The 139,172-nt window shown below is 49.5% G+C and overlaps 8 protein-coding genes across 23 annotated transcripts in view; 3 read left to right on the top strand and 5 right to left on the bottom strand.

Annotated features, from left to right (window-relative positions):
• Positions 1-18,725: 18,725 nt before the first annotated feature.
• On the bottom strand, positions 18,726-64,738 carry CTNND1 (catenin delta 1). 9 transcript variants are annotated; one of them, XM_061154038.1, is made up of 21 exons: positions 64,513-64,738; positions 41,822-41,938; positions 40,398-40,664; positions 38,444-38,515; positions 37,557-37,709; positions 36,624-37,159; positions 32,432-32,895; positions 31,337-31,520; positions 30,398-30,515; positions 29,824-29,977; positions 29,424-29,441; positions 28,904-28,972; positions 28,030-28,157; positions 27,777-27,927; positions 26,873-27,065; positions 26,428-26,542; positions 25,812-25,899; positions 23,213-23,275; positions 22,334-22,437; positions 21,823-21,906; positions 18,726-21,559 (listed from the first exon to the last, which is right to left on the bottom strand). In XM_061154038.1, exons 3-21 carry the CDS (start codon positions 40,590-40,592, stop codon positions 21,548-21,550), a joined length of 2,901 nt encoding a protein of 966 aa, XP_061010021.1. In that variant the 5' UTR covers positions 40,593-40,664; positions 41,822-41,938; positions 64,513-64,738; the 3' UTR covers positions 18,726-21,547. The 9 variants fall into 9 exon arrangements, with proteins under 9 accessions (XP_061010021.1, XP_061010018.1, XP_061010019.1 ...); XM_061154035.1 differs by having other exon boundaries at positions 21,823-21,909; positions 64,513-64,737; XM_061154036.1 differs by lacking the exon at positions 41,822-41,938 and having other exon boundaries at positions 21,823-21,909.
• A 7,433-nt stretch (positions 64,739-72,171) lies between these two features.
• BTBD18 (BTB domain containing 18) lies at positions 72,172-78,330 on the top strand. Its single transcript, XM_061142167.1, has 2 exons — positions 72,172-72,295; positions 76,268-78,330. The coding sequence occupies exons 1-2, from the start codon at positions 72,172-72,174 to the stop codon at positions 78,328-78,330; spliced, it is 2,187 nt and encodes a 728-aa protein (XP_060998150.1).
• Positions 78,331-78,953: 623 nt separating this feature from the next.
• SELENOH (selenoprotein H) lies at positions 78,954-80,685 on the bottom strand. Of its 2 annotated transcripts, none has more exons than XM_061154034.1 (4): positions 80,401-80,685; positions 80,168-80,313; positions 79,927-80,031; positions 78,954-79,139 (listed from the first exon to the last, which is right to left on the bottom strand). In XM_061154034.1, exons 1-3 carry the CDS (start codon positions 80,523-80,525, stop codon positions 79,931-79,933), a joined length of 372 nt encoding a protein of 123 aa, XP_061010017.1. In that variant the 5' UTR covers positions 80,526-80,685; the 3' UTR covers positions 78,954-79,139; positions 79,927-79,930. The 2 variants fall into 2 exon arrangements, with proteins under 2 accessions (XP_061010017.1, XP_061010016.1); XM_061154033.1 differs by having other exon boundaries at positions 79,902-80,031; positions 80,401-80,684.
• Positions 80,686-81,537: 852 nt separating this feature from the next.
• TMX2 (thioredoxin related transmembrane protein 2) lies at positions 81,538-89,787 on the bottom strand. The gene is made up of 8 exons (XM_061154031.1): positions 89,517-89,787; positions 85,131-85,191; positions 84,773-84,886; positions 83,944-84,020; positions 83,575-83,681; positions 83,337-83,402; positions 83,128-83,257; positions 81,538-82,386 (listed from the first exon to the last, which is right to left on the bottom strand). The coding sequence occupies exons 1-8, from the start codon at positions 89,703-89,705 to the stop codon at positions 82,240-82,242; spliced, it is 891 nt and encodes a 296-aa protein (XP_061010014.1). The 5' UTR covers positions 89,706-89,787; the 3' UTR covers positions 81,538-82,239.
• Positions 89,788-89,999: 212 nt separating this feature from the next.
• On the top strand, positions 90,000-97,061 carry MED19 (mediator complex subunit 19). The gene is made up of 5 exons (XM_061154032.1): positions 90,000-90,375; positions 95,307-95,563; positions 95,743-95,839; positions 96,149-96,243; positions 96,341-97,061. The coding sequence occupies exons 1-5, from the start codon at positions 90,108-90,110 to the stop codon at positions 96,407-96,409; spliced, it is 786 nt and encodes a 261-aa protein (XP_061010015.1). The 5' UTR covers positions 90,000-90,107; the 3' UTR covers positions 96,410-97,061.
• A 715-nt stretch (positions 97,062-97,776) lies between these two features.
• Positions 97,777-120,406, bottom strand: ZDHHC5 (zinc finger DHHC-type palmitoyltransferase 5). Of its 2 annotated transcripts, XR_009694597.1 has the most exons (13): positions 120,321-120,406; positions 116,164-117,359; positions 108,748-108,869; positions 105,271-105,428; positions 103,979-104,151; positions 103,732-103,834; positions 103,086-103,177; positions 102,187-102,319; positions 101,558-101,681; positions 101,055-101,167; positions 99,732-100,588; positions 98,840-99,322; positions 97,777-97,999 (listed from the first exon to the last, which is right to left on the bottom strand). XR_009694597.1 is itself a non-coding variant. In XM_061154030.1 (12 exons), the coding sequence occupies exons 2-12, from the start codon at positions 116,265-116,267 to the stop codon at positions 99,157-99,159; spliced, it is 2,145 nt and encodes a 714-aa protein (XP_061010013.1). In that variant the 5' UTR covers positions 116,268-117,359; positions 120,321-120,406; the 3' UTR covers positions 98,032-99,156. The 2 variants fall into 2 exon arrangements, 1 of the variants encoding a protein (XP_061010013.1); XM_061154030.1 differs by lacking the exon at positions 97,777-97,999 and having other exon boundaries at positions 98,032-99,322.
• Positions 120,407-125,475: 5,069 nt separating this feature from the next.
• On the bottom strand, positions 125,476-128,710 carry CLP1 (cleavage factor polyribonucleotide kinase subunit 1). 5 transcript variants are annotated; one of them, XM_061154028.1, is made up of 3 exons: positions 128,656-128,710; positions 127,179-127,826; positions 125,476-126,556 (listed from the first exon to the last, which is right to left on the bottom strand). In XM_061154028.1, exons 2-3 carry the CDS (start codon positions 127,782-127,784, stop codon positions 125,885-125,887), a joined length of 1,278 nt encoding a protein of 425 aa, XP_061010011.1. In that variant the 5' UTR covers positions 127,785-127,826; positions 128,656-128,710; the 3' UTR covers positions 125,476-125,884. The 5 variants fall into 5 exon arrangements, with proteins under 5 accessions (XP_061010011.1, XP_061010010.1, XP_061010009.1 ...); XM_061154027.1 differs by having other exon boundaries at positions 128,374-128,674; XM_061154026.1 differs by having other exon boundaries at positions 128,585-128,672.
• Positions 128,711-133,190: 4,480 nt separating this feature from the next.
• YPEL4 (yippee like 4) overlaps positions 133,191-139,172 on the top strand; it is a 6,946-nt gene continuing 964 nt past the window's right edge. The window contains exons 1-5 of one of the 2 annotated variants that reach the window (XM_061142154.1): positions 133,191-133,308; positions 135,542-135,866; positions 136,296-136,339; positions 136,669-136,777; positions 137,109-139,172. The exon at positions 137,109-139,172 is cut by the window's right edge and continues 964 nt beyond it. In XM_061142154.1, the coding sequence (XP_060998137.1) occupies positions 135,726-135,866; positions 136,296-136,339; positions 136,669-136,777; positions 137,109-137,198 (384 nt within the window). In that variant the 5' untranslated portion in view covers positions 133,191-133,308; positions 135,542-135,725 and the 3' untranslated portion in view covers positions 137,199-139,172. Of the gene's footprint in view, positions 133,309-134,824; positions 135,024-135,541; positions 135,867-136,295; positions 136,340-136,668; positions 136,778-137,108 lie in introns of those variants that run through there. The other variant, XM_061142144.1, reaches the window with a different exon arrangement.

Below are 139,172 nucleotides of genomic sequence, written 5' to 3'. Positions count from 1 at the left end.
CCTCACCCCTGACCTGTCCTACAGAGGAAGGCTCCTCACCCCCTGACCTGTCCTAGAGGAAGGCTCCTCACCCCTGACCTGTCCTACAGAGGAAGGCTCCTCACCCCCTGACCTGTCCTACAGAGGAAGGCTCCTTACCCCCTGACCTGTCCTACAGAGGAAGGCTCCTCACCCCTGACCTGTCCTAGAGGAAGGCTCCTCACCCCTGACCTGTCCTACAGAGGAAGGCTCCTCACCCCTGACCTGTCCTACAGAGGAAGGCTCCTCACCCCTGACCTGTCCTACAGAGGAAGGCTCCTCACCCCCTCACCTGTCCTATAGAGGAAGGCTCCTCACCCCCTGACCTGTCCTACAGAGGAAGGCTCCTCACCCCCTGACCTGTCCTACAGAGGAAGGCTCCTCACCCCCTGACCTGTCCTATAGAGGAAGGCTCTTCACCCCCTGACCTGTCCTACAGAGGAAGGCTCCTCACCCCTGACCTGTCCTAGAGGAAGGCTCCTTACCCCCTCACCTTTCCTATAGAGGAAGGCTCCTCACCCCTGACCTGTCCTATAGAGGAAGTCTCCTCACCGCTGACCTGTCCTACAGAGGAAGGCTCCTCACCCCCTGACCTGTCCTATAGAGGAAGGCTCCTCACCCCCTGACCTGTCCTATAGAGGAAGGCTCCTCACCGCTGACCTGTCCTATAGAGGAAGGCTCCTCACCCCTGACCTGTCCTACAGAGGAAGGCTCCTCACCCCCTGACTTGTCCTATAGAGGAAGGCTCCTCACCCCCTGACCTGTCCTAGAGGAAGGCTCCTCACCCCCTGACCTGTCCTACAGAGGAAGGCTCCTGACCCCCTGACCTGTCCTACAGAGGAAGGCTCCTCACCCCCTGACCTGTCCTACAGAGGAAGGCTCCTCACCCCCTGACTTGTCCTATAGAGGAAGGCTCCTCACCCCCTGACCTGTCCTACAGAGGAAGGCTCCTCACCCCTGACCTGTCCTACAGAGGAAGGCTCCTCACCCCCTGACCTGTCCTATAGAGGAAGGCTCCTCACCCGCTGACCTGTCCTAGAGGAAGGCTCCTCACCCCCTGACCTGTCCTACAGAGGAAGGCTCCTCACCCCCTGACCTGTCCTACAGAGGAAGGCTCCTCACCCCTGACCTGTCCTACAGAGGAAGGCTCCTCACCCCCTGACCTGTCCTATAGAGGAAGGCTCCTCAACCCCCGACCTGTCCTAAAGGAAGGCTCCTCACCCCCTGACCTGTCCTAGAGGAAGGCTCCTCACCCCCTGACCTGTCCTATAGAGGAAGGCTCCTCACCCCTGACCTGTCCTACAGAGGAAGGCTCCTCACCCCCTGACCTGTCCTATAGAGGAAGGCTTCTCACCCCCCGACCTGTCCTAGAGGAAGGCTCCTCACCCCCTGACCTGTCCTATAGAGGAAGGATCCTCACCCCCTGACCTGTCCTAGAGGAAGGCTCCTCACCCCCTGACCTGTCCTATAGAGGAAGGCTCCTCACCCCTGACCTGTCCTACAGAGGAAGGCTCCTCACCCCCTGACCTGTCCTATAGAGGAAGGCTTCTCACCCCCCGACCTGTCCTAGAGGAAGGCTCCTCACCCCCTGACCTGTCCTATAGAGGAAGGCTCCTCACCCCTGACCTGTCCTAGAGGAAGGCTCCGCACCCCATGACCTGTCCTATAGAGGAAGGCTCCTCACCCCCTGACCTGTCCTAGAGGAAGGCTCCTCACCCCCTGACCTGTCCTAGAGGAAGGCTCCTCACGCCCTGACCTGTCCTACAGAGGAAGGCTCCTCACCCCCTGACCTGTCCTATAGAGGAAGGCTCCTCACCCCCTGACCTGTCCTAGAGGAAGGCTCCTCACCCCCTGACCTGTCCTACAGAGGAAGGCTCCTCACCCCTGACCTGTCCTATAGAGGAAGGCTCCTCACCCCCTGACCTGTCTAGAGGAAGGCTCCTCACCCCCTGACCTGTCCTACAGAGGAAGGCTCCTCACCCCTGACCTGTCCTACAGAGGAAGGCTCCTCACCCCCTGACCTGTCCTACAGAGGAAGGCTCCTCACCCCCTGACCTGTCCTACAGAGGAAGGCTCCTCACCCCCGGACCTGTCCTACAGAGGAAGGCTCCTCACCCCCTGACCTGTCCTAGAGGAAGGCTCCTCACCCCAGGACCTGTCCTACAGAGGAAGGCTCCTCACCCCCTGACCTGTCCTAGAGGAAGGCTCCTCACCCCCGGACCTGTCCTACAGAGGAAGGCTCCTCACCCCCTGACCTGTCCTAGAGGAAGGCTCCTCACCCCTGACCTGTCCTACAGAGGAAGGCTCCTCACCCCTGACCTGTCCTAGAGGAAGGCTCCTCACCCCTGACCTGTCCTACAGAGGAAGGCTCCTCACCCCCTGACCTGTCCTATAGAGGAAGGCTCCTCACCCCTGACCTGTCCTATAGAGGAAGGCTCCTCACCCCTGACCTGTCCTACAGAGGAAGGCTCCTCACCCCCTGACCTGTCCTAGAGGAAGGCTCCTCACCCCTGACCTGTCCTACAGAGGAAGGCTCCTCACCCCCTGACCTGTCCTAGAGGAAGGCTCCTCACCCCTGACCTGTCCTACAGAGGAAGGCTCCTCACCCCCTGACCTGTCTTAGAGGAAGGCTCCTCACCCCCTGACCTGTCCTACAGAGGAAGGCTCCTCACCCCCCGACCTGTCCTATAGAGGAAGGCTCCTCACCCCCTGACCTGTCCTATAGAGGAAGGCTCCTCACCCCCTGACCTGTCCTAGAGGAAGGCTCCTCACCCCTGACCTGGAGGACGGCTCCTCACCCCCTGACCTGTCCTACAGAGGAAGGCTCCTCACCCCTGACCTGTCCTACAGAGGAAGGCTCCTCACCCCCTGACCTGTCCTACAGAGGAAGGCTCCTCACCCCCTGACCTGTCCTAGAGGAAGGCTCCTCACCCCCTGACCTGTCCTATAGAGGAAGGCTCCTCACCCCCTGACCTGTCCTAGAGGAAGGCTCCTCACCCCTGACCTGTCCTACAGAGGAAGGCTCCTCACCCCCGGACCTGTCCTACAGAGGAAGGCTCCTCACCCCCGGACCTGTCCTAGAGGAAGGCTTCTCACACCCCGACCTGTCCTACAGAGGAAGGCTCCTCACCCCCTGACCTGTCCTACAGAGGAAGGCTCCTCACCCCTGACCTGTCCTACAGAGGAAGGCGCCTCACCCCTGACCTGTCCTACAGAGGAAGGCTCCTCACCCCTGACCTGTCCTACAGAGGAAGGCTCCTCACCCCCTGACCTGTCCTACAGAGGAAGGCTCCTCACCCCTGACCTGTCCTACAGAGGAAGGCGCCTCACCCCTGACCTGTCCTACAGAGGAAGGCTCCTCACCCCTGACCTGTCCTACAGAGGAAGGCTCCTCACCCCCTGACCTGTCCTACAGAGGAAGGCTCCTCACCCCTGACCTGTCCTACAGAGGAAGGCGCCTCACCCCTGACCTGTCCTACAGAGGAAGGCTCCTCACCCCTGACCTGTCCTACAGAGGAAGGCTCCTCAGCCCCTGACCTGTCCTACAGAGGAAGGCTCCTCACCCCTGACCTGTCCTACAGAGGAAGGCTCCTCACCCCCTGACCTGTCCTAGAGGAAGGCTCCTCACCGCTGACCTGTCCTACAGAGGAAGGCTCCTCACCCCCTGACTTGTCCTATAGAGGAAGGCTCCTCACCCCCTGACCTGTCCTATAGAGGAAGGCTCCTCACCCCCTGACCTGTCCTAGAGGAAGGCTCCTCACCCCCTGACCTGTCCTACAGAGGAAGGCTCCTCACCCCCTGACCTGTCCTAGAGAGGAAGGCTCCTCACCCCCTGACCTGTCCTAGAGGACGGCTCCTCACCCCCTGACCTGTCCTAGAGGAAGGCTCCTCACCCCCTGACCTGTCCTAGAGAAAGGCTCCTCACCCCCTGACCTGTCCTATAGAGGAAGGCTCCTCACCCCCTGACCTGTCCTACAGAGGAAGGCTCCTCACCCCCTGACCTGTCCTAGAGGAAGGCTCCTCACCCCTGACCTGTCCTACAGAGGAAGGCTCCTCACCCCCTGACCTGTCCTACAGAGGAAGGCTCCTCACCCCCCGACCTGTCCTAGAGGAAGGCTCCTCACCCCCTGACCTGTCCTACAGAGGAAGGCTCCTCACCCCCTGACCTGTCCTACAGAGGAAGGCTCCTCACCCCCTGACCTGTCCTACAGAGGAAGGCTCCTCACCCCCTGACCTGTCCTAGAGGAAGGCTCCTCACCCCTGACCTGTCCTACAGAGGAAGGCTCCTCACCCCTGACCTGTCCTAGAGAAAGGCTCCTCACCCCTGACCTGTCCTACAGAGGAAGGCTCCTCACCCCTGACCTGTCCTACAGAGGAAGGCTCCTCACCCCCTCACCTGTCCTATAGAGGAAGGCTCCTAACCCCCTGACCTGTCCTACAGAGGAAGGCTCCTCACCCCCTGACCTGTCCTACAGAGGAAGGCTCCTCACCCCCTGACCTGTCCTATAGAGGAAGGCTCTTCACCCCCTGACCTGTCCTACAGAGGAAGGCTCCTCACCCCTGACCTGTCCTAGAGGAAGGCTCCTCACCCCCTCACCTTTCCTATAGAGGAAGGCTCCTCACCCCTGACCTGTCCTATAGAGGAAGTCTCCTCACCGCTGACCTGTCCTACAGAGGAAGGCTCCTCACCCCCTGACCTGTCCTATAGAGGAAGGCTCCTCACCCCCTGACCTGTCCTATAGAGGAAGGCTCCTCACCGCTGACCTGTCCTATAGAGGAAGGCTCCTCACCCCCTGACCTGTCCTACAGAGGAAGGCTCCTCACCCCCTGACCTGTCCTACAGAGGAAGGCTCCTCACCCCCTGACTTGTCCTATAGTGGAAGGCTCCTCACCCCCTGACCTGTCCTAGAGGAAGGCTCCTCACCCCTGACCTGTCCTACAGAGGAAGGCTCCTCACCCCCTGACCTGTCCTATAGAGGAAGGCTCCTCACCCGCTGACCTGTCCTAGAGGAAGGCTCCTCACCCCCTGACCTGTCCTACAGAGGAAGGCTCCTCATCCCCTGACCTGTCCTACAGAGGAAGGCTCCTCACCCCTGACCTGTCCTATAGAGGAAGGCTCCTCAACCCCCGACCTGTCCTAAAGGAAGGCTCCTCACCCCCTGACCTGTCCTAGAGGAAGGCTCCTCACCCCCTGACCTGTCCTATAGAGGAAGGCTCCTCACCCCTGACCTGTCCTACAGAGGAAGGCTCCTCACCCCCTGACCTGTCCTATAGAGGAAGGCTTCTCACCCCCCGACCTGTCCTAGAGGAAGGCTCCTCACCCCCTGACCTGTCCTATAGAGGAAGGCTCCTCACCCCCTGACCTGTCCTAGAGGAAGGCTCCTCACCCCCTGACCTGTCCTATAGAGGAAGGCTCCTCACCCCTGACCTGTCCTACAGAGGAAGGCTCCTCACCCCCTGACTTGTCCTATAGAGGAAGGCTTCTCACCCCCCGACCTGTCCTAGAGGAAGGCTCCTCACCCCCTGACCTGTCCTATAGAGGAAGGCTCCTCACCCCTGACCTGTCCTAGAGGAAGGCTCCGCACCCCATGACCTGTCCTATAGAGGAAGGCTCCTCACCCCCTGACCTGTCCTAGAGGAAGGCTCCTCACCCCCTGACCTGTCCTAGAGGAAGGCTCCTCACTCCCTGACCTGTCCTACAGAGGAAGGCTCCTCACCCCCTGACCTGTCCTATAGAGGAAGGCTCCTCACCCCCTGACCTGTCCTAGAGGAAGGCTCCTCACCCCCTGACCTGTCCTACAGAGGAAGGCTCCTCACCCCTGACCTGTCCTATAGAGGAAGGCTCCTCACCCCCTGACCTGTCCTAGAGGAAGGCTCCTCACCCCTGACCTGTCCTAGAGGAAGGCTCCTCACCCCCTGACCTGTCCTACAGAGGAAGGCTCCTCACCCCCTGACCTGTCCTATAGAGGAAGGCTCCTCACCCCCTGACCTGTCCTAGAGGAAGGCTCCTCACCCCCTGACCTGTCCTACAGAGGAAGGCTCCTCACCCCTGACCTGTCCTACAGAGGAAGGCTCCTCACCCCCTGACCTGTCCTATAGAGGAAGGCTCCTCACCCCCTGACCTGTCCTACAGAGGAAGGCTCCTCACCCCCGGACCTGTCCTACAGAGGAAGGCTCCTCACCCCCTGACCTGTCCTAGAGGAAGGCTCCTCACCCCCGGACCTGTCCTACAGAGGAAGGCTCCTCACCCCCTGACCTGTCCTAGAGGAAGGCTCCTCACCTCTGACCTGTCCTACAGAGGAAGGCTCCTCACCCCTGACCTGTCCTAGAGGAAGGCTCCTCACCCCTGACCTGTCCTACAGAGGAAGGCTCCTCACCCCCTGACCTGTCCTATAGAGGAAGGCTCCTCACCCCTGACCTGTCCTATAGAGGAAGGCTCCTCACCCCTGACCTGTCCTACAGAGGAAGGCTCCTCACCCCCTGACCTGTCCTAGAGGAAGGCTCCTCACCCCTGACCTGTCCTACAGAGGAAGGCTCCTCACCCCTGACCTGTCCTAGAGGAAGGCTCCTCACCCCTGACCTGTCCTACAGAGGAAGGCTCCTCACCCCCTGACCTGTCCTATAGAGGAAGGCTCCTCACCCCCTGACCTGTCCTATAGAGGAAGGCTCCTCACCCCCTGACCTGTCCTAGAGGAAGGCTCCTCACCCCTCACCTGGAGGACGGATCCTCACCCCCTGACCTGTCCTACAGAGGAAGGCTCCTCACCCCCTGACCTGTCCTATAGAGGAAGGCTCTTCACCCCCTGACCTGTCCTACAGAGGAAGGCTCCTCACCCCTGACCTGTCCTACAGAGGAAGGCGCCTCACCCCTGACCTGTCCTACAGAGGAAGGCTCCTCACCCCTGACCTGTCCTACAGAGGAAGGCTCCTCACCCCCTGACCTGTCCTACAGAGGAAGGCTCCTCACCCCTGACCTGTCCTACAGAGGAAGGCGCCTCACCCCTGACCTGTCCTACAGAGGAAGGCTCCTCACCCCTGACCTGTCCTACAGAGGAAGGCTCCTCAGCCCCTGACCTGTCCTACAGAGGAAGGCTCCTCACCCCTGACCTGTCCTACAGAGGAAGGCTCCTCACCCCCTGACCTGTCCTAGAGGAAGGCTCCTCACCGCTGACCTGTCCTACAGAGGAAGGCTCCTCACCCCCTGACTTGTCCTATAGAGGAAGGCTCCTCACCCCCTGACCTGTCCTATAGAGGAAGGCTCCTCACCCCCTGACCTGTCCTAGAGGAAGGCTCCTCACCCCCTGACCTGTCCTACAGAGGAAGGCTCCTCACCCCCTGACCTGTCCTAGAGAGGAAGGCTCCTCACCCCCTGACCTGTCCTAGAGGACGGCTCCTCACCCCCTGACCTGTCCTAGAGGAAGGCTCCTCACCCCCTGACCTGTCCTAGAGAAAGGCTCCTCACCCCCTGACCTGTCCTATAGAGGAAGGCTCCTCACCCCCTGACCTGTCCTACAGAGGAAGGCTCCTCACCCCCTGACCTGTCCTAGAGGAAGGCTCCTCACCCCTGACCTGTCCTACAGAGGAAGGCTCCTCACCCCCTGACCTGTCCTACAGAGGAAGGCTCCTCACCCCCCGACCTGTCCTAGAGGAAGGCTCCTCACCCCCTGACCTGTCCTACAGAGGAAGGCTCCTCACCCCCTGACCTGTCCTACAGAGGAAGGCTCCTCACCCCCTGACCTGTCCTACAGAGGAAGGCTCCTCACCCCCTGACCTGTCCTAGAGGAAGGCTCCTCACCCCTGACCTGTCCTACAGAGGAAGGCTCCTCACCCCTGACCTGTCCTAGAGAAAGGCTCCTCACCCCTGACCTGTCCTACAGAGGAAGGCTCCTCACCCCTGACCTGTCCTACAGAGGAAGGCTCCTCACCCCCTCACCTGTCCTATAGAGGAAGGCTCCTAACCCCCTGACCTGTCCTACAGAGGAAGGCTCCTCACCCCCTGACCTGTCCTACAGAGGAAGGCTCCTCACCCCCTGACCTGTCCTATAGAGGAAGGCTCTTCACCCCCTGACCTGTCCTACAGAGGAAGGCTCCTCACCCCTGACCTGTCCTAGAGGAAGGCTCCTCACCCCCTCACCTTTCCTATAGAGGAAGGCTCCTCACCCCTGACCTGTCCTATAGAGGAAGTCTCCTCACCGCTGACCTGTCCTACAGAGGAAGGCTCCTCACCCCCTGACCTGTCCTATAGAGGAAGGCTCCTCACCCCCTGACCTGTCCTATAGAGGAAGGCTCCTCACCGCTGACCTGTCCTATAGAGGAAGGCTCCTCACCCCCTGACCTGTCCTACAGAGGAAGGCTCCTCACCCCCTGACCTGTCCTACAGAGGAAGGCTCCTCACCCCCTGACTTGTCCTATAGTGGAAGGCTCCTCACCCCCTGACCTGTCCTAGAGGAAGGCTCCTCACCCCTGACCTGTCCTACAGAGGAAGGCTCCTCACCCCCTGACCTGTCCTATAGAGGAAGGCTCCTCACCCGCTGACCTGTCCTAGAGGAAGGCTCCTCACCCCCTGACCTGTCCTACAGAGGAAGGCTCCTCATCCCCTGACCTGTCCTACAGAGGAAGGCTCCTCACCCCTGACCTGTCCTATAGAGGAAGGCTCCTCAACCCCCGACCTGTCCTAAAGGAAGGCTCCTCACCCCCTGACCTGTCCTAGAGGAAGGCTCCTCACCCCCTGACCTGTCCTATAGAGGAAGGCTCCTCACCCCTGACCTGTCCTACAGAGGAAGGCTCCTCACCCCCTGACCTGTCCTATAGAGGAAGGCTTCTCACCCCCCGACCTGTCCTAGAGGAAGGCTCCTCACCCCCTGACCTGTCCTATAGAGGAAGGCTCCTCACCCCCTGACCTGTCCTAGAGGAAGGCTCCTCACCCCCTGACCTGTCCTATAGAGGAAGGCTCCTCACCCCTGACCTGTCCTACAGAGGAAGGCTCCTCACCCCCTGACTTGTCCTATAGAGGAAGGCTTCTCACCCCCCGACCTGTCCTAGAGGAAGGCTCCTCACCCCCTGACCTGTCCTATAGAGGAAGGCTCCTCACCCCTGACCTGTCCTAGAGGAAGGCTCCGCACCCCATGACCTGTCCTATAGAGGAAGGCTCCTCACCCCCTGACCTGTCCTAGAGGAAGGCTCCTCACCCCCTGACCTGTCCTAGAGGAAGGCTCCTCACTCCCTGACCTGTCCTACAGAGGAAGGCTCCTCACCCCCTGACCTGTCCTATAGAGGAAGGCTCCTCACCCCCTGACCTGTCCTAGAGGAAGGCTCCTCACCCCCTGACCTGTCCTACAGAGGAAGGCTCCTCACCCCTGACCTGTCCTATAGAGGAAGGCTCCTCACCCCCTGACCTGTCCTAGAGGAAGGCTCCTCACCCCTGACCTGTCCTAGAGGAAGGCTCCTCACCCCCTGACCTGTCCTACAGAGGAAGGCTCCTCACCCCCTGACCTGTCCTATAGAGGAAGGCTCCTCACCCCCTGACCTGTCCTAGAGGAAGGCTCCTCACCCCCTGACCTGTCCTACAGAGGAAGGCTCCTCACCCCTGACCTGTCCTACAGAGGAAGGCTCCTCACCCCCTGACCTGTCCTACAGAGGAAGGCTCCTCACCCCCTGACCTGTCCTACAGAGGAAGGCTCCTCACCCCCGGACCTGTCCTACAGAGGAAGGCTCCTCACCCCCTGACCTGTCCTAGAGGAAGGCTCCTCACCCCCGGACCTGTCCTACAGAGGAAGGCTCCTCACCCCCTGACCTGTCCTAGAGGAAGGCTCCTCACCCCTGACCTGTCCTACAGAGGAAGGCTCCTCACCCCTGACCTGTCCTAGAGGAAGGCTCCTCACCCCTGACCTGTCCTACAGAGGAAGGCTCCTCACCCCCTGACCTGTCCTATAGAGGAAGGCTCCTCACCCCTGACCTGTCCTATAGAGGAAGGCTCCTCACCCCTGACCTGTCCTACAGAGGAAGGCTCCTCACCCCCTGACCTGTCCTAGAGGAAGGCTCCTCACCCCTGACCTGTCCTACAGAGGAAGGCTCCTCACCCCTGACCTGTCCTAGAGGAAGGCTCCTCACCCCTGACCTGTCCTACAGAGGAAGGCTCCTCACCCCCTGACCTGTCCTATAGAGGAAGGCTCCTCACCCCCTGACCTGTCCTATAGAGGAAGGCTCCTCACCCCCTGACCTGTCCTAGAGGAAGGCTCCTCACCCCTCACCTGGAGGACGGATCCTCACCCCCTGACCTGTCCTACAGAGGAAGGCTCTTCACCCCTGACCTGTCCTACAGAGGAAGGCTCCTCACCCCCTGACCTGTCCTATAGAGGAAGGCTCCTCACCCCCTGACCTGTCCTAGAGGAAGGCTCCTCACCCCCTGACCTGTCCTACAGAAGAAGGCTCCTCACCCCCGGACCTGTCCTACAGAGGAAGGCTCCTCACCCCCTGACCTGTCCTAGAGGAAGGCTCCTCACCCCCCGACCTGTCCTACAGAGGAAGGCTCCTCACCCCCTGACCTGTCCTACAGAGGAAGGCTCCTCACCCCCTGACCTGTCCTATAGAGGAAGGTTCCTCACCCCTGACCTGTCCTACAGAGGAAGGCGCCTCACCCCCTGACCTGTCCTATAGAGGAAGGCTCCTCACCCCTGACCTGTCCTAGAGGAAGGCTCCTCACCCCCTGATCTGTCCTACAGAGGAAGGCTCCTCACCCCTGACCTGTCCTACAGAGGAAGGCTCCTCACCGCTGACCTGTCCTACAGAGGAAGGCTCCTCACCCCCTGACCTGTCCTATAGAGGAAGGCTCCTCACCCCCTGACCTGTCCTAGAGGAAGGCTCCTCACCCCCGGACCTGTCCTACAGAGGAAGGCTCCTCACCCCCTGACCTGTCCTAGAGAGGAAGGCTCCTCACCCCCTGACCTGTCCTAGAGGACGGCTCCTCACCCCCTGACCTGTCCTAGAGGAAGGCTCCTCACCCCCTGACCTGTCCTACAGAGGAAGGCTCCTCAACCCCCGACCTGTCCTATAGAGGAAGGCTCCTCACCCCCTGACCTGTCCTAGAGGAAGGCTCCTCACCCCCTGACCTGTCCTAGAGGAAGGCTCCTCACCCCCTGACCTGTCCTACAAAGGAAGGCTCCTCACCCCCTGACCTGTCCTAGAGGAAGGCTCCTCACCCCTGACCTGTCCTACAGAGGAAGGTTCCTCACCCCCGGACCTGTCCTACAGAGGAAGGCTCCTCACCCCCTGACCTGTCCTAGAGGAAGGCTCCTCACCCCCTGACCTGTCCTAGAGGAAGGCTCCTCACCCCCTGACCTGTCCTAGAGGAAGGCTCCTCACCCCCTGACCTGTCCTAGAGGAAGGCTCCTCACCCCCTGACCTGTCCTATAGAGGAAGGCTCCTCACCCCCTGACCTGTCCTAGAGGACGGCTTCTCACCCCCTGACCTGTCCTATAGAGGAAGGCTCCTCACCCCCTGACCTGTCCTACAGAGGAAGGCTCCTCACCCCCTGACCTGTCCTATAGAGGAAGGCTCCTCACCCCCTGACCTGTCCTACAGAGGAAGGCTCCTCACCCCCTCACCTGTCCTATAGAGGAAGACTCCTCACCCCTGACCTGTCCTATAGAGGAAGGCTCCTCACCGCTGACCTGTCCTACAGAGGAAGGCTCCTCACCCCCTGACCTGTCCTAGAGGAAGGCTTCTCACCCCCCGACCTGTCCTACAGAGGAAGGCTCCTCACCCCCTGACCTGTCCTACAGAGGAAGGCTCCTCACCCCCTGACCTGTCCTAGAGGAAGGCTCCTCACCCCCTGACCTGTCCTAGAGGAAGCTCCTCACCCCCTGACCTGTCCTACAGAGGAAGGCTCCTCACCGCTGACCTGTCCTAGAGGAAGGCTCCTCACCCCCTCACCTTTCCTATAGAGGAAGGCGCCCTACCCCTGACCTGTCCTATAGAGGAAGTCTCCTCACCGCTGACCTGTCCTACAGAGGAAGGCTCCTCACCCCCTGACCTGTCCTATAGAGGAAGGCTCCTCACCCCCTCACCTGTCCTATAGAGGAAGGCTCCTCACCGCTGACCTGTCCTATAGAGGAAGGCTCCTCACCCCCTGACCTGTCCTAAAGAGGAAGGCTCCTCACCCCCTGACCTGTCCTACAGAGGAAGGCTCCTCACCCCCTGACTTGTCCTATAGAGGAAGGCTCCTCACCCCCTGACCTGTCCTAGAGGAAGGCTCCTCACCCCTGACCTGTCCTACAGAGGAAGGCTCCTCACCCCCTGACCTGTCCTAGAGGAAGGCTCCGCACCCCATGACCTGTCCTATAGAGGAAGGCTCCTCACCCCCTGACCTGTCCTACAGAGGAAGGCTCCTCACCCCCTGACCTGTCCTATAGAGGAAGGCTCCTCACCCCCTGACCTGTCCTAGAGGAAGGCTCCTCACCCCCTGACCTGTCCTACAGAGTAAGGCTCCTCACCCCTGACCTGTCCTATAGAGGAAGGCTCCTCACCCCCTGACCTGTCTTAGAGGAAGGCGCCTCACCCCTGACCTGTCCTAGAGGAAGGCTCCTCACCCCCTGACCTGTCCTACAGAGGAAGGCTCCTCACCCCCTGACCTGTCCTATAGAGGAAGGCTCCTCACCCCCTGACCTGTCCTAGAGGAAGGCTCCTCACCCCCTGACCTGTCCTACAGAGGAAGGCTCCTCACCCCTGACCTGTCCTACAGAGGAAGGCTCCTCACCCCCTGACCTGTCCTACAGAGGAAGGCTACTCACCCCCTGACCTGTCCTACAGAGGAAGGCTCCTCACCCCCGGACCTGTCCTACAGAGGAAGGCTCCTCACCCCCTGACCTGTCCTAGAGGAAGGCTCCTCACCCCCGGACCTGTCCTACAGAGGAAGGCTCCTCACCCCCTGACCTGTCCTAGAGGAAGGCTCCTCACCCCTGACCTGTCCTACAGAGGAAGGCTCCTCACCCCTGACCTGTCCTAGAGGAAGGCTCCTCACCCCTGACCTGTCCTACAGAGGAAGGCTCCTCACCCCCTGACCTGTCCTATAGAGGAAGGCTCCTCACCCCTGACCTGTCCTATAGAGGAAGGCTCCTCACCCCTGACCTGTCCTACAGAGGAAGGCTCCTCACCCCCTGACCTGTCCTAGAGGAAGGCTCCTCACCCCTGACCTGTCCTACAGAGGAAGGCTCCTCACCCCTGACCTGTCCTAGAGGAAGGCTCCTCACCCCTGACCTGTCCTACAGAGGAAGGCTCCTCACCCCCTGACCTGTCCTATAGAGGAAGGCTCCTCACCCCCTGACCTGTCCTAGAGGAAGGCTCCTCACCCCTGACCTGTCCTACAGAGGAAGGCTCCTCACCCCCTGACCTGTCCTAGAGGAAGGCTCCTCACCCCCTGACCTGTCCTACAGAGGAAGGCTCCTCACCCCCCGACCTGTCCTATAGAGGAAGGCTCCTCACCCCCTGACCTGTCCTATAGAGGAAGGCTCCTCACCCCCTGACCTGTCCTAGAGGAAGGCTCCTCACCCCTGACCTGGAGGACGGATCCTCACCCCCTGACCTGTCCTACAGAGGAAGGCTCCTCACCCCTGACCTGTCCTACAGAGGAAGGCTCCTCACCCCCTGACCTGTCCTATAGCGGAAGGCTCCTCACCCCCTGACCTGTCCTAGAGGAAGGCTCCTCACCCCCTGACCTGTCCTATAGAGGAAGGCTCCTCACCCCCTGACCTGTCCTAGAGGAAGGCTCCTCACCCCCGACCTGTCCTACAGAGGAAGGCTCCTCACCCCCTGACCTGTCCTACAGAGGAAGGCTCCTCACCCCCTGACCTGTCCTATAGAGGAAGGCTCCTCACCCCCTGACCTGTCCTAGAGGAAGGCTCCTCACCCCCTGACCTGTCCTATAGAGGAAGGCTCCTCACCCCCTGACCTGTCCTAGAGGAAGGCTCCTCACCCCCTGACCTGTCCTAGAGGAAGGCTCCTCACCCCCTGACCTGTCCTATAGAGGAAGGCTCCTTACCCCCTGACCTGTCCTACAGAGGAAGGCTCCTCACCCCCTGACCTGTCCTATGGAGGAAGGCTTCTCGCCCCTCCCTATAACTGCTGCTCTAGAAGCGGAGATTGTTCCATCAGCGGAAGGGCCAGATATGACCCCCCATCCACCTCTTGGCTTCTTCCTCTCTGAAGGCAGTATGCTCTATATTTTTACTGGTTATTCTAGCTAACATGTTTCACAAAAGCCATAGTTACTCAATATCCTCACTTTCCTCCTGAATATGAAAACATGGAAATTAGTGTTCTGGTCACCCCAAGTTACGTGCTATTGTCCAGTATTTTCATTGTAGTCCATATTTCCCTTCCACAAACTGTATACTGTTTTTGCAGTTAATGCTAACTTACTCTTACCAACACTCTGTTCCTTCTTGCCTCTGATTTTCCATATAAGATCATTTTCCTTCTGCCTCAAGAATCCTGTATTATTAACACCTATGCAAACTCTGCTTTTGTCTGAAAACGTTTCTAATTAGCCCTCTTAAAAAAAAAAAGTTTTAATAAGTATCAGCTTCCATGAGAACCGTTGTTTTGTCAACAGGATGCAAGGTAAGAACACCAGTGTTTTCTGGCTTTCTCTGTTGATGTTAACAAGTCACCCAGCTGGGCTGGTTTCTAATGTCTGTCTGCATTTTACCTCTAGCTGCTCAACAGAGAATTTCACCTCAGTCTCTAGATATGAGTTGCTTTTTATCTTGCTTGGAATTCACTGGGATTGGTAAAACTGAGGTTCAGTGCTTTTCATCAAACCTGAAACGTACCAACGATGACCTCCTTGGGTATTACCTCGTCTCCTAGAGCTCCACACCACACTAGATCTTATTCTTGTCTGCTTCTCAACCTGTCGCTGTCTTCTGTGCTTCCTTCCCATCTCTTTGGACAGCATTCTCTATAATTTCCTGAGATCTTCCAACTCAGTAGAACCCCCTCAATTGCTCCAATCAACTTAATCACTTTTACTTCAAATTTGTGCTTTTCGCTTCTAATGCAGAACGGCTCCTTTTTTCCCAAAAACATCTGCTGGGTTGTCTTTTGTCATTTCTTACCATCAGACTTCAGTTCATTGCTCAAAAAGTTCTCTTTGGACCCTTCTCCACTCATGGTGTCTTATTTCTTAGGGATCTTATCATCTTTAAGCTGGGCCATTCGTGTTTGGGGAGTCTATATACAGGATTTGAGGCCTTCAAGGCATTGCATCTGTTTCTGGAAATCACCTGAAGGCACAAGCAACTGTAAGACAGAGTGGGCGGTCTGGAAAAGAACCAGAGATAGCTTTTCGACATAAGAGAGGCCATTTCAGGCCTAAGCCATTTGGTGACCTATGCCTGGCCACTATGCTTACCCTTGAACAGGTCACAGTAATAACGATCTAAAGGGAACAGAAGAACCAGCTGTTATCCTGCAAAAGAAGTAACAATAGCAAAAGTAATGCACCAGTTGTAGAGACTTCCCCGTTCTAATAGCCTGAAGCTCTTTCTTGAGCTGTTTTTCAGAATTTAACCCCCCCTCCCCTTTCAGGGCACTCAACTACCAGAGCAACTGGAACCCAGGGGATGATGAAGTTGACTTTAACTGGCTTCAGTCAACTAAAGTTTGGACTCTGTCAAATCTAGCCCCAATTCTAGGAGGAATTCTCATGCTCAAACCCCTTCATGAAGACGTAGGTACCCTTAGCTTAAAACTTCCCTAATTTTGCTGTTCAGAGAGACACTGCTTTGGGCAAGATCCGTGGTGTTCTTCCTCACTGCAAGAATCTTTCCTTCAGATCTTTGACTTGGCTGTCTTTTGGCTGGGCTCCCACCAAGAGGTGAGTCCAGTTCTAGGGCAATACCATCAAGGTTCAGACAAAGGAAGTTCCTTGCTGCCCTTTACCCTGAGGGTACCTGTTTCACCTGGAATCACCTTCTAGATTCATTTCCTGTTTCCCATACCCTCCACTGTTATTGTCCCCGGGTGGTGCTAGTGGTAAAGAATCTGTCTGCCAATGCAGGAATTGCAGGAGATGCAAGAGACATGGGTCTGACCCCTGGGTCAGGAAGATCCCCTGGAGTAGGAAATGGCAACCCACTCCAGTATTCTCGCCTGGAAAATTCCATGGACAGAGTCTGATGGTCTACAGTCCACAGGGTCACAAAGGGTCAGACATGACTTACTGAGCACAACATTCTCTCCAGAGTAACTTAAATGGGTACTGAAAGCCTGCTGAGCTCGGCAAAAGCAGAGCAAAAGCTAGCTCTAGCTGTCGCTTACTTCCTACAGTTTTCCCTGCATTTTGAAGATCTATGAATTTCTTACTTTTGTGCGTACTCAGCAATGTTTATAATTATTTTTTTTAACAAATACATTTTACCCAGCATCTTGTTTTTGCTGAAAGTACTTTCCAGAGTATCCAATCCACAATGCCAAAAAACAGAAGCCTGAATTAGTTCCAGCTATACACACTACATTCTTCTGACCCTTGAGTCTGACAAGAGTGGGCTGTAAAAAGGACCAGAGTGCCAAGTTTGCAAAAGGCCAGTGCTAACTTTGTCTTAAAGATGGAGCAAAGGACTGAAATGAAGACTAGAGCAGTGAGGTGCCCAGCACATTACCATGAATATTCTATTTCTTTTCCTCAGGCACAAATGCCTTGTGGCATTCAAACTACGGTCCAAGAACACTAGAAACCCCTGGGGAGAGACAGCAAGATAATAATGCCTTCTGTATCCTAAATAAAACTGGAAGAATCTGCCTTTTCAAACAATAAAGATAGAACCTTATGTGGTGAGAAGCATGGCATTTTTCCCTCAGCTAAATAGCTGGTTGCCACATGCTTACAATATTAAAGTCTCCTGCAATTACACTGACAGGTATAAAGCTCTTGACTCAACCCATTTGTGGGTAGTAGGCCCTGATCATTTCTAGCAGTTAGGAGTCCAGTCTTTCACTGCCATTGCCTGGGTTTAATTCTCTGTGAAACTAAGACTGCACAAGTCACGTGGTGCAGCAAAAAAAAAAAAAATAAACTTTGCTCCTAGAATGTTTTTTGTTTTCTTTAGGTAGGTTGTCCTTGGGAGTGATTTACATTTCCAGACACATCTCCCTGGTTTTGGTCAATGCCGCCACTTGCTCCCCAGTTGGGACACTCTATTTGTAGCCAGAAGTGACACTTCTGTTGAAATTTGTTAGGGAATTCTCTACTGCTCTGGAGGGCCCCATATCAAGGGAGAAGTTTATCTCCCATCAGCAGAGATGACATGATTTTGCAAAAGAAGTTTCTCCTACCTACACGCAATGAATCAGCCTGTCACTAGTATCTCAAATTCTACAGTCATCAATTCATACCTTTGAGATAAACATTGTTTCCTCAATGAACTCTTTTTTGTGGCTGTTACCACACCCACCATGAAACTAGTATTACTGCCAGCAGAGCTGAGGCCAGTCGTCCTGGATTCTATTATAGTCTGAGGCTGAAATCTTAAGCAAGTCTTCAGATCAGTGTCTCAAGTTGCAATTAACTCACCACAGGCATCTGAGTAACCTAGGTTACTTAAGATTTCAGGATTCCTGAGTCCCACCTATTGAAGCAATTTCTGGAAATACAGCACGAAAATCTGCATTTTTAACAAGCTTCCCAGGTAATTCCTGTGTACTTGCTCTGATCTGTAAGACTAGGTGTAGGTGGTCTACAACTATCTATGAAAATACCAAGATAAATCTTTACTATCCAGTACTTCAGAGATAAACAGTGAAAAATAAGTCAAGAATAACTGGCTCTTAGCTCTTCCTGGGTGAAATATTTCTAATTGATAACAAAGCGCATTAGTTCAGGAAGAAACCAGTGGCCAAGTGAGGTCACAGCTCTGAGCTCTGTCAGAAAGAATGTCACAGCAAGACTCACTACTTCACAAACATGTTCACAAAAAAAGCATCACTGAGGCAGAAGGGCGGCTGGGCATAACCTATTACCACTTCTGGTGGGAGTGGGGAATAAAAACTCAGGCTGTAAAGATCAGGGAATAAGTTGGCAAATCTTGACAAAATACACAGGATTCCTAAAGCTGGTGTTAAGAGACACCAAGAGGCTTCAAAAGCGTTCCTAAATCAGTGTCAAGAAACAAGATATAGGGACTCTATAGATCATGCTTTTTAATATCATGTTTTAGGTAAGGGCGGAGGAATGTTCTTTTAAAAACAGCACAGATTCTCATGGATTGCTATCGATATGAGAAAGGGTCCACCTGTTTAATTCTCTCATCTAAATCTGGTGTACACAACAATGCCTGATACATGGAAGATGCTGAGGAAACATTTATTGAATGAGATAAAACAAATGGACCAATCCAGGGAGAGGAGAGTAAGGTTTGTGTGTAGCTCCATGCCAGCGGATAATAAATATAACAGAAATGAAGGCTATTCACCAACAGCCAGCTTTTTCTACGTTGAAAAGAAACGCTCAAGCAGGGCTACCAACTCTCCGTAAGGCAAACTCGGAGCGCCTCCCGGCTCTGTGCGTCACCTTCCCAACACTACAACTGCCGGACACAAATCAAGCGTTAAAAGTTATCAGCCACAGCGAGAAGATGTCCAGGTCTTACTAGCCCAAGGAAGTTCTCACACCCAAGGCCTAGTTCAACAAAACTGAGACATGAGCATCACCAGAAATAGCTATACATTTTTAATCTAAAGACTGGGCATACAAAAAGCATTTTACATCAATTCTCATCTTAACAAGGTGACAAGGCCCCTTTCCGGAGGCCTTAATCCTTGGCCTCTACAGTATAGACAACCCCTGGTGATCTGAGTATTTGCTACCCACCCACATGTTACTTGGTAGGACATGGAGGAAGAGACAGGCCTGCCCCTTACCATCTTACTAAAGGATGGCAGACAGCCCGAGAAGCAACCTCATGGCCCAGTGAGCCTTTTAATTCTACATTTCCATACTTGTTAGGATGACAGCTGGAGTTGGTAGCTTCTAATCTTCTACTCATAAATATGTTCAAGACGGTCATGTATTGCAGAGCTTTATTCAACATTAGTTTTGTCAGATGTCACAAAAGAATTCCAGTGACTAAGAAATGTATTAATTCTTTATACTTCAGTTTCCAATCTGTAAGTTAAGCAATAAGCTTCCCATACTCTACATTTAATTTCTAAGATTCTTCAGAGGAAAAGTGTTTCATATATAATTAAAAGAATGTTCCTTGTTAAGAGCTGGGATTGGGCTCAAAATAAATCCATCCTGGTACAATCCCCTTCTGGGTGCTCTGGAGAGAAAAAGGACACTGATATATAATGAAGTAATCAAGATGAACAGGAGAGAAGAGATACAGCTTAAAGTGAAGAAATGACACAGACCCCCCACATACACACTTTAAAAACTTTATTTATATAAAAAACTCATTTGTTTTTAAAAGCATTAACAAGAGAGAAAAAACAGAAAAGGTATGGAGCAGAAGACACGCCCCTTAGTAGTGTTCGGTGGGAAGGTGGGATTTTTGGTTCTCTGAAATTGAATGTTTAGTGTTTTTATAAATGAAAAGGAAAAAACAGTTAAAGGTCCCCAAAGCCTATGGCTGTTCTATTACCCACACCCCACCGACAAGAAGAGCACCAGGAAAGGAGCAGAAGACGAGAGAAACCAAGAGTGGAGCCAGGCCTGGGCGGGGCGGTCTCCCCTGTGCAGTCCGCTGAGCCACAGAGGCTCCTTTTTGCCAGAAAAGGAGTGGCAAGTAGTGTGAGAAGGCAAAGGGGTAAATAAGGGACTGTAATGCTTAGGGAAAGGGGGGAGGAGGGTGGCGGGTTGTGCACTTTTCTCCTACCCCAAAGCCTCAATATATTAGGGAAGGGGGAGGGAGGAGAATAAAGATTTCCAGTTGCATTTGAACAGCTTTTAGATTGAGGGAAGGAGTAAAAAGTAAATAAGGGACAGGGTTTAAAAAAAAAAAACAAATCAACCGCATAGCAGCTGATTCCTCTAGCACAACCTGCAAATATACACTAACTGGATGAGGGAAGGATCGGGGCGGGGCAGGGGCGGGAGGCGGGGATGGACACGCCTTCCCTGTAACCCCTACAGAGATGAAGGTGATCCTGGGCAACCAACCTCATCTGGAGACTCATCAGAACAGGACTTTTGCAAAACCCCAACATATACAGTTGAGCAAAAACCTTCTATGGCTAAAATCAGAGGCTGTTCCAATTCCCAGTGGAGAGATGGAGGGTCTCTAGGTCCCCTCTCCTCTTTCTGCTATTTGGGGCCAACAATAGGTCAGAAAGCAACAAAGTATAATTTGCAAAATCATGAGAAATGAGACTGCAGAGGCAAAGAAAGGCACATGGAAGGGAAGGAGGAGATGCACCCCAGGCCAAAGGCACAAAGAGGAGGCAGAGCCAGGGGCGAACCCCACCTTTTCAGGGCAGAGGGGGCAGGAGTATGTACATCACGTCCTTTAGTCAGCCAGCCAGTCCAGGGGGGAGGCGGGGGCAGGACAGGGCTGCAGGGGTGAGGCGAGGAGAAAGCAGGGTGGGGGGAGCCAGCGGGGAAGCTTCCTGCCAGTTTCAGACTAAATAAATCATGTACATTCCTACTAGCTCCTCCCAGAGGCTCTTCTCCTCCCCAGAAGACATCTTTCTGCTCCTTCACACCCAAAAAGTCTTCCTTGACACATTCTCCTCTTTCTACAGCCTCTTGCAAAGGGCCAGACCGAGTCAGCCGACATTACCACGGACTGGGGGAGGAGGGTTCAGGGCGGCCTCAGCAGGGGCAGCCGCGGCAGCCAGGGTTGGCAGGGGGCTTGGGGAAGAGATGGGGGCTGCAGGTCCTTGGATGGTCCCGCCCTGGAGAGGAGAAGGGCAAGGTGTCTTACTCTCCCCTCTAGGAAACCTTCACTTACTCAAGGGCCCTTGCCAAGTGGGATGTGCCAATGTTGCCGGCCTTCTTTGCTTCAAAAATAGTCATTAGGAATAAAAGAAGAGCTCACACTTTCCATTCTCAAAAAAAAAAAAAAATTTTAAAAAAAGGTCCCTTCCCCACCAGGAAAAGAAAAATCTTGATTAAGAATCATCAGTTTATCAGACTGCTGGACACGGCATGTATAGCATGTAACTTCCGGTTCTTCCCAAGGCTTCCAGTGAAGAGTCCCACTTTCTCCCTCCCTCCACACAAGGCCAAGATTTCCAGGGAGAGCTGGCAAAAAGAGCTAATCTGCAGCAGTTTCTCAAGATATGTCTGTAACTGAGTCAGGCTTCTTGGGAGTGACTGGAAGGGTCTGGAGGAGGGAAGAGGGACAATTAAGCTTCACTGGAAGACGTTAGGAGTTGATGGAAAGAAGGCAGCCACTTAGGGCCATCAGGGCAGGAGGCAGCCTGGCAGTTGGCACAACAGTCCAGCGAAGAAAGGGAAAATCATCAGTCCATTTCACCACCAAAAAATAAAAGTACATATATTATAAGCCCAGATGCAGCGGATAGAGTGGTGCTAAATCTTCTGCTGTAGGGAAAAAAAGAGAAAGACATGTTAGCACAGTTGGGAATAAGGAGAACCAAAAGACAGCTGAACAAATCTGGAGGGAAGGATGTGGCATAAATAGAAAATCACATCACTAGTGGCCTCTCAAGAGGTGACAATCACAGAAGCAGCGCCCCCTAAACCCCACGTGGCCGAGAGTGATCAGACTGGCATGATTGGCAAACTGCTGGCACACAGGGTCCTCATCCCTCAGGGATGATCTTGGGGGTGGCTAGAGGACATACCATGGGGGGGTAAGACATGGGGTACCCCTCATCATCCACAAACAACACATCCAACTCTTCCTCCAGAGGTTCCTGCCCCTCGTCCTGCTGTGAACACACGCGATTTGTTAGTAGGAGAGTAAGAAAACAGGAACCTCACGAATGAGTGCCAGACCCAGGGAAAACCCCCACATCTGTAAACTCAAACAAAATGAGGCAATAGTAGTAAGGGAACGGCAAGATTTTCAAGAAAAGGCAGGAATAGAAAACGAGTACTGTGAGGACAGATCAGTCGGCGTTAGTCATACACGCAATACATTCACAACAACCTTGCTTCTCCCATCTCGACCATCATAGAATTATGGCCCAAGAAATCTCAACGTGAATCAAAAGTCCTACTTTTTCCCTAAAAAAAAATGCTTCAAGAAAAGGATGCTATCTTTCATTACAGACTTTTTTCCTAATTCACAGAACATGCAGGCTTCAAAACAGAGCTGGCCTTAGCAGGACACAGCCCATGAAGAGGATTTACCATCAGGGGCGCCCCCTTCAGCGGCTCCGTCTCGCCCAGATCTGCAGATCGATCCAGTGTTCTGCTGTGGTCCCCTCTCTCATTCAGCATGGAATAGCTGTTATCTAGTTTACAAAAAAGGAAAGAAAAAAATGTACACAGAGACATGGTACTCCCCTCTAGTGTAAAATACGTATTAAGTAGACAAATGGGAATCAGGCACCTCTGCTGGACACTGAACTTTACCAAATGCTCCAGAAAGGCATTAAGGTCTGGCAGTCCTTGACATAAAAAAAACTTATATCTAACCAGGAGGGCAATATATACCACAAGTAATAATAAAGCTAAACTGAGGAGATCTGTCTATGCAGAGTACTGGAATTAGGAGAAGACAGTGAGGTGAGGTGAGTTGCAATAGTCAGGCAAGACCTAACGAAGAAGACAGGACTTCAGCCAAGCCTTTAGGGATGAAGACAATTTAGAAAGCCGTTGGGAAGGGCATTCCAACAGGAGGTATTACAAGAGCAAAATAAAGAGAGTAAGGAGTGGAGAGATAGGATAGCAAGGGGACTAGGTGGGCTGAGACAGAGGACACGGTGAGCAGGGCGGCAGAGACCCGGCGGCAGACTGCGAAAGGCCGTGAGCGCGGTTCAGGGACACAGAAGGTTCTGTGGTGATGCAGAGGCATAAAGCGGTTTTTTTAACCTCTGAACACTTGGAAATGTGGGAAAGGTAAACAGATCAGGTTTTACTAAACGCCTTCGAACTCTTCCAGTGCAGTGTGCAGCCAGCACTCTTGAGGGCGGCAAACCGAGGCTGCTGGAGAGAAGCGCAGCGCCGGACAGCCCTCGGCCCAGTGACCTGCTCCTCCACGGGCTCAGGCGCCACTCAGTCACCTACCTAATGATTTCGTGTTTGATCCCATACTGCTCATCTGAATTTCTTCCCGATCAGGTTTCTTATCTATAGGGAGTCAGAAAGTTATCCAGGTCAAAAACCAACTCTTCAAAATTCACACTCATCATAAAAAGCGCTCTCAGTCGTCTTTCCTCCCCCCTCCCTCTCATCAAATTTTTACTGAGCACCACCCACAAGTGCCAAGCTCTAGATAAAAGAGATCCCTCTCCTACAGACTCTAATATAAGAAACCATTCACTCTAAGCCAGCAGGCTTCAAACTATTTGGTCTCAAAGCCCCTTTATATTCTTAGAAATTATGAGGATCCAAAGAGTGTTCATTGGTGCAGGTTACTTGTATTAACAGTTATGGTGTGAAGAAATTTTAAATATTCATTTCATTTAAAAATAACAATAAACCTATTCCATGTTAACATAAATCATACTTTTAATTTTTAAAAAAAAGCATTGTTTTACATTTTTGCACATCTTTAAAGCTGGCCTAAGAGAAGGTAGCTAGAGTCCCATATTTGCCTCTGTAATTCAATCTGTTGGGATGTTATTTTGGATGAACTGTAGGAAGAAAATCCAGCCTCACACAGATAAGCAGTTGGAAAAGGGAGGAGAATTTTAAGTGTTTTCAGATGATGGTGACTATTCTTTGATAGTATACTAATACTCAACAAGTAGAGTTTTCTTTAAGGTCAGAACAATGTGCAATCTGAATCCAAACCAATTCTCTCTTCATCTTCTGTTAAATTAAAACCCACTGGTCGGTTTTGTACTTTGAATGGATCAATTAACCCTGTGTGATTTTGAAAATCATGCATTGGTCACCTGGAAAATATACTGGTTCACAGAGTTACGCAGATCTTCTAAAGTTATATATATATATATCCATGATATATCAAAAAAATCACGCTCACTAAAATCATCAAAAATTTCATCAAAAAGTATATTACGTATTGGGATTTTATCAGGTCACAGTGACAGATACAAGTCTTCCAAAATTAAAATTTTCACTTGAAAATTTAGGCAGCAAGTACTTGTCAGTTACTTTTTCCCAAACTGCTCTCTGCATTCATTTTCAAGAAAATGTCTGTCATTTTTAAGTAAAAATGGTGTTTCCAAAAAAAAAAAAAACCACAGGTGGCTTAGTGCACCTAGTAACTCAAACGACAGCACAAGTGCTCCCCTCACAATAACCATCAGGCGTTGGTGAGCCACAGGGTGCCATGGTGCCCCCCGTATCCGTGCAGAGTATTAAAGAGCACTCAAGGACAGGGACAATAAAGTCAGTAGCTGTCACAGCTCCATCAAGTGCATTAAGTGAGACTGGCTTTCTCCCCCACCTCCCCAAACTGGCTCTTCCCGTAACGGCAAGCACATGGCAACAAAGACGACGGCAGCGGGCTTGGTTTGGTGTCACCGCCCCGGTTTACGCTCAGCCCCCAGCAATGAAGCAAGCACCGTTCATGCTTCTGTACCGTCAGCACAAATGTCAACAGATTTGATGATCCTCAGACCACATCTCAGGCAAAATCCCAGTGTCATTAAGACAATAAGGATTATAAAAGACACAAGTGAAAATCACTTTACAAAACAAAATATATGGTTTGTCTTTTGAAGAAAACGTGTTTGCGCACACGGCAGTATTTAAGATATAATCCAGAATAGCAGAGTCATCTCTGGATGACAGAAGTGAGTGGTGTTTGTTGCTGTCCCTTTCCTGGTTTGCCTATATTTTCTAATTTTTCAACAGTAAACATATACTACTTGGTATTATATGAAAATTTAAGAAGGAAGAATAATCCTTTTGCAATATTCAGATCTCCCTTAGACTGATGATAGGGTTACATCCTAATAAACCTACCGTTAGGCTGACAGAACGTCATAGCTTAGCCCAGCCTACACGTGTTCACAATCCTTACATCAGTCTACAGGTGGGCAAAATCATCTAACAGAGCCTACCTGACGATAAAGCGCCGACTATCTCACAAGATGATACACTGAAAACGGCACTTAAAGCAAAAGGCGGAACAGCTGTCTGGGCACAGAGCGGTTCTCGGTTTTCGGTTTCCGCTCGCGCTCGTGACCGCACAGCTGACTGGGCTCTGTGGCTGACGCCGCTGCTGCCCGTGTGAGAGTGACCCGCGGTGTCTCACCGGCCAGGGAAGAGGTCAGAACTCAACCTGAAGTGTGGTTTCTACTGAACGCACATCACTTCTGCACCACCACCAAGTTGAAAAATCACAGATCAAACCATCGTTAAATCGGGGGCTCTCTATATACATATGTCAAATCATTACGCTGCACATCTTAAATTTATAATGTAAGTATAGAAAACAGCAGGGTTCACTCTCCGGTCATCTGAAGTCCACAGGCAAAGCTGGGGGGTCACACCCAGGCTAACTCTCTCATCTTCTGACGCACTCTTGGTTTCTAAAGTTCCGTGCTACAATCCTGCGGTGAAGTATAACTCTCCTCCACCAAAAGACAAGCTTGTTCAGGAAATAATACGTATCTTATTTAGTCAGATAGCAGGCCCACAAGAGAAGAGCAGAGGTGGAATAAACCAGAGGTGCGTCCCCTAGACCCTGTACCTGACTTCTGGCTCCGGTCAATGAGAGGGAGAGTGCTGTCATCATAGGAGTGACTGCTCTGGCTTCGAGAAGCATTGTTCAGATTCACCTGGAGGCAGACGTAAAACGCAGTGACGTCACAGAGGACTGAATTCACCCATGTCCTACTCCTTAATGGGCTCGGAGTTTTAGGGCCTTATTCCCAAATACAGTTCTTACCAAAAGCTGACTCACAAGGGTTAAGTAAACACCCACATAGTGAAACAAAGCAGGACATTACGGCTTTGACTTGTGTTTCTGACCGATTACAAAGGCACCAAACACTCACACTATCAAAAGGAAATACAGTCTCAGAAAACGGCAGACTCCTTCCAAGAGCTGAGACAGATTTGGAGAAGAGCCCAAAGGCCACCGTTCAACACTGCCAGCAGCATTTACGCTGCGCTACGACACAGCGCAAGACCAAGACTGCTTCAGGCGCCATTTGGGGGGAAAAGAAAATAAATGACTTCTCTACACACAGAGACGTGGGTCAAAAGGAGACTCAGTGTGACAGTGAAACAGAAGAACCAAAGACAGAAGCATCACCTGAAACCAAGGGGAGAAAGGTGAAAGCCTCGGTCTCAAGTCACTCTACCTGAAAGTCTGATTTCTTCCATCCTTCTTTTTCCAGTGGCTTCCGCAGTTCCTTATATCCCCAGATTGTCTGCAATACAAGCGCGGCTGCTCGAACTTCTTTTTCTGAACGGTTCCTTTTAGGGAAATAACACCAGATGGAATTTGAATGTAAGACCAGGAAAGAAGCTGAGAACCTGTCCTTCCTAGTACAATGTAACATAAGAATATAAGTCCCCAAATGGGCAAGATCAGGTATTCACCGAGTGCTGTATTTTAACTCAAACAGTAAAAAAAATTGTCTGATGGAAGAGTCTTATCAATCATTAAGACAGAAAAAAAAGCAGTACCTCCTTCACTCTTTACATGTAAATAAGGGGAAATCAACAGGGGAAAGTCCCTCCCCAGCCCCCTAGCCAGTATTCACATGCTCCCAGCTGGGATGGTTAAGTGTTAATTAATCTCACCCTGATTTGTTGATCAAAACCAGCTTCTCAATACCCTGGGTCTCCCGGAGCTTTTTGGCAGCCTCCAAATTCTCAGCGATAACTTCGTTGATGGTGTTCAGAATAGAGACCACAGTGTCCTCAGAGAAATTCTGGGAAGAGCTCTGCTGCCCTCCTGGCAGATTCTTGACCAAGTTAGGAATGGCATGTTTACCTACAGCGGTAAGACGGGAGGCATGTACACAGGGAGAGTCTGAGGAGCCCAACGCGCGCTGCACTGACCGCATCAAGCACAGGGACCGTCCATGAGAACCAGCTTCAGGCTCCTGCAGGACGACACTGCAGGGGGGCAAAGGGCCGAACAGCCACGAACGCACTGTCCTTCCTATCTGTCTGCTTATTCTCTCCTTCAGCCACGCGAAAACAATCTGGATATGTTATGTCAAATATGCTACAGAGTCCAGTCAGATATCGTAATGAAAATGGTATACTGATTACTACCGTTTAATAGGACAGTCATTGTGAATTTTACAAAAACAAAAACTGGGCTCTGTTTTATTAACTCTGGAGAAATTACTTAAGGTCCTGACTCTCAGTTTTCTTGTTCTATTAAAAAAAAAAAAAAACAAGAAAAAGTACCTTTGTAAAATGGTGACATTTAAATGAGAACATACAGATATGCTTAACAATCCCTAGTAACAAAGTACAATCCTCAACAAATAAGATATTATTTTTCCACTTTTGAAGAGTCATCACCTCTTCTCTTTCCAAGAACCATTAAAATATAACCCTCTCTAATGCCCCAGATTCACAAACTATGGAGGACCAGGATTCTTCCTCAGCCGTTTCCACAAATAGATTTAGTACCTGCTGAGTGAAAGCGCTCTGCCAGACGCTGAGTGGCGGCTAACAGCCAGCCCCTTACCAATTAACTCTTTGTTGCGAGCATCCACAGCCAGGTTTCTCAGGGCTCCAGACGCAGCTCTCACGACCCTCTCGTGTTCACTGGTCAAGAGGTCAGCAATGGCGGAAAGAGCTTTCTCTTGACGCAGAGCTGAGCGGATGTATCGACCATACTACAAGCAGCACGTGGAAAGAAGCAGAACAGATTACAAAGGACAGCAGACGAGTAAGCTGAGTCCTTCCACCCCTGAATCAGCTTTGTATAAGGTTCTCACCGTCCAGCGCCCAGCACACAAGTTCTGGATGGCCCCGGCTGACGCTTCTAGGATGGCGGGATTCTTGCTCTCTTTGAGAAGTGATATGTATATCCGAACCACCTCCGGCTGGAATAACAGCTCATAGCCTGCACAAGAAAGGGCAAGCAAGCAGAGGGTGCTTAGCAGTGCCTACAAAGCGGGCTCTGGCTGGCTACAGCCCAGCGTCGCGACTGGCTCTGGGTTGATGGGCTTCTGCTCCTATACCAGCAGGGTCTCTGAACACCCGCGCCCACCCAAGAGCAGACTCAGATTGGACTACATGCCTTCTCAAGGATAATTCATCCATGGCAAAAGCAGAACAGATATCAACTCATACGCAATTCCTCTCTCCTTCCTAGTCTCTTCCCTAGCCACAGTTCTTTGGCCTTGCCCAGCACTCAAGGGATTCATTTCCTCATCGATAGCATTTAAGAGTTAAAGATTCCTTATTTCAAATGAATTATTTCTAACTTAACTGAGTCATTCTGCTCACCTTAACTATGATTAAGTCAAAGGGTCTCTCACAGATTTAACAACATCTAAATTTTAATATCCATGGAGAGCTGTGAATTTTGGACTCACTATATCGATAAACATAAAAAGTTCCTGGTCTAGACTACCATCAGGTCCTTACCCTCAAATAATCTGAATAACTGACATAACAAGAAGTCCTTTGAAAGTCACTGTTATAGTATTAAAAATTTCCAAATACTTTAATCATCACTTCAAATTCCTTAAGTCAGGGGGACAGAACAGTGAACACACTATATAACCTACTGGTAAGCTGCCAAACACTTATCTGTGGACGATGTTTATGAGAACCATGGAGCCTGAGAAGAAAAAGATAACTTACCTCGAGCAGGACTAGTTCTTTTAGGGAAATCCACTGTATCATTTGTTGGCTCCTCTGTGGGTTTTTTCCCTTTGGAAATTTAAAAAAGAAAGTGGGGGGAGAAAGGATAAAAAGTTTAAGAAAGGGAAGAGTCCACTCAGTATATTCTTTATTCTTTGTTCAGAATCTTCCATCAGAGATGCATCAAGAGGAGCATAAGACAAAACAACAAACAAAGGAAAAAAGACAGGATCCCCAGCTTGTCCCAGAAACAAGAACAGAACACGGGCAGCAGCTGGGTGAGATAAGGATGACTGCTATTGCTGCTACTCTCCTCAGTTCTGGAAACAGGGACTGCTGCCCACAAACAGCATGCTGTGAGCCATTCACTCAGCAGAGCGCGACCCGTTGCAGTGGCCTTCCTCAAATGAATTTTCCTACATGCATCCACAGGGAAGGGTTAGGCAAGGAAATGTCAGGGAAGCTAAAGCCCAAACATGCAAATTAGAGGTAGGTAAGCACCTTAAAAGATTCCACTCACCTCTGGAGAACCATTCATCTTCCAGTGCGTCACCCAAGGTGGAAAGGAGAGGAGAGAAATGAAGGAAGAAAAACGCAGGAGAGAGATGTCAACAGGGTCACGGGAAAATAAGCGGGGAAGCACAGAGGAGAAGACAAACCCAGGAAACAGAGGAGGAGCAGGGAGAAGGCCCCAGACCAGCTGGGTCCTCAGCCTTCACTGCCCAGCTACCGGTGCTGACACCACCCCCCACCACCACCACCCGCAGCGTGAAGCTCACGGCACAGCGGACACAGCAGCAGACACAGCCCTGATGGGCAGGCCCCAGCGCTGCTCAGCAGGCGTCCCACACGCACAGCTGGAAGCACCTTCCTCTCCCCGGCCGGCACGAGCGAGCAGGGGACAGGGAAGCAAGCCTCACCTTTGCCTTTTTTGGCCCCAAAGCAGCTGGCAGCGTGCGGCCCGGCACTGTTGGCGACGGTGGGAGGTGCCTCCTGGTAGCGCTCTGCTTGCGGGATCTCCCGGTGAACTTGATAGGACAGGTTCCGAAGGAGGCAAACACAGTTCTCCACAAGCTTGGGGTCACAGAATGAAAGGTCCAGTGAGGGGACAGAATGACAAGCGACTTCCAGCACGCACATGCTTCCATGATTCAGGTACAGAGACAGCGATCCTCAAAAGCATAGCTCAACTCATTCTCTCTCAGCCTGCCTCTTCAGTGCCCCCAGGCTTCTCAGACTCCTTTCAACCCCAGGCTAACAAAGGTCTCTGCTGCCCTTTGCTGTGTGACATAAAGCTCAACGGCACACGGACTTTCTCCCAATTAGAAAAAAATCCAAGTACGGCTAAACAGCCTTAAAATATGTAGGCAGAGGAACTTCTCAGGGAAACGGTTTTCTTCTAAGGCCAACACCCACTTTAAGGAGGGGGAGGCCAGTACAGGTATCTAACACCATTTGAAAGTCTGTCTTATGGGTGCCTACCCACTAACCTACCTTGCTATCTGAATCTTTCTGTCCAATCTCAGCCTGGACGATGAAAATGAGAGCATCCACCAACCCATCACACTCCCGAAGTTTCCGGCGCGCTTCACTCCTCTCCGAGCTGACATTCCTGAGGGGAAAAGGGGAAGCTTCAAGATGACTGAACTTCAGAAACCCTCTCTTAGTACCCCTGTCTCTACAAGCCTCCTTACCACCTTTCCACTGTAACAAATAAGGAGCATCTGTTATAGGGGAGGCACCAGAGCTGAGAGAAAGTTGAAGTTCCTGCTTTCAGGACACATAACCAGGCCAGGGAAGGGGGTGCATAGATAAAGCACACCAACAACAATAACCTAAGACAGAACAGATACTGCTCACGTGAAAGTACAAATGGAGAATGGGGACAGGGCGCACAGGAGTATGTTCCAAAGAGAGAAAGAACGTACTGCACATTTATAGGATACAAGAGGAAGAACTCAGGAGAACTTTCATGGAATAAACACACCTGAGTCAGGCCTCAAAAGATAAATAAGCAGATCTACCCTGCAGACAGGGGAAGGACTCTTCCCCACACTCTCCTTCCAGTATGCTGTATCCATTTGCTGCATTTATCACAGGCCGACTTGAAATACAAATAATTAAAGACACAGACACACACAAGCCCAGGACTAGACAACGGCCTTACACTGTTGGTTTTGAACAAATTATATTAACAAAGTCAAAGAGGCACAGAAGTGAGGAAGATGTGTGGGAACCGCAAGTAAACCATACAAGGCATATATGGTATGCAAGAGGGTAGCAACAGGCAGAAACACAGGATGGGGTCATGGTACGCAATACAAACAGGAATCGAGCCTGGATGACAGACTACGGGACTTAAACGTGCTTTGAAAGCAACTTAAGTTAGTCTTTAAGAGCTCAGTCTTCACGCGCTCCCAGCCCTCCTCGTACCTGAGGCAGCCAGCTGTGTTGGTGAGCACAGACTCCCACTCGATGTGGCGTGGCTTACAGTCTTCGCCAGGTTCCCGCTCCCAGCCTGAATGCGGAATGATCACTTCATCCGTCAAGGCGTGCAGCGCGTGGTCCACAATCTCCATTTTTATGGAGTCATGGGATGAGAGATTCCACAGGGTTCCTGGCAGAGACCACTCATCAGACAGTTCTCCAGCACCAAGACAGTATGTCTGAAGAATGCCAAAGAGAAACCCCTTTCCCAACATTTCTCAGTCTTCCCCAATGACCAAATACCTTGTAATGATATTCAAGCTTTAGTTTGCTACTTCTGATAATATATTTTACATTATGGCTCAAAACAAACACACACATCTTGAAGTAAGGCTTCATAAAACAATAATTATTATAAGCAATATTTTCTGGGCTCGCTACACCCATTTCTCAATCTCACCACCACTGACATTTTGGGCCAGATAATTTTCCTTGTGGAGAGCTATCCCACCCATCATTAAATGAGTATATCTCAGGCCTTCACTCATTAGATACCAATAGCACTCCCTCCCACCACCTACCTCCCCAAGTTATGACAACCGAATACCTGCAGACACTGCAAACGTCCTCTGGGGGCAAGATCACCCCCGACTGAGAACTAATGATCTGTGCTATTTCTTTTCCTTTCTCTTGGGATGCTGACTGTGATCCACAAAGTTGTGTTCAACACACACTAATGGAACATGCCCCCATCACCTCAGCCCAACTACTGGGTAGTAAAACAGGTCCGTTATTAGCAGTTCCTGTACATTTAAAACAAAAGCCAAGAATCTGGAATTTTAAGCGAAATCGTCTGCGTTTAAAACATTAGCAATGCTTTAAACAATGTTTAAAACATAAACAATGCTTTAAAATCAGACTTCCCTGATGACTCAGATGGTAAAGAATCTGCCTGCAGTACAGGAGACCCAAGTTCAATCCCTGGGTCAGGAAGATCACCTGGAGAAAGGAATGGCAACCCACTCCAGTGTTTAAAATCTGGAAAAGCCTGCACAATCTCTGACCCTAAACCCAGAGGCTCCCCTCGGGCCTGGAACTCACCAGTAATGACTTCGGTGAGGTCCATGTCTCGAGCCTTCCGGAGCAGGCGCACGAGAGCAGGAACGCCGTCACAGTTTTTTATAGCGATCTTGTTATCCTGGTCACGCCCAAAAGAGATATTCTTGAGAGCGCCACAGGCTCCAAGGTGCACTTCCTTTTTGGGGTGGTCTAACAATCCCACCAGCACTGGGATGCCCTTGAGCTTCCGGACATCGGTCTTCACCTTGTCGTTGCGGTAGCACAAGTGCTGCAGGTAGGCGGCCGCATTGGACTTGACCGCGTCCAGGCGGTAGCCCAGCATGGCAATCACCTCCGGCAGCTCCGGCTGTCTCCAGTTGGGGGGCGGGGGCCCACCCTTGCGCAGGCTGTCCAAGCTTGCCAGGCTCCCCCGTTCGTGCTGGGCCAGAGGAGCCCAGTAGTACTGGTCTGATGGCACCTCCTCACCAATCATGTCTTCATAGCTCCTGCGGTGTTGGAAGGACCGAGAGAGAAAAAAGAATACACCAAGCTGTCATGTCTGGTTCTTTGGAGAGCTCCCATTACCCCTCATCTTCAAGAAAGGAAGAACCCCAGCTCTAGTATACTAGATCTCATCTCTCCTTTGCATAAAGAATATACTGATCAATTTTTGTTAATGAGATAAGACAATCGTTTTAAAGGCATCTGCAATTAGAATAGAGCTATCATTTTTTTCTGTGACGTTTACTAGCTTAGAGGAGCAACAAACATTTGGACAATTGATCACAAAAAAGATCCAAATCCTGACTGCTTAGTGCTTGAATGATACCTGATACCTAATAAGTTCTCCAGATAAACACTGAAATAAACCTTCAGACAGCAGAGTTAATGAAACCAATGAACTTGGCAGCAAAGAAATCAGCGAACAATGTTTGAGACCAGCTCTCTTGAGGCATTTACACACAGGAAACAGCTGATGGGATAAGACTCTTAAACACATTTCACCTTTAAGCCTCTCCTTACCCTATTTTGGGAACTAGTTTTTAAACAGAGAGAGAGAAAGTGAGATTCTTACAGAGTCTCTTTTCTGAGAGTAACAGCAGTAGAGGACATCGGGCTACCTCACTTAGGACTTAGCTTTGGTGCTGACGAGCTACAAGCTTGAACAGGAGTTTGCACAGTTCATCCCAAGGTCATCTTTGCTACTCAACTAATGGGTTTGAGACAGGATTTCTAGTCTCCAATTTCTAAAGCCAACACTTGCAGTTCTTTCAAAATTGACACTCCTGGCCACCATCACATTTGGGATGCCGAACCACTGAGAAAAGAAATAGAGACAGAGCAACTGAAGGTAAAGAAAAATATCTAACCCGAGATACGCTTCCTACTCGTACTGCCGACCACCACTAGGGGGTGAGTCTGTCACACTGTTATTTATTCATAACAGCCAGGAAGGAAGGACCCATTATCTGCGAGCTCATCTCACTCAGTGGCTCCCACAGGAGAGGGGAGAGTCCATTGTGTGGAACACTCCAAATAAGCCTCTTGTTTACTCCACAAAACCACTCCCACTGTCACCAAACCCTCAAGGTTAGCTTGAGCAGAGGGCCTGCCTCAGAGCTGTCAACATTAACCACTCAAACACAATTCAAATGGACAGTCAGTTAAAAAAAAAAAAAAATCACTATTTTTTAGTATCACTGAAACAAAATACACAGGTTATATAGCTAAGTGTTAAGAGTAGGCTACTAAACAGCATATCAAGTAAGATTCCATTTCAGGAGGGAAAAATAAGGTCGTGTGTAAGGAAAAGAACACAAAAGAAAAGCATAAGAATGTTAAGGGAAGTTCCTTATCAATGGATGGTGCGCTCTTCTGGTTTTGTGCAGAAGATGTTTTTACTTTTATTATTATTTTAATATAAAGCAATTGCAAAACAATCACCACACAATTTCGGTCACTTTTACAAGTAGGTCATGACATTCTTTCCTTTGTGTTACAAATAACAAAGCTGTGCCCAGAAGGATTAAATGACTTGCCTAGGGCTACACAGCTAATGGCAAAGGCACAGCTAGAACCGAGGTCTCGGGTTCAGCGCTTTCTCCACTCATCTTTCTGCATTCCTGTTTTCACTCGACCTTGCGTTACTCTCCGAGGCCGAGAACAGGAAGCAGCAAATGTTCTTGGCTAGTCGAGCAGGTTTCCAAGTCCAGTGCCACCCTGGAATAAACCCAAGAACCAAGCCCAAACCCTTTCTTTATGTCAACTGCCCCAACCAGGGACAACAGAGAATGACCTGGCCACCAGCACTCACTGAGACCCAGTCAGTGCACTAGCGAGGAAGTCAGGAAAAGCACACTTGTCGCCCAAGCCGACTCCTTCGGGGATGGCTGTCATCAGCTGCTGCTCATGCTGCGCGCAGCGAAGACCTGCCACACACACCCCAGGAATAAAACATGAGTCACATGGGAGTTGGATTTGCTGTCCAAGAGATACCTGAAAGGTGAGTGACTCAGGCTGAGATAATGGGGCCTCTAGCCGAGGCCCAGCCCAGTCTGCTGCTAAGCAAAGCTACCTAATATGAGTAAAACAAGCACCAAGGCATCTGCTTTAGGAAGTCATGACCTCACACAGAAATTCAGCAACAGCTGGTAAGATATTCTTACCATTAAGACATCCGTAAATCTTCTCCTTTAATTCTTCTTCTTCCTCTTTGCTCAGAAAACACTGTCTCTGATTTATTCTTAAAACAAGGCAGCCCATGGGCCCCATCAACCCCAAAACTAAGAACAGTTTTCATATTTTTTGTGTGTTTTTTTGCTCAGTCAATAAGTCATGATGGACTCTTGTCGACCCCGAGGACTGCAGCATGCCAGGCTCCCCTGTCCTCCACTATTTCCTAGAGTTTGCTCAAATTCATGCCCATTGAGTTGGTCATGCTATCTAACCATATCATTTCATATGGTTGATTTAAAAGGTTTTTTTAAAAGGTTGTAAAACAAACAATGACATACAACAAAAACAATATATTATTTGCAAAGTCTAAATTAGTTCTATGGTCCTTTATAGAAAAGGTTTAGGGCTTCCCTGATAGCTCAAATGGTAAAGATTCTGCCTACAATGCAGGAGACCCAGGTTCAATCCCTGGGTCAGGAAGATCCCCTGGAGAAGCAAATGGCAACCCACTCCAGTATTCTTGCCTGGAGAACCCCCATGGACAGAGGAGCTTGGCGGGCTACAGTCCATGGGGTTGCAAAGAGTCGGAAATGACTGAGCGACTAACTTTCCGTTTTTCAGAAAAGGTCTGGCAGCTTCCACTCTAAAGCATTTTCTCAGTGTAAACCATCTACCCGTCCACATGTCAGTTACGGCCTTCTGCATGTCATCAAAGAATCCCCAGGTATGACCAGTACAGGCAGAACTAGTGAGCTTTTCAGGGTGTCAGTAAAGTGCCCCCCGCTAGCGAAGCCAGCCCATCTCACGCCACAATCAAATGTCAGAAGTAAGAAGCCAGCTTCCAGGGGCCAGGGCTTTTGTGAGATCAAGGTTTTTAACTTCAAATTTAAACCACCATAAGGAGGGCTCTTACATGTATGTACCTGCAGGTGGTTCAGACTGTACAGAATCTGCCTGCAGTGCAGGAGACCTGTTTCCAGCCCTGGGTCGGGAAGATCCCCTGGAGAAGGGAATGGCAACCCACTCCCCCACTCCAGTATTCTTGCCTGGAGAATTCCGTGGGCAGAGGAGTCTGGCGGCCTACAGCCTATGCGGTCGTGGGACACGACTGAGCGACTAACACTTTCACTTTCAACTGTCTATTCGGCCCCTGAAAGCCTAAAGTCCTTAAGCTTGTTCTTAACACCAAACAAGAAGTTGAAGAAATTCACAAGAACAAACATTCTATAGCTTCATATATCAGGTTCCAAACAGGGTGTCAAACCTTAGGCAGAAAATAAAGAAACTCTTGACATAGAACCAAAGGCCACTCCTCAGGACACAGACCAATTAACTGTCACAGGCTGTTTTCTATAATTATAATACATGATATTTACAATGAAAAGGAGACCAAAAAAACCAATTCAGTATTTAGTAAAATCAGAAGAGGGGCGATTAGGATGGTCTCCTACAAAATCAGGCGCGGGGGCGGGGGGCCCCCAGCTGCCTCTGCTCCCCAAGAGGAAGAGCTGCCCCTGCCGCTGTCTGAGAGCCCTCTGCGCCCCTCCCGCTCGCCCACCTGAGGCGCCGCCGCGGGTCCGAGGGCGTGCCCGCCCGCCGGCCCGCGCCGTAGTCAGACGCCATGCCGTAGTCCGCGTCGTCGTAGCCCATGCTCCGCTGGTCGTCCTCCAGCCCGTAGGGCTCCGGATGAAAGCGGTGCAGATCCACGCTGCTCCCGCCCACCCGGACCTGGGGCTGCGGCCCGTAGACGTCCTGCCGGCTGGGCGCCCGGTAGCCTTCCATGCTGGGCCTGTACCGCTCCTCGATGCGGGTCACCCGCGACAGGCTGCCGTAGTTGTCGCCGCTCCCGGGATACCCGTCCTCATAGTGGCGGCTGTATCCGTCGGGCGGGTAGTGGAAGTTCCTGGGGAGGGTGGCCGTGCCTGCCTGCCCCACGTAGGGCCCAGGGCCCCCGTTGCCGTTCTTGCGGAAGTCACGGCCCAGAGTCTGGATGTAGCTGTTCGACAGCGACGAGGCATCTACAGGCAGCCCGTCGGGCCCCATAGGGACTGGCTGCACCGTCCGCGTCGTCACGGTCTTCACCACTTTCTTGACCTTCGAGTAAGGAAAGAAAAGGAACGTTAATGACATGAACAAATTAAGCTTAAACTCTAGAGCCCTCTAAGAAATAACCCTCTGTCCCCAGCTTGCTTTCCCTAGAAATGCCGAGCAATCTCACCGCCTCCCCTTCGATCTTCCGGGAAGTCCACAGGCAGGAAAACTGCACTGGCAGTCACTGCGCCTCAAGGAAAGCTGCTGACTCTTCCTCATTCCATTAGGTTTTCTCATATCTCTTCTCTCTTCCCTGTCTAGCCAGGGAGCACTTTCTTTACGCCTTCACTACAGATCATGGCCTTCCTCCACCCTAGTGAACTGCCCAGCCCTTCCCCTTAATAAAGGCCAGAGGACAACCTCCGCCCTCACCCCAGACCTTACACAAGTCTCAGCTTACTGTGGTCTCTGTGCGCCGAGTGGTTCCATCATCCGAGGTCTCCACGGAGACAACAGACATGGCGCCCTCAGGGTCCTCTTCCGTGTAGGTCTCCACAATCTGCCCCGGCTCCTGCATCCTGGGGATTGTGCTGTACAGAAGGTGGCTGTGATCCTACACAGAACAGAGAAAAAGGGAAGAGCCACTCCTGAGCCATGTACGCCAATGCTCCATCCCAACCAGCAGCACCGTCTCCTTCAAGACGACGCATCTTCTGTGGGCCCAGCGTTTTCAGGAGTGACTGTTCCCACGTTCCCAACTTGTACAAAAGGGCAGAAGTTCCCAGTCCCATTCACTTAACAAACAGGAACTGAGTTAACTATAGCTACATCAACACCCTCCCAGTGGCAGAGACAGCAGATATAACTTCCCAGTTCTGGTCATCTAAGTGAACATGAACTGTGTGAAAAGCAGCTATATCTGTATCTGAGTGATCCTTCAAATAAAACAAAGTTCACCCAATAAGAACCTTTAAGATGAACCAGAAAACCTCAGTAAGAGTGATCTGAATAGCTCAATGCTATTTTTCAGATATGCCTAAGGCTCAAGACCAGCTAGATTTTAGGTAGGGATTTCTGCAAAGTAGAACCACGCCCACTCTAGAAAAGGGATGCAGTAATTGAGGGATCGAATACTAAATCAATGACCAATATAATTAAGTCCAAAATAAAACCATATATATACTTTGAAGCTCTACTTTTTTTCATTTTTTTCCACTAAATGAAAAGAAACTAACTAACGAGAGTTTACAACGTGCCAGGTACTTTAGAAGACACCAATATGCTCTCAAGCTGGGAGAGTAAAAAAGATATGAACAAGCAACCCAGACCTTGAACCAAAAGAGGTACCTGGGGTCCGTTGAGGTTTAGATCTGAAAATTTCTGTCGCTCAAGGTCAGCATCGCCCACAAAGCGGCCGTTCTGAAACAGAGCCCACAAGAAGACAATTCACTTTGCGGCCTTCTTTTGCTCTATCAAACACAAATGATCTTTTTTCCAAACAGGAAAAGGGCTTTCAAGAAGGCATTTGTGGCCTGGAGTCGTCTGTCAGTATAGATAAAAGAACCAAATCACGCCTTAGACTCGGCACCTCAGACCCGGAACTCGGGTGGCCTGGGTCTCTGGAACGTAGGAATGTAAGTGCCATCAGGGCAGAGGGGTTTGTGAGCTTTTGTTCAGTGCCTCTCCAGTGCCCTCAACAGTGCCTGTACATAGTAGGTACTCAAAAATCTTTTCTGCATAAGGTAAGTTCCCCGTGAAATCTTTTTGGAAAGCCACAAAAACATAGGAAAGTTGGAAAAGCTAGGGTGGGGGTTTCCAAAAGCCTTCCCTGTTTCACGCATCTTCACGCTCTACAACCACGGGAAACTCCCACACCAGGCAGCTTTATAAAGAAGGAAGCAAGAGATATGAGCTTCTCTTTCCAAGCAGAAAGAAAATAAGCATCTCAACCCCCTTCAAGTAAACAAATGTCTCAATACTTTCATCACCAATTATAAGATTCACAGAACACATTCAAAAAAGGCATTCTTAAGTTGCTCCATCTGAAGCAGCAGGAAATAATCTAATGACCTTATACTACGTAAAAACACATTTGACTACTCCCCTTCAAAATGTATACAGTGAGATTCAGCCACCTTGAGAGACTCTTCCCCTACCCTACTCCCATTACGTGGGACGTGTCATGCTGTAGGGAAAGGAAGTTAAACATTATTTTCAGGAAGAAGGAAGGGTGTGGTTACATTGCTGAGCAGAAGTTAAAAATAAAAGAGAGAGACTCCATGTACTAAATCCTGGAATTCCCCAGCACCTCCAAGGCCGAGCAGTCCTGCCCTCCTCTGCAGTGTATTCCCCTCCAACCCCAACCCTCTACTCTTGTTCCTGTAGAAATCCTAGAAGCACTGCAAACACATGGCTTCCAAATTCCTGGTCATCCCCAACTGAAATTATATCCTCTCACTCAACAACCTCTTTAGCCTGAGGGACCTTCTCCATTTCAAAAATTAGTAAGTGATCATGAGCATGAGCACTGGTCTCGGTTCCCATCAGGATCTCTTAAGATGAAGTCTATCAGGCAACGCCTACTACACACACACACACACACACACACACACACACACAAAACCTCAGACAGATTACATCACGGCAAAGTCAGACTACAGAAACCATAGGAAACAGAAGATACTTCTCCTTTCAAACACCAACTCACTTCAGAGTCACATCCCAGTCAGCCAACCCAGAGACCACTGGCTCCTGCGGTCATCTGGCTTAAACAGCAGCATGATGCTCCCTCTCCAAGTCTAACCAAAAGAATTACCAATGACCCCCTTCTCCAAAAAATGACTGGCACAGCCAACAAAAAGAGTGTGGAGTGGGAATACACAATTTACCGACACTGCCACGACTCTGAGCAAGCTGTTCTCTGAGGGAGAATGAGATGCAAGATGTCCAATTTCCCCAACCACTAAGCAGGCATTTAATTTCCTGAATTTTTGATAGGGAGGAAGGGGGAAACCAGGGGAAAAAAAGAAGTAACTTGAGTAAAGCTTCAAATTATGTGATCTGCCACTACCAGACGGGCATCCCGACCCAGAAACCCCACTGCAGTGGACAGGAAGTCAGATGGATGCTTCGAGAGAAGTCCAGGCAACGCGGCAAGCAGCAACGTCCTCTGTCTGAACCAGGACCGAGCGCCCTGCGGAGGCCATCACGAGGCACGGGCACGGGACGCCCATCGCCGTGCGGGGAGCAGCCTCCCCAAGGGGCCCGCGTTCGCGGGCAGGCCTGGCGGACGGAGGGTTACCTGGTGCCGGCGGGTGAGCGTGCCGTTGGCCAGGAGCGGGCTGGCGTCCTGCGGGGAGACGCGGACGCGCTCCAGCTGCGCCGAGACGTGGCGCCGCTCCTCCTCCAGCGCCCGGGTCAGCTTCTCAAACTGCGCCTCCTGCTCCTTCACGGAGGCCAGGATGCTGGCGGGCGACTCCACCTCCGAGTCGTCCATGGAGGTGAGGGCAGGGCAAGAGAAGGTGGCCCACTGAGGGAGGGGAGGAGGGAGGAGGCCCCCCACAGCACACTACCGGGGAGGCAAGAGAGGAGACAAGGGCACAGGTCAGAGAGGCAGCGCACGACTCACCCGGAGCCAGAGAGGCCCCTCGCGGTCCGCCTGCAGCGCAGAAAGAGAGCCGCCACCAAGCCTGGGCCCGCCACCAAGCCTGCACAAGCAGGGTGCTCTGCCCACGACCCTCTATAACGGTCCCCTGAAAGCAGAGGCGCAACCAGACCCTGCCCTACACTGTCGGGGGAGAGGATGGGGCTCAGGACCGCAGCCACACACGAGGTTAAAGTCAGGCTCTTCAACTCCGCACCACAGACAAGCGTTCAGGGTCCTGCGGGCAAGCCACCTCTCCAGACAGAGGGGCAGGACAGATCTCATTTCACGTCTCCCAAATCCCAACACTGAAACTGCGGCAGTGGTGGCAAAACATGCTAAACGAACATGCTAAGTTAAAATACCAATAAGAAATGGGAGAAGTAAAAAAAACATTCCCACCATCAAAGGCAGGAAATAAAACTAAGGCCCTCAAATTGAATACATATATAAAGGGGTTTTTTCTACTTTTCAAAACTATACTACAATATTGAGGGCAGAATGTGTGCCTTGGCTAAGGGACAAGAAGGCAGCAGAATAAAAGACTGTAAAAAGGCACCGTTTTCAGTGACCCCCCACATCTCTTTGTGGAGCAGGAAAAGGAGCCATCATATGAGACTATAATAAAGGTATCCCTTCAAGCAGTTCATAGGCTAACCTTTAGTCGATAGCTGGGACTTCCTCCATCCCTGTCATCCTGAAGAAAGCTCTAAAATGGGCTCCATTTTTACCTCTTTACTTATTCCAACTAAAGGTAAACATCCAAGCACCTCCTGAGGATGTGTGTGTGACTGCCACCACAAACAGTGGTTATTCAGAACTGAGGAGTGCCCGCACCCTAGGCCGTGAACTGCCGGGCTGGCCAGAAGGTGGAGGGGCACCACAGTCAGGCTGCTGTGCTGAGCAGGCTTTCTCTCTCGCAAGCTGGCAGTGGGAGACTTTCTGGGTAGTCCCAGATGTACCATGTTGAAAGGTGGGTTTCAGAATAAACCCTCTCCTCTATTTCCCACCCTTTCATCAACCCCTCCAGAAAAAAAGCACTTAAAATTTTTTTATTGTTAATAAACATATTTTATACACACCTGTTAAGAGAAGGTCGCAACTGATTGGTTTAACAGAAAACAGCCCAGGCTAGATCCAAAGTATCATGGGAGAAGCATCCCAGCCACCACAGCAAGGAGGAAGCAGGAAGGAGAGAGCTGTAGGAATATTTGGAGGAAAAACAGGAGTGAGAGGAAAATAAAATATATCTAATATATTAAAAAAAAAAAAAGGAGCAAGGGCAGATATGGGGGAAAAAACAATCTAGGAATGGGGGTAATTTAGAACATGACCTGGAATTGCTAAATGTTACAGATGCCCTTTGGACTTTGCTGTTTTCAAATACGCGGACCCTGAATGTAGTTTTCAATAAAACCTGGGTTCTGTGGCCATGTCAGAGTTTCTCTACCTGTACTTCTGTAGAACACTAGGAGCAGGTTATAATGTGGATAGAAACTCATTTACCCCCTGTTCCCAGCAACCAAACTGGGAAGAAAAAAAAACTGCTGTTGGAACATTCTTCCCCCTCCTCCCCACCCCTGAGGCAGAAACGTCAGAGCCCAGTCCCAGCATGCCCACAGAGACATTGGGAAACCAGTGCAACAGCCGTGCTGGGGAAGGCATGTGGGGACTAGCCAGGCTCGCCTTCTGCTTCAGTTCCCTTTCCCACGCTCCCCAGGGCCCTACCAAGACGCTCGGGCCTGTCTGCTTCAAGGTATAGGCAGCATTCAGCAAGCAAGAGTATCCAGAGGAGCTGGCAAACAGGCGCCCAACAAACTCCTTGAGCTTCCCCAGTGGCTCAGCTGGGCAAGAATCTGTCTGAAATGTGGGAGACCTGGGTTCAATCCCTGGGTGGGGAAGATCCGCTGGAGAAGAGAAAGGCTACCCACTCCAGTATTCTGGCCTGGGGAATCCCATGGACTGTATAGTCTTTGGGGTCACAAAGAGTCGGACAGGCTGAGCAACTTTCACTTTTCAGATTCCTTAATTAATTCTCCGTCACCAAGACTCCTCCCAGTGGATCCAGGCCCTAAGCCCAGAAATGCGGTCCTCAGCCTGCGCTCTGGGCTCCCACAGCCACTTACCGACTCCTGCTCTTCCTCTAAGTTCAAAGACCGCTGTCACTTTCTCAATCCCCTACATTCCAACAGGCCACTCAAAAGTCTTATTTTTAAAATATGTTCTTCCCTTTCATTTTTATTACTTAATTTTAAGCACTTGCGCTTACCCACTATATCAATGACCTACGAACCTCCCATACTAAGAGGACTCTGAGCTTCTCCCAGGTCGGTCTGAACTGTCTGAAACTGTAGTTACCACTCGGGCAGTCTCCACCCTGTAATCTTCTTTGCTAATAAAAGACCAAACTACCACTACTATCAAGCATACAATGACAACATTCCCGTAGCAAAGAGAAACTGTCAGTCTGCCATAAAATCGTCGCCTTTTGCCCCCACAACTTTAGGAAGGGTAGTGGGGCTCTACCCAGGGATCCAACTTGGAAAGCAGGATCTGGAGACATTAGCTTCTCCCATCTCCATGGTTTGTAAAGCAAACCACCCGGCCCTAATTTGGAGAAGGTGGAAACGTTAAGAAAGAGGATCAGATTCCTAGGACTAAACGCATGGGGGAGGCTTTCTGCCCCGAACAGGGCAGAAGCAGAGCTTTGCAGGACAGAACTGGACTCAGAAGACACACCCCGTCCCGGCTCTGCCACTAGCCAAGGACGGCAGCGAGGCCTGCCACGTTCTCGTCTCCAAGGTGCCAGCACCGCCAGCCCAGCCTAACCCAGAGCCGCAGCGAGGGGCAGCTGAGACAACGTACATTATATAAATGTGAGGTATTAAGTTGTTTCAAGAGTTAGTTTCTATCTTCCAATTACATTACTTAATGATAATGCCTCAGCCTAAAACTATTTTGTGAACTAGTAGATGAAATTAACCGGATCAAGGGCATACCTGGGTTCCAAGGAGTGGATGAGCTGGTTTCCCTACTCTAGCACTGTTTACTAGGAGGTCCCACCTAGACCAGTGTTTCTGGGACGTAGGGTGCTTTTCTTCAGCGCCTGGCAGCCATCACAGAATTACACATCTGCTATAATCAACTCTCAATTCCCTACTTGAGGCTTTAGCAGTTTATTAACAAGGAGAAAGGGAAGGTGAAAAGAACTAACAATCACTGAGTGTTTTACATTTATTATCCTGGCAATCCTTCCAAGGACTCTAAGGAAGTTTTACTGCAAATGAGAAAACGGGCTACAGGTGAAGAAATTACCCAAGGTTTCAGTTAATAGCAAATTTTGAACTTAGTCCAATATAAAATGATAGTCCAGCACCTCTCTCCTACAACTCAAGAGCTTTATTCCCAAGTATCAAAGGAGAAAGGGAAAAGAAAAAGTTTCTACTTATCTTTAGGTTAAAGGGTTACCCATAATGTCTCCATATAAGAAAGAAGTGGGATTAAAAAAATAAATAAATGGGAGGAAAAGGAAAGCATATGTAGGGGAAGAGAATGAAGCAGTTAGGTAAGCTATATAGTATATCACCTCACAACTCTTGAGACTTGAGTGTCATGCCAAACATACACAGCATAAAAAACAAATTATCCTAGAGACCAGAATCTGCAAACCATTAACTAATTTTGGCGGTTAAGAGTGAGGAAAGCGTCAAGACTACAGGCCAACACCTTTACCAGTTTGCTACTTAATATTTTCAATGGATTACACTTGTTCTCACTAAAAAAAGATCATTGGGAATTCCCTGATGGCCCAGTGATGAGGCCCTGGGGCTTTCACTATCAGTCTCAGGTTCAATCCTTGGTCAGAAAACTAAGATCCTGCAAGACATGCAGTAAAAGCACCCCCCGCCTCCCAAAAAAAGATCACTAAGGAATTCCCAAGGTGGGGGACGGAAGCAAAGTGAGCAGGTGAAACTTGCCATTCACCTGTCACTAGATCTTCTGAGAATAACTTTTTTTATTCTTAACAAACCAAGACCTATAGACCTTGAACCTACAAGGTTCCCGCATTCAAGCAAGGACAACAGTAAATATCCAATCTCTTCTATAAGAATTCTAAACCAAAAAAAAAAGTTGAATTAAGTCAGATACCAGAAAGACCAAACAGCTCAACAATGTCAACCAGGTAACAGGGCAAAAAAGTCACTTGCCTACAGCACAATCACCACGATGATGTTCTGCTGTAGACTGGCTGCAGAAATGGTTTGGAATGAGAATTTTCAGAGGTTAAGAATATCAGCTTTGGAATCACACTGTCTGTGTGCAGCTCTGTTGCTTCTCAGCTACGTGACTTTGGGCAAATCTCTCTAATCCTCAGGTTTCTTTTCTGTAAAATGGAGAAACAGGGAGAAACAAAATACATAGGATGGCTGCGAGGATTAAATGAGACAATCCATGGCAAGTACTCAGAAAATGTCTTGACGCACAGAAAGCTACTGCTACTAATACTACTGCAAGGAGATCCAACCAGTCCATCCTGAAGATCAGTCCTGGGTGTTCACTGGAAGGACTGACGCTGAAGCTGAAGCTCCAGGACTTTGGTCACCTGATGCGAAGAGCTGACTCACTGGAAAAGACCCTGATGCTGGGAGGGATTGGGGGCAGGAGGAGAAGGGGACGACAGAGGATGAGATGGTTGGATGGCATCATGGACTCAATGGACATGAGTTTGAGTAAACTCCGGGAGTTGGTGATAGACAGGGAGGCCTGGCGTGCTGCGATTCTCGGGGTCGCAAAGAGTCGGACACGACTGAGCCACTGAATTAAACTACTACAAACAGCTAACATAAGGGACTAAGGTTTTTGGAGGTGTTGGTAGGGCGTTTGAAGAAACCACTCATCTCCGCACACTCCCCCCCTTCACCACTAGCTGTAGTTCCGTAAACTACAGGCTACAGGAATTCTTCACACTCTTAAGCGGAGGGGGGCGGGATTAATCTCCAGACCAGAAGTCAAAAGACCTGGAGTACAAGACCTGGCTTTGCCAAAACCAGATCGTGAGACCTTGGAGAAGTTATATATAAACCCATGTAAGCTTTACTTTTTGTTACTTTTCAGAGTTTAGCTTTATAAGATATGTAAAACTATAGACAGGGTGACTCTGAACCTCTCTCCGACCTCTACACAATTCAGCTAAGTATATCCAAAGAAATGACCAAAATTAGGCATGTAAACCTCTGTGGAAAGAGGAAGATTATTTGTCTTCAGATGGAAAACTCTAAACCCCACAAAACAATCTTTGGGCTCTGGAAGAAACCATGAAAAAAGAAGTTTTATCTTCTGTAGCCAGGTTCAAAGGCAGCTCTCTTCCCTTCTATTCCTTCATTATAGAATCAAAGTTATCTCCTCCCTCTAAACAGAATGATAAGGAAAAACTACATCATCCTAGGGATTCCATACTGCTTTTTTAAAAGGTACAGACTGAGCATCTACTGAAGAATACACATCAATAAAACACAGCACCTGTAACACTACAGAACATAATCAAACCAAAAAGCACAGGTATTCTAGGCACGTAAAGGTATTTATTTGCTTTGACTGTTCATTTGCCAAGTTCAAACCAAATAGTCCAGTTCAACCACACAAACAGAAAATCTGCACTTTATTTTTAAATCAAAAGGAATATATTTTGTTGGTAGTTTTCTACGGCTTCTTATGACAGTGCTTATACCAAAGTCCAAAGTCTAAGCACCCCACCCACCACTTGAAGTTCCACCATCTGAACTGAGAACATTTCAAAGCTCAGTCAGAACAATTCTAGTATTTCTCCCTGCTGGAAAGACTCGCTCCTACAATAACTCAAACCCTGGACAGGATCTGCAATAAGACGGAGAGGACTCTGTTCACTTCACAATCTCCTGCCAACTGGGCACTTCGCAGAATTACAGAACTGATATTCCAGAACCTGACTTGCCGGAAGTATTTAGCAGCTTCCTTGCTCCCTGTGGCCTGCTCTATGACAGGCCCAGCTTCTCCACTTAAGAGCACCCAAAAGGCTGACCGAAGGAGTCTACAAGGACGGACTAGGTCTCACCGTGTCCGCCACTGCGTGCATGCGAAGTCCCTTCAGCCATATCTGACTCTTTGCAACCCCGTGGACTGGAGCCCGCAAAGCCGCTCTGTCCATGGGATTCTCCAGGCAAGAACACTGGAGCGGGCTGCCACTTCCTCCTCCAAAGGGTCTTCCTGACCCAGGGATTGAACCCGAGTCTCCTGCCTTGGCAAGCGGGTGTCTGTTTCCACTAGTTATAGTTATATCGCTCAGTCGTGTCCGACTCTTTGCAACCCCATGGACTGTAGCTTACCAGGATCCTCCATCTATGGGATTTTCCAGGCAAGAGTACTGGAGTGGGTTGCCGTTTCCACTAGCACCACCTAAATCTAATGAATTAAGGGAGTCTTGGTAAATCACCCTCTTCTTAGGTTAAGAGTGATCATGCTATCTCATTGGAGTTTCTGAGAAAAAAAGGGAAAATAAATATATGAAAAGTTTTGGGTTTGTTTTTTTTTTAAGAAATACTCCTTGTTAAAAGGCAGCTGAGCCAGCAATCTCTACAGGTCACTGCTACTGCTGCTGCCGCTGCTAAGTCTCTTCAGCCGTGTCCGACTCTGTGTGACCCCATAGACGGCAGCCCACCAGGCTCCCCCGTCCCTGGGATTCTCCAGGCAAGAACACTGGAGTGGGTTGCCTTTGCCTTCTCCCCACAGGTCACTGTGAAGTCACTCAGTCGTGTCCGACTCTTTGTGACCCCATGGACTGTAGCCTACCAGGCTTCTCCATCCATGGGATTTTCCAGGCAAGAGTACTGGAGTGGGTTGCCATTTCCTTCTCCAGGAGACTTTCCAGTCCCAGGGATTGAACCCGGGCCTCCCGCATTGTAGGCAGACGCTTTTACCGTCTGAGCCTAGGACACCTTAAATATTCTAGTTACCTGTTCCAGGATTTAAATGTTTTTTACTGTGACTTTAAAAGAAAAAAAAAAAAAATCACCTCCACCATCTTGACCCTAAATTCAGAAACCAGATGGAACATTCTTATTGCTCTTTCCCCTCCCAAGTATTCTGGGAACCCCCCAAACCGTAACATACTGAAATGGCTAAATGCTAGGCTGGCTCTGAAGCAAAGTAAGGGTGTGGCTCTCGTCTACTGAGGGGGCCCAGGCCTGAAAGGGTATGGAAAGGAACAAAACCTGCTTCTTTCTGGAGGTGTGTGACACACACGTAGGACTGGTCTAACAGGTCCTTCTGATCTCTCAGGCCAAGCTGCCTCCTTCTCCTCCCCCACTGCCCACGTGCTTCTCCAAGGCCTTCCACTGGGACAGATAACACTGAATTTTCTCTCAATCCTGAGAGTCTGAGATACATCGAGTTACTTACCTGTATCCCTGTTGCAACCCTGCCAGGGGCACCTCAGCCAGCCTTATAAGGAGAAAGCAGAGCTTTAGGGAGAGGCCGATAAGGAAACAAAGATAAGAAGGAGGGGCCAAAAAAAAAAAAAAAAAACAGAGGGAGGTGTCAGACTGAAGGGAGGGGAGGCCAAATGCCTTTCTCCATTCTACAAAAAGAGGGAGAAAGAGAGGGAGGTCAGCATACAAAGGGAAATTAGGAAAAGTCTAGTCAAAATGCAACAGTACAGTTTAACTTCTGTCTCATAAAAGAGAAATCCTAAAATTAACTAGGATACCTTACACTCTTCACTACCATAGGCTAAGAAAAAAAAAAAAAAATCCACGGGAAAAAACCTTAACCTTAAAGTTTACTAGAGGTCACCCAACTGTTTGAGCTCACATTCCTTTTTTAAAGTGGCAGCTTCTCACCGAACCGCCTAACTTTCTATCTCTGGTATTCCCACCGACTCTCTTGCCCATTATTTGAAGATGACCTGGAAAAGCTGAAAGCATGTAATTGAATCATATCTACAGTCCAGCTTCCTCAGAAAGCTCTGAGCCCTAAAATGAGCAACAAGACACCCGTTCCATTAGGTTTAGAGTACGCCTCTTTTGACACAAGCAACAGAGAGACAAGTGTGAGTCTATGAAGAAATCACAGGGGTGTGAAGCTCCTATTTCAGCCACAGGGCAGATGGCTGAAGGAAATGTTTCTCTCTCTCTTAAAAGAAGAAAATCCGACCTTCCAGTGAGAGAACAGTTTTGAGTTATTAATTACGGACCTCTGCCTGTAAGTGAACACACACACTCTTCCCAACAGCCTCTGAGGTAGCATCGGCCCCTTTTGTAGAAGAATAAACTTGTACATAAGAAGGATTCCGTTTCCTGCCCAAGGTCAACACAACTAGTGAGTGGCAGAAACACATCTCTTCTGCTCCAAGTCCATGTTCATTCCCCCTGAAAGACTGAATGAATATGAACTTTCTATGCTTCTTGTGGTTAAAAGTCATTCTAATTCAAGTACAGAAGGTGACCAAAAGTAACTTTTGGGGAGGGGATGGAGGAGTGATGACAAAGGATGAGGTGGAAGCATCTAGACTTTTGGGTATTGCCTTCATTTTAAAGAGCAAGTCCTTACTCAATTCTGGAGAAGAATAGCCAGAATTGAGAAATACCTTAGTTTTCTTATTTTAAAAGGAACAAGAACTCAAAGAGAAAAGCTGAGAGAAACAAAAGAAGTATTACTTTGTACAAAATCACCTACTTTTCCCCTGAAAGGCCTGCTATTGAAATCTGGCTACTTGCCACATTCTCTAAGCACAGCTCAAGAAAGAAAATCTAGCAACAAATATCCCTTCTACCATTTTTAATGTGACACCTCACTAAACCAATAGCAGAGATCGGAGGTGGGATAGAAAACAGAAGGAACTAGAAGCGGGGAAGACTGTGCTAGCCAGTGTCAGAACAGAGGGGAGGGATTGTTCTAGCGGTATGTCAGCAATCTGCCTCTAGGGCAGCTGTCCTCCCGGGTAATCAAAGGCCGCCTGTGTGTGTTTTCAGGGACGAGCCAGCTCGGCAAGAAGTTGAAGACTCAGCCACCCAATCCACAAATTGAGAAGAGATGCCTGTTTCACAGCTGGAATGGAAGGCAGGGGAAAACACAAAACAAGGAGAAGCCGGGGGTGGGGTGGGGGACGGAGCCCTACAGGTGCTGTTTCAGTGTAGATGGAGGGGGGAAGTCCCTGAAAGCGACCAACCATTGCCTGCTAGAGTGCAGAGAACTGCCAGTACCTCTCAATACTGAAAAATGGGGGCGGGGGTGGGGGCGCTTCCCTTGGTGGTCCAGTGCTAAAGGCGCCACACTCCAGATGCAGACAGCCCAGGTTCCAGCCCTGGTTAGGGGAAATGCGTCCCGCATTCACGGCACAGTGAAATGAATAAACACAAAGACAATTTTTTTTTAAATAAGTAGGTTTCTCCAGCTCTGTATGGACGATTGGAATTGCCTGTTTCTATGATGCATGAGACTGGATGCTCGGGACTGGTGCACTGGGATGACCCTGAGGGATGGGATGGGGAGGGAGGGGGGAGGGGGGTTCAGGATGGGGACACGTGTACATCCGTGGCTGATTCATGTCAGTGTGTGGCAGAACCAATACAATATTGTAAAGTAATTAGCCTCCAATTAAGATAAATAAATTTATATCAAAAAAAGGGAATTGCCTGTTTCTATCCTTTTCAGACTCAACAACGTATCTGCAATATATACCGCGAATAACATAACATAAACATCTACCTCCTTCTAATATTCCTTCCTTAATTAAAGCCTAGAGATCTATAAATAGTAGCGGCACACATAAAAAAGTCAGTGAGATCCCCAATACTAAGAGATGGTAGCCATTTATTTAACTCGAGTGCTAAATGCAAAAGGCCAGTCAGAACTCACACTCCTAGCCCTCGGAGAAGCTCGCTGCCCTGAGACCCACTAGACACACAAAGGCTGCTCTCTTAGTAGAGCCCAGCAGCGGAGCGGCTCTCCAGGGACAAAGAGATTTCACAGGAGAACCACAAAGACATCGCCCCTCTCGGCTCCCCCACTCCCAGCTTTCTCACTTCCTGTCACAGTAGCACCAGACCACAGTCTCCCAGAAACAAACAAATACAAAGTGCTGGATTCTGGGCTGCAAGCCAACCGCATTCCAGGGCATCCTGTCTACCAATCGCCAGCCCCGAGCTCCCACTCTGCGCCGCGCAGCTCCTTATCAAGTTCAGGGAAAACAACCCTCCTCCCTGCCCCAAGCTACAGGGGACAAAGCTCGGGCCTTTAAGAATCGGCAGAAAGATACTGTGTGAGGACCTCAGGGCTCAGAGGGGCTGGGGCGACTGTCAAGGTTCCTTCTTGGCTAGTTTCTTCACTTAGGGGCTGGGGATTTTAAAGCCACTGCTGATGTTATACTCAGTTCAGCTGTGTATGTACATCTCACAGAAAGCTTCATCATGGCAACCTGATCACCAACCCGAATTCAGTCAAGAGAACATTCCCACCTGGGAACACTACTTTAGGACACATCCTCTATCACCTTCTCCACCACCCACTTCTACTGTTTTCACAGTCTTTCAAACTCAAACACAAGCATAAAGCTGCTTTCTAAAAGGCCCTAGAGAGAACAAACAAAAGACAGCAGACTCCACCCTACGGAGAAGCAGAACAGGCACCACAGATGCAAGGAGCACAGTTCTCTTTTCCCCAGGGAGCGAAGGGAGGTCTTCTAGGGACTGCACAGGAGTTCCTGCAGCAAAAAAGGTCAACACTACAAACTCAGCTTTTCCTGCTCACTGCTCCCCCTGGAGTGGATCAAGGGCGGCAGGTTTGCCACCTCATCAGGAAAGAAACCTCCCTCCCTAATAAGAGCCCTCAGCTCACACCGAGAATGGGATAAATGATACATTTTTCTATTGTCTTATACAAGCCCATTGGGTGTTAGCCCTAAACTCCAGAAGCAAAGATGCAGAGAGAAGTCAAGCCCTATTAACCAGATTCTAGAAATCCAAAGCTACGCCCTTTGCCCCCAGGGCTCAATTCCCCTTGCACAAGGTTTACAGCACAGAGCTCTCAAACCAGGGAGATGTTCCAGGCAACTGACTTAGTAACACACTATTATTTCTCATCTTTTTCCCTTCCTTTCTCTTTGGCTCTGCTAGAAGCCCCCTGTGCGGAAACCTGATTTGGATGGTACATGTTGATGCAAAAATTGATAAGTCTAAAACACAATTAGAATGAATTAGTCCATATCTGGCTATGATACAACCAGATACAAGGAGGTGGGGCAGGTATACACACAATAGCCAAGTCATTCTAGGGCTGGAGAGAAAAAAGAATATTTAGCTTTGTTTGACTTCCCTGGTGGCTCAGACAGTAAAGCGTCTGCCTGCAATGCCGGAGACCCCGGTTCAATCCCTGGGTTGGGAAGATCTCTTGGAGAAGAGATCTGGCAACCCACTCCAGTATTCTTGCCTGGAAAACCCCATGGACGGAGGAGCCTGGTAGATTACAGTCCATGGGGTTGCAAAGAGTCGGACACGACTGAGCAACTTCAGCTTCACCCTGTATTTCAGACCAGAGCCTTGCCACTGCAAGCTCTATCACTGAGGTATACACACACAAAGTTTAAAATCTCTTACATAGCACTAAACCAAACTTCAGGAATAACTTTAAAAAAAATTAGTATTAAACAGTACAGTAGGAGAGTTTAAGATACCCCCCCCCTTTTTTTTTTAAGTGTTTTAAGATACTTAAAAAAACACACACCCCAGACAGAGAACCGGACACACCAGTATCAAAGTTGCTGTTACTCCAAAGGGATACTCAGCAAGTTCTCTGCTTCAGATTGAGCAGGTGAGACAGAAAATGCATGCTGACTCAGAAATACAGTCACCCCACAATGTGAGGGAGGGAAGCAGACCAGTATAGCCAACTGATCGCAATTCAGCACAACTTCACCTACCTCTGGCTGTTTACAGACAGTCAGAAAACCCAACCAAAGAAATAACAAATAAGTAAGGAGAAAGTCAATGGAAGGGACCAAGACTTAAGCTGAATACTAAATGGTTGGAAAAGTATGAATCTGTTTTGCTATATAACTTCACACATACCCCTTTCTCTACGAGTCAGACCCAAAGCTGAAAGAATTGGAAGAAGGGGAAGCAGAGAAAAGAATGTGATTGGGAAAAGGTTTTGCTACATTCCAACTAGCCAACATCCCACATCGCATTAAAAGTGCCCAAGAATCCAATCCCACTACTGAGAGTTGCTAGGACTCTGCTAACATACATCCAATTCCACCCTCCCCCTAAACACCCTGAAAAGAAGCATAATTGAGACAGCTTGATGAGGGCACCAGCTGTTTCCCCCACCCTCCCTCCCCCTAGCCCGAGACCACAGTTCAAACTCACATCAAACACTTAATACAATTGACTGGCCAGTAGGAAGGAGAAGCCAGAACTAAAATAGCAGGAAGAGTGCCAACTGGCCCCACTTAGAAGGAATGCTTTCTTGGCTCAATTTAAAAATATGAAACTTCTGTCATCCACTCCCCTCTGCCCATTTATGCTCTCCTTTCCACCACCTACCCCTCAGTATCAAATGGATTTCAGTTTCTTCCCTCCAATTCCTTGATCTATTTTCAAATGTCAGGGAATACAGGGGAGGTATAAGGTTTAATGTAAAATAATGTCTTGGAGACTGGAAGGCTTCCTGGACTGCAACAGCAAATGCAGCACAAAGCTATTACATAAGGTCAAGTAGAAATCAGTCCACACAGCATCCATCTCTGTGTTTTAAGAAGGGAACAAACCCTTCTGCTCTTCCACACTGATATAACCTGACCTCCCCAGGCACGATACCAGTTAAAGCACTACTGTGACCAGCCCCTCCCCCAGCCATATTCTGAGTGGGCCAGCATTAGCCAAGGAGGAAGGGAAGGAAGCCGGCACTTCCTTTTCAGACAGGAAGTAACATTGGCCCTTCCTGCTGAGTTTTAAACAAATTGTCCAGCTGAGTTTCAATGTTAACATCCTCTCCTGAAGTTGTTCCACAATTTCAAAATGGAGAAGGGAAATGGAGATGTGGTCCAAGTTTCCCTTCCCCCTAAGAGGCAAGTCCTCCACCCCATACTAAGCGCTGGCAGAATCCCCAAATCCGACAGTGACATATGTCATTTCAAAACAAACAGGGGATACAGAGGTAGAAAGCTTCCAGTTATCCACTAACTACCATGAACCAGTCTCCTCTACTTCTCATACTGAGTAACCACCCATCTGAGAAATCATATAGATCTGTCCAGTCAGTTCAGTCGCTCAGTCATGTCCGACTCTGCGACCCCATGAATCTCAGCATGCCAGGCCTCCCTGTCCATCACCAACTCCCAGAGTCCACTCAAACCCATGTCCATTCAGTCGGTGATGCCATCCAACCATCTCATCCTCTGTCATCCCCTTCTCCTCCTGCCCCCAATCCCTCCCAGCACCAGGGTCTTTTCCAATGAGTCAACTCTTCACATGAGATGGCCAAAGTATTGGAGTTTTAACTTCAGCATCAGTCCTTCCAATGAACACCCAGGACTGATTTCCTTTAGGATGGACTGGTTGGATCTCCTTGCAGTCCAAGGGACTCTCAAGAGTCTCCTGCAACACCATAGTTCAAAAGCATCAATTTTTCAGCGCTCAGCTTTCTTCACAGTCCAACTCTCACATCCATACATGACCACTGGAAAAACCATAGCCTTGACTAGATGGAAATTTGTTGGCAAAGTAATGTCTCTGCTTTTTAATATGCTGTCTAGGTTGGTCATAACTTTCCTTCCGAGGAGTAAGCGTCTTTCAATTTCATGGCTGCAATCACCATCTGCAGTGATTTTGGAGCCCAAAAAAATAAAGTCTAACACTGTTTCCACTGTTTCCCCATCTATCTCCCATGAGGTGATGGGACCAGATGCCATGATCTTAGTTTTCTGAATGTTGAGCTTTAAGCCAACTTTTTCACTCTCCTCTTTCAGCTTCACTCAAATGTTCCGATTTTGTGGTCCTCAAACCTGAGTGATCAGAATCACCTGGGAAGCTGTTTTTAGAAATATCTCCCAAATCTACATCCCCAGTCTTCACACCTTACTATCTAGGTGCCTCAGAATTCATCTTCGTAAAAAGCTCTCAAAGCGGTTCTGACAGCTGCTGGGAACAACCATCCTGGCCTATCCCTGACAACCCTCTGCCCACCACATTCCTCTCCCAAAAGGAGAGGACCTGCTTTACTGTTCACCAGACAGCTCGTTATTCAGTTTGGATTAAAGTTCCTTTGAAAGTATGGAATTAAATATATAGATGGCCAGAATGATACAATATTAAATGCTATATTCCCGGCTCAGAACCTAAAAGGAAGAACTATCTCACTTCTTTGGAATCCTGAGTTGCTACAGTGGAGGATATCCCTATTTACACTGCAGATTGGAAAACCCAATTATTGTTTCAAATGACTCAGTTTAACTTTCCTCCAAAGAACAAAGAGCTATGCCACATTTCCTAAGACTGGTTCCACATTCCATCCCAAAAGAAGTCCAAAGTCCTAAATCTAACACTCAAGACCCTAGATAATTTTAGCCCAGTTGACAACATAATAGAAACACCAGAAACTCTGGATTCACGTGTTACCTCTGACACTTATCCAAGTAAGTCACTTTAACTTCTGCTTTGAATAGCAAGTGAGTAGTAAGATGTCTTTAGAAGGAGCATAAAAAGAAATATTTCCACAAGGAAGCATGTCACCAGAGACTTAGGAAAGAAGAATGGCATCAAAAGACTTACTTTCAAGACAACTATAAACATCTGTAAAGCAGTGATTTAAAGCAAATCCAAAATGTGGGGAATCTGATTGCCCAGAGTATTTCCTGCAAGATGATACACGGTTATCTGTCCAAAGGAGAAGGGGATAGGAGGGAAAGAAAGTTTCCTGATTGAGGGCATCTCCCAAGGATGATACTAGGTAACAGAATGACAACTAGATAGGTATAATTAAAGGGAAGAATAGAGGGCAACCAGGTCAAGCTCTAGGGTTAAACTCCAAACTGAGAGAGAGACCCAGAGAGAGACAGAGCCACTCTTTCACTGAAGGACAGACTAGCAAGACAAGAAATCTTGCAAGAGAAAGTAAGAATGAGTGATTCAAGACAAAACTCCTCTGGGAATCACTATCCTTTTACTTTTCATTATGGGGGTGCCACAGAACATTGATCACTAAACAGCTGGTGCTTCTTCAATCTCACCAAAACCAACCAAGCCAAGGGGTTCAGCCTCTGTTTTAACACCATTACTGCTTATACATATCAATACATAAAAAGGGAAAACAGACATACAGTTAGTTATGAGAACTGATCACATCCCTTAATGTGCAAGACAGTAATATGGATATGGTGACCCACAAAATGGCCCCTGAAGCTATGTAATCTCAATGATCAGGGCTGCGAGAAAGCAGGGACTTTTGGTCTAATGAGCAAAACAAAAAGCAGCAAATAAGTGGGGTAGGCATAATATTTGGTCATAAGCCAAATCAACAAATGTACTAAAAAAAAAAAGAAAACTCAATGTACTCAAATGTACTCAAAAAGAAGGCTGTCATTTCTACGGTTCATAGAAATTTGACTCTGTAGATCCAACGGTGGAGAAACAGATTTCTCTAGGGAAGAAAATTTTGATCTCAGTTTCCAAACACACACAAGCTTATTCTAAATAGCTGCATTACTTTTATCATTCTCCAAGACAAGGGTCATGCACCTATGCAAATTCTGCTACTTTGCAATTTCTGTGCTGACTATTCTGCAATGGGACAAAGATGGAGGCTGGGCCAGGTGTTGCCTCAACTCCTTATGAAGTATACAAAAAATTGTTATCAGTTGTTGTCTTCGGAGTCTGAAGTGAGGAAGACTTCTTTGTACTGTACAGTGCAGAAGGAGGTCCTATACAGTCTCCGCTTATATCCAACACACACTCACTGGACCTCTCTGAAAGGGTTTACTGCCCCCATCTCTCTTGCTTGCTGGTAACAACCAGTCTCTCGGGGCCTTTGCACTTTGTACCCTTATCTGTGTGACTTCATTCTAATTTCTTTTAAGTCTCTTTCAAACATAACTTGTAAGTGAGGCCCTCCCTGACTACTCCATATTAAAACAACCTCACTCCTAACCCTTGCACTTCTTATTCACCACTCTACATATTTGGCTTTATTTTTCCCTCAATAGTGTTATCACACTCTGACTTACTGGGTATTTGCTTGCTCACTTAATGCCTCTCTCTTCCAACTGGAATGTGAGCTCTGTGAGTCCCAGCTGGTGCACAGCAGGCTCTCGGTCTCTTTCAAATGAAGACGTTTCACTTTTTCAGTGAACACAAAAAATTAAACTTTAGAAAAGTAAATCAACATTATTTCACTTTCTTTCTACAATTATTTTTCTAATTGTGACGTTAGGCCCATCAATGGGGGTGGTCTCAAGTTGTCTCACCTGCAGATTTGGCTGACCTTCAGCAGGGGAGACATTCAAATGGCCAATTCTGCCCTGGTTTACAAAGCAGTCAACAGAGAACTAAACAGAAGCGAAGTTACAGAGCCTCCCCCATTCCAACAAAGAAACAGTGAAAAGAAATCAGATTGGCACCAATTTCTCCTTTAAAATAGATCACTCTATTTTAAAAGTGTACTGAATATACACCAGCTACTTTATTTCAATGAGATTTACTTCACTTGCAATGAAATGGAAACTGTAGGTGCTTTGATAAAAGTACTGAAAAGTTGACCTAGTTTCTATAACAATGCCTTATATCCTCAACCACCAGAATATATTTTGGTTTTTCAAATATAAGCTCCCTAAAACAAATATCTTTACTCCACAAAGAGACCTCTCAATACACAACTGCATTCAATATTGAACAACATGCGAAACACACACAAAACTGATACATATCCCATAAGTGACTTACTCTGGGAAAAGTAAGTATCTTCAGCTCTACTGTCGACTGAATAAAAAATGAGTAATTAGTAAATGTGGGTGATATTTGAAAATGGGGGGGAAAAAACCTAATCTGAATTAGAACTCAATCTTCTTGAATCATAATAATTAATCCTAATCTAGACCTAACTGAAATAACCAAATTCAGTATCCTAATACTCGAACCTTCACCACATGAGTACAATTTATTCTGTTTTAAGAATTAGAAATCTCAAAAAAAAAAAAAAAAAGAATTCGAAATCTCTTCCATATTAAGTGTTAGTGAGGCAAAGTGATGCCCATGAACACCACCAACCTAAGGGGAAAAAGAGAGGAGAGGCAAAAAGATAAAGGAGACACCAAATAAAAAGAGGAAAGCGAACGAGAAGGAGAAAACAGTAGAGGGAAATGTGGGTTTCAAAAACCACGGAAGACTTCTCTGGTGGCACAGTGAATAAGAATCCACCTGCCAACGCAGGGGACACAGGTTTGATCCCTAGTCCGGGAAGATCCCACAAGCCGAGAGGCAACTAAGCCACAACTACTGAGCCCACAGGCTCCATGGTCCCAAAAGAGAAGCCACAGTATTGAGAAGTCTACACACTGCAACTAGACAGCAACCCCCCCAACTTGCTTTGTCGCAACCAGAGAAAGCCCACACACAGCAACAAAGACCCAGCACAGTTAAAAATAACTAACTACGGAGAGCTGGGTGGAGAGTCATGATAGGAAGCTATAGAGTGCCAACAGAAATTAAGTGTAAAGACTTTTCAGAACACTAGTTTCATGGGTTATTTAGTATGAGGGAAGGAAAAACAGGCTGGAAGAAACCAAAAGCTTCCAGACAAGGCTGCAGTTAACACATGTCTATTTCTAAGGCCACAGTTTAGCTCTTCCACATATAAGAGCAGACCACTTTCACAGAAGCACACGTCTCACAGGAAGCACTGATGAACTCAAAATCTCTACATGTCTCAGTTTTGCCAATGTCCCATAAATAAGGGTTGAAAATAGAAAATGATGTTTCCTGAACATAAAAAGGTGAGGTTTATTTCCAGAGAAGACAGTAAAAAAACCACCTTCATCACTGTACAATTGCTTCCTGTTATCAAAACTAACGTTATCCTACAAAATCCTGGTTGGACAAGTGAGACATCAAGGGAAAGAATCTGGTCCGAAGTTAAGAATAATAAACCCAAACAAAGCTTTTTCAATCCACTCTCTACCAAAAAATTAAAGGAAGTTTACCCTTGGATGCTAGAGTTCTGTCTCCTGTAGATACAAAAAGATGGGAGAAACTTGTATTGCTGTTTTTCCCCCCTAAAGTATCCAAATCTCCTAAGAAATTACTGCAAAGTATACTGCAACAGCTTTGGCTGCCACCAGCTTCTCTTCCCTCACTCACGCCTCACTTTATTAAGAGCTATCCATTCCCACAGCACCGGTATTTTGGACAACCCTGCCTCCACAACTTAAACTTGCCTATCGCTAAAGGCACTTTTTGTCTATTTTTTTTTAAAAAAAAAGAAGGAAAGAAAAGCTTATTCATCCAGGATACCCATTTATTCTGTAATAAAAGCATCTATATCCACCACAGAGTCTCAGGTCTTACGACACCTTAAAGGAAACTTAATCAGACAAATGATGTTTGAATTCATTCAAAGTATCCATTCTAATAGCAAAAACGAGGTATTCCCATGAGCCAGGCAACATCCTATGAATTTTGCATGTAGTAAGTCACTTCATCATCACAACAATCCTCTGTGACAGCTAATATCATTGTCCTCATTTCACATACAGGAGATCAAGGCGTAAAGCAGTTACACAATCTTCCCAGGGTTACTTCGCCAGTTAAGTGGTAGAAGATTTGCACACAGGCAGTCCAGCTCCAGCGTCCAGGCTCTCACCATGCAACGCTGCCCTGCCTCTGCATTTGTGGCTCATTTCGACTGGAAATTCCCTGTTTGGTCAGTATATTGACCAAAAAATACAAAATAATAAAGCATTTGTGGCAAAATTTTAACAACTGGTGTCCAGGTGAATGAAGGATATACAGGAGTTATTGTGCTCCTCTTCCAATTTTTCTGAAAGTCTGAAATGTTTTCAAAACAACAAGTTTTATCATCTATAATGGGACATGTTTTGTGACCAAATTATCTGTAGGCCATCAGAGAAGACTTTGAGAAAAGAAAACTGAATTTTTATAATGTCCCCACTACATGCCTAATCTGCCCACATCACTCCAATCAGGTTTAAGGACTCACTGGAGAGGAAAATGGCCTTAAAATGGGAAACACTGTCCCTGAACCAGAATAATAAACATTAAGTATTGAGAACAGGGTCCACATTTAATAATCAATAACATGCAATTCCAAGTAGAATTGTGGGGGGCGGGGGGGGGGGGTACTTCCAAAAATACATTATACAATAAAACTAAATACAAATCAATCCATACCCTCATATCCCAGTGGATAGTTCTAACTGAAGAGTCGTTCTTCCCCGCCTTTACAATCTCCCTGCCAGGGGATATCAATGCCCTCTATTACAAACCTTGGAGGCAGCTGCATTTAGGCAGAGCAATCCCTATTTCAGCATCTCACAGCATTTAACCCCTTTTGCAAGGAAAGAGAACATGAAATCACATAGGAATAACCTATGGCTCGTTCGTTTAGGCAAATTTCTCCTTACTATTATTCCTAATTTCCCAGAAAATTAATTTGGGTTCTTAAACTCACAAACTTTCCAATACACTTTGTGAACAAAATCTCCTAGTTTCATAGCCAAAGCATTGACAAAAAAAAAAAAAAATACAATGATGTCTGGACATACTTTATTTGAAGCACTAATGTTCAAACAATCATTTCAAGCTTTTTATGTTTTTATTAACAAGTATAAAAACCAGTTACTTCCAACACAGCTAAAGCAATACTTCCCTGCTCATGCCCTAATAAGTTCTGGGTTAGCAGTTCCTCCCCTCTAGAAAATGGTTACACATAAGGTTTCAGCGTCTGAAGTTAACAGCTGCCTATAATATGAAATGAACTGACGAGGATCCTTACTATTTACACTCTTTTTTGTACTGCTTGCCCAGAAAAGAAACAGGATTAAAGAAAAATCCAAATTTTAAACCTTCAATTCTTTCTAAAATCTGTATTTAAAAATGGAAGGTAGGCAATGTATAAAAGGTTAAAACTACAGACTAAATTTCAAAATCACATTGCAAGTTTATTAATCTTTGTTGAATTTTTTCCCATCTCAACTTCCTTTCAGCCTTCCCCACAAAAGTCCCTCACTGATTCCCATAGTGTGTTATTTAACCAAGATTTACTGAGCACCTCAATATATCCCAGACACTAAGACAGGTGCTAAGGGGATACAGAGATAAGACGGTGTTCTACATTCAAGCAGGTCAGTATAGGGGAAAAGACCAAAAAAACAGACAGACAATTGTAATACAGTGTGATAAACATTATTTGAAATACCTGCTACAAACCTCTCCCTGCAAATTGGCAATTCATTGCAAACCCAAGTCAGAAAATTCCCTGGAAGAAATTTCACTGACAATCAAATAAAGTTTGAGACATTTCCAGTAATTTGAGACATTTCCAGTAGGTTTAAGAACTACAGGACAGTAATAGTGTGCATATGCAAAGATCCCTGTAATAAAGGTTGAGATAATATCCATTCTAACATATCTAGCTCCTTACAGCTTTACGGAAAATGGATTTTTTTACATACATTACTCTACCTCAGAGCATGCAGGAAATCTAAGCGAGCACTGGCCTTCATCAAGATGAAACAGTCCTGCCTCTAGCAAGGGCTCAGTTTAGTTCTGGCTCTTGTTTCTATTCTCTCTGGAGAACGGCAGTGTTTTAGTGGTTAAATTCACTAACTTTATACTCAGGACAGGGTTTAATCCTGGCCTTGGTCACTTACAAGCATTGAAATTTTCAGCAAACCTCAGCTTCTCTGAGGCTCAAATTCCATAAAAAACAAAAAATAAACCAAAACAGCAAACAGAAAGTTACTGTAGGAAATTAAGTAAATATGTTCATGCAAAATGCTTAGCACCCATTGAGAAAACAAGGTGGGGGCGGGAGAGGAAGGGCTGGCACTCAGTAACAGGGGACCACCAAGTACCAAAATAGAAAGCAATAAATTATACTGAGCTAATCATTTTGTTATTCCAACTGAATAATGATCTATGCTTAATTTATTTGCATCCATCCTCTCTCACTCATCTCTAGAGATCATCTACCTCATAAACCCAAGGCTGAAATGGCAATTACTCCAGAGCTGCTTTCTTTTTAAGATTTCCAACAGTCCCCATTTTTATCCTAGCTGAAAGAACGCATTCTAACCCCTGTGACTCTCCATAATTGAACCCTAAGAAAGGCATTAAGACTCTAAACACCCAAAGGAGGCCCCCACCTGGAACACAGAACATACCTTAGTCATATAACAAAGAAACCAACAGCACATAGGAGTCAAACAAGGAAAGGAAAATCTGCAGAACTCATACTTACTTGTCATTTTCTACCCCCAAACCAAAATGAGGAGCAAAACAAAAAAATAAAAGATTTACTTATTCACACTCTTCCTCTATTTCCTGGAAGAACTAGCAGAGGTGAGGTAAAAGACGAATCTTCCATCTCATCATTCAAAAGGCTCTAATAGCACACACCAGTCAAAACAATGCCTCAGTTAGTGGAAATAGTCCTTGGATGCTATGTAACTAGGATGCCCACTGCAGCTATACAAAGCCCAGTGTTTAAAGCTGGACCCAAACCACCACCACTCAGTCACCCAGAACCTATTTTCAAACTGCCTTTGTACTTGCTCAGATTCCCTCATCCCTCCCCCTAAAGGCTGAGTGGGAAACTGACACTCTGGCAGCAACATGACCAATCCTCTGAAGATCCACCAAGAAACCCCCTAGGCTGCAGTCAAGGCTGAAGAGAGCATTCGAAAATTTGGAAATGATATAACTACAGCCCAGCAAAAAATACACATCGTCCTCTTTCTTTCTTTTTAACTGCACTTGCTATAATTAGATGATCCAGACATTAAAATCTTACTGTAGCCCTTGCATAAATGAGATTAAAAGAAGGAACAAAGTTCAGTTTCCTCTGAAGCTACAACCTGACAAGAATGAAATCATCTTTCAAGAAATATTCTTGGGAGGTGGAAGGGGGGATTGGGATGGGGAATACATGTAAATCCATGGCTGATTCATGTCAATGTATGACAAAACCCACTACAATATTGTAAAGTAATTAGCCTCCAACTAATAAAAATAAATGAAAAAAAAAAGAATTAAAAAAAAAAAGAAATATTCTTGTCCTGAAAAAGAAATTCAAGGAAGTGTTCTAGTCTAAAAAGAATTAAGGGGCGGGGCGGGGGGGGGGGTTCAAAATCAGAGTATTATTATAGATACATACCAGTTTAAATCTAATAGCAGCTTACATATTAAGGACCATCCTCTTACAATTAGGACAATATCTATTGCAGTTATAATTTTCAGATGATTCGCATTTTCAAAGGGAGAAGGAAGAGAACATCCAGTTTTCAGCTACTGAGGAGCTGGCTATATGCTTATCTAGTATTTTTGCAAGAATGTATGTGCAAAACAAAAATAAATCTTACGATTAAATAGAAGATACAAAAGCACAGTCATGGGCCTTCAGATCTTAAAAGATTTCTGATTTCACAGCAAGTTAACCAAATCAAAAATGCACCTCCAAAAAACAACTTTCAGTTTGGTTTAAAAATAAGAATTCAGGGGCTTCCCTGGTGGCTCAGACGGTAAAATAAGAACTCCCCCTGTTCTTTCACAAATGCATCCTAAACACTAGAGTCTGTATTAAGTGTTTTAGCCTAACCTTTTTTTAATCCAAGCCTCTTTCAGACAGCACAAAGCTGAAAATATTTCTTGTGTGCTACTTTACTCAGGTGAACTAAAACACATGATTAGAGTTTCCTTATCCCTTTAAGCACGTAAACCAAACATTATTGTATATGCAGACTGAACATACAATACCTCCACAAATCTTTGCCATCAAAGGTAGTTTCAGAAGGAAGGGGATGGCAATCCAGTTACCAAGGATCCATTTGTTTTCTTTTACAAGGTAAAGCAGGGAGGCTAAGTCTAGAAGGCGAAAGAGGCTCCCACCCACCACACCTGAAAAAGTAAAAGAGGGATCCACCCAGGAACAGCAGGGCTGAAATCGATCTGGGCCGTTCAAACTCTCCAGGGGAAAAATACCACTATTTAAGCTGCAAAGCTCCCTGCAACTTCCCATTTTCACAAATTTAATGATAAAAGGGAGAAAAAAAAGTTTTGAAACACATGAAGAACCATTTGTATAACTAGCTTCCGACCCGGACAAATTCCTTTCCCAACCCACACACAACATGCCAAAAAAAACCAACTTTTGGTTTGGGCTCTGAAAACAGAAGTTTGTTAGCCTAACCTAGAAAAAAACACATACAATCAAAGACCACACCAAAATGTAAATTTATGGAACAGCTCTCACCCCTCTGAATCTATTCATCTCCCTATCTTAGACCTAGAAGTTTGTTTCTGGGCTTTGAATATCTTCCTTTGCTTTAAATATGATAAAAAACCAAAATTCCCCCAAATAAGTAGAAAGAAAAATTAATACTTGTTTAAAAGTTACCCGTCAGCATAAAACACCCTCTCGTTTTCAAATTCCCTCGGTTACCGTAAGACAAAAATTCAACTTGGCTTATCCTGCTTTACCCGTCTATACACATATTTTTTAAAAAGGCACACACCTTAAATGTGGACTTCTGAAAACCACTCTTTTAAGAGAGAAAACCAAGGCTCCGTCAATGTGCTGAAAAGACAAATCCAGTAAGGTAGTTGCTTTTTCGCCACCTCTTCCTCCTTCCAGGATCTTTCCTGCTCTTCTTTCTCTCTTTTTTTTCTCTCAGATCCAACACCTAAAATGGAAGTTGCACCCAGCCAAAGGCTAGGGAGCCTGGGTGGTGACAAACTGATCTGGCAGCCCTACCCCCTCGCTTTCCTAAGTGATGTCAGCCCCTGAGAACTTCCAATAGGAGCTAGGCATAAATCAGGGAGCTGATTTTATCCAATAGGAAACTTTATTATAGGAAACAGGGGAAAAAAAGCAAGAGGAGGAGAAAAAGAGACAGGGGGAAGTTTTATATATATATTTATATTTAAAGTGGAGACTATATAATCTCTAAGGAATTACTGCAGAGCTGGGAGGAGTCGGGGAAGGGAGCTGAAAGAACAAGGGCTTTCTAGAATGGCATGCCTAAGAACCACGGTTCTCTTTGATGGTGGAGTTCTTGCTCCCTCCTTCCTTTCCGGGTGGGGAAGCAAAAAAGAGCTGATTTTCTTTGCCTGCTGTTATTTGGTTTGTTGCTTTCTACCCCAAAGCATTTTCCCACAGGAAGACAGGAAGGGAAGGAGCAAGAAACACTATAAACAGGGCTACAATGTGTTGACTGGGATGGTAGGGGATATCTGAGGTAAATTCTCAATTTTATTTTGGTTTAAATGCATTAGAGTTAATTAGGAAAACAAATACTTCGACTTAACATTTTTAGTGTCTATACTTTCAATTGGGCTTCCCTTGTGGCTCAGCTGGTAAGGAATCTGCCTGCAATGCGGGAGACCAGGGTTCGATCCCTGGGTTGGGAAGATCCTCTGGAGAAGGGAAAGGCTACCCACTCCAATATTCTGGCCTGGAGAATTCCATGGACTGTATATCCATGGGGTCGCAAAGAGTCGGACACAGCTGAACTACTTTCACATACATACATACATACATACTTTCAGCTAGAAGGAAGCTGAATCCACTAGGCTGTTGAAGAAAATCAGTCTTCTTATTTGCCCCAAATCAAAATAACGTGGGCTTGAGAGGCATAATAAATAATATCCCATAAACAAGTGATATATTTGGAGACAACAGCACGTGTAAGGAAAAGAAACTCTCACATCAAGAAAATTCAGTTCATTTGTGAAGTTCGGGCTTAAGAAGGTCTAGTTCATACATTCTCTTTACACTTGACCTAAATAAAGGATTATAACAGGTATTCTTTTTCTCATTAAGAGTTATCTTTAATATGTTCTTAGACTATTAGGCCATGAAGGGCAGAGATTGAAATTTTTTTTATGCTTACTATTATGGTCATTAACTACATGAAAATGATAATGATGAACTGAAAATTTCCTTTTTCTTTCTTACTGAAAAATCTAAAAATCTGAAGACGGCTACCAAATGAATCTTCATAAAGTTCTCATAATTTATTTTTTTTATTTTTTTTAAGTTTTCATAATTTAAAATAGTGGTTAAGAGCATAGGTTCTGCAGTAAGGCTGACTGGCTTCAACCATTTCTTTTAAGTATACCTAATCAAGTAAATGTGCTACATAGTTTGTGGCTCTCCAGGCAGCGCAGTGGTAAGGAATCTGCCTGCTAATGCAAGAGACTCAGGAGAATGGATTGAGGAAAATCCCCTGGAGAAGGAAATGGCAACCCACTCATCTTCTTGCCCGGAGAATCCCATGGACAGAGGAGCCTGGGGCGGGCTACAGTCCATGGAGTCACGAAGAGTTGGACACGACTGGGCAAGCAGCACACACATGCTGCACTCTGTGCAACCCTGGAAAAGTTATAGAATTTCTCTGTGACTCAGTTTCTTAACTATAAATGGAGATAATAACTATATCTCTTTCATAGGACTATTGAAAGATACACATAAAGTTCTTAAAAAAATACACATAAAGTTCTTAAAATAATACATGGCATACAGTGTAAACTCAATAAGTTATGATTATCAATATCTACCCTGCCAAAAAATTTTCAATAGCTCAACATTGCCCCAAAATAGCAACGAATGACGAGGCCTCCATCATGTGAGGGCACCTTGCACTCATTATCCCTAACTTCTAAAACACCACCATGGAGACAGTATTACCACTGTTTTACAGATGAGAAAATCAAGGCTCAACAAGGTTAAGAAACTTGCCTGAGCTCATCCAGCTAAGGAGTAAACCCTTATCAGTCTAACGCCAAACCTATGCTATTTCCATTACCTTACACTATGGTCAGGATAAAGGCCAAGCTCCTCATCTGTTTTCAAGATCCATATTTATTCATCCAATACATTAAAGTAACATTTATTAACCATAATCTGACACTCCTTATCTATCTAAACTGGAATTCAACTCCTCAGCATGAAAGTGCCCTTCCAATCAGGTTTATCTGATCATTATCCACCCCCTCATATTTGGTCTACGGTCTCATAGACCCTCTCATTTGGTCTCATGTGGCCAAAAAGAACTTCTCTCAGAAGTGCTGGAAGGCCAAACAGACATCACAGCACCTGTCTGATGGGCTTTAAACAAACTAGAATGGGAACTGAATACATTTGACAAAGAAACAAACAGCCTTTAACTCTCATTGCCTAAGAATCTTTTCCAATTACCTTATCACATCTTTTACCTCTACTTTCCATCTACTCCTAGTCCTGCACAGCAAGTTTATAAGCCAAAGACGATTGTCAAAGGAAAACAACACCAGAAATCAACCAGTTTGTTGATTCACTGGTTCCTAGATGAGAGCCATTATCTAGAATAAGCTATGATTTTCTAGAGATGGATTAGTCTCGTTTCCTTCACACCATCACTAACAGATTGCAAATATTTTGCCTTCCTTCCTTCCTTCATGTGTATGTGTCTGTGTGTTTTCCTGTCTCCCCCACCAGAAGATAAGCTCCATGAAGGCATAAAAATTATCTTTCTAGTGTATTCCCAGAGCTCAGCCTTGTATATCATATTTAGCAACACACGAATAATGAAATGAAGTCTGTTGTCTTACTAGTTAAATAATCCTGGACAAGTCATTTAACATTAATGAATTTGTAGATAACATTCAAAATAAAATTATACACAAATTTTTGAGGTTTGACAGAAAACAGCAAATTCTATAAAGCAATTATCCTTCAATAAGAAATAAATTTTTAAAAGATTATATACAAATTTAAAATGTTAACTCAGTGATGAAAAGTTGTTAAATTTATCTGAAACAGCCATCTTCAAATAAAGAATCATAAGGAATAACATTCACTGATGGAAAAACTGTTCATAGTCACTGAATAGAAAATAAAAAGACTTGTTCCTTTTGGGTTATTCTGAACACCTACTGTAAGCCATGCACTCTTCTAGACGTCAAGGATGATGAGACAGACAAGTATCCTGCTCTCAAGAAGTTTACATTCTAGCTGGCGCAGGGGAAATTGCAGAAGATTAACAAGTAAGATGTCAAATGGAACACTATGCAGAGATCAAACAGACTGATGAAAAGGACTTGTGGCTTGTTCTAGATTGGATGTCAGGGACAAACTCTCTGGACAAGTGACATTTAAGGAGAAATCTGAATGGTAAGAAGTAGTCAACCTTGAGAAAGGATGAACAATAGTAACTACTAATGCCAAAGCACTGAAGTGTGGGGCTGAAACACACTGGATCCAGCAGAACATGTTGGAAATGAGGGAGGTATAGGTGGGAATCAGAGTATAAAGGCATCTATAGGTTAGAGAAAGGAGTTTTGATTTTATTCTAGGTGAAAGAAAGCCTGTGGAAATTTTAAACAGCAGAATGACATAATCCAATCAACGTTGTGAAAAGTTCTGGCTGCTTATGTGACAAATGGATTAAAGTCGGGAGAAGAGTGAAAGCAAGGAAATTAGTTTGAAAGTCAAGTTGCAGTGATATGGAGCTGACTATAGTAGTGGCAGTAAAAATGGAGAGAAATCAATGGATGTGTTCAGAGAAAAAGGGTTGTTTTTATTGGAGGCTTTTTTTTTCTTTTCTTTTTTCTTTCTGTTTTTCATTTCATTTTTAATGCATGGAAGACTACATTCAGTACTCATTTTTACAACTCTCAAAGTTTAACTTCTCCACCCACAACCATCATCACATACACACAAAGAAAAGATATCATAAACTGAACCATGAAAATAAAACTGTACTTAAAAAAGAAATGTTAAAATTATTATATAGGGCAGAGCATTGTGCTGTAATGGCTTTACTTCTAAAACAGCCTAAAACTATAAATGCCAAGAAGTAGAAATTTCTAAAAATCCAACTCCAAAAAAAACACTGGCTACCCATACAAAGGAAAACAAAACATTTTTACTTCTTTCTCCGCTCTGATGGCAACACATTACCATCCTAAGTTCGCCATTTTTGAAGCCTTGGGTGGGATGGCCATTTTTCATTCCCTTTATAAAATCGACTAACACAAGATTTAACTAAACTGTTGTCGCATTTAAAACAAACAAACAAAAATAAGTGAGTCCTCTCTACCTCTTGAAAATTAGTCTAATCCTGATAACAATATATTTCTGAGAGGATGCAATATTTATATTTTCTTGACAAACGCCATAGAATCACCTACGGTGGTGCTGCACCTGCCGAGTCAAGGCTCCATTTCCACAGTACCAGATGCTGCAAACAAGCATTGTTCCGTCTTTTTCCCTTGCTTGCTTTCGTGTGCATGTGTGTGCATGTGCGTGTGCGTGTGTGTGACGCGCTGGCAGCATCTAAAAATCTGTCCTCCTCCTGCAAAGTTTTATGTCCTTTCACGAACTGCTACCTCTTCAAAATATGACGGCAACCCCAAATGTCTTTCTGTTCCCTGCTTCTTTCTCCATCTCAAGGGCAGGGAGCTCAAATTAGGGAAAAGATTACCTGACTTGGCAACCCATGCCCCGCCCCATATTTCGATCAACCACCTCAGATCCTTTTGAAAAGATGTAAGATAGCAATCAAGATACACTTGAGCGCCCAGTACTACTCACCCCTCTCCGCTTCGTCCCTGGGCAGGTTCCCCCTCTCTCAGGTACCGTCCTTCCTGCCTCCGGCCGGGTGACCGCACCACACTTTGTCCCTGGTGGCGTTGGATTCAGCCGGCTCCGGCCAGCGCAGGACGACACCGGGCAGCTACCTGAAGCCGGAACCCAGGTCCTAACACGCACGCGGCAGAGAGCTGCTGTGTGGCTTTCCAACGCGGCTTGGCGTGCTCTCAGAACGCGTGATCTCGAGATCATTTAATTTTCGACCTCATGTTTTCACAGCATGTTTCCGGCCAGGAGGTGCACTAAAGACCTCAACACTGGAGATCCCTCCGGATAGAGTTTTGCCCCCGGCCTCGGGTCACCAGGTCTCCCAGATGTGGGTCTGGGGTGGATTCTATCACAAACCTGAAATCAGGAGGCAGCCCAGGGACCTTGTTCCAGAACATTCCTGGCCTCAGGAGCCACCTAGTATGAGAGACATGTGGGACCAGGTGCGACTGGCGCCATCCGGAAGCCTTGGCCTCATTACGCCTGGGGCGCTCTTAGCAGGACCGAGGCCATCAGCAGCAGCCTGCTCCACAGGAAGCCGGAGGTGTCCTCCCACCTCCTTGAAGCCTCTTTTCCGTTTGTTTTCATCGGGTGCCAAGGATGAGGCCTGCTCCTAGAGAATCCCTTCCTGGCGGTACCTTCCCCCTGTCTCTCGCCTGGGGAGCGCTCTTGCCCCCAGCCCCCAAGTCCCTCGAGACTTAGTTTCCCGCCCAAAGCACCCCTCGCCCTGTGATTGGCTGTCTGAGGGTCCTTGGCCAATGGGGGATGACGTATTCGCCCGGCGTCAACCCGCGAGGCTGGGGGAGGAGGAAGCACGTCGGGTCTGCGACGTGCGTGCGTGTGTGCGCGAGGACCGTGGCGCGAGGTGTGTGGTGCTGGCTGCGTGGCCTCAGGCTTTCGCTGTCACCCCCTACCCCACCCCCACCCGCTTCCCGGTGCACGCGTGTGCCGGGGCCCGCGGCAAGACGAGGGCACCTGGGGGGCGGCTGCAAAGCCCGTGCGGCCGGAGGCGACAGTGAGGGCGAGCCTTGGATTCGGGCCTCCGGGACGGCACTCTCCATTCCCAGAAACCTTCGCGCCGAGAGGTCTCTCTTCAAAGGAGTTGGGCCCGGGGCGCTCGGAGCTTGAGGGGCACCCCGCTTTGCAGGGCCTTCCCTGAAGCCTTGCGTTCCCCACTCCTCCAACCCCGATTCCTTTGCTTCTGGACAGGGAAGGAGACCTCGGGACGCCGTTGTGCAGCTTTGCTAAGCCTCCCCGCGCCAGGCTGGAGTGTGGGAGGAAGCAAGGCAGGCTTGATCGAGGACCCGAGAGCAGGAGCATCTCCTCCCGCGGAGCTATTCCAGGTTGGGTCTGGGGGCGAGGCCCAGTGCTGGTGGGTCGGAAAGTTTCCCCCAGGGCCTACGTTTGGGCCCTTGAAACCGCTGCCATCCTCCACTCCCGTGTCTCTGGCAGGGATGGAATTGAACCTACGGTTTCTTAATTTACCTTTTCCACTCTTTTCTTTCCCGATAGTTTGACGTGAACCGTTTGGAGCCCTGGTGCCACCTGACAGAAACCTGCATGCCAGGAAAGGAACACCACCCGTGCAGCGTGTGAGGATCTCGGTACAGAAAACTGGAAACGTAGTAAGCCTGAATTCCGAATACCCAGCTTGTGTTGGGAAGGGGTAGAATTTAGCATAATCATCCTTGCTTCACTGTTAGCCAGATAGCTAACCAGATCGACAAACGTGAAGACTAAATTCTGTGCCAGTTTCCAGGCGGAAACAGGCTTCCTTTGGACAAGAACATCTGAACCAAGGGTGGCAGTCTTCTCATTTCGGTTGGAGACCTTCTCACCAAGTCCAGCAGCTTCTCTTCTTTGCTGTGCACCCTCTGCTGGTTAGTGTGATAGAGTGAGCTTGGAGAAAATAAGGCGTGTATGACTTCTTAGAGATCATTAATACTCAATAAGTATTTTGTTAAAATGTGTTAAACGTGGGAAGTATTCCCATGAAACTCAGAAATGTGATGCTCAGGAAGAATATGAGTAGTCAGCACTGTAGGCGCTGAGTCCCTGGTAATATGAATAAGGAAGGTTTAAGGATAACAAGAAGTCCATTTTTGTAGTGCTAGTTCTGTGCCAGGCACTCACAGTGCTAAGCAGTTTGGTAGAAATTAACTGATTAAATCTCTCAAACAGCCTTATGAGGTTAGTACAGAAGTATTATAATTCCCATTTCCTAGCTAGATCAGAAAAGTAAGACTCAGAGAAGTTAGATCATTTCCCTGAAATTATACAACTAAACCAATAAATAACAAAGCTGAGATTCAAATCTAAGGCTATCAATGAACTCCCACCTGTAACCACTAGGATATTCTTAAGATACCCTTGGGGGCACAATTCCTGGGTTTATGGTTCCTCAATTCATGCTTTTGTCTCTTACTTTCAAAATTTCCCTGTCATTTTAAAGATAAAAAGAAAAAAATTAGGTATGACCATGCCTCTGAAAGGTGTTATCTCACCCACAGGAATCTGATCCATGAAAACCCAGAAAGTTTGTTAAGAGACCAACATGTGCTCTCTTGCCAGTCCCAAAATCCTGTACAGGAATCCCCGGTTCCTGCGGTTAGCGTTTCTGCAGCTTTATCACCAGCAACAGAGTGGTGTGTTCTGTGATGTCCTTCTGCAGGCAGAAGGTAAGAGACTAGTAGGGATTCAATTGAAAACTCACCATAGACTAAGAGAAAATGATTTTAGGGCCAGGCAGTGAAGGACAAAACCAGGAAAGTGTGTAATGATTGCCTTTGAGTCCTATTTGGTAAACACCTTTTTCTAGGACAGGCACATTTTTCAAAAGTGAAAGTGAGATTATACTCCTCCTCTTAAAAAAAAAATGAGCTAATTATAAAGTGCCATAAGTATAGGAATTCTGTAAAATGTGGGTAATATGGTAGTGGAACGTTTGTGAAGATTGAGTTTAACGTACGTAAAACACTTAGAAAGGTACTTTTAATGTACTAAGGAGAATGTAAGTATTAGATGGTCCTATTATGTATTTTTCTGTTTTCTTTTTTATTTCTTTACTATTTGGAGCTGCGCTGGGTCTTTATTGCTGCACCAGCTTTTCTCTAGTTGCAGTGAGTGGGGACTGTTCATCGCAGTGCGCAGGCTTCTCATTGCAGTGGCTTCTCTTGTTGCAGCTCATGGGCTCTAGAGTGCATGGGCTTCAGTAGATGGGTCCCTGGGCTCTAGAGCACAGGATTAATAGTATGGCTTACTTGCTTCTCGGCATGTGGGATCTTCCCAGACCAGGGACTGAACCTGTGTCTCTTGCACTGGCTGGCAAATTCTTTACCACTGAGCCACCAGGGAAGCCCTGTTTTCCTATTGTTTTGCCAAGCAAGTAACTTCTTCTCTTACTAGTTCACTTTCTTCATTACCAACATTGTGTAACACTCTCCAGTTTACCAAGTACATGTAGTGTAGTTTAATTCTCATCTTGATTCTTAATGACAGCCTTGTGAGATAAAGAATGTTGTATGGTTCCAGTTCTACAGATGTGCGAATTGAGACAGTGATTTAAGTGACTTGTCTGTTGGTTCTCTTAGTAAGAGTTTCGCTCCATTCCTTTATTCAAAGTAAACCAAAAAAGTATACTGTACTAGCATGGGCACATAGTATATATGACAATAAAGTCCATCCTTATAAGGAAACCATAAAAGGGGGAGATATTCAAATAACCAGTGCATTCAGATAACTGGACAGTATAATAAATACCATTGGGGTAGATATAGGCTGATACAGGAGCTCAAAAGAGGCACATACTTCACAGACTTGAGGAGGTTGGGAGACGGGAGTCAGGAAGATTTTCTTGGAGGAAATAACCTCTTAGATGAGGACAAATAGAAGTAGGAAGAAGTGGGGAAGGATTTTCCCAGGCAGAGAAAACAGCATGTACAGAGATTTAGAGGTATGGACCAGAGGTTTGCAAGTGGTTCATTATGGCTATAGAGCACAGATTGTAAGAAGTTTATTGATCAGAGCTGTGGCTAGAGAAATTAGCAGGTCTGAAGTGTTACACCAGGGAAGTTGATCTTGTCCTCAGAACACTGGAATTGTACTTGTGGATTTTAAGAAGAAGGTCATAACTACTTTAGAAATAGAACTCAGGCTACAATGACGGGAATTATTAGATTGTTATTGAGTCCAGATAGGAGGCTGTTTTGGGATCCAGGAGAAAGGGAATTGTGGCCTGAACTAAGGCATTGAGAATAGAAAGAAATGTATGGTTTATGAGCTATTAAAGAGAAGTATTAAAGAGTTATACAGATGTGAAAGTTGCACCATAAAGAAGGCAGAGTACTGAAGAATTGATGCTTTCAAATTGTGGTGCTGGAGAAGACTCTTGAGAGTCCTTTGGACAGCAGGGAGATCAAACCAGTGAGTGCTAAAGGAAATCAACCCTGAATTCATTGGAAGGACTGATGCTGAAACTGAAGCTCCAATACTTTGGCCACCTGATGCAAAGAGCTGACTCATTGGAAAAGACCCTGATGGCTGGGAAAGATTGAGGGCATGAGAGGAAGGGGCTGACAGGGGATGAGATGGTTGGATGGCATCACTGACTCAATGGGCGAGTTTGAGCAAGCTCCAGGAGATAGTGAAGGACAGGGAAGCCTGTGTGCTGCAGTCCATGGGGTCAAAGAGAGTCGGACACAAATTAGTGACTGAACAACAGCAACAAAAAGAATTTACAAAACTTGCTGCAGTTAAGAACATAGACTGAGGTAGCCTTGGGTTCAAATCTTGTCCCTGCTCCTTCAGTTCAGTTCAGTCGCTCAGCCGTGTCTGACTCTTTGCGACCGCATGAACCAGGCCTCCCTGTCCATCACCAACTCCCAGAGTGCACCCAAACCCATGTCCATTGAGTCGGTGATGCCATCCAACCATCTCATCCTCTATTGTCCCCTTCTCCTCCTGCCCTCAATCTTCCCCAGCATCAGGGTCTTTTCAAATGAGTCATCTCTTCACATCAGGTGGCCAAAGTATTGGAGTTTCAGCTTCAACATCAGTCCCTCCAATGAACACCCAGGACTGATCTCCCCTAGGATGGACTGGTTGGATCTCCTTGCAGTCCAAGGGACTCTCAAGAGTCTTCTCCAACACCATAGTTCAAAAGCATCAGTTCTTCTGTGCTCAGCTTTCTTTGCAGTCCAACTCTCACATCCATACATGACTCCTGGAAAAACCATAGCCTTGACTTAGACGGACCTTTGTTGGCAAAGGAATGTCTCTGCTTTTTAATATGCTGTTTAGGTTGGTCATAACTTTCCTTCCAAGGAGTAAGCGTCTTTTAATTTCATGGCTGCAGTCACCATCTGCAGTGATTTTGGAGCCCCCCCAAATAAAGTCAGCCACTGTTTCCCCATCTATTTGCCATGAAGTGATGGACCGGATGCTTAACTAACTAATTTTGCACACTACTACACTATGCCTACACTACAGTTTACTCATCTGTAGTAACAACTACCTCACAGGATTGCAGTGAAGATTAAAATTAATTCTGGTAAGAGCCGTAGGTGCCTGGCACATAAGGACTCAAGAGCTATTTGATTTTTAAAGAAAACTTAATATTTGATTAGATGCAGTGGGTAAGAGAAAAGGAAGACTCAAATATGACTTTTGTTTTCAGGCCTGGGCCATTGGGTAAATGTGTTATCTTATTTTGAAGTAAAAATCAGGAAGTTTGGAAGTATGGGGAATGGTGAGTTTACTTTCTAGAAAGGTTGCATTGGAGGTACTTGTGGGATATCCATGTAGTCTTGCAGGCTGGGGCATGCCTAGTATTTCAGAAGAGGTATCTGGGCAGAGGTTGGATCTGGGAATCATCAGCAAGCCTTTGCTAATGGAAGCCATGGGAGAGGGGAAAATTTCCCCGGAAGTGCCCATAAAATGAGAAGGGGACTCAGGACAGTGGATACCAGGCAGTGGAGAGATTTCAGGAGAGAACTGAGCCCTGATTGAAAAGTGAAAGGTGTATGTCACTAAGTCGTGTCCAGCTCTCTGCGACCTCATGGATGTTCCTGACCCAGGGATGGAACTTGGGTCTCCTGCATTGCAGGCAGATCTTTTACTGTCTGAGCCACGAGGGAAGCAAGCCCCTGATTATCCTAATTATCCATATCCAAAGCTCATGGTTTTTATTAGATCACAAGCAGCTTCTGTACAAATTTTTAAACTCTTGGGTGAGTCAGAAATATTTATTCAGCAAGTGTTTGATCCCCTACTTTGTGTCCAGTACTGGGTATTCTTCAGTGAGTCAGACAGACAAGGTCCCTGTCCTTGGAGCTTAGAAGTGTAGTGAAGGAGATGGACAATTCCAATGCAAATAGCTGAATGCTGTGATAGCTACAGTGCAGCTAACCCAAACGGGATGGCGGAAGAGGGTTAGGGAAGGCTTTCTGAAAGCCTAAAATAAATCTTTAAGGTTAAAAATGAGTTAGCTGGGTAATGGCAGAATCTTCCAGGTAGGCAGAAGAAACAAATTTCTCTTACTTGAACTTCCATGAGGGAAACTGAGAAGGGACAGCAGATTCAGGTAGTAGCGTCTGTGTTTGACCCATGAACTTGCCAGTCGGCCTGAGATAGGTACTTGGGTTTCCCTCCAGGTGAGGCAGTCCCAGCCCACTGCTGCATCCTGTCAGCCTGCAGCCCCTTCTTCACAGAGCGCCTGGAGCGGGAGAGGCCAGCCCAGGGTCGGAAGGTGGTGCTCGAGCTGGGAGGCCTGAAGATCAGGACCCTGAGGAAGCTGGTGGACTTCTTGTACACCTCCGAGATGGAGCTATCTGGAGAAGAGGCCCAGGACGTGCTCTCCGCAGCCCGCCAGCTCCGTGTGTCGGAGCTCGAGTCCCTTCAGCTAGAGGGCGGGAAGCTGGTGAAGGCCCCTCAGGGCCGAAGGCTGAACAGGGAGTGCCTGCAGCCTCCCAGCCCCGCGCCAGTCTCTGCCAGGGTGGTGGCATCCAGCCGCCGGCCTCGAGCTCCCCTGCCTGTCGCCCAGACGCCCTGTCCTCTTGGGGCAACGAGACTGAAGTCCTCGGGGAAGGAGGAGGGGCACCCGGAGAAGAACCACCGACAGAACCCCGAGAACTCATCTGGCACTCTCCTGCTCAAGAGGAAGGCCAGGGCCTGCCCAGCTGCACAAGAAACAAGGGCTTCACCATCGAGCCATGGTCAGGGGCCCAAAGAGAACAGGAGTGGCCCCGCCCACGGTCCTATGGCACTCTCCCCACCCAGCTTGTACACCTCCGTTGACGATCGACTCCTGCCCAGGAAGATCAAGCTAAGCCGCTCAAAGCCGTCTCCCGATGTCTGCACGTCCAAGCCCGCCAGCCTCCTCAGTGGACCCAGCTCAGTGCCCACAGCCCCTGGCCGGCGGCTGTGGCGGCAGAAGAGCACCAATAAGGGAGTGCCGGAGGACAAGCAGAAAACGGGGCGAGCCAGTCCCCTCAGGAGCAGCCCAGGCGCCTCCGGTCTTGGGAAGACAGGTGGGAGCAAGAAGCGGAGCCCCGAAGTCAGGGCCCCTCACCCAGACTCTGCAGAGGAGGGGCAGGTTGGGAGAGTGAAGCTTCGCAAGATTGTCAACGGGACCTGCTGGGAGGTAGTTCAGGAGCCTCCCCTCAGGATCTCTCAGGATAGCCCTCAAATCCCAGAACTCAAAGACTTAGGGGAGCCTCTGGGGACACAGCCATCCTCAGGTAACGAGCAAGACCTGTCATCTGCGAGAGCAAACCTGTGTAAGGACTCCCCCGTGTGCTCCAGGCTACAGGACATTTTGCTCTCTGCCGGCCGCTCCCCAGACCACCCAGCGGAGAAGTCCGAGTTTGGGTCCAGCCCAGAGCTGGTGGGGAAGGAACCTGGACTGGACGTGGACTGCAGGGAGTCCTACATGTTCAACCCAGCCCTGCTCGGGCAGCCCTGCGAGGCTGAGGAGTACCGCATCACCAGCGCCGCCGCCACCAGCGAGCTGGAGGAGATCCTGGACTTCATGCTCTGCGGCTCCGACATCGAGCCACCTGTGGAGTCTCTGGGGAGTCCCCAGGCTGAGGGCTGCAGGACCCCGAGTTACCACCTGACAGAAACAGGCAAGACCTGGATCGAAGGGGAAGAATGGTGTTTGCCGGACGTGGAGCTCTGGCCCAGGGAGCTCACAGAACTGGAAAAGGAGCCTCTTGGTGAGAACAAAGGGCCAGCTGGGCCCTTCAGCCCCCTAGTCCTGCCCTCTGAGAACAAAGAGCCAGCTGAGCCCTTCAGCCCCCTTGTCATGCCCTCCGAGGTAAGTGAGGGGGAGGAGGTGTTTTCAGTGGGAGGCTCTTGGACTCCAGACCTGGAAATTAGCAGCTCCCAGCCACTGGAAGGTCAGAGAGACAAACTTCTCCACATGGACTCCCTTGACCCTCCCCAAAAGTCCTATGGAGACCTCTCGCCTCCCTGTTCAAACTGGGTGGACACTGGCCTGGAAGTGTCCCTATCAATGGATGAGGTATTATACCCAGCTCCAGAGGTAGGCAAGGAGGGATCTGGCAACTCCGAGTGGGTGGGTCCACTTCCTGCCAGCCCTGAAGAGGAGATTGATGTAGACTCACTGTCAGAGGGGGTTGTACCTACGAGTATCCTCTCCGTGTGGCCTGACCCTTCCTCAGAGTCAGAAACAGAGGTAGATATACTAACGTAGTAGCAGAGCGGGGAGGTCGGGTCACAGGGACTGGGAGGGTGGGACATGCTGGCTAACAGAAGGCCCACCGATAGGCCAGCATATGTCCCTGTCCTCTTAGCACCAGAGGCAGGCATACCTGTAGTTCTCCTTCCCTCCCCAGGCTTTTGGAGCCAGGCACAAGTCATTCCATAGGTAGAAAATTATGAACTGGAACCCCCTTACTTCTTTTATAATCTTGTCTTCCAGTTAGTGACAGGTGAAACAATACGCTGTGTGGTCACCAACTCTAGTGGGTCATAGGTGACAGCCAAAGCTGGCCTCCCCAGTCAGCAGGCATCTAATCACTAGTACCTGGGGTGTATGGCTTAAGTCACTGCCAGCATGGGAAGTGTGGCCCAAAGCTCCACAGGGCTGGGAAGATGTCCTGCACCATCACTTCTGAGAAGTGAGGTGAGAAAAATAGTTCCTTTTATTTCCTTTCCCCCTATAGTTTTTACAAGTATTGCCCATGCTCTAATAAGGACCATAGGAGACCCAGGTTAATTGGTGACCTCAAGCTATGAGGAACACAAGGACCAATCCCAAAAGGCTGGCTTAAGGCACCCCTTCCCATATTAATAAATTTATTTCATGACTCAGGCTTTATATCAACTCAAATCCTTTTAATTTTTATTAAACCAAATCCAAGAACTTTTCAGTGTCTTACTAGAGGATTGCCTCACAACTGAACCATTGTTTCTGGAGGGAAGGAAACCACAGCTTCGGGGACATGACTGAAGTTTGACCATGTCCCGTCATAAATGCTCCAGCATCACCAGGGACAGAGGCTGTGAAAACGACAAAGGGAAAGAGTTAGAGAAGGGATCCAGGTAATCCTAGCCAGCCCTCCACCATGAACACACACACAGATCCAGGAGAGCTCAAGGGTTGCGCACACACACACCGCCCCCATCTCACTCAACCTCAAGTGCCTGACAACATGCCAAAGCCCCGTCTGCAGCGCTCAGGACAAAGACAGGGTTGGATCCTGCGACCAGGAGTGCCAGCGCCACCATGCAGGGCTGGCAGCACATACAGGTAACACACGGGGGCAGTAGGCGCACCTGAAACTACACAGAGATTTGGCCAGAAGAGGAGAATCCACACACACACAAATGAGGGCATCGGCGGGAGTTACAGGAAAGTGAGGGGGTGTGTTTCTAAAAAACAGAAAATCGGCCCATACTCCAAGGGCCACAGTTCTCTGCATCCTCTAAGGACACAATTTGCATTCTCATAGTCATTTACATTACCAACGGCATTCCACGCCTTAGCTCAAAGACACTGGAATGAAACATGAAGGTTGTAGCAAAGGGCACACTGAAGAAGAAATTTTTTGGGCGGGGGGTTGGGGGGTGAGCAACTTCAGTTTTTCCCACCAGGAAAAAGGGGAAGAGGTATTCCCACTAGAGGAAACCTCGAGAGCAGAGCGAGGTATGTAGATGTAGGTCCTGTGTGAAATCAGGGGTTTTAACAGGAAGGGCTGCTTCGCCAGCAGCCGCACCACGATCAGCCCACTACCCCCCGCCCCCCCATTCGCCATCTCGAACCTCAGCGAGACGCCTTCTGCCCCACCTCTCTACGAAAGGTACTTCTTCAGCTCCTCCAGCACCACGTGAGGCTCCGGAAACTTCAGTTTGCGTGGGGGCCCCTTCTTAAGACCCGTCCAGAGCTCCGCGCCTGGGAAGAAAGGACACGTGAAAGCGCAACGGCTCTGGAACCCTGCAGCCGTTCCCCAAAGCCACCGGGAGGCGGCGGTCTGGAGGCCCGGGCTGCCCCGCCCGGGGTCCGGCCCCCGCGCCCGGCCCGCACTCACTGCTGCCGTCGGCGCGCAGCAGCGTCACCTCGAAGCTGCCCCTCCGCGGCCTGGCGGGGTTCACCTTCACCACCAGCTCCGGGGCCTGCAGGCGCAGCGCCTGGCTCAGAGCCGCGGCGTTGCGCCCATAGACGCGTCAGCTCGTGCTGCAGGGAGAGAGGCGAGGTCAGAGCCGGGCCCCGGCCTGCGGCGCCCTTGCCCTCGCGCGCCCCGCCGCACCCCGGGCCGCTCACCAGTGCTCGATGACGACGCTCGGCCCCTCCACTCCCCCATCCTGGCCGCCGGCCAGCTTCTCCCGCTTCTCGGCCGCTGCGGCCAGCGCCGCCTCGGCCTTCCGCTTCCTCCCGCGGGACGCCATGGCGCCTGGGGCCCGGCTGGGGACAGGACGCAGCCGCGGCCACCGGGTACAAACCAGGCCCGCTCCGAGCGCCGAACCGCAGTCCAGGAACTCGGTTCCCGGCGCGAAACCTCTCAAGCGGCGGAAAGCAAGGCGCAGGGCGCACACGTGGTCTGGAGGCGGGGCCTCGGGCGTAGCCGCGCTGCGCGCAGAGGCGGGGAAGTGCCGGGCGCCGCGCCCAACCACCCGGCTGGGGGGCCGGGTCGCTGTGAAAACAATCAAGTCTTCACGCAGGCTTTTCTGTAACCGCGGCGCCAGCTTCCGCGGTGTCCATCAGGACTGTTACCCAAAACTTCGCTCCTGGAACCCACGGATCAGTCCCAGACCGAGTGTATAGCTTAACTCTGGGGTTAAGTAAACTTTGTTACGGGGGCAAGGTTTTTATTTGAAGCTTGGATTGTTTCCTAGTCTTTAAAGCCAAGCCAATATTATATCTCCAGTTCATTTTGAGCTTCTTCCAAGTTAACTGCTTAGATCTAACGACGGTAATCATTCAGGATCCTTCATTAACTAATATGAATAAATACTAAGTAAATTCACTATATTGTCTACATCATTGATTTTCAAGTGGGATGGTAGGGTGTTAGTAATATCAAGACCATTTGAGGAACATTTTAAAATGCATGCAAAGGTCCTGAGATTTTGATGAGCCTAGCTATGTCTTTGGGAAGATCCCCTGGAGAAAGGAAATGGCAACCCACTCCAGTATTCTTGCCAAGGAAATCCCGTGGACGGAGAAGCCTGCCACACTAGTCCATGGGGAAGCAAGAGTCGGACATGACTAAGCGACTAACACCGACAAAGGGAAGACCCAAACCTGCGGACAGTCTGCAGCTGTCCACAATCCTGGGGACCTGTGTGAGCGTCTGATGAATGCACCAGGATGGCCTTTGAAATGAAGAACACGAAAGAGTCCTCTGCAATTGCCTGGCTTTTCTAATGCACAAATAACACACAAAGGCACAATCAAAACTAATTATCAGTCTCTTTACTGAGCAAAACCATCAACTGGGTGTGGGCAGGGTGCAGCTGGGTTAGGTGAGCCCCCGGCCAGGGGCTTTTTCCTCCAGGGCCCACCACACAAAGGAAGTCTCCAACTTCCATTCCCCTTCCTCCCAATCTTCCTAAAATAGATAGATTATTCAGTAATCTTCAAAGAGAAAAGTCTGTGGTTAAAGGTTTTTTCCTTGGGACCGGATCACAGGTTTATACGTTTTGTTTTTTTTTAATACAGGCCACAGACTAAGCCAGAAGGGCCTAAAGAAGTAAGATTCCATGAAGGGAAATTCTCAGCACTAACTCTGCACCTTGGCCTGTTATGTTAGGGTTTAATCTAGTCTAAGTAGGCTGCGTGGCACCACCGTGAGGAATAATGAGACCAGAGCCTGATGGAGATGTCGGGCAGCACACAGCAGTTGACGCGCTGGCCCAGCTTGGAGGGTAAGCCTTCTCCCTCCACCAGACAAGATCTTTCCCTCCTTCCAGTAAAACAGCCGGCCGCAACAGTGGGGCCTTCCTGGAGGGTACCTGTCATCACCCTGGATGCCTCTTAAAAATCAGAAGTGATACCCTGCCCCATCTAGGCACAGCCAAACAGGGGAAACATAAATAAAAGGCCCGGGCCTCAGGCAAGGCTTGTGGTTACAGAAAGGTGCCTGGGACTGCAGCAGGGATCCTATCTGTCCTTCTTGCTCTCCTCATCTGGCACAGCGGCGGGCCCCGTGGCCACAGGCTGCTCCTCAGGGATCCTATCTCCAGCCTTTGACAGCTTCTTGGCCCGCTGATAGAGCTCGTTCAGGTTGAATTCTCGGATCACGTTCTCCTGTGCAAAACGGACACACGCATCAGGGTTCAAGTCGGAGGGGAGAGCGGCATCTGGGAAGAAGTGCAGCTGACCTTCAACAGCAGTGTGGCTGGGGCACCAACCCTTCTGCAGTCAAAAATCCACCTATAACTTATAGTCAGCCTTCCGTAACCACAGTCCCTCCCAATCTGTGGTTCCATGTGTGTGGACTCAACCAAGCACATGGATCGTGCAGTACTGTAGTTTTTACTATTGAAAATTATCCACACAACCAGAGCCACACAGTTCTGACTCATTTGTGCAAGGGTCAATTGTATTTACACAGTCTAGAACGGGAGGAAGCAAAGGACAGGAATCTAACCCAGATCTCCTTTTTTTGGGTACCTGAAAAAGTCAATTAATATTTACCTATTATGTGCCAGTCACTGTGCCAAGAATTATAGCTACATTATTTAATGTAATCTGCAAAACAAAACCTGTAAGCTAAATGTTGCCCTCTCCAATTTACTGCCAAGGAAACAGACTATAAGGACAAAAGCCACCGAGACTGAATCTTAACTAATAATCGTTCCCTACTACTAGCATGTCTGACACATGGTAGAATAATTTGCTGAATGAATCCATGAATGAGACCTAATAAATAGTTCACACTCTCAAAGCTTGTGGGCAAGTAGCAGAACTAGGAATCAAACCCAGGGTGGGCTCCAAACTGACCTCCTGTTCTACACCCTCCTGCAAACCACCTGCCCACTCACATACCTCTGAGAATGTCCAAGAGACAGCCCGGCCCTTCTTGTCGATCTGCGGCCGCCGCATGACCTCCTTCCCACCTTGGAACAGGATCAGGGTAGGGAGCTGCTTGGTGAGGGGTGATGTGCTCACTTTGTACCTGCAGGATCCAGAAGGTTCTCTGTAAGTGCATTTGCGTATATCCCCCCAAGCGATCCCCTGCCCAGGCCCTCACATACCGTGTACTAACGTCCGTGTAGCGTCCAACGTCTACCTTCCCAAAATTCAGCCCTGTACAGTTGTACCTGAGCGGAATGTATTGTTTCACATGGCGAGAGAGAATGAATCAATGTAGCAGAGATACAGATATCTGAGGTTGGGGTCGGGAGTGCCTCTGGTTGCAGTGTGCAAAAACCAAGGCCAAACCAGTGAGAGGGAAGGGACGATTTCGACCACCCCTCCCTCTGTCCCACTCACTTGAGCGAGAGGTCAGCGAAGATAGGGGCAAATGACTGGCAGTCACTGGACCAGTTGGCGAAGAACTCCACGATCCAAGTGACCCTCTTGTCCCGCTCCAGCTCCTCCTGCCACACACAGAGAGGAAACGGTGAAGTGGACTACACAGGCCCCTGGATGATTCAGACTCTAGCACCGAAGTCCTCATCTCAGCTTCCCCACACCTCTGCAGACCCCACCATGAGCCACCGTGCCCTTGATTCTCCTCGAGCCCACAATGAACCAGTGCCCTTGACTTCCATTCTGAAGCATGGCTGTTCCTCTGAGTAGTGAGCGTAATGACAAAATCTCCCCCAAGGGACCCAAGAAACAGGGAAGAAGGCTACTCACATCAATGGTTTTGTCACTGAAGTACTTGATGTACTCAGGGCCCATGTACAAGGGGGGTTTGCATGTCATCAAGAACACTAAACACAGAAAAAGGACATCACAGGTGTTACCTACAGAGTGGCACTTGCCATCTACCTCTATAAGGATTAAGTCATGTGCGCCCGCAGCTGCCGACCTTCAACACCCCCCGAAGGAGCTCAGGGTGGAAAGCAGAAATGAGGCACCCTGTGTTCAGGGAAAAACTGGCAGGACAGGTCTTCCGATAGTTAAATATTCTCAGGAGCTGATTTTATGAGCCCAATTCGTGTATCTTCTCATATCTAGAAAATCCTTCATGGTGACAACGGTTTCTTGTGACTGGCAGAAAGCTTCGTGAGACTAGCACACACTTTTCAGAAAAAATATATGCTGACTGCACGTACTGCCCCTTCGCCAAAATCACACGTATAATGTCCTCTCCTCCTGCCTCTCTGGAGCGGTCTCTCAGAGCTAACTGAGGTGCTATCTCCCAGGCTGCAGTCCTTGCTGTGCCCCAATTAAAACTTAACTTGCAGCTCTCATGTTGTGCATTTTAAAGTCAACACAGGAAACATATAAGGCCTTGAGTAGGGGATTTACTTTCAAACCAACCTAAAGATTTCAAGTACCAAAGAGTACACTTTGTAGACATACAGAGACACATTCCCTTCCTTTTAAACTACAGTCTCTGTAGGTCCTTCTCATCTGAGCCTCACACAGTTGATGAGGTGTAAACTATGGAAGACAGGTATGGAGAGCCTGGTTTGGTGCTGGAGTCTGGTTCTCACAACCAAGTCTTCAGTCTCCTTACCTATGCAGAGTGTGATGTAAAGCAGGCCCATACGAATATCCAGGCGGAAGAAAAGAATCGCATTGGCCACCTTGGTGAACATGAAGATGTTGCCTATGTGCTGTTCCACGGTGACTGAAACACAGAAGTGTCAGGTCAGGCTGGGCTGCGCACTCCCATGCTCTACTATTGGTCCCTCTCCTTGGAATACTTTGAAACAGGAGGGGGGAAGGGGATAAAAGTCTAAAGTCAAATTCAGCCTTGGCACAGAATGAGGGACAAGTTCACCAAATAATGCCCCTCTCGTAGCATGAGTGAAAGACTCCAGAGGTCGTCGGTCCGAACCGTGAGAGCCTGAGACACAGGAAATGCCACTTACTGGACCTGCGGTTCTTCATCATCACGATGGCACTGAGAAACATCAGGATCTCCACTTCTCTCTGCAACAGAGTCAGAGCGTCAGGAAGGCCATGGACGGAAACGACTGCAGTGACCAGGGAGCCACATGTGTGACAAAAACCAACAGAGATACAAACCGGGAACCGTAACATAGAGAAATAACCGGACTCAGCTAAGGAGAGTGTGGGCTTCCCAGGTGGCGCTAGTGGTAAACAACCCACCTGCCAATGCAGGAGACACAAGAGAGGCGGGTTTAATTCCTGGGTCGGGACGATCCCCTGGAGAAGGGCAGGACAACCCACTCCAGCATTCTTGCCTGGAGAATCCCATGGATAGAGAAGCCTGGCGGGCTACAGTCCATAGGGTCGCAAAGAGTCGGACATGACTGAAGTGACTTAGCAGGCACAAGGGGTAGTGGGGAAAACACCAGTCAGAAGACCCAGGTTTCAATTCTACCCCTACCACAAACTGCTTGTTGCCTTTCAGCAAAGCACTTAATGTGGGAGCACGGACTCCCCTGACTGAGGACTAAAGAAGATAAGAAGTAAGAAAGAGGTACATAGAGTGTATGGTGTCAACCTGTAAGATACCACAGTCAACTCAGTGTGACCTGATAAAGTGAAACTTTTCCAGGTAAACTTTCTCAATCATATCCATCAATACAACAGACGGTTATTCCATTTGTTCGGTTTTAAGTTAAAACATTCCTCTCCACCTAATATTCACAGTGATAATCCATGCACCTTGAATAAATTTGAGAGCTGAAGGAGTCCTTTCAAACTTCTCAAAGGTACTTTTCAGTACCACTAGTTTACTGTTCTTTCTCACCTTCTAGAAGAGAAGTTCCATGTGAGTTAAGTGAGACAGACAATAAAAATGACAAGACACAAACGAGGTAACTTCAGAGTGAAGACCACAAACACGCGTAACAAGGACTTTGTGAGAGACTGCACAGGGGAGGGCCTTCTGGAGACTGGAGGCTTTGAGGCTTTCCTTTCTCTTAGTCATGCAGGATCCAAATCATCTCAGACAGAACCAATTAACTGCGATTTACAGCCAGCAATCAGAGACCCAGGTTTTTAGCCTCAATCGCCAACAAAAAGCAACTGACTAGATTTAGAAATGGACATCGAAAGTTGGGGGGGGGGGGTAGGGAATATGACAAACCTTACTAAATATTCTGAGTAGAAATTAGGAAGAGTTTTCAAGAATGAAACTGGCTTTAAAAGTGGCTTTTATAATTATGGAAAGATGATTTAAAAAGAGAATTATGCCCAATCAGGAGACCAAAGACAGGTCTACAAGGAATATAGTCTAAAGACAGAGAATGAGTCTGTGGTAAAGACCAGCCACGTATACTCCAGACCTTACTTCCTTTTCCTGCTGGACATTCCGCATCTAGGGAGGTCTGTGTGACCAGCACTCCAGCTCACACACACTGTGAGCACAAGTGACACGCCACTTCTGTGCCCAGGCAGTTAAGAAAGGGGATGCACGTCCTTTGCAGGACAGCTTTCTTTCTCCCCCTGCTGGCATGATGCTGGGACGATCTCAAGGCCATCAGGAGCAGACAGGACGAGACTGGGTTCCAGAATAACTGCATAAACAAGAGCTCCCTTGGTTGTTTGCTTGTTTATTCACTGTTTCAAACTTTTTTTTTTTTTTTTTTAACAATTTTATCTGTATTTGCTTTTGGCTGTGCTGGGTCTCTGTTGCTAGGTGAGCTTTTCCCTTGCTGGGATGAACGGGCTGCTCGCTGCGGTGGCCTCCCTCGTCGTGGAGTACAGGCTCGAGGGCACGTGGCTTCAGTAAATGCCACAAGTGGGCTCAGTGGGTGCGGCCGCCAGGCTCCAGAGCGCAGGCTCAGCAGCTGTGAGCACGACCGAGCTGCTCTACAGCAAGGGGACTCCTCCCTGACCGGGGATCGAACCTGCGTCTCTTGCACTGACAGGTGGATTCTGTCTGAGTAACCAGTGTAGCCCTGTTTCAAACTGTTTATTAAGGAAGTTTTCAAACATACACCAAATCAGAGAGGATACTGAAGGGTGGCAGTATATGCCACTCCCAAGTATGCCATTTTGGCATAAGGATTATTTTGAGTCTAAAGACAACTAAGGAGAAGTAGAATAAAGAAAAACTCCATCCCCTTCCCTTACGTGTCTAAGAGTAGGACAAAAATTTACCTTCTCTACCAAGGACAAAACTAATCTGGAAGATAACTTTAGATGCTATAAGCCTGGAGATAGCACCAGAGTGAGCTATGTAACAAACGAGGCTTTATCTACCATTAGTTTACCTTTCCAATTTTTGTCTCCTGCAAACCTAAAACTCTTTCTATCTTCATCCTGTCACTTCTCCACAAATTTATGTTCTTTGTTGAAGATGCCATATAAGCTGGAATTCTAAGCCTCTGTCACTGGTTTTTCCCTGGGTATATCCCATGTACACAAGTTACACATGTTAATAAATTTGTTATTTTAACTGACTTTAATCTTTTACTACAGTAGTCTCAGGCAAGACTTCAGAAGGGTAAAGGGAAAATTATTTTCCACCTCCTACAATACCTTAGTAAACCCCTAATACTCAGTTTCAATAGTAATATTTTGCCAGTATGGCCAAAGATTTCATCTACGCTACCCATTTCTTTTGCTGGAGAAACTTAAAAGCAAATTGCAACTATATTATTTCAACTGTAAAGATTTCAGTACATGTGCCTTACAGATAAGAACTTCTTTCTTAAAACAAACTAAAACACCATTATCATATCTAACAAAATTAACACCACTTCCTTGTTGTTATCTAATACTTGGCCCTTACTCAAATTCAAAGGTTGTGGGTGTTATGTGCTTACTCACTTGAGTCCTGTCTGACTCTTAGCGACTCCATGTACTGAAGCCTGCCAGGCTCCTCTGTCCATGGGATTTCCCAGGCAAGAATACTGGAGTGGGTTGCCATTTCCTTCTCCAGGAGATCTTACCAACACAGGGATCGAACCCAAGTCTCTGCACTGGCAAGTAGATTCTTTACTGCTGAGCCACCAGGGAAGTCACATCCTTGCTAACACTATTTACCTTAATATTGTAACTTCAAATCACCAGGGTAAATGAGTAAAACACAGATTTTCCAGGAAAAGTTACAAGTACTACATAGTTTAAAAAAAAAAAAAAAGAGTAAAAAGAAAACATAAATTCTTACAATATTTTGCATATAATTAGGGAAGAGTACACAGAGAAATTAATTGCATAAAAAGTCCCTTTTATAAAATCTTTATTTCTGTCCACTTACATGTTTGAGTCTTATTTTGGTTAAAGTGGCATAGATAAAAATAGGATCTTTTGAAGAAGATGGCTACATCTGACCTAATTAATAACACTGGGACAGGATAGAGTATGAAAAACTGTGGGATGAAGAATAAAAGTAAGGAAGCAGGTTCTGTTCAAGATCAAGACTCATTTCGGGCTTTCAAAAAAAAGACAAAAACTCAGGTGACTATCTTTCCTAAAAATATGTATATGGCTATCCAGCAGAGGGCAGAGAGCTTCAACTTATTTTACACCTTTTTTTTTTTTGCCTCAAAACAAGCAGAATCCTACATCCCTGACCAGGGATGGAACCCAGGCCCCCTGCAAGGGAAGTGCAGAATCTTAACCACTGGACCACCAGGGAAGCCCCTCAAGTTATTTTTCTGAGTGGTCCCTCCACTCCAGCTCAGGAAGGACTGCAAGAGGCTTGAGATAGATTTCTTTACAACTTATTTTTTTACAATTCCATTTCAGTACGCCTAACAGTTTTATTTATTTTTACATCCCCAGTATGCGGCACAGGGCCCAGCACACAGTCCTCCCTCTGAGACTGTTAATTTTAAGAAAAGACTGTGTGCTGTTTACCATGGCCTAGTGGTTGCAAATCATCGTCGCTCACTAGTTGTGTGACCTTGGACGAGTGTCCTAACCACGCCAAGATCAGTTTCTTCATCAATAAAACGAGAATACTACAGATACAACTTGCCTCCTACAACTCACCGGTCCCTCAACAGGCTTTACATAACGAGCAACACGAAGACAGTGCGGGTGGCCAGTTTGGGGAGGACTCTTGTCGAGCATGGATTGGGAGGTGGGAAGGAGCTTGGACTCAAAAGGCAGAAAGCTTAGGCTGTTGGGCGAGCTAACCGGCCGCTTTCTCACCCTAAACAAGAGAAGGTTTAGGCTCGATGACAACCCACGCCCTACACTTAGTAGTCTGTCAAGTGCGCTAAGAGGCTCGGAACCTGAGGCGTTCTCAAAACGGTCAGCCTCGGGGCTCCCGACAGCGACCACCAGGGCGGGGACAGTCAAGGTCGTGGGGTCCTGAGGCGGGGGTCGCTCACCCAGTCAAAGTCACACGGGTTGCCGTCTTCGCGTTGCGTGGGGAGACTTTCGCAGACAGGGGGCAGCTTCCTCACGAGCAGGAAGGCAGCAGACAGCAGGGCTGACAAAAAGTAGTAAGGTCGGGCCAGCCATCGTGAAAGTCGCGGGACCGAATACACGAGAGCAATCAAAGGCGCTAGGACCGCCATCTTTCCGGCCCCTCCGAGGCGCCGGCCGCTCTCTTCGGCTTCCGTAGGTCTGGTCCCGCCTCTCTCACCATTGAAGGTTTCCATTGGGCCGAGTGTCAGATACCCCGCCTCTGGGCCCGGAACTAGATCTCTGATTGGTCCCTACGGCAGCTAAGGAAAGTGAGAGAGGGATTTGATATGTTATTGGCTAACCTAGCTGTCGTTTTTTCTACCTAAGTCATTTCATTGGTTAAGCGATTGCGGCGAGCGGAGGCCTCGCAGAATAAAGTTAAGGAGTATTTCCGGGACGTTCTCAGAAGGCGACGGAAGTACTTGCCGGAAGAAGGTAGGCAGGGCCAGAGGCAATCCAATGGTAAACGGCCCCTGGAGGAAAAGGGCGGTACCCCGTGAAAAGATTAACCAATGAGGATCATTGACGCCAGACACCGGGACGGCGCCGGGGCGGAGGGGACGATGGAGAATTTCACGGCGCTGTTCGGAGCCCAGGCTGATCCGCCACCTCCGCCAGCGGCACTCGGCTTCGGACCCGGGAAGCCGCCCCCTCCGCCGCCGCCGCCTCCGGGCGGGGGGCCGGGCCCGGCCCCGCCCCCGACCGCCGCCTCGGCCCCTCCCGGGAGCGACAAGTCGGCGGCAGGCTGCGGCCCCTTCTACCTAATGAGGGAGCTTCCAGGTGAGTGCGAGGCCCGGCCGAAGCCGGCCAATCAGATCGCCGCGAGGTGGGGCTGGGCGTGGCTCCTAGCCGCCAGGGAGGTGAGGGGTAGCCCGCGGGGCGCTTGCGGGTATTTCGGAGCTCCGTGTCGGAAAGGACTGAGAATTCTCGGCCAAAGGCACGGCAGGAATTCTCGGGATGGACTGGGAATGAGAAGAATGGGTCGCCGTGGCCGCCTTTCTCGCTCCGCCCTGCCTCTGACCCTGACGGTGGTTTTATAACTCCCAAAAAATTACTCTCTGGTGGTTCAGACGGTAAAGAATCCGCCTGCAATGCAGGAGACCTGGGTTTTATCCCTCAGGCGGGAAGATCCCCTGGAGAAAGGAAAGGCTACCCACTCCAGTATCCCTGCTTGGAAAAATGCCATGAACGGAAGAGCCCGGCGGGCTACAGTCGATGGGGTCGCAGAGAGTAGGACACGACTGAGCGGCTCGAATTTGGAATTTGAGAGTCCTGATTTAACATTCTTGCGGACCTAGTTCCAAATCTGCTTCCGAATTCCTGTTGGTTTGGTGCATGTTGCCTTCCTTTTTACTCTGAGCCTGGTCCTTTCCTCATCTCTTGGAACAAGTGAATAGAATTTATCCAGATTCTTTTATTCAGAAAATTATTTCGTTGAGCACCTACTCTGTGTACCAAGGGGTATTGTACATACTGAAGATACAGCTGTGAAAAAGGCTGACAAGATCCTTGCCTGTTTGGGAGTTTATGTGCCCATGGAGGAGGCAAAAGGTAACAGGGTGAAATCACATAGCAGTTATGGCTGTAAGGGGGAAAAAATGTGATAAAGATTTAAGGGAGCGGAACTGCTTTAGCTAGAGTGATCAGAGAAGCTCTCTCTGAGTAGGTAACTTTAGAGTGAGTTAAAATGTAAGCTCAGAGAAAGAGCTAGCCATTTATGAGTGGGAGGAGGGATAACTGGATACAAAAAAAAAATTGAAATCAATAGCCCCAATGTGAGAAAAATCTTGTAATGTTTGAGGGACAGAAGATCAGTTGGACTTGAGTGAACAGAGGGGTGGTAGGAGATAAAGTGAGAGTGGTAGGCAGAGGCCTGTGTTAGACATTTAGATTTTAGCATGTTATTGACCAGAAGCATGTCAAGATATGTTTTAGAGTGAAACCATTAACATCACCGTGGGAAGTTGTTAGAGCTTAAAATTGATCAAGGATTCATTATACAACATATGATTGACAGTATCATTCACATTTTGTTCTGTTAGGTGTTTATTCCAACCTTGTGTACCTTATAAACATAAGTTTATTTTCATAAAATTTTAAAAAATGACACATCATGAAGTTTTGAGTGAAGAAAATTTTTTCAGTGAATTTTATGCAGATACTTTCTCTTATTGTCCGAGCAGCATATTTACTAGTGTCTCAGAAGATGTTAGTTGTTCCGAATATAGTTCTGATTCATACAATGGGACTATTTGAGCAACAAAGAGACAAAAAATCTTAGTGATTGTTTTCTGATATGGAAAGTGAAAATGAAACTCATGGTGCTGAAGAAGACTTTACAGGTGTGTCAGCTGTGACTATTGAATGTAATAATGCAAAGTAGGTAGTGAAATAGCTGAATTAATTATTGCGTTCCTTTCTGCAAAAATCCCCCTTTCAATAACGTTACTACTTAGTGGTCCAGGAAAGTGGTGGTTTGTTCTAGGCGATAGCAATGGAGGAAAGAAATAAATGGATGCAGGATAAATGTTAGAGGTAGAACTGACAGGAATGAAGGATTGAGTATAGAAGTGGAGGAGAGAGGAATTGAGGATGATTTCAAATTTTTGGCTTGAATAACAGGGTCAGGAAAGAACAAGTTTGAGGAGGTGGAAATCAAGAGTCATTTTAGACATGTTAGTCTCGAGGATGTCTTTCAGTTCATCCCACATCCATAGCTTTGACTGTACGGACATTTATCGGCAAAATGATGTCTCTGCTTTTTTTAAATGCTGTGTAGGTTTGTCATAGCTTTCCATTCAAGAAGTAAACGTCTTTTAATTTCATGGCTGCAATCACCATCTGCAGTGATTTTGGAGCCCAAGAAAATAAAGTCTGTCACTGCCTCCACTTTTTCGCCTTCTATTTGCCATGAAGTGATGGGACCTGATGCCATGATCTTAGTTTTTTGAATGTTGAGTTTTAAGCCAGCCTTTTCAGTCTCTTTCACCCTCATCAAGAGGCTCTGTGGTTCCTGTTCACTTTCTGCCATTAGAGGGGTGTCATCTATCTGAGGTTGTTGCTCTTTATCCCAGCAGTCTTGATCCCAGCTAGTGATGTTTCAGTAAGACGTTTATATGTTCAACCACGAATACAAGTCGAAGGAATTTGAGCTTTTTCCTGAGGGAATGGGAAACCGTTAAGATTTTTGAACTGAGTACAGCTTCTAAAGATATCTGGAGAATACAGGTGCCATGTACTAAAATAAAGGAACCATGAGTGAGGTGGGGAAGATTTTTTGGAGTTTAAAAAAAAAAAAAATCAAGGGAATTCCCTGACAGTCCAGTGGTTAGGGTGCCATACTTTTTCTGCAAGGGGTTTGATCAGGGAACTGCAATCACATAAGCCTCCTGGTGCAGCCAAAAAGAAAAAGAAAAGAAAGAAAACTGAATCTGCAATGAATTAATTAAGAGAGTGTTGGAAATGGAAGATTAGTTTTCAGGAGTGGAGTCAGGAATGAGGAGAGAGATTTATAAATCATCTTCATAGAACTGATGGGCAAAACGGAACATTGGATGGACTCTTTTAGGTTAAAGAATTTAAAAAAACCACAAAGTGGGGAAAAACAGAAGGAGGCAGTGCTGATATGAGAAGTACTGGGTCCCTGAGCCTCCTGCTATTACATGGACCACTCTTCAGAGACAGCTGGCGTGGAAGACAAGGGAATAGAATAGGGTTAGGCCTGTCAATAGGAAAAATACCTTGTTCATTTAATGTTTATTGAGCACGAGTGACACATGAATGAACAAGGCATTTTTCTCAGCCCTCAGTGGGCTGATAGCTCAGAAGCTGAGTTTTCTCAAGTGAGTGATTATAAACAAGTCACTTTTGTCATTTGTACCCTGAGTGTTCATCATAACTAGACTATGAAATTGTAGGTTAGATATTTCTACCCTTACCACTGGACCCTAGTTAAATTACTAAGAAGAGAGTGGAAAAACTGGCTTGAAACTCAACGTTCAAAAAAACTTAAGATTGTGGCATCCAGTCCTATCACTCCATGGCAAATAGAAGGGGAAAAAGTGGAAGCAGTGACAAATTTTATTTTCCTGACCTCCAAAATCACTGCAGATGGTGACTGCAGCCATGAAATTAAAAGGCGATTGCTCCTTGGAAGGACAGCTACTGCAAACCTAGGCAACGTACCAAAAAGCAGAGACATCACTTTGCTGACAAAGGTCTGTCTAGTCAAAGCTGTGGTTTTTCCAGTAGTTATATGTGGATGTGAGTTGGACGTAAAGAAGGCTGAGCACCAAAGAATTGATGCTTTTGAACTGTGGTGTTGGAGAAGACTCTTGAGAGTCCCTTGGACTGCAAGGAGATCAAACCAGTCCATCCTGAAGGAAATGAGTCCTGAATGTTCATTGGAAGGGCTGATGCTGAAGCTGAAGCTTTACTAATACTGAAGCTCCAGTACGCATCCACCTGATACGAAGAGCCAGCTCACTGGAAAAGACCCTGACGCTAGGGGAAGATTGAAGGCACAAGGAAGAGAGGCCGGCAGAGGATGAGGTGGCTGGACGGCGTCACTGACTCGGTGGATGTGAGTCTGAGCAAACTCCAGGAGACAGTGAAGGACAGGGAAGAAGCCTGGCGTGCTGTGGTCCATGGGGTCTCAAAAAGAGTCAGACGCGACCTAGTGACTGAACAGCGACAGCAGCAGTTCTTTGAAGAAAGTCAGCCATGAAATGTTTATACTGGTGATGCCTTCCACCTACATACTTTATACTTTTCAATATGTTTTATTTGAACCTTGAAAAAAAATTAAGTGTAATTATGATAGCTTTTACTGCATTCCATAGATAAGCAGAAACAGGCACATGAGGGATTACCATTTTAGTTGCCCAACTTCTAATCAGACGTTTCTTTCTTCTAGGCAGAGCTATCATATTTGGTATTATAAGAAGAGTAAAAGTGAAGGTGGTGGTAACGAAAGTTACCAGCAGTAGCTGGAAAAATCTGTTTTTCTCTGTAAAGGTGACGAGTTTCTTGCTAGTTTAAAAAAGGAAGCAATACACTCACACCCCTGGGTTATAGTCGGCCTTAAGCTTGGCTGTAGCCGAGCTGTGAGGTTATATTATTCTGGTCACAGCCAAAAGTATAATTTCTCGTTAGCATATTGATGAAACACAGAGCAATGTTTAGCACAGATTATAAGCACTGTATACGTTATTACTCTGGTTAGACTGAGTGTCTGCTTCATTGGGTTAAAGCGGTTTCCACCGCTGCCCTATTTGGATTTTTGCCTGTTTTTTTTCTCCTCATTCCAACTTTCCATTCTATAGTACAGAATTTTTAGTGTCTGTTGTATGTTATTATTTACTCTTGTTATTTCTTACTCAAAAATAACTTCATTTTTGGTAATTCTAACTTAAAAGATTCCTTATTTAGGTTAAAATATGGTCTTTTACTTTCCCTTCTAGGTCAGTGAATTTAAAAAAAAATTCTGTATTCTTGGAAAAGACCCTGATGCTGGGAAAGATTGAGGGCAGGAGAAGAAGGCGACAGAGGATGAGGTGGTTGGATGGCATCAGCGACTGAGTGGGCATTAATTTGAGCAAACTCCGGGAGACAGTGAAGGCCAGGGGTCGCAGAGTCAGACGCGACTGATCGGCTCCACAGCAGCTCTGGGAACTAACTCTCCTCCTTCCTCCTCTTCTCCGTTCCTCCAGGCAGCACCGAGCTGACGGGCAGCACCAACCTGATCACACACTACAGCCTGGAGCACGCCTATAATAAATTCTGTGGGAAGAAAGTGAAGGAGAAGCTGAGCAACTTCTTGCCCGACCTGCCGGGCATGATTGATCTGCCTGGTTCCCATGACAACAGCAGCCTGCGCTCCCTCATCGAGAAGCCCCCCATCCTCGGGGGCTCTTTCAATCCCATCACAGGGACCATGCTGGCTGGCTTCCGCCTGCACACCGGCCCGGTGCGTGCCCTCCTGGGGAGGAGGGGGCAAGGGGGGCAGCCCGAAGCCTTTGCAGTGGTGTTCCTCCTGGGTCTGTCCCTCTCTAACGTACTGCGGAGAGCAGATGATGGGAGCAGAGCAGGTGATGGGAAGGGGGGTTTCCGCCCTCTGCTCACCCAGCCCTTCCCTCGCTCCTTCAGTTGCCGGAGCAGTGCCGCCTGATGCATATTCAGCCGCCCAAGAAGAAGAATAAGCAGAAGCACAAACAGAGCCGCACCCAGGACCCCGTCCCTCCAGGTAAGAAGCCGTTCTTTTCCGAACCAGGAAGCCGTGCGCTCTGAATCTGGTTTGACCTTCCTGAGTTAAAAGCTCAGTTAAGTTCATCACGAGCCCTGGATTCCCCGCTTCTCCTTAGAGAAGCAGCTGACATAAGCGGCCCCCCTGGGCAGGTGGGAACTCGGGCCAGGGTTTCAGTGGTGCCTCTGAACTGTCCTGGTCACGTGCACAGAAGCGGTGGCCCCCGACTAGGGGTTATCCTTGCATCCGAGTTCTGGCGGAGCAGAATTTGGGGCCCGACCTGTGACGGGCACCTCGTATCTCCCACAGAGACGCCGTCTGATTCAGATCACAAGAAGAAGAAAAAGAAAAAGGAAGAGGACCCTGAGAGGAAGAGGAAGAAGAAGGAGAAGAAGAAGAAGAAGGTATGGCGGCAGCCCGTGCAGGCAGCCCGTGAGTCCCTGTCTCGCCCGGGCCCTCGGGAGAGCCGCCTCCTCTTCCTCTGCCCTCCTTTCCTTCCAGAACCGACACAGCCCGGAGCACCCCGGGATGGGCAGCTCTCAGGCCAGCAGCAGCAGCAGCCTCCGCTAAGGGGCCGGCGGACCCTGCTAGGACTTCCCTGCTGGGCCGGAGCCGGCCCGGGTCAGCGCCTGGGCGCCCAGGCAGAAGCCACTCCGCCGGAGGAGCCGAAAGGGAGACGGGCTGGGCTCCCGGCGGCCTCTGCCTGGCTCCCTTCCTCACGGACACCTCTTCCCTTTCCAGGAAGCTTTCTGTTCACCTCTTGTGTGCAGTTTGTCTGATGTAGGACTTGGTCTGGTTTGTTAGGATTTTTGTTCTCTTAAAATTGCATTTATCAAACTGGCTGAAGTGTGGCTGCCTTTGAGGAGGTAAGTGCCTTTCCGTGGGAGTCAGGGCGTAAGCCAAGGCGTGCTGAGGTCTGAGGGGGCTCGGACCTTGCGTGACGCTGTCTCCTCAGCAGGCGGGGCAGCCGGGGAGGAGGGTCCAGAAGCGGGTACCTTTCTGCCCCAGGCACGTTAGCGCCGTGCCCCTAAGGTTGCCAGCCATTGCCTGGATGACCTTCCCGCTTACGGCCCAGCTGTGTCCTAGGTCAGTTTCGTGTGGAAACTCGGTAGCCGAAGGAGAAAGCACCCACCCACGGTCAGAAGTGAATTTCAGCAAGATTGCTACTTGGTCAACGCTGTGGTTTTTTAAAAAAAATAAATTTCTGGCAAGGAAAGGTAAATGGTTCTCTTTATAATAAGAACTACTTTTGATCTTCCTCACTCCTTAAGACAGTGAAATTATTGGCTGATGTGACTGCCTATCTAAGCTTCTAAGACAGCAAAAAAAAAAAAAAAGGCAGCCTGAAGTAGCCGACTCAGTGGAAAAGATGCTGATGCTGGGAAAGATTGAGGGCAAGAGAAGGGACTGGCAGAGGGTGAGAGGGTTGGATGGCATGGTGGATATGAGTTTGAGCAAATGCTGGGGTAGAGGGGACAGCAAGTGTGGCATGCTGCAGTTCAAGGGGTTGCAGAGTCAGGAACGACTGAGCGGCTGAACGGAACCAGCACAACTGAAGTAACTCCTGCAGCAGGCAGGTCCAGAAACCGCGAGAAAACCCAGCTGACGGCAGCTTGACCTCCGCCCAGTGTGACATGGCTGAAGTCTGTTGGTGTGAGCCAGGGTTGATCTAGACCAGCAGACGGAAAACCACTCATTCCATTCGCATTAACCTAGGGTTTCAGTGAGGGTTTAGACTTCACTTGCAGACAGGAAAATAAAGGGCTCTGGCCAGCTTTCTGAGATGAGGGTCTAAGGGTGCCTGTTTAAATGAGGACACAGCCTTTTGCTTTCAACAGAAGAGGTGGCATGAGATGTCACACTGCCCCCTACGTCCCTTTCACGCCGTGATCATCCACTGGCTCACCTCTGGCTGCGTCCAAAAGGAGTTTTACTATCCAGAGGAAATTGTGTTAAGGGATTGTAGGCAAAAGTCAAGAGCTCTCTAGACTCTGAAATGAAAAGAGTTTTGGTCGTTACAAGAAATCACTTAAGTAAAAACACGATCTCTTTTGTCTCAAGTGGTTCTCTTTCCCCATAGTTCTGCTTACGGATGGGCCCGGATCAGAGACACGTACGAGGTCATCCTTGTAGCTTCCCATCAGAGATCAGTCACCCTGCCTTTAGCACACAAAATAACACAAGTCAGGGGGGCTGGTTAGATCAGGATTTCTTTTTATTCCTTGTTGGTTTAAAATGGCTAATCAGAATAAAAAATAAAAGGGCCTCTGTCTAGAGGCTGGGGTTGCCCCTATTTTTGAAGGTGAGAACGTAGGTATCCCATCTACCCAGCACCATACTGAGGTGGGCAGAGGGGGACTCCCAAGGGACAGCTGGAGGGGCCTCAGCCTGCTGCTCCTTCTCTTAATCCCGTTTTTGGCATGTGATGAGAAATATTGCTTTTTGGATTCTTCTTTCCCGGCCTTGGGTTTAAAAATAATGTTAACCGTGTGAACGGGGGTGGAGGGCTTTGAGGGGCCCGTTGGAGAGGCCCGCTCTGCTCCCTCTCCCCCAAGAAGGGGGGTCACCCCAATATTGTTGCTGGAGCTCTGCCAAGCCCTTCTCCTGACTGCCCCCCCCCCCCCACCAGTCACAGGGCTGAGGCGCCCTCCCCAGGGGAGACTAAGTGCCGCTGAGCCTGGAAAACAACTCTCCTCTCCAAGCCCTCCTCTGACAGACCCCACCCCGACTCTCCCCAGCTGTCTTTCCTGACCACGCAGCACCAACAGCTCGGGGTGCTGTGTCCCTAGATGGTAACTGGGACCCAGAGCAGGAACCACAGGGAAGAGGGAGACTTCAGTGGCGTCTGCTCTCCTCCTGCTGGTCTGAGGGGCAGGAAGAGTAAGGGCCCCCTCACTCATCTCCCTCCCTCATCTTCCCATCCCAGGATAGATATATAATTTCTTTGATATTTATAATATATATATATATATATATATATATATATATGTACACACACACCTGGTAACGCAGAAGAGGAAAAAAATAGAATCCGTAACAATAATAAAAAAAATTATTTCTGGTTTAAAAATGATCTGTTTCCCTCCAGGGCGAGCAATTGCACAAATGTCCACTGAGTCTGGTCCAGGGGGTGAGGGGGGCAGGGTCTTGAAAGGTGGAGGGGGGATGCGACCCGTCTTGGGGCCCCAGCCCCCCTGCACTCTATGAAACACCCCTCCTCTTCTCGGAAACGGCGGCTTACACGTCCGTGCAGGGGAGGCCCCTGGAGGAGGGGGTGGCCCGGGGGCCCTTTGGTGCAGACGCAGAGGCAGCCCGGCTCACACGGAGATCTCGTAGGTGGTGCCCCCCACCCCCGACACCTTCTTGACGCCGCCCCTCGTAGGGCTGCTGAGAGGCAGCTGGCCCTGGCCGGGGGCGGCTGAGCCTATGCTCTTGGGCTGTCCGTTGGATTTGCTGTAGGCGGTCTTGAGCTGTACTTCATCTCTGGGAAGGAAAGGAGAGAGGGGTCAGCGTGGGACACGACACAGCCAAGGGACGCACTTTAAAACAGGCTGAGAGAAAACGTCCCCTCTACACGCGCCTTTCTTATTCAAACACCCCCTTTCATCTTGCTGTCCCGTTGACAAGCAGCCTGCTTCCCTCTTTCCCGTATTTATTGCTTCTCTCCAGTAGCAGCCACACTGTTCAGTTCCTCCCAGGCAAACAAACTGCTTTTTAGGTGGACAAGACTAAGGGAAACGCCCTCTCCTCAGTCTCAACAGGTGAGGCCCAGGAAGGCAGGCAGAGGACGAGGGACAAGGCCGGGCTCTCGCCGGGCAGGGCGAGCCGGGTCCGTGCGCTGGAAGGCACCGGGCGCCCTGAGGCCTCCTGCAGGCAGGACGTGGACACTTACTTGGGCGTCAGTAACGGCTGCAGGGCCACTTCCTCTGTCTCGGGGACCCCGGGGGGGGCTTTCTGGCTGCTGTAAGACACGGAGCGGCCCAGGTAGGGGGCAGGCGGGCCTGGTTCAGGGGACGCGAGGCCCCGGCCCCTCGGCCCATCCGGCTTGCCGAACCGGGGGGCTGCTGGCCGTGCCAGCGGCGCCTTGCCCAGGGGCGAGCGCTTGGAGTCGTCGGAGGAGGAGCTGGTGCGCGGCGCGTGGCCTGAGCCGGGCGTGCACTGGACGCCCGAGTCCCCCAGGCCCGGCTCCTCCTCGCGGCCGGGCGGCGGCGACTGGCGCAGCAGCTTCTCGCGCTCCTGCAGCGAGGCCACGATGTGGCGCGACAGGTTGTCGTAGCGGACAGGCGAGGGCTCGCGGGGCGCTGGGCCGCTGGGCACCAGGCGGGGGTGCCGCTCAGCCTCCCGCTGCTGGGCCAGCCGGGCCGACAGGAAGGGAGACGTGTAGCCCAGAGGCGGCTCTGGCTCCGGGCCCGCCTGCACGGACTCGAAATCGGGGCTGTCGGAGGGTGTGAGCAGGCTGTCATAGGACAGGCTCCCGTTTCGTGTCTGGTTGGCCAGGCTCTTATAGGAGGTGGAGGTTGTGCCCTCAGAGCGGATGGACTGCAGCTGGCCCAGCTCAAAGCCCGTGCCCTGGGCAGACTTGAGGCTGGAGGAGCGCGAGCCGCTGGACAGTGGGTCAAAGGGGTAGCCTTTGCCGAAGGTGGGCGAACGGAAGCTCTCGGGCTCCAGGCTTGGCTCCGAGCGGTAGCTGGGATGGCGGCTGCTCTCTGCGATGGAGGTCGGCTCCTTGAGGCTGTCCCCGCGACTCAGCTGAGGGAGAAAGCAGAGCCGGTTCTCAGCCGCCCCTCCCGCGACAGACTCGAGGCCCCAGAGCCCAAGAAGTCCGTCAGAATCAGTGTGTGTCATGCGCCAGGAACATGCTTAGAGTTCACCTGCGTTCTCTCATTCAACCTGAGGCTCATCTCTGATTAGGAACAAATAACCTCTCATTGTAAGACGCAGGGAATGAGGCACAGAGGTTAAGGAACTTCTCTGTGACGGTGGAGCTGTTTTGAACTCAGAGCTGAGGCTGTCCGCAGTGCGCCCATCCAGGGGGCCACAGGGCCCTTCTGGGGTGAGGGACACACATCCGGGAGACTCAGCACCCCTAGTGCCGACACGGAGCAAACGCCTGTGGTCCTCTCTCCCTGCGGTGCTTCCTGCCCTCCTCCCGTCCCCGTGTTCCCAGAGTAGGTGGCCGACACTGCAGCCCTGCTTCCGGGGGCGTGCTCGGTACCTTGGCGCTGGACGAGTGCGGCATGGCGGCTGACGCGCTGCTGCTGCTGTAGCCCGGCCGGTACTTGTACATGGTGGGCGTGGGGGGGCTGTCCTTCCCCAACAGGCTGCTCTCTGCAGGAAAGAGCCCAGGGGCACCACCTCATAAGCCGCGCCCTTAACTTGGCTACAGCTGCTTAAAGTACAGGGGAGATAAGGTAGGCACAGAGATACCGCACAAAAGGGAAGGCCCAGGAACACACACGAGTTGGCCGAAATGAAGACTAGAGACAGACCAGCCCAGAACTGACAGTGAGTGAGCGCAGAGACCCTGGGACGCTCTCCGGTCTGTCCAGAGGCTGGCGGTACACGGACGGCCCTGTCACGGCCCGCGCTCAGTGGAACCCCCTCCCGCTGTCCGCAGAAGTGGCTCAAGCACCGCTTGCTGGGTTTTCTCAGTCACAACACAGCGGCCTCCCCCAGCCCTTGCCATCTCGGCAGTGATCTCACTCCTGCCGCACTCACCCTCGTTAGTGGCCAGGCTGAGGTGTGTCCGTAGCCCCGTGTAACGGCTCAGGTCCGGCTTAGGCGGGGGTGGCGGCTCCGCATCTGCTGACTGGCTTTCTGTTACCTCCAGGCTGCCTTTAGACTGGAGAAATGAGGCAGAAAGGAGCGTCAGGGCAACTGGAAGTATGAAACTGGGGGAAGAGGGGGGTGCGTCATCATGTGCTTCTCAACTAGGCAAGGAGAAGCCAGTCACTCTGGGGATGGTGCTGGATAGAAGTTTTCCTCAACAAGGGTTTCATTCTGTCATTTATTTCCAGCAACAACTACTTGTTGAGCTCCTACCATCCATAAGCTCTGTGTTAAGTCCTAGGAAGACAAGCGAAGGAATAGACTCAATCTCTACTGTTAATAAACTTAAAATGTAATGGGAGAAGAAGTTACATTATCTAAGTAACTTACGACAAACCAGAAAGGGGTAACTACATTAAGAGATTTAAACAAAGCAAGCTTCCACCTCTGCCATGGATGCGGCTCCCCGAGGTACCCGGCGTTACTCCTTGCACCCCTACCTTAGTCCTCCTCAGCTCCCCCTGGACGCCATGGGGGCAGCTCCCTGAGGTACCCGGCGTTACCCCCTGCACCTCTACCTTAGTCCTCCTCAGCTCCCCCTGGATGCCATTGTCCATGATCTTCACGGTTATCTGGCCATCTGACACTTCGGGTCGAAGGAAGGGTGGTCTGATGACAATTGTCTTCTCTTTCTTTGGTCTCCCCAAATACCTGAGTGTCAAGAGTGAGAGGGCTTTTATTCAGTCATTCAGAACTATCTATTGGCTGCCTACCCTGTGGAAAGCACTTTTACAGATAGAAGAAACAGTCCTAGCAGGCCAGGGAAAGACCAGCATTGAACTAATTTCTTCGATTCTATGAAGTACAAGACCGAAAGCAAGGCCAGGCCTCTGGGCAGACACACCCCGCTCGAGGCACTCTGGAGTAAATCTCATCCTCGCCTCTCCAAAGGGAGTACCACCTAAAGAATGCACTATGGAGAAGGAAATGGCAACCCACTCCAGTAATCTTGCCTGGAAAACCCCATGGACAGAGGAGCCTGGCAGGCTACAGTCCGTGGGATCACAATAGTCAGACACAACTTAGCGACTAAACCATCCACCACTGCAAAGTGAATATAAGCCTAAAGATAATGTGTGAAAAGGATATTTGCCATATACTAGCTAGTTTTTTGGTGAGAGGGTGGGAGTCAAGGAAGACTTGGGGTTATTTTTTCATCAACTTCCATTTTATACTTATTTATAATGGCCCTATTTTTACTAATACTGTAAAACTATGGAAATGAATAAAATACCAGAAGTTTCATATAAAAAAAAATAAAGAATGCACTAAACTCACAGGGTCTGAAGGTCGACACTTCAGCACTCCCCATTCTAGGAGAACCCACCCTATAAGGCAGCCCCCCACCCCAGCACCAACCCAAAGACGACGGGCGTGTGTGACCGAGGGTGAGCGCTGGAGCACGGGGCAGGCGTACCTGGGCGCTGGGGAGCTGCAGAGCACACGGCTGACGTTGTTACAGCAGCCGTTGGTGAAGGGGTTCACACCTCCCCGGAACTTACCCGTAACCTGGACAGAGGGAAAAAGGGCCAAATCAGTCCAAGACAAGGGGACCATGACCTCCAGAAGCCAAAACACCCATCGGTGACAACTCACTGTGCACCCACTACCTGGGAGGCATAAAAATGAGTAACGCACAATCCTGCCGTAAAGAAGCGCGTGTCTGTGGTAACTGCGAATGGGAACTCAGGTCAGGGTCATCAGTTCAATTTCTGGGTCTACCTCACGGTACCTGTCTGACCCTAAACATCAGTTTCTTTATGGAAAGTGGGGATCTCTATGTAAGAGTAAGCAGGTAAGGTTAGCTGCTATTATGTGCAGGAAACTTAACTACAAGCTTCCTGAGGGCTGGCCCAGGTCTTTACTGTTTCTATCGGCTCAGAGCCCAAGTCGTCCAGTACCAAGGACACAGTCTATAAATGCTTATTAACTAAGACATGGCCTGTTCTCATGCTTACAATGACGAACGTGGACACCTCATCACAAAAAGTACACACTAATCCCAGGGCCGAGAGACATAAGCCCGCTTTCCCATCACGGCCTCCCATCACATCTCCTCCTACCTGTTCATTGGTGGTGCGTCCCCTGGCCACCAGCACCACGTGGAACCCCGTGAGGCCAGCGACCGGGATGAAGAACAAGCCAGCCACACACATCACGGCCATCCTGAAGCCAGCGGTCAAGGAGAGCAGAGCCCCGCGGCCTGGCCCGCCCCGGCTCCTGCTGTGGCCACCTTCCCTGTGGCCCCCGCCACCACGGGCCCCCACCTGCTCCCTGCCTCGCCCCCGCCCCACAGGCCCTGAAGGATACGTGACGGCCGTACGGACCCCGGAGAGCTCCTCCAGGTGGTAGAGGACATAGAGGAGGCCGAAGCCAAACACACCCGTGATGTGGGCCGTCAGGGAGAGCAGGAAGAGGAAGAAGTAACGGTAGTTCCGGCGTCCGATGCAGTTGTTCACCCAGGGGCAGTGGTGGTCAAACTCCTGTGGGCGAACAAGGCAGGCTGGGGCCACGCATGACGCCACTTCCGTCAACAACAGCAAAACTAAACGCCGCTTTTAGCAATGAGTGATCACGTTCACCATTTAGTTGCAAAATGTAAGAACAGACTCCTGCACTTTATCTATCGATCTGTAGGGCTTCCCAGGTGGGAAAGAACGGTAAAGAACCCGCCGGCCAAGGCAGCAGACATAAGAGACGTGGGTTCCATCCCTGGGGCGGGAAGGTCCCCTGGAGAAGGAAATGGCAACCCGCTCTGTTCCTGCCTGGAGCATCCCATGGACAGAGGAGTATGGGAGGCTACAGTTCAAAGGGTTGCACAGAGTCAGACACGAATGAAGTGACTTAAGACATCAATCTGTAACAAAGACCTTCCAGAGGTTGATCAAAGGCCAAGGCCATCTCTCAGTTTATCCTACGTGACCAAGGAACTCTGACAGGGACAAATGTCAGAGGCTTGCAAATACATTAAGATTTTTCTTTTTTAAAAAAAAAGGCTTGGAAAGAAAATCTAGTAGGCAACTGCTTATAGCTAAGTAAAAATGGACTGGGAAAAGGGTTAAAAATAAAAGACAAGGAATGCAGAAGGACAGAAAGAGAAATATAATTGTACAATTTGTTCTGCGTTTTTAATTTGAAAACTGCACGTTTATTTTTTAATTTTTCTCCGCGTATAGCCACTCTCCCATGCTGTGTCAGCTCCCACTGTACACAAAGCGCACCAGCTACGTGCACGCACGGACCCTCGCTGGCAGCCCTGCCGCTGAGGTCGCCCAGAGCACTGGGCAGAGCTCCCCATGCTGCACCGTGCGTCCTCATGGGCTGCCTGTGGTGAAACACGAGCTCAGCAGCGTGACGGTGTGAGAGGCAGAGAGAACAGCGACCAGGACAAGTGACCCAAAGCTGGGCCGGGTGTGGGAGCGCCTGCGCCTGCCCACCCAGGGGCCCTCCCGCAACAGGACACGCACATGCCACCCCTCACGCGTACAGCGCTGCCAGCACTCTGGCAGAGCGAGAACAGCCCCGGGAGCCGGCCACGGCCCAGAGCCCACAGGACACGGCCTGACTCCGCGGGCAGGCCGCCGCGTCCCGCCGGCGCTCACCTCCACACAGTTGTCGCAGACGCTGCAGTGGGAGCAGCGGGGAGGCCGGTAGAAGCGGCAGGTGGCACACCACTTCATGCGCACCTGGATGCCCTTGATCTCCACGGTTTTGTAAAGGGGCGCCCGGAAGTCGTCTTCTTTGTCTTCATCCTCTTCAGCTGCAGAGAGGAAAAGTTCCTGAGAACACGGCTGTGCTGCAGCTGTACTGGGCACTGGGGACGCAGTGACGCGCCTTCAGGGAATGCGGTCTAATGGCGAGGGAGACTAGGAACCGGCAGCTCTAACGCTGCGAGATCAGCTCTTTATACACCACCGTGGAAATGAGGAAGTAATTTATCCTACACTGGGAAAAGCGGTTCAGGAGGGTGACTCAGAGGCGGCTCTGATATGGAGAGGCTGAGACTCTTGGTTTACATATTATGAGTATATTTCAAAAGAAATAGATGATTTACATATCAAAGTACATATATAATGAGTCTGCATAACAGTTCAGTATTTACAAGTACACGACTGAACTACAGCAATCCAAATAGGGAGAAACGAACCAGCGTGAAGCTCCTCTCCACGCACAGAGCCATTGGCCAAAGGTCTCCCCTGGCTCCCGGTACATGTCAGTGATGCTTCTTGGTCCCAGACATTCTCCTTACCTGGATACCCTTTCAATTTTCAGCTATCAGAAACTCACACAGCAGAAAGCAATACAACACTATAAATCAACTATTAAAAAAAAACTCACCACCCCACTTCAAAACTTAAACATTATTTGCCTTCATCTACAGTACGCAATTTTCATTACTTTAAATTATTAATCTAAAAAAAAAATACCTATGGGAAGGAAAAATTAAATAAGTGATGGTGAAGTTTTCAAATTTACTGAGTAAGGGAAATGCTAACAACATAACTAAGTTAAAAAGTACAAGGTAAAGAACTATAAAAACTAAAAGATCCCATTTTGAAAACAAAAACAGATATGCATATATGTGCTACAGGTGATGGTGTGTATAAACATTATATGTATATAATATAATACACTTCAAAATAGTGACTGAAAGGAAAAATATGACAATATAACAGTAGTTATCTCTGGGCTGTGAAATTACAGGTGACATTTATCTGTTTTGTGGGTTTCCCTTGTGGCTTAGCTGGTAAAGAATCTGCCTGCAATATGGGAGAGCTGAGTTCAATCCCTGGGCTGGGAAGATCCCCTGGAGAAGGGAAAGGCTGCCCACTCCAGTATTCTCGATAAGGTAACTGGCACATTTAAGAGAAAAATTAGACGTCATCAACAACAACCGTCAGCATCAATTTCTCTTTCTACCTTATTCCACCAATGCTGGTCCTCACTCTCGCCTTCTATTCCAGAAACAGCCTAGCTCTGTGAGCATCACCCTTCCAACCAGGAGAGGACAGCATCTCTTCCTCTGGGTCACTCAATTACCCACTTTCCTCAACTTCAGTTTCTCTCTCTTCTCTGGTTCTACCTCCTCATGCTACCGACACACTAATGCCTTCTGTATCAGGAAACAAACGAGACCCTTCCCTCTCACCTAAGACACTCCACCTTCTGCCTTCTCTGCTTAACTTCTTGAAAGAATAACCTTAATCCTCACGGACACTGCTCCCTCATTTCCCATTCACTGCCTTCCAAAACACTGCAGTTTTGGTAATTTAACTGTCTCTCTCCCACATACATAAACACACAATTAAAACTGTTCTTGTTGGGAATTCCCCAGTGGTTCAGTTGTCAGGACTCAGCGCTTTGGCTACTGGGGCTTGGGTTCAATCCCTGGTCAGGGAACTAAGATCCTGGAAGCTGCACAGCAGGACCAAAAAATAAAGAATCCTGTGTGTGCACTGTATTTTTTTTTTGGCCATGCCATGAAGCCCTGCGATCTTAGTTTCCCAACCAGGGACCGACCCCGTGCCCCCTGCAGTGGACATGCCGAGTCTTAACTACTGAACAAAAGGGACATCTCGAACAATTCTTATTAAGATCACTAATTTCTTAGTTACTAAAACAATGGGCAACTTGGAGTTTCCACACTACTGAACTTAATTTCTGATACCACCAACCATCAGCTATCTCATGAACTTCCCTTAGCCCCCACTCTGTCCAGTTTCTCCTCCTCCTTTCTTTTCTTGCTCCGTCCCTCCTCAACAGCTCCTTCTCCTCTGCTCATTATTAATCAAGGCTGGTCAGGCTGACACCCGGTCTTTCCTAACCTCATTCTACTTTCTCTAGACAATCTCACTCCTGCTGCTGACAAAACTGCATGGCTGAGGGCTCTGCCATGAGCCTCACTACTGAGTTGCCACTGGGTAACTAACTGCACCTGAGCAACCCATTGAAGTGAAGTGAAAGTCGCTCAGTCGTGTCCGACTCTTTGCAATCCCATGGACTATACAGTCCGTGGAATTCTCCAGGCCAGAATACTGGAGTGGGTAGCTTTTCCCTTCTCCAGGGGATCTTCCCAACCCAGCAATGGAACTGGGGTCTCCTGCTTTGTAGGCGGACCCCTTACCAACTGAGCTATGAGGGAAGCCAGAATGATCCACTGAGTATCTCAAATTCAGCGTGTCTGAGATGCTCTGTCTTGCGTCCAAAATAGCTCAGTGTTCCTGTAACCTGGGTCTTAGTTCATAAGAACCAGTGTCCAACCTTCTTTTAAGTTAGGAGCAGTGGGACCACCCTAGACAACTGCTTTACCCTCTCACTCTCACCTAACAAGCGATTAGTCATGAAAAATTCTCCTGGGTCTAAATCTGTAAATCCAGCTTTGAATTCAAGTTCATCTGGTTTGCATTACTGCAGTAGCCTCCCAAAAGGTATCTATCTGTTCTTACAAGAATTACTTTTGTGAAAGGAAATCTGATCCTGTGATTCCTCCAGTTCAAGACCTCTTGCTGTCCAAAGGAAGAAGTGTAATCTGTGTAATACACAGCCTTTCACACTTGGCTCTGGTTTACCTTTGCCCCCCTCCTGACCCGGCGCTGTCTCCCACCCACCGCACTCTGTCTCCTGGTCACCGTTCAGTCACATGCGGCTCCCTCTGCCTACAGTGCCCACCCCGCCCGTGCTCCACTTGGGAAGGTCTTCCCTCGCGCCCTCCAGCAGCATCCCCCCGTTTACCTGGGCAGGGTAAGCGCACCCTCCCCGAGGTCCCACAGAGCCTGTTCATGCTTCCACTACAGGTTGTATCACGCTGTTACTCTCTGATTCATCTTAGATATCATCAAAGCTAGCAGTAATGCCCAACCCATATGCCTGAAATAAATTTCTGCTGAATGAGTAACTGAAAACCAGAATTGACCCAAAGTGGATCACAGGCCTAAAAGTTATAAAACCCTGACATGCTTTTCACCATTAGACTACAGGAGCATCCCAAAATGCTAGATCCCGAAGGCCCCAGACCAATCGTGTATGCCAAAACTCATTTTTCTCAAAGGCAGTTCCAAGAGAGAAGAGGGAGCTCTTACCTCGAGGGAAGATCCCTGGGTCCATGAAGGTGGCCATGCTGAAGTTGGCCAGCACAAAGAGAAACACCACCGCATTGTAGACGGGCACTGCAGGTGACACGGACAGGCTCAGTCCCGGACAGCTGCACAGACGACAAACACAGTGAGGGGCTGCCGCGACACCCAGGACAGCAGCTGTGTAAAAGTGTAGGTGTGCGCGCCCCACACCTACATACACATCTCCTGTGGCTCACCTTCGCTGTCTCAAATTATCTTCATCCTCCCCAACAAGTGGGTCTAGTTTCCCAGGGAAATGCTCATTTTCGATCAAGGTACAAGACTCATACGCCCTTGCACCGAAGTCTGTGTTCTTCAAATTCATTCTTACCCTGTGGATTGCCACGTGCCATGGCCTCTGTCCTGACCACCTCTTAACCAGGCCCAGGAGCGAGGACTAAGAATGTGACCGACACCAGCTGCAGTCCTGCTCTGGGACAGCCTGAGGCCCCTGGACCTCTGGACCTCGGCCATGCCCCACTGACCCGCACGCTGGCCCAGAGCAGGGGACAACACCTGCCTCTCTGGCTCCAAATCACTCGCCACTGCTTAGAGGTTCTTCAGATCCATTACAGATACAAACATTCATCAGATACTTCATAGAATTTTATTCAACTAGAGGCTAGTTCTCAGGGTAAACAAAGGAAACCACTCATAGATACGGAAGGATACCAAAACCCTGAGATCAATAAATGAAGCAGAAGAGTGGAAGAGAAAAAAGAGAGAGAGAGAGAACGTATCAGAGTGGCCCTAAATCCTGCAGGGAAAAGAAACTGGCCACATGTATCGAGTATTCCAGAGTTCAAACCACGAGAAGGCTTTAGGGAACTTCTTGACACCGAGAGTGAGCTGGGCCCTCAGCTTCTGTCAGGACAGACATCTTAGGAATGCAGCCCACTCGCCCTTTCCCCGAGGATGGTTCCTGCCAGTGTCAGGAGAACAGCTGATGAGCTGCCTGCGGGGTCCCTGGTGTCAAACACCCTCTCTTCCGGCTCAGCTCAGAAGAACTTCCCACTACAAGACAGTGGCTAAACACCCTAATCTGCTCTGTGGCTGAGAACTTAATCTCCAGAATTAGGCCAGCATCTGTCCTTGTCCCCCTTCATCCAGACCAGCCGGAAGGAGAGGAAGCGTTCACTGAAGGAAAGAGATGCCAGCAGAACAAGACAGCAACTGACTTGGGACAATTAATCCACAGCAGGCATGGATTCTGCTGAGAGCGACCTGTCTCCATCCAAACAATAAGCACAGCCCTGAGCGGTGATTCAGGACGTTCAAAGAACAGAGCTCCTCAGTGAGGAACAAGCTAATGACAGGGCTTCCCTGGTGGCTCAGCAGTAAAGACTCCGCCTGCAAATGCAGGAGACGCGGGCTCGATCCCTGGCTGACAACGTCCCCTGGAGAAGAACATGGCAAACCTTACTCCAGTATGCTTGCCTGGGGAAATCCCATGGACAGAGGGGCCTGGCGGGCTACAGCCCACAAGGTTGCAGAATACTCGGATGCGACGGAGTGACTGAACAACACAGCGACAAACTAACGATAAGAGGCCAAACTGTCACAAAGCGTCTCCCAAGCCTTTACCACACCATCTATTTATTCAAATTCCATTTAGCCAATCATTAAAAAAAGACTGAAGTAAATATTCACAATGCAAGGCTTTTTTGCATAGTAACTATCAGTTAACTCTGCCTCTCTTGATGGGCCAGTACCTAACTGGGAGACAAAACCATGAAGCTAGGGCAAAGGCACTGATTTCAAGGAAAAACAGACCTCCAGTCACGGCTCTAGTTTCATTCTGTCAGTCTCCTACAGAAGCCTCTTCCTCTGGGGGCTGATTCAAAAAAGCTGACCCCACACCTTGGCAGGGTTTGGGGTTGAATATACAAGCAAGAAGGCAGAGTCTTCACCCAGCCCCACCCAAAGCGTGACCTCCTAGGTCCACGGAGGGAGGGAGAGAGAGAAACTGAAAACCAGTCAACCAGGTCAGAGCCCCTCCCCGCTTCTGAGCTGTCACTTCAATTTCCGCCCAGGGAAGAGGAGAAAGGGTGACTCACTTGACTCCTACAGCCTGGGAAGATAATTAGAAGGGAAAAAGGAATTAAATCCTTAGAACACTGAGGTCTCTGTGATTTAAAAGTCTCATTCCTAGAACTGGCTACTGTGGCCTCTGGAGCTTCAGGAAAAGCAAGGGTCCCTCCGTCTCTGAGTGAAACTACGCTGACCAAGAAGGTCACATCGGCCCCGTCACTAATGTCAACCTTTCCGACCCCATCCGGTCCTCAGTTTCTGCATTTCCAAACAAAGCAAATCACTCCATTTCTTGGATATCCTGCCAACGACCTGCCCCTGGATAATGAACTTTACCCCTTACAACCTTCTGAATATCAACCCCTTCCAGCTGAAGTGTGTGACTCTAGAATAAAGTTCCCATCTCTGTTCCAAAATAAAAAATAAAAGTTCCAAAATAAAGCCGATCCCCACTGTGGCAAGTATCTAGAAAAGATGCAAATAACTCCACGGCATGGGCGAGCCTTGCTCCTAGATTCAAATCAAAGACTACTGCTTCCAACCTGAGCACTCCAAGATGGGTACATCCCACCAAGGAGAGGCCTTGAGAGCGGGGCCTGCCCCTGCCATACCCCACATCCTGCCTGGCTCCAGGGGGGGCTTGCCATTGCTACACTACTTTGCCAGATTCCTAGGTGACCCCCCCCCCCAAGTGGCCTGTCTCAATCTGCTGCCTTGGATGGGAGGAGGTGAGGCCTGAGCTGAGGAGCTGTTGAGGCTCGTCCTCCGCCAACGGCGGTAATCAAAGAGGTCCGAGCGCAGGGAGTGGCGTCGCTCAGAAGGCTGACTGACTCATGGGTGAGACTCCCAGACCTACACCACCCCAGGGAGAACAGGTTCTTCTGCCCGCCGCTCCAGCACTCCTGTTTCCAAAGCCAAATGAAATTGGGAGCTGCTGCTGCTGCTGCTAAGTCACTTCAGTCGTGTCCGACTCTGTGAGACCCCGTAGACGGCAGCCCACCAGGCGCCTCCGTCCCTGGGATTCTCCAGGCAAGAATACTAGAGTGGGTTGCCATTTCCTTCTCCAAAACTGGAAGAGTGGGTTTCACTACTCACAGTACTGAAAATCTGTCCCCCAGCCCTAACTCTTCCTATTACATATCTGTATATGTGTGTAAAATTAAATTCCTGGTGAGAAAACTAAAGTAGGAGTCAAGAAGCTTTGGATTTCAATCCTGTCTTCATCAGTGCTTTGCTATTGTAGCCTTAGGTAATTTACAGGAAACTGCAAGCTTGTTAAGTCAGCTACATCACACAGATAAGAGAATGAAAGAGACAATGTCTAAGAAGAGCTTATGATTCCTTTTAAACTAGCTGGCTTAATATGAGCATTCACAAGATAGAAGAAACAAACAAAAAAACATTATTAACCATCTCCATCATCATCAATTATCATTCCAGCCCCACCTCCCTCCCTAACTGCACTTCCTCAGTACCAGATTCAAGAACACAACAGAGGTATTTGCTCCTAAAGGACAGGTCTATGCATTCCTGCCATGCATAGCACCTACTCTGAGTGTATGCGGGAGTGTTCCTTGGTGATGAGGCAAGCCTAGAAAGAACATCCCACTTATTGCCCCGGGGGATCCTCAAGATTCCACGGAAAAACCACCCCTTCCCTTCTAGGTGGGTAAATTTCTCATGAAACTGGATTTGTCCTGTCTTCTCCAGACTATCAAGCAGCCGAGTACAAGACTCAGGACTTGGGCAGGTATTCCTGGATGAGAAAACAACGTGGGAAGGAAAAGAACCACCACTGCTCAATTAATGCCCTAGATCACGAGGCTGCTCCCACTCAAATCAGGTGCCAGCACCTCTGCAGTCATGAAAAAGAAACCCAGAGGGAGAGTCACCGAGGCTGCCCAACTCAGCGGGTGAGAGGCTGGAGGGGCGAGCAGCAGAGATGGGAAAGGCGGAAGCGCCTCCACGGCTGGGGCCCTGGCAGGACCAGCACGGGTTTCTGGACAATCCTGACTTCCCTTCCTGCAGAGGATGACTCGCAGCCCAGACTTTACCCCCAGGCCTGCCCCGCCAGTTTTAGAAACAGACTCCTCAGACACTAGCTGACAGAACTCCACAGCTCAAGGAAACTTCAGAGGATACGATTCAGTGACTTATTTCTAATGGTATTGCTAGGAGCCCTAAGGAGGGTCAGGGTCAGGGTCAGGGTCCCCAGGAAGGCAAAGAGGAGATACCCAGGGTCTGGGCCTCTAGGCGCCAGCCTCTCTTGAACCAGAGCAGTCCTACCCTTATACTTTATATACTGGGTTCCACAGAAGAGCTCAGTGCGGGGAGGCGGGGGAAGGGGCATATTGCTTAAATAAACTCTCTAGGTCAACTTCCTCATTATACAGAGAAGACAGAGGCCCGCAACAGCTAACCGACTTTACCAGAACCAGCTTCCCCAAACAGGGCTTATTCCTCTCCCCTGGAATTGCCCGCTGCTCATCACAAAAGGAGACTCAGCGAAGCCAGGTGGGGTCCAGGCCGGTGACCTTAAATGCAGGGTCTATTACCTAATGGGGACCGGGAGGTTCCTTTAGCAGGCCCCCAACTTCCCAAACAGTGGAAAGAGTAAAGAACTACAGGGTCCCCGATCGCTCCTGCTTAGTTTCAGTACTGGACAAAGGCTATAAATGAGAGGCACCCGGGTCACGGGGGAGACCTCAGCAGTTCTAGGCGAGCTCCTCTGGAGCAGAACTCACGTCTTGCTGACCACACCCAGCTGCTAATTTCTGCTCCGCGCTTTCCCTGCTGGACAAAGAAACACGGAGAGTGAACCGCGCCTAGTTACTGGAAGCCTCCGCGAACTACACCTGCCAGTCGGGAGGGCTCGTCCTCCTCCTCCCAGGCCTGGAGGCCCCAAAGGAGCTCTCACCTGGGGCCTGCCCCGGTGTGAGAACAGCTGCAGCCTGGTGAGGAGAGCAGGGCGGCGGCAGGGGCCGACTCGACCCCAGCAGGAGCTGGTTCCAAAAGCGCCTTCCTCTCGTCTACCTGAAAGCAGTCTTTTTTAGACTGTCTATGGTTTTAAATGGAGAACTGAACCTCAGAAGGGACAGGGCGGTGTGGGAAAAGAGTGCTACCTCAAGCCAGGTATCTGCTTGCACAGGCGCTGCTACAGTCAGCTGGAGGGGAAGAGACGAGCGCTTCAGAAGCCACGCGCGCCAGGGGCGTGAGACAGACAGGGTGGCCATCGTGTCCCCACCAAGTGGGCAGGGCGAACCCATGGCTCAAGGAGCCTGCCGAGGGGACTTGAGCGAAGTCTTAAGGCACTTCTCACTTTGGATTAGAGGTAACAACGGCAAGTAAGAGTCAACCCTGTCCTCCAAAATCCTTTCTCCTAGAGCTGAGAGCGCAGGGAATAAGGAGGGCCCCTGACTTTGTGGCACCAAGCAACAGGAAAGTAGGTTAAACAGCTTCAACTATCAGTTGAGAAAATGCCTATGTCAGGACAACTCTGTGGCAAAACTGGTAGAACCAGCCAAACACTTCAATGGCTCCAAAGGAGCAAATTAAGAACTAGGATTCTGCTCGCCCCAACTCAGGAATGGATGGGTTGAAAGAAACCACAGAGCCAGTCCCCAATCTCTTTACTTCCCAAAGGCTTTGCCTCTTAAAGGAAAAGACTCCCTCCCCTACTAGGTGGGTCAAAGGGTGTCAGATGAGTCTTGAACCTGTCCCTCCTGACAGCACCACAAATCCCACAAAGGTACTAAGATCCCAGGTAAACATCCCTCGGTTAAAACGCTGATTCTACCTCGAGGTCATAACAGCAGAAACCAAAAGCAAGCCCGATACCAAAGACTCACTCCTCCTTTTTGGAAGGCGGGGCTGAACCCCTGAGGGACTCCACAGGTGTGCTCAGGCCCAAAGAGTCTGTGACCTAGTCTGCTCTTCCGAGGGGGAGGTGGGAAGCAGGATGATGCTCATACCTTAGATAACAGGTTCATTCTTCCCTTGTTTAAAAACCAAATAGAAAAACACTGCATTTACTTTACATCTGCATTATTACTCTTTTGGTCAAACAATCCACAGTTTTGAGAATTCCTTTTGGCGTCAGAAGCTCTATTTGGAGGGAGGTGGTTCCTTCCCTCCTAACACAGACTTAATTTCTGTTCTACTTTCTCCCCATAACAGTAACTGCCCGCTTCAGTCAGCCTTCAATGAGTCCAAACTGCTTTTATTCCCGATCACTCCAATTTATCTTCTTCTTGCCAGCCACCTCACACTGGCTCTAACCAGCACCCCACAATTAGGTTTGGCCTGAATCACAGCAGAGTCAACCCCCCAGAAAATCTAGCATGCTCTGATTGTTCCAAGAGCTACAACTAGAACACCAACTCAATGACTCAACAGTTTAAGGCTCAGAAGCCTGGTATATGTTAAATTATAAACAGGTAACAGTAAAGATGCTCGCCAGGTGGTCGACAGCTGAAGTAACAGGGAAAAGAATGAAGATAAATCACTCAGATCCCCTCCAGTAACAAGCAGATTAAGAAAGTCTGAATATCCTAAGTGGGAAGTCTTTCAATGCCAACTCAACTGCTTTTCCTAAAAGGACCATGGAATAGGAGAAAAGCCTGCCATTCCCTTCAGCAGGAAGCACTAAAGGAAGCCTCCTAGGACCCTCTTCTTCAATGAAACCTGCTCTTTCCCAGCGGCCTTCACGTCTTCAGCTTTGACCCTGAAGAATACAGAGAAAACCAGGGCTTCCCCGGGGGCCGAGGGCGGAGGACTATGCCTTCACTGTGGGGGCCTGAGTTCATCCCCGGTCGGGAACCATCCTGCATGTCGCACAGCAGTTAAAACCACCACCACCACCACGAAAACCATCTGAGCCACACTAAAGGCCAAAACCGCCTCATTGGCAGACCTTCTAAATCGAGTTTGAGATTCTCCAGGACTGAGTTCCCGCAATTGCAAATCTAAGCTTCAGTGAACCTGGGGAAAAGCCACGACTACTCGACGAACCTTCCGTCGAGTCCAGTTCTCACAGAACTGACTGCTGAGGCTGCTTCATCCTCTCTGGTGACTCCCTCCCACTTCCTTTCTAGTTCAGAATCGTCTAATGATGAAAATGGCTAGGAAAATAGGAAGACATCTGTGATTCCAGAGGAAGGGAGGCGGGGAAGGCAGAGGGTGGGCCTGGCCTTAACTCTTCTCACCACACCTCTGCGGTTTCCATTTACCTGTACTAGACCTCAAACACTCCCAGTCACTTGGCTTTGCAAGTAAGGAGCCAAACTCAAGAGGAAACATACCCCCTCCCCTCCCCACCCCGCCTGATACCACTGCCAGGAGGAAACTCACGTAAAGGCAAAGAAGAGGGTCGTGGCTCCCACTAAGAAGATGGCGGCTGCTGAGACGGGAACATACTTGCTGGGTTTGAACCTCTTTGCAGACTCTGCGGGCATGTTGGAGCTCTGCTGGGAGATCTGCCCTGCCGCATAGCACAGGCCCACACAGCGGCAGAACAGACAAGAAAACGGGACGAGGGCGACCACGGAGAGAGGAGGACCGAAGGAGACCAGGGACACAGAAAATTTAGAATCACCACCCTTCCCCCTCCCAAATAAAACCAAAGGTCAAGAGATCTCCCAGGAAGGAAAGCACATGGGAGGGGGAAAGGTGAATCCAGATGACGAACCACCACCTCCCCAGAACAAGGCAGAAGGAGCGATTAAGAAACACAAGCGGTACAGTTTAAAAACCGGGGACACACAGGAGGCCGCACACATGCAGACGGCCGCAGGTGGGGAACACGGGCAGCTGGACAGGCCAGGGGACAGCACATGGAGGGAGGCAGGTCCTCCGAAGGGAAGAGGGGGGACGGGGGAGCACAGGGCGCCTCTGGCGAGGAGAATGTCTTCGGAGGAGACACTGCAGCGCCACGACCACCTCACTCCCACCAGAGGCGAGCGGCGCTCGGGGGGGGGGGTCTGTGTTTCTAGTTCAATCCAAGGAGGGGCCTGGGGCCCCTGCCAGCTTTAAAGAGAAACCGGCTTCACTGCGCTCCTCGTCCCTCTCAGGCAGTTTTCTCAACGCCACCACTCCCACACCTTGACTTCAGGGCTTGTCGTCTGGCAGTGGTGGTTTAATTTTATTTACTTTCTCTTGATGGCTAAAGCTGGGCAGCAGCTGTTACAAGGTTGAGTTGTAAATCCTTTTCTTTGAAGGGGGAGGGAAAACAGAGCCGAGAGAGTGTACGAGCGCAAGCTTGTCCGTCTTCAGTCTCTTCTTGTTACTCCCAAACCCTTCAAGGGCTCCATTTCCTGCAGAGTTCATGCAAAACTGAAGGGAAACACAAAATTCCCAAAGCCATGTTCTTCCCAATTAGCAAAATAAGATGAAGAAAATCAATTCCACTTGATGATACTTTTGAAAGGTCACTGTGGATGAAAGCAAAATTCCCAAGAGGTCCCTGTTTCCAGGTTAGTCAGTGTCTCTGATCTTCTTTAATCTTGGGCTTTCTGGATACAGAGTTCAACTGGGTTATGATGCCTCACCTGGAGAAAAACAAATACCTTGATCAGAGAATTTTTTCACGGCATTTCTCAGAACATTGAGGCTAAAACCCCACAAGGTAGTCTATTAAAACGTGCCCTCTGAAAGAAAATGATTTTCTACTTCACTATGTTTATGTGGGAAGGACTCTGAAATGGGAAGACAGTGGGCTCAGAATTCCTCCCTCTTCCAAGTGCTCTTCATTTTGAAGGAAAAAAAACATGGCTTCACCTGGCCTCAGATCATCAGAGAACTAGCTCTCGACACAGATGGGGCCTGTCCCACCTGACACCGATGGGCAGTAACAAATACCAAGAATATCAAAATCTGAAAACAAACAAAGGCGCAGCAGAGAAGGGCAGTCCTAGGAAAGAGATTTCCCTTTGAACAAAGAGAATATTTGTTGCTACAATGAAAAAAGGAGGACAAAATTAGGACAGTCAGTCTCATTTCCTTTCTGCGTATGTCTCTCGCGCTCTTATCCTTCTATGCCTTTTTAGTTACAACCTTAAGAGAGGCAAAGGCTGAATTTTTCGTCTTCTGAAATAACTCATGAAAGGACCTGGATGAGAAATATCCCTGCACTGAAAGGTGCGATGCCCTCTAAGAGGAACCGAGTCAACCACAGGGGCGGGCCTTTCTCTTCCCAAGTCAACAAGTTTCTGCTCCGATATTGGCCGAGTAGGAAGTCAAGGGACCCCACCTTCCCTGGTATGATTAAGAATAGCAATTATTTCTGTTGATGGTAGTAGCAAAATAACACTTTGGATTGTATGGGATGCTTTTCATCTAGTGATGTCAAAGCACTTAACTCACATTATCTGATGACACAGTTCCTTATCCCACTCCATAAAACTGAAGGTTAGAGAACGCCTGAAGCCATCTACTAAGCAGTCAGGTTCAGAACTCACAGTTCACAGGCCCCTCTGCCAAAGCAAACCCTTCCTACCTTTCTCATCTAATATACTACCTGTCCACTGAAGACAACTTGGAATCTGCAGACCAAACATTTTACTTAAGGTTTGTTTTTTTTTTCCCCATCCAAGAGGTGTGGTATCTCCCTAATACCAAGGACAGAGATGAAAATATCAGAAGTTTTGAATAGTGAAATATGAATGTACCCTGGAATCAATCACTTCCTCCTTTCTGTGGCATGGGAGACAAATCTTCCTTCAAGATGCACTCGCACCCTTTCTCACTCACACACACAAAATGTAGTTTTAGAGGGCCACACAGCATTATTAGAATAGATTGATTCCTAGAGGAATCAAAGCCCAACTTTCTGAATTTAGGCCTCAGTAACTTTGTTAACAGTGAGGAGCAAATTCTTAGTTTGCAGACAGTACTATTAAACTTTCCTCTCAAAGCCTCAAAGATTAGAGAAGATGAAAAATTGTGCTGCTTATATTTTATCTAGGGTAGGATATCATTTAGATACCATACGTTATTTCAGATTATATTTTTCTGACAGGAAAAAAGTCACATGGGCTAATATTGCCAAAGTAATTCAGAGTCATAAAAGGCCAGGTCATTTGGGGAAGACAGTACTGGGAAACAAAAGTGATCAGCCTAAGATATTTAGAGAATATATATTAGAAGTGACATGACAAAACCTAAGGAAGCACTGGGTCTACTAAAGTCGCACCAGGTCAGAGCAGAAGGAAGTTCTGTGAGTAACCGAGACGAGACTGCAGGGTGAGTGTGGTTCAGCAGAACCAGCAGTCTGGACCCATACCAGTAAACAAAGGTGGACAAGCACGTGGATGACACAGTCAGGCACAGAGTACTCTATAGAAGGTGACCACGTATATAGAAAAGAAACTATAGAATGTGTTGTCTCACGGCTTTAAGGAAGGTTTAACACAAGTACCTCCTTAAAGGGGTGAATGGATTGGGCAGCATGACTGACAGCACAAGTCCTGTTTGTTAAGATAAAGTGGTATAATAGTATAATACTGTAAATCCGAATACAAAGTTATCAGTATATGAAGAATAATCCACATGTCAAGATACCCGCTGAACAGTCAGAGAGGTTTAATATGGGCGTGATCGTTATAAACCGAGGTAGCAAAGTACGTGGCAATACAAATCTTGCAAGTATTAGGTGGGTTTTATAAAGACTAGGTGATAATGACTACTCTTAAGAGATTTAATATTGTACAAAGGGATCCTGGGATTAAAAATAATAATAATAAGGGAGACGAATATAAGGTCAACCTAGACAAGATGGCATTAACCAAGAAGTGAAAACTCCAAGGCACAGACACTGTCTAGAGGATAACATATATCTGATCCCACTCCTCCTTCCAGAACTTTGTCACTTTTACTTCTCACTTCGACGTCTCCATTTGGCCAGGTCGGTGAAACACTTTCAACCTTCCTGCCCCACAGGATTCCTATAGGCAAAATAATGGCCAGCGCAGTGGAGCTCCCACTTGTGAAAAGTACAAAGTACTGGAAGCAGGGAGCTCCGGGCTGGTGGGGGTAGGGATGGAACCGGGCGGATGCGAGGGGACAGGTAACAGGATGAGGCTTGGGCCAGAACAAGGGACAGCAGAGCGGGGCGAGAGAGTCGAGACGCAGAGAGAGAGCGGCGCCCAGTCCCCACCCCGGGCCCGGGGCGCCGAGGGTCGCCGTCCGGGGCAGGGCCGGCCCACACGGAGAGGACGCGATCGGCAGCCGCAGGGCCCCCAGGGGCTGAGGGGGCTCGCGGGACGCGGGCCGAGGGCGGCGGGGGCCGGGGTCCCCTCACGACCCGGCCCTGAGGGGAGGCCCGGCCTCTGCCGGTCGCCCTTCTCCGGGGCCCGAGGGTCCGGCCGCGGGCGGAGAACCCGGCCCGGACACGGAGCGGGGCCTCCCACCGCCTCCCCTCGCCGGTCCCCCTTCCCTAGAGGTCACGCTCCCCTCCCACCCCCAAGCCCCGCACTTCCGCTTCCGCAGGGGCCGCCGGCCCCGGCACTCACCAGCGGCCAGCTCCGCGTCGTCGCCGCCGCCGCCGCCGCCGCCGCCGCCCGGCAGTGCCGTCCGGCCTCTGAGAGGCAGCGCGCGGCCCCCGCACGCTCCGCGCCCGCCCCTCGACGCGCGCGCCCGCCCGGCGACGCTCGCCTACCAGCCGGCGCGCGGCCGTTGCCCTCAGGGCCGGGTCGCCCGCCCTCCCCGCGCTCCCATTGGCTCCCGGCGCCGGGCGCGCGCGTTGCGTCTCGCGCAGGGCGCGTTTCTCTCATTCATGCGGCTCCCGCCGCCGCGCCCGCCCCCGCGCGCGCTCCCATTCACCGTGCGGCCCCCACCCCCACGCCGCCCTAGGGCGTGCGCGCGCACCCCGGCGACCGCGGCGACCTCGCGGCCTGATTGGCTGCGGGAGCACAGCGCCGCGCCACGCGAGAACACACGAGAGCGCGCGCGCGCAGGGCCGTCGGGCTCCGCCGGCGACCGCCCGGGGAGGGTGGGCGTACTTGGGGAGAGTCAAAAATGGGGGAATGGCCGGGCGAGTAATGCCCCTTCCCTGCGTCCCGCTTTCCGCCCCTCCTGTATAGACACACAAATCCTCAGAAGCAAAATATAGTTATATGTGTCTGCTGAAAGTTCTCAAGAACAAGCCGTCACCCTCCCGAATTCGCCAACCCCCCCCCTCCCCCCAATAACTGTGGTACCAGCCAGACAGGCTTCTGAGGTAACCAATCACCCTCGGGCCCCGGCGTATTCCTGTTTCAGCCGTGCATTGGCCAACCCCCGGCCACCCCGCCCCTTTTTGACGGCGAAAACTTTATTTAAAACAATCTTGACGGGGCCGTCCCCAGTCTGAGAGTCCCCCGGTACCAGCAGAGGTCTAGGATGATGGCAAGGCTTAGGCTGTCGCTTCGGCCTGGAAGGTCTGCCGCGACGGGAAGAGTCAGTTTAGAGGACGAGTTAGTGTTAGTCACTCAGTCGTGTCCGACTCTTTGTGACCCCCGTGGACCCGCCAGGCTCCCCTGTGCATGGGATTCTCCAGGCCAGAATACTGGAGTGGGCAGCCGTTCCCTTCTCCAGGGGATCTTCCCCTCCCAGGGATCGAACCCAGGTCTCCCACGGATTCTTTACCAACTAAGCCACCAGGGAAACCCAAGAATACTGGAGTGGGTAGCCTATCGCTTCTCCAACGGCTCTTCTGACCCAGGAATCGAACCGGGGTCTCCTGCATTGCAGGCGGATTCTTCAGCTGAGCCACCAGGAAGGGCGAAGCTCCAGCCAAAGGCCCAGGAAGAAGAGAGAGGAGAGCGGGCACCAGCCTTGGGGCCCCAGGGCCACCCATGGGAAGAAGGCTCCGGGAGTGAGCGCGCAGGCAGCAGCGGCCCCTGGAGTAAGAGTTTCAGTTCAGTTCACTCACTCAGTCGTGTCCGACTCGTTGCCACCCCAAGGACTATAGCCCACCAGGCTCCTCTGTCCATGGAATTCTCCAGGCAAGAATACTGGAGTGAGTAAGCCCTTCCCTTCTCCAGGGGATCTTCCTGACCCAGGAATCAAACCCAGGTCTCCTGCATTGCAGGCACATTCTTTACCATCTGACCCACCAGAGATATATGTATAACTCAGTCACTTTGCTGTACACCTAAAACTCAGTTCAGTTCAGTCGCTCAGTCGTGTCCGACTCTGCGACCCCATGGATGGCAGCACTCCAGGCCTCCCTGTCCATCACCAACTACGGGAGCCTGCTCAAACTCATGTCCATCAAGTCGGTGATGCCATCCAATCATCTCATCCTCTGTCATCCCCTTCTCCTCCTGCCTTCAATCTTTCCCAGCATCAGGGTCTTTTCCAATGAGTCAGTTCTTCGCATCAGACGGCCAAAGTATTGGAGTTTCAGCTTCAGCATCAGCCCTTCCAATGAATATTCAGGACTGATCTTTAGGATGGACTGGTTGAGCCTCACTTAATTCCCTTAGTGTTTCGCTATAGCACAGGGGCTAGAGCCCCCTTGCCTAATCTTGGGCAGTCTGGAAATACAGGCAGGAAGGAAAAGGTTCTCCAGAAGGTCCTGTCCATGGCGAGCTGCAGGCCAGTTCTACCTAGATCTCAGCGCCACATTTTGCCCTAATTAGTCCTACACAGCTGTGAACCCAAGAACAAGGCCCGCTGTTCTCTCCTGATTTAGACCAAGGCCATTTTCTGCTCTGGCTATTACATAATAGTCTTTCAAAAAAGTGTTCCACCAGCCAGTTCTCTGAAGCCAAGGTTTCTCACCTGTGAAGTGTGATTCTAAATCCTGCTGTCTGTCCTCAGCTTTGGTGTCAAATGTTGCTGGTTTAACTGCTCTGATGTTTAGCAGTTAAGCAGCCAGGGAAAGGAGAAGATCTACCTTCTGTTTTCTGAGGTCTAGTCTAGTTCCTTTTCTGGCATGGCATGTGTTAACAGGCTGTAGTTCATTCTTGCTAAAGGCTTCATCTACCATTTTTTGCAGCACACTGTAGAGTTCTCTTAATGACTGTGTATATTTTAAAAATGAAAATTTTTTAAACTTTCTACCTTATGATAGGTAAAGTTAAGGTATTATTGGAGATAAAATATTTGTAGAGGATTTTCTATTTGTAAACCAACTTAATTTGTTACCTTAGGGAAAGATAAAATTTCATTTATCTATATTTTTCTTGGGTTTGTTGTTATTATTTTTTGGCTACATGGCACACCTTGCAGAATTCTGGTTCCCCAGTCAGGGATCGAACCTGCACCCCCTGCACTGGAAGTATGGAGTCTTGACCACTGAACCACCAGGGAAGTCCCTTTTCTTGGACTTTTAAGACTTCATTTCTCCAAGTTCACAAATTAGGCATTTTCCTTTTCCCACTTTCAACAGTCTAAGAACCTATAAATTGTTTTGTCTCTTAGTTAGACAGTGCTAAATGGGGATAAGCATTGGATATTCCACTGACCAACCACATGTACTAAACTCCCCTAGGACACTCCCCTAGGATTACTGAATGCCAAGGAAAAGCACGTGGAATCAAAGGTGATTACTGAATGCCAAGCTGTTAGCTGGATGAGTGCTGACAGTGGCATAATCACTATCCCAGGGTTTAGAGAGATTCCATTTTCTTTTCCAATTTTCCTTAGGATTGTGCAAGATACTTCCTGGAAAGGATGTTTAATAGAACACAAGATTTAAACTGATAGTCACTTCTGAAAAGTATTGCAAAGTAAAATCTAGACTAAAACAATGAGATATCCAGACCACCACACTTCAAATAAGTTACTTTGCTATGTATGTCAAGTAATATCTCATAGTTTTTTCTGGTGTAGTTTATCGGTACTTTTTCAAAGTATCTATACTTTTTTATCCTCTCTCCCAATGTTTCCTCAATCTCAGATCCAATCTAGATGCTCAAGTAAAAAATGTGGGTATCACCTTTGATTCCACGTGCTTTTCCTTACCACTCTTATCAGCAAGTCCTATCAATTTTACCTCTGAAATCTCCTGAGGCAATCTACTCAACTCTCTGTTGCCCTCTTCTGAATCATTCTCACACTGACCCTACCTCAAAAGTCCAACTTGTGTTCTTGCTTCTTTTCTTGCCTCTAGAATCCATTTTTCTGCCTGGCAGTAATCTTTTCAATGTAAATTAAAACATGCCATTCCTGTGTTCAACCACCTGCAATGGTATGAATTTTTGTGCCCCCACCCAATTCTTATGCCGAAATCCCCAGTATTAGGAGATGAAACCTTTGAAAGATGCCTAGATCATGAATGTAGACCTTTATGAATGGATTAGTGCTTTTATAAACAAGGCTCCAGAGAGTTGCCTGCCTCTCTCACTCTGTGAGGACACAGTTGAAACAGGTCATCTGCAACTTGGAAGAGAGCCCTCGGCAGAACTTGACTACGCTTGGTGCCTTGAATTTGGCCTTCCCAGCCTTCAGAAATATGAACGTTTTCTGATGTTTGTAAGTTACTCAGTGTGTGTTTTTGTTGTTGTTGTTCAGTCCCCAAGTCGTGTCTGACTCTCACAATCCCATGGACTGCAGCAGGCCAGGCTCCTCTGTCCTTGACTGTCTCCCAAGAGTATGCTCAAATTCATGTCCATCAAGTGAGTGGGTAGGTGATGGTATCTGACCATATCATCCTGCCACCTTCTTCCTTTTCCTTCAATCCTTCCCAGCATCAAGGTCTTTCCAATGAGTCGGCTCTTCGCGTCAGATGGCCAAAGTATTGGAGCTTCTTACCCCTCTCCCATCATCTCCCACTGCTCTTGGATTACAAAAGCCCTACACTATTTGGTCTTTGCTGCCTCCCAACCCAGCCCGAGTTTTTCCCTCTCCCCTTGATTCACTATATCACTCCCACCATGCTGGCCTTTCACTTCATCCAACACACTCAGCTTGCTCCTTTCTTAGGGTTTTGCACTGCTTCCTTCACCGGGAAGATTCTGTCCCAATTGCACAGTCATTCAGGTCTTAACTCGAAACATGTGCTCAGAAGAGGCCTTTCCTGACCACCTGATTTAAAAAGCCTCCTGTCCACTCCACCTCCTATCACCCAATCTTAAGCCTCTCTGCACAGCACCTCACTTTTTATGTTTACTGTATGCTCTGTAAGCCTCTGTCCATCTTGTTCCCCCATCTGGAAAGGTCCCTGTCACATAGTAGGTACATGATAAAAATTTGTGGAAAGAATCAATGGATAAGGTCATCATGATACTTATTCAATAATACAAGTCCAAACTAGGGAAACCAATTATTTCCAAGAGATCAAAGAGAATGGGCTGTCCCAGCTTATCACCTGAAGGCTCAAATTTATTTTTTGACTTGGGATCTGATTCCAATTAAACAGACAACAGGAAAGAGTGCAGAGAGCTGCAGCTGACAGAAAATGAACTGTCTCTGGATAATAGTAAATCTGAACTCTCACCCCAAGTTTACCACCACCTGTTTAGTTCCTCATAGTAAACCCATCACTGACCAACAGATTTAGGATCTATTTACCCAACTGCAGAGGAAAAGGAAACCATCATAAAAATTCACCTGCTTAGCTCACAGGTGGGCTCTTGGCTTTCTTCTCCTCTAGGCATTCAGTAATAAATCATTCCAATAATGTTTCTATAAGGCTTAGGGGAAAAAAAACCAAGCTTTAAAAAATTATACCAACTCCTGTGATATCCAAAAATATTTATTAAAATAGTTTTTTTTCCCCAAGTATGAACTTTATTGGGAGGAGTCCTTCGAATTCACTCTTTCATCCCAAACGAGATAACAAGTAGTATATGCAGAGTATAAAATGGTAATAAATGAGTCCACGTAGTAGCACAGTGAAAGAAAGGGGACTTCTCTGGAACTGAGATCATTCCAAGTGGCACCTTAGGTGACCTAAGAAACTTTTGGTTCACAATTGGAAGAGTTAGGGGATCACCACCTGTTTTTAAGAGGTAGAACATATGCTTTCTGGTAGTCCACCATTTACTGAGCAGCCTGGCCGCAAGAGGGTCTCATACCTCAGCCCGGCTGCCCTTGGTGATGGCCAGAAGGCCGCCAGGCCCCAGGCAGCAAGGCTGCCTGCTGATGTCTACTTAAGATCCATGAACCGGATATCCATGATGAGCAGGAAGTTCTTGGGCAGCGGGCGGGGGGCCGGAGAGAGAACAGTGAACACCTGGTGCTCCAGGTCCACACTGGTCACCACGATGAAGCCGGCCACGCTGGTCTCGGAGAGGTTCTCCTCCGTGCCCTCCGCGGTGCTGACGCTCAGCAGGTGGTGCACCATATCTCGGCCGGGGGTGACAGGCACGAGCTTGAGCTGATTGTCTTCCTGAGACATGCCCAGAGGCAGGCAGGAGTCTGGGATGGTGGGTGCCCCGACTTTGTAGATTTTCACGTCGGAAAATTTGACGTTGAAGGCATGGGGATAGAAACAGCCCCGGAATCCATAGAAATACTCACGGATGCGCTCATCCCGGCACTCCCGCCGGAAGTCCTTGGAGCGCTCCACCACACCCCCCGACTTGGGGAGCAGCACGGTGCGGACGAAGTGAGGCAGGTCCCGCTTCAGCTCATTGTACAGCCGTTCTTGATCCAGAACCACGACTACATCCACCTCAAAGGCTGAGGCTGCGTGGACCAGCGCCTGGTAACCAGAGCCCTTGACCCAGCCACAGGTGTTAATGACACAGCCGCTCACCGAGGCCCTGCGGTTCACTTCACACCTCTGGTTGAACACATCGGCTAAACGAGATGTAATCTGCAGAAGAAAGGGTCCAGGTGAGGGAGAAAAGGCACAAAACGAACCCAGGCTACATGGTCCTTCGTCAGCCTAAGCGGTATCAGGTTCAAGAAAAAGGACATTCCTAATGGTTGCGGTTTTGACCACAAAACATGGATTTAGTTTTCAATTTATGTTGTTTATCCTGTCTCTGGTGTTTCATGTCCCAAGTTGAAATGTAATAAATTACTTAAGAATGAAGTGAAGTGAAGTCGCTCAGTCGTGTCCGACTCTTTGCGACCCCATGGACTACAGCCTACCAGGTTCCTCCGCCCATGGAATTTTCCAGGCAAGAATACTGGAGTGGGTAGCCATTTCCTTCTCCAGGGGATCTTCCCGACCCAGGGATTGAACCCGGGTCTCCCACATTGTAGGCAGACGCTTTACCATCTGAGCCACCAGGGAAGAATAGGACCTACTTAAGAATAGGTCCGTAGAAACGATTTACCATCTGAGGTTGAACTATTTTTGAAACTGTCTTTTCCAAAACCTATCACCATGGAAACGACAGCCACTGAGAGGGGGCAGTGCGTTTTAACTAGCAAACGCCTGCACAGCTTCCAGCCCCCTCCGTCCACCCTGCCTTGCCCCAGCCGCTGACCTTATTATAAAGCTTGATGTTGGTGCCGGGCGTGGTGGAGCCGAAGTGGTACACCAGCGGGGCCTGGATGGAGAAGCCCTCCTCCACGTCCGCCGGCCGCTCAATGTAGAGGGCCCCCATGGTGCCGGGGATGGACACAGAGCCCTGGCCCACATCCAACTCCACGTACGTAGGACGTCGGCCCAAACGCACCGCGTAGTTGAGCAACAGACGGCACACGGTGGACTTGCCCACGTCAGTGGGGCCCACCACCATCACCCGGGGGCCTCGCTCCTCCTCCTTCTCTGCCTGCCTCCTCATCTGCTCCAAGGCCGTATGCGTGTTGAGATAAAGCAACATCGGGGTGTCCTTGGAGACGTAAGCCACCTCGGTGCGGCCACTGAGCTGCAGCGAACAGCCGTGCCAAGTGAAGACAGCCACCTTGGCGCCGGCATCAAAGGTGAACTTCTTGTTTCGGGTCAGCTCTGTGCCGAAGATTTCCGCCATGCCAGCCAGCAGCTCCAACTGAACTGACTGCGACGCCTCCACCTCAAAGCGAAGCTCTGTCTCCCGCTCCAGTTCAAATTTAGTTGTTGGCTTCTTGTCATCATTGGCCTCCTCTCCCATCTTTCCTGTGTGGCTGCTTTGTCTGGAACACCAATATCAGATCTAAACAGAAGTTAGGACTCGGTTGAAAATGCTCCAGAGGATGTTTCTCCTTACTTTGCTTTATTCTTCCCCCTTATCTCTCATCACCACCTGTCCCACTATACATCTGATTATTGTCTGTCCACCCACACTAGAAGGTAAGGGTTGGGCATTTTGGTTTGCTGCTGTAACTCCAGTACCTAAAATAGAGCTTGACAACCAAAAGGCACCTCTGTAAAAACACCGAGTGAATAACTGGCTCAGACGTCGGCGGAAAAAAAAGATACCTATATACTGACAGACTTGATTACAGCACCTTTGTTGCTCCCTTCATCACTGTCACTCTTTCGGGTACTCTAGACTTGAAAAAGCTACAGATGCCAAGTCCCTAACCTGGGGTCAACAAAAAAGGGAGTCAGCCATCTGGAGGCAGAGCAGGGAACACCGAGTTGGCACTCAGAAGTAAACAGCATCAAGGAAACAGCTCAGCGACCACTAACAGTGTCTTTTAAACAAATCACTTAGCTCCTCTAAACCTTCTCCTCCGCTGTCAACTGTAGGCGCTTACCGTTCCCCACACAAAGTGCTGTTCTGGGGACTAACCGGGATGGTCGGAGGGAAAGAAAGAAATTAGTAAACTAGAAAGGAACTCTGAGGCAGAATTATCTCCGATCCAGATCGCAGCTCCAGGTCTAGCATCCGGCCCAGTCTCCCCAGGCACTGAAATCTGCGCAGGCTCTAAGGAGGCGGCGGCTGCGATTCTGAACCTACTACCTCACCTGTACGGCCACGAGTTCAAACCTGCAAACCAAGGAGACAGGACCTAAGCCCAGCACCGACCCGTGCTCACCGAGACCCACGCCGGAAACAAGCGCTTCCGCACTTGCGCAGTGGGGAAGGCGCGTCCGCACGGGGGCCCCTGGGAGATGTAGTTGTACCAGAGCTGTCGCGAGCGCGAGCCCTCGCGCCGCCGCTCGGCCCTCTGGGACTTGTAGTCAAGGATTCCCCCCCCCCCCCCCGACCATGACGTCAAAGGCGGGCGGGGCGGCTGCCGTCATTGTTCGTCAAGCAGCGGGGGAGGGAAGCTGGAGGCGTAGTGGTTACGCCCCCGAGCGCGGCGGGGACAGGCCGGCTGAGAGGACGACGGTCGCTGAGGCGCTGTGGCTGCGGGCTCTCTCCCCGTCGCTCCCGCTCACCTGCGGCCCGGGAAGGAGAAGGGGAAGGGCGGAAATCCGGGAAGGGGGCTCACCATGTAGGCCCCACAGTCGCCTGTAAGCGGGGCGCGGAGCCCTGTGTGGATATGAGGAGACCTAGGGGTGGAGAGAGGGGAGCCAAGCCGCTCATCAGAGACTAACTGGACTGCCATCCCCGTCCTGACACAGTGTTTGACCCCTGGAGAGCATTACAGAGCATTTTACTTAAAGAATAAAAAATAAATTTCTTCCCGTTACTTTGCAAGGCAGTCATTACCCAACAACCTCTCTCCTGTTAAGCGGGGAGCTTTGCTGGGGACTCTTTCCCTCCCCACATCTCTGACGGTTATACAAGGGCAATCATTCACCCCACAAGAAACAGGTTGGGCCACATCTATACGTTCAGACGGTAAAGAATCTCCACAAGGTGGGAGCTGCGGGTTCGATCCCTGGGTCGGAAGATCCCCTGGAGAAAGGAAAGGCTACCCACTCCAGTATTCTGTCCTGGAGAATCCCAAGAACGGAGGAGCCTGGAGGGCTACACTCCACGGGGTCACAAGAGTCGGACACGACTGAGCGACTTCACTTTCACTTCATACACTTCTGATGCGTTTGGACTTGGGAATCTTCTTTGCCACTTGCTTCCCATGTGACTTTGGGCAAATCACAGGCTTAGAGGCAGTTGTTTGTTTTTTTAACTGTAAAATAGGGATAACAATTTATCTTCAAGTTGTTTTGAATCATGAATAGGATAATGCATATAAAGCACTAAACCCAATGCCTGTAACATAGAATGCATCTGATGTGAGCTCTTAAGGTATTATTATAAATTGAGAATGGGGAGCTATAACAAGGCCATCTATTTGTAGTTTACATTTTTCAAAGTCCTTTCAGGTGTCCTCTTTCACAGCCACCTGTAAAGTCAGCTTTATTAAATTTCAGGTGAGAGAGGACACTAAGACAGGTGGAGGGATTTGCGCAAGCTAGTATTCAAACCCAAGATTTTGGAGTTTGAATTCAGTTATTATAACAGCGAACACATAGTACTAGATGCCACATACTGTTCTATGGGCTTTAAGGGTATAAATCCATTTAATCCTCATGAGAATCCTGTGAAGGACATGCTGTAACTGTCATCCCTACTTTAGAGATGAATACAAAAAAAAAAGAGAGAGAGAGATGAATACTTCCTTCAGTGCAGCTCACATGGTTAATCCCGGTGGAAAAGCCTAGGAAGATTTTCTGGGTTGCCTTTTTCCCGCTGGCCCCACCTTAGCCCTCACTTTCTAAGAGTGCCGTCCTCACTTCTCACGGTTCTTTCTTGTATGTGTGTGTGTGTGGCGTGCTGAGACACTTCAGTCCTGTCTGACTCTTTGCAACTCCATGGACTGTAGCCCACCAGGCCCATCTGTCCATGGGATTCTCCAGGCAAGAATACTGCAGTGAGTTGCCATGCCCTCCTTCAGGGGATCTTCCCAACCCAGAGATCGAACCCACATCTCTTATTCCTCCTGCATTGGCAGGCGGGTTCTTTACCACGAGCACCACCTGGAAAGCCCATCTGTCTTGGATGGTTTGCTTTAATTCATTCATTCATTCACGGTGCATGTATTAGTTCTCTAGTGAACTACCAAGTATCCTCTAATTGCCCACCATTCTTCAAAAATCCAGTTCTAGGGCTTCCCTTGTGGCTCAGCTGGTAAAGAATCCGCCTGCAATGTGGGAGACCTGGGTTCAATCCGTGGGTTGGGAAGATGCCCTGGAGAAGGGAACGGCTACCCACTCCAGTATTCTGGCCTAGAGAATTCCATGGACTATATAGTCCATGGGGTAGCAATGAGTCGGACATGACTGAGCGATTTTCACACACACAAAAAAAGAATCCAGTTCTAGTCTTCCATTTGCAAAATTCTCTCTCTGTGAGCTCATCCTCTCCTGTGTACATGCAGTCCACCTCCCAGATCTGTTTCTTTGCCTCCACATTCTCTCCCTTGAGGCAGTTTCTCCCAATTATCTAAAAGTCATCTTTTTTTTTTTTTTCTTTCTTCTATTTCTTTGTTTTCCTTGGCCATGCCACGCACTATGTGGTGGGCAGGATCTTAGTTCCCTAACCAGGGACAGATCCCATGCCCCCTGCCTTGGGAGTGTGGCATTTTAACCGCTGGACTGCCAGGTAAGTCCCAAGGTCATCTTAATTTAGATATTACATAGCCACCTCAAGCTGAATTTAGGGAGAAGAAACCCCTCCCCCTCGTTTAGAGACTGCTCTCCCTTTTGCTTCTTAAACACAGAAAGGGTCAGGGTACCCCGCTGAAACATCTGTGCTTGCCCACACTCTTTCCTCGCTGTCTTTCACCAAGCACTCCTCTCCACCCACCCTCAAATAACCCTCACGTGGCTTTTTCATTCTCCTCTCCAGCTGAATCCGTGATCATCTTCTTCCTGAGGTCATTTAATTTTTTGCTTCTACACTTTCAAGCCTTGCCCTAAAAAACTACTCACCTTCCTTTTTCTCACTTCCTTCTATTTTCCTCAACAAATTCCTCCTCCACTTACATTTCCTTCCTCATCTGCTGTCCAGGTGAGAGCATTTCCCTCTTCTTTCTTTACTCGGTGCTACCTGTCAGTTCCAAACCTCTGGTAACATCACTCAAGATACCCACTTTGTGTTTTCAGAATGTACCTTAAACCGAAGAATCTTCCCTGATGGAAATATTCAGAATTCCTTTTACTTTTTCGTACCCAGCTAGCACTGCCTCCCATTAACCTCTTTTCCCTACCCTAACTTTTCACTCCCCTTGTGAAAAAGTACTTCATTTTCTGAACGTTCACCTCAGTTAGAAATCTAGGTTTTAACCTTAGAGGGTATGTTTGTGTCTGCATACTTTAGCAACTTGCAGAGGGCAAAACTTTATGAGAAATATTTTGGCTCAAATGAAGTATAACTGGAAACTGACAGAAAAATAGCAAGAAAGATGTGAAGTTCTTTGTAAGACACAAATTTGGCATGTGCCTCTTGAGCTATCAGAATTTAAGAGTAAATCCACTCTGGGTTGAGGGGTATTCAAGTTGAGAACACTGTTTTGAAATGCCAGTAACTACTGTTTACTAGCTGCCTATCACGTGCCAGGCATTTTTTTTTTTTTAGATGTTTACATATTATCTCACTTTACTTCACACTCCATGTGGTAAACATTAGCTTCATTTAGCAGATGGAGAAAACAGGGGCACACAGGTTATCAGTAACTGGCCCAGTGCTTCCTGGTAAGTGTATTGGCAGAGCTGGGATTCCAACTCAGGTCTCTTTGAGACCAAAGCCAGACACTTGGACAACGTCTGAAGATGCAACTCAACTGCTGTTTTTTGAGCATCTTCTGTAGGCAAAGCTCTGCGCTTGGCATTGCAGTCCTGGGATGCAGAGAAGAGTTTCCCAGAGGACCTGCCTCAAAGTTTAGAGCCCAGCAGAGAATCTTATGTAACATGGGTGTCTCCGTGCGTGAAGCACAGGTCATTTGGAGGTAGTCAATAAGAGGTTTCTGCCTGTCAGAGGTCATTTTTGGTCTGTGACTCCTTCGAGGGATGTTGGACCGGAGGCTTTGATGCTTGGAAGCGCCTGGTACAAGCCTGGGGGCGTTCCATGCCATCTGTGACGATTAATATGGCTTTCTTTCCCCTGCGTATCAGAGCTGAAATGGGAAATATAGCGTCTTGCCTGTGCGCGCATGGTGGGTCCTGACTCTGCACCCGGCTCTCAGCCTCTCGGTCTTTGGTCCAGCCCTGCCACCCGTACCGCGGACTCCATCCTTGCCCAGCCCTGTCCTCCCCCCAGCTTCTGGCGGTCTCCTTGGCCACGGGGCCCTCCTCCCCAGCACCCCGGCTCCCCTCCGTGCCCGCCCCTGGCTCGGCCCACCCCCCCACCCCGGGCATCTCTGCCCCAGCCCCAGCCCTCGACGCCTGCCCGCTGCCTGCCTCCCAGCCCGCCTCCTGTGTCTCCCAGCCCCGCTCTGACGTGGGAGGTGAGGGGGGTGGGGGCCCGGATGACTCACAGTGTTATGATGCAGTCCCACAACACACAGCTACATTCACCCACAGACCGGGGTACCGGCGGGAGGCCGCCTCTGGCCGCCCCCCCGCCCCCCGCAGCTGGGCCAGCTTGGCAGCCCGGGTCTGGAGCCCCTCACCACCACCCTCCCCGCCCCCCGCCCCCAGCCCCTTCCCCACTGAAGGAGCGGAAGGAGCCGCGAAGAGAGCGCAGAGAGATTGAGAGAGAGAGGGGGAGATAGACGGAGATCTCTGGAGCCGGCCTCAAGGTGAGGGGGCAGCCTTTCTCCAAGCGCACCTTTCCCCTCTGTGCGTCTCCCCCTCGGGCTGCGCGTGGCTTCCCCCCCTCGCCAAAGCATTCTCCATCCACCCTTTGTCCTCCCTTCCCCCTCCCCGCCTCATCCCTCTGTGAGCTCTTCCTGGCAACTTTGGCCGCAGCCTCAGGCACCCCTGTTTGATCAAGCAGCCCTGTTTATATTGTTTGGCCGCTGGGGTGCGACCCCCCCCCCCCCCCGCAAGCCCGCCCCGGGAACCTGCTGCGCGGCTCATCATTGGGACGATACCGTACCGAGAATGCCAGCCCTTGGGGGGGGGGGCGGCCCGCGGCCTCCCAGCAGATGCGAGCATCCATTGTGAGCAGGTGTCCCCCTCCCTCTTTGCCTTTTCCTGTTTTTCCCCGTAAGAGGCACGGGATTCGCACCTGGCTCCGCCAGCCTCCGCCTCTGCCGTCAGCGCCGCTTGCTCAGCAACCCCTCCCTCCCCCCGCCTCCCACGGTCCAGCCGCGGCTCACTCTGGGGGCCGTCCGCACCCCGGCGCGCTTCTGCCCCCGTCATTGGCTCCCCTTGCTTCTCCCGGTCATCTGAGATGGGGGGAGAAGTGACCCCGACGCCCCCTGCCCCCGTCCCCCGAGAGGGGCTGTCTGTGCAGCCTCCCTTGGGCGGGATGGGGAAGCAGGGGAGACAGGCGGGGTTAGGCTGGGGGGGGTCCTGCCCCCCTCCCCGAGCTCCGGGAAGGTGGGGGGGCGCTCCAGGTGGAGCTCGCCGCCGGGAACTCACTGGCGGGCAAAGTTGAAAGCAGACGTGTCCAGCGGAGGCTGGACGGTGCTCTGCTGGTGAGGACCCCAATGTCACCCTGAACTCAGCCCAGGGTGCTCTTTCTGAGTCCCCCCAGGGGCCGAGGACCTGAAACGGCCCATGCCCTCTGCCGGGAGGCTTTGCAGAGAGCCCACCTGGCGGCCCCAGGCAATGCTGGCATAGCTGGGGTGCTGGTGGCCCCCGCGGAGGGCAAGACGGAGCCTGTGCGCCCCGGCTCCTCTGCCTACTGTTGCCAGAGCACCCGGCTGGCATCCCCGAAGCAGACCGGGGCTAAGCCACCCAGAGCCGGCCTGCAGGCCCCACCAAGGAGCGGGCCGAGGCTCCCTGGCTTATCAGGACCGGCAGAGGACACCTCCCGCCATATCCCTGCCTCCAGCACCCGCGGCCACTCCGGGGCTGAAGCCTGCGAATCCTCCTCAAGATTCTTAATCAGAACCAGGCAATTCTTTTTATCTCGCGTCACCCACTGAGTCCCAGGCCCTGGGAGGAGGGGGAAGAAACACCCTGCGCCTTGTGCCCGCAAAGCTCGGGGCTTTGACGCTGCCCATCACGAGACACCGCGCCCGCCCCGCAAACACGGCCCGGGACCGCCGGCCTGCCGACACCGGCCCTACTTGCCATTGGCCCCAGCGGTCAGACGCGCCCAAAGGGAAGATCGTTTCTCTCCTAGGCTGGGTGCTTCGCTCAGAGCCAAGGCAACCATCCTAGAGGGCAGTAGAGAGAGACAGAGGCGCTCAGAGGCTGAGAAGACAAGCCCAGTGATGCTCCCGGGCCAGAATGAGCGGACCCAAGAGCAGGACCGGGCAGCAGCCCCGTCCGAGGCCTTTGGTGCCACAGGAACGTTCATCAGGCTCTGGAGCCCCGCCGCCCGAGAGGACCGGCGCGGAGGGTGCGTGTCTGTACCTGCCCGCGCGCCTTCCCTTTCTCATCACGCTCCTCCCACCCACACCAATCGTGTGCTGGGGCCAGTTACCTTGCAAACCGAGGTCACGGAAGGAAGGACCGGCGGGCACCCCCAGCTTTTTCAAGGCTTTGAGCCCCCGAGACACAAAGCCTGGCAGCGCACGTGGGATGCATCCTCACAAAAGCACGGAAAAGCGAGGGAGGAAGGAGCATTTGACAGTGACGCGGCTCCCATGGCAGCGGGCCGCTCCCGGTGGAAAATGGTGGAGGCCGGCTCTGGCCCCAGGAGGGCGAGACACCGCCTCTCGGACTGAGGCCCCCATCCGCTGCGGGGCCAGCCCGAGCAGACGGTCAGCCCGGGTGGCAGTCGCAGTGTGAGCGCGCGCGGAGCGGGGCTGCCGCGGACGGGTGAAGCAGGAGTGGAAGTGATCGCAGGCGCCCTGCTCCTCCGCGCCCCCGGCATGGGCTCCCCGGCCCTGCTGGTGACGCTCCCCTCCTTCCCAGGTGACCTCCATTTCTGCCTGGCTCACGTCTGGGGGGGCCCTGGCCCGGCAGCCCCCCCGCACCGCTCCCGCCCTGAAACACGGCTCTAGCCAACCTGCTCCGCTGCTTCACCTGCGACCGTCTGTGCGGGGGCTGCACGGCGCCCGCGCCCCCCGCCCGCCAGGGCATCGTCCTCCAGCCCGTCATGCCCAGCTGCGACCCTGGCCCGGCCCCCGCCTGCCTCCCCGCCAAGACCTTCCGCAGCTACCTGCCTCGCTGCCACCGCACCTACAGCTGCGTCCACTGCCGCGCACACCTGGCCAAACACGACGAGCTCATCTCCAAGGTAACGCCCTTCCATCCCCCCGCCCCCGCTGCTAAGTCGCTTCAGTCAAGTCCGACTCTGTCCGACCCCATAGACCGCAGCCCACCAGGCTCCCCTCGTCCCTGCAATTCTCCAGGCAAGAATACTGGAGTGGGTTGCCATTTCCTTCTCCAATGCATTAAAGTGAAAAGTGAAAATGAAGTCGCTCAGTCATGTCTGACTCTTAGCGACCCCATGGACCGCAGCCTACCAGGCTCCTCCATCCATGGGATTTTCCAGGCAAGAGTACTGGAGTGGGGTGCCATTGCCTTCAGGCTCCTCCAAACATCACCCAGGGGTGAGGTCAGGAGGCCTGGCCTCCCTCCTCCATGCCCCCGCGGGGGATTCAGGGAGCGCGTGACCCCGGGGTCAAGGGCTCCCGCAGTCACCATCCGCCCTGTGTCTCCGCAGTCCTTCCAGGGGAGCCATGGCCGAGCCTACCTGTTTAACTCCGTGTGAGTCTACCCTCTGCCTTGTGCGCGTGTGCCGGTGTGGGTGAGGAGCTTTCCTCTCTGGAGAGAGGGGTTGAGCCGCCCGAAGGGGGTGCCTTGCGCCCTCTGGCTTTGCCTCTCCTTTGGCAGAAGCCCGGTCTGCCGCTCTTTGGTGGGGAGTCCGGGAGAACTGGGGCGCCAGGCGCTAGACACCAAGGGGTGGGGTGCTGGAGGCAGGGCTCTCAGCTGGGTGGTCGCGCGCTCTCCAGATGCTGGGCCCTCTGGGCTGTTTGGGGGTGCGCTGATGGAGTGACACCCCCCGCCCCGTGTGCTGGGTCCTTCCCGTCTCCCAGGGTCAACGTGGGGTGCGGGCCAGCTGAACAGCGCCTCCTGCTCACCGGGCTGCACTCGGTAGCTGATATTTTCTGCGAGAGCTGCAAAACCACCCTGGGCTGGAAATATGTAAGTCCGGGGGCAGGGGAGCCCCCCGAGGCGGGGGGGGGGGCCCTGAGGCGGGGGGGCACCCCCTGAGGCGGCGGGGGCCCTGAGGCGGGGTGGCACCCCGAGGCGGGTGGAGCCTCCCGAGGCGGGGGGGCACCCCCTGAGGCGGGGGGGCCCCTGATGCGGGGGGGTTCTCCGTGCCCCCCACCAGGCCCTAGTGGCCACCCGTCGGGTGTCTGCCTGACCCAGAGGGAGGAGGGAGCTAGGAGTAGGGGGACCGGCTGGGGGGCGGGCTTAGGCCGGCGGCTGTAGGCGGCCCGCCGGCCCACACTGCCCGCCTCCCCTCCGCCAGGAGCAGGCTTTTGAGACGAGCCAGAAGTACAAGGAGGGGAAGTACATCATTGAGATGTCGCACATGGTGAAGGACAACGGCTGGGACTGAGGGTTTCCGGCGGCCTCTGCCCTCCCGACGCATGCCCCACGCTCCCACACCTGCCCCCGCCCGGCCGCGCGTCCACACCAGCATGAGTACTGCCCCACCCCTGGGGGGGACCCTGCTCCCGCCGCCCCTCCCCCCGCCGCCCCCCCATCATGCCCAGGCCCCTCTGGAATGGGGGTCGGGGGTACCCCAGGGGTGCTGAAGGCTCAGGCGTGGGCAGCAGTCAGGGAGAGACAGAAACGGGGGGGGGGGGGAAACGGATGGCCGTGGGGCCTTGTCGCCCCAAGGTCCAGAAAACCGAGGGGCTGGCGGGGCGGAGACGCAGGCAGAGAGGACCCCCGGGAGGAAGCCGTGTTTGCTCCACTTCTGCGAGCGAACAGAGGACCAACCTCGAGTCCTGGCGCTGGGAGATCCTAGGCCACAGAATAGCAGGTGAGAAGAGGCTCAAGGTGGAGTGAAATGCTGACCTCATACGCCGGAGGTACAGGAGTCTCTTAAGGGTGACGTTTCCCACTCCCCATTTGCAGGAGCCAGGATTCGTGGCGGGGGTGGGGGGGACGCGGAAGAAAAAAAAAATCCCGAGTCCCAGGCCCTGGGAGACCATCAAAGCATCCCAGGGGTTTGCATTTCACTCCACTTGGTAGTTTACTTGGCACTGAAGAGGCACTTTCGAGTATCTGACCTTTGCCATGGGGTGGGGTGGGGGGAGGTGCCCCCAGGAACAGCCCGCACCCCCGGCTGGCAGTCTCCAGAGCGAGCAGGGTTGGTGGGCATCCTCCGAGGCCGGGCTACTGCTCCTTGGGACCCAGGCCCTGGGAGGGAAGGTGGGGGATCAGTGCCACGAGGCTAGGCGTCCTCGCGGCTGCCACCAGCGAACGAAACTTTTGTATGATACATAAAGTGTTTGGGTCTATTTTTAATAAAAAGGGGAAAGCAACATGTGAGGCAGTCGGTCCTCTGACTTTTCTTGGCAGGCACCACAGACCGTCCCCTGCACACCCCCGTCCCAGGCCTGCCCCTTCAGCTGCTGTTTAGTAGCTAAGCTGACTCTTTTGCAATGCCGTGGACTACAGCCCGCCAGGCTACTCTGTCCATGGGATTCTCCAGGCAAGAATACTGGAGTGGGTTGGCATTTCCTTCTCCAGGGGATCTTCCGGACCCAGGGATCAAACCCAGGTCTCCTGCATTGCAGGCAGATTCTTTACCACCTCAGCCACCAGAGAAACCCGCCCTTTTACCCCTAGGGGGCAGCAATTGCTCTGTCTATGGCAAGACACCAGGGGATGGCGATTCAGGTGAGGTTTTGCTTCTGAGATGGTTGTTTTGGTTTTTTTTTTTTTGAGTGAGATTCCAGCAGGAGCATCCTTAACAGCTTCTTTCTTTTGGAGCTCTTGGCAAGGAATCCACTTTTGCCTGGTTTGAAGAGATTCATTCCAGAACAAGAGCTTTCTTAGGTCCCATTGCCTTTCAGCCTGGTTCTGGAATCTTTTGGTCAGCTCACGGCCGCTCTTAAAGTGAAAAGGAAAATCGATCAGCCAAGGTGCTGCCCTGGCAGCAGATACAAACTGGAACAAAATAGCTCAACACTGCAGCATCAATGCAACCATGTGACCCAAGTGCAATTGTTGGCAGTGCTGTGAAATTCTTATTGTTGCGGGGTCACCGACAACTGCAGGGAGGATTGGATGAATCATAAAAATCTTTTTTTTGGTAAGCTAGCTTGTTATTTCCACATTCATTCATTGGTACTGTAAATGTTTGTAAGAGCACGTCTCCCTTGCCAGGCCTTGTTTAGCACTGGCAAAGCAGTGGAGAAGAAGGCAGTCGGGGCCTGACTTCATGGAGCTTCCTGTCTAGTGCAGCAGGAGGACAGACAAGAAGCAGGGAATTCCAGGAGAAGGTGATGGGGGAGTAAGCGCAGGGCTCGTGGTAGAGGCTTCAGCTAGATTTGAGGAAAGAAGCCTTTGCAGAAGTGAT

Source organism: Dama dama, chromosome 1 (genome assembly GCF_033118175.1).
Source record: "Dama dama isolate Ldn47 chromosome 1, ASM3311817v1, whole genome shotgun sequence".
NCBI lineage: Eukaryota > Metazoa > Chordata > Mammalia > Artiodactyla > Cervidae > Dama > Dama dama.
This window is presented reverse-complemented; position numbering and strand designations above follow the sequence as displayed.

What these genes read in the sequence shown, in the direction of transcription:
- CTNND1 (XM_061154036.1), bottom strand. Translation starts at nt 40,592, where the DNA reads ATGGACGACTCGGAGGTGGAGTCGCCCGCCAGCATCCTGGCCTCCGTG. An exon ending in TGTGTGCTGGGCGCTGGACG is followed by an intron (nt 27,928 to 28,029) that starts GTGAGAACCTTA and finishes TGCTGCTTGTAG; the next exon opens with TATGGTCGATACATCCGCTC. An exon ending in TGACCGGAGCCAGAAGTCAG is followed by an intron (nt 23,276 to 25,811) that starts GTACAGGGTCTA and finishes GACTCCCTATAG; the next exon opens with ATAAGAAACCTGATCGGGAA.
- BTBD18 (XM_061142167.1), top strand. Translation starts at nt 72,172, where the DNA reads ATGTGCTCTCTTGCCAGTCCCAAAATCCTGTACAGGAATCCCCGGTTC. An exon ending in TGTCCTTCTGCAGGCAGAAG is followed by an intron (nt 72,296 to 76,267) that starts GTAAGAGACTAG and finishes GTTTCCCTCCAG; the next exon opens with GTGAGGCAGTCCCAGCCCAC.
- TMX2 (XM_061154031.1), bottom strand. Translation starts at nt 89,705, where the DNA reads ATGGCGGTCCTAGCGCCTTTGATTGCTCTCGTGTATTCGGTCCCGCGA. An exon ending in TTACATCACACTCTGCATAG is followed by an intron (nt 84,021 to 84,772) that starts GTAAGGAGACTG and finishes TTCTGTGTTTAG; the next exon opens with TGTTCTTGATGACATGCAAA. An exon ending in TACACGGACGTTAGTACACG is followed by an intron (nt 83,258 to 83,336) that starts GTATGTGAGGGC and finishes TGGATCCTGCAG; the next exon opens with GTACAAAGTGAGCACATCAC.
- MED19 (XM_061154032.1), top strand. Translation starts at nt 90,108, where the DNA reads ATGAGGATCATTGACGCCAGACACCGGGACGGCGCCGGGGCGGAGGGG. An exon ending in TCCGCCTGCACACCGGCCCG is followed by an intron (nt 95,564 to 95,742) that starts GTGCGTGCCCTC and finishes TCGCTCCTTCAG; the next exon opens with TTGCCGGAGCAGTGCCGCCT. An exon ending in AGGAGAAGAAGAAGAAGAAG is followed by an intron (nt 96,244 to 96,340) that starts GTATGGCGGCAG and finishes CTTTCCTTCCAG; the next exon opens with AACCGACACAGCCCGGAGCA.
- ZDHHC5 (XM_061154030.1), bottom strand. Translation starts at nt 116,267, where the DNA reads ATGCCCGCAGAGTCTGCAAAGAGGTTCAAACCCAGCAAGTATGTTCCC. An exon ending in CAGCCTGGCCACTAACGAGG is followed by an intron (nt 101,168 to 101,557) that starts GTGAGTGCGGCA and finishes TCTTTCCTGCAG; the next exon opens with AGAGCAGCCTGTTGGGGAAG. An exon ending in CAGCCGTTACTGACGCCCAA is followed by an intron (nt 99,323 to 99,731) that starts GTAAGTGTCCAC and finishes TTTCCTTCCCAG; the next exon opens with AGATGAAGTACAGCTCAAGA.
- CLP1 (XM_061154028.1), bottom strand. Translation starts at nt 127,784, where the DNA reads ATGGGAGAGGAGGCCAATGATGACAAGAAGCCAACAACTAAATTTGAA. An exon ending in ACATCAAGCTTTATAATAAG is followed by an intron (nt 126,557 to 127,178) that starts GTCAGCGGCTGG and finishes TTTCTTCTGCAG; the next exon opens with ATTACATCTCGTTTAGCCGA.